Raw genomic sequence first — 111,302 nt, forward strand, 5'->3', positions numbered from 1 at the left:
CCTACAGTCAGATAAAATAGATTTTTAACGTTGAATCTTGTTATTCATCTGTTTCTTTCAGCCTTGTAAATAGCCCTAGCCGCCTAGCCCCATAGACAAATTATATTCCATGCACTTAAACATCCCGCACAATAGATTGTAAAAAATGAAATGAAAGACACCAGCAAAAGATAACGTGTTTGAAAAGTCATAGCCTATTGGTATGAGGTAATGAATAGCATTATAACTCACTCTCCAAAACCTTTTAAAACTGTGGGCACCGCCCGATGTCATCATGAATCTATCAGGCATGGACAGCTGCATCAACTGGTTGTGCTATAGAAGGCCAAAATTGCCAATGATGAGAAGATTGCATCAACCTTAGATGAGAAGGCAATTGATAATAACACTGCCCAGCCCCAAGAAAGCCCTGCTGATAGCATAAACAAGATGGTGTTCAGAATTGTGGGGGTCGCCCTGGAGAAAAAGAAGAGGAAGAAGAGGAGGAAGAAGAAGAAGCCTCGGGAAGAAGCTCACTCTCGACACCCTCCTGAAGATTGAGACTCCTGCCGCACTGGCAAACGGCCTGCGGGTGAAGAAACCAGAGATCTATGAGCAGATAAGATACACTAGTGATGCGCGCCTTGAATCATAACCCGCAGTCGGCACAGGCGTGTTTAGGATAATGAAATATTCTGTGCATGAGGTGGGTGGCAAAGTGTTGAATAAAGAGAAAACAATACTTTTCAAAATCCATAGGCCTCAATGTTTATTATTGTGAAATATATATATATATATATATATATACACTGCTCAAAAAAATAAAGGGAACACTTAAACAACACAATGTAACTCCAAGTCAATCACACTTCTGTGAAATCAAACTGTCCACTTAGGAAGTAACACTGATTGACAATAAATGTCACATGCTGTTGTGCAAATGGAATAGACAACAGGTGGAAATTATAGGCAATTAGCAAGACACCCCCAATAAAGGAGTGGTTCTGCAGGTGGTGACCACAGACCACTTCTCAGTTCCTATGCTTCCTGGCTGATGTTTTGGTCACTTTTGAATGCAGGCGGTGCTTTCACTCTAGTGGTAGCATGAGACGGAGTCTACAACCCACACAAGTGGCTCAGGTAGTGCAGCTCATCCAGGATGGGACATCAATGCGAGCTATGGCAAGAAGGTTTGCTGTGTCTGTCAGCGTAGTGTCCAGAGCATGGAGGCACTACCAGGAGACAGGCCAGTACATCAGGAGACGTGGAGGAGGCCATAGGAGGGCAACAACCCAGCAGCAGGACCGCTACCTCCACCTTTGTGCAAGGAGGAGCAGGGGGAGCACTGCCAGAGCCCTGCAAAATGACCTCCAGCAGGCCACAAATGTGCATGTGTCTGCTCAAACGGTCAGAAACAGACTCCATGAGGGTGGTATGAGGGCCCGACGTCCACAGGTGGGGGTTGTGCTTACAGCCCAACACCGTGCAGGATGTTTGGCATTTGCCAGAGAACACCAAGATTGGCAAATTCTCCACTGGCGCCTTGTGTTATTCACAGATGAAAGCAGGTTCACACTGAGCACATGACAGACGTGACAGATTCTGGAGACGCCGTGGAGAACGTTCTGCTGCCTCCAACATCCTCCAGCATGACCGGTTTGGCGGTGGGTCAGTCATGGTGTGGGGTGGCATTTCTTTGGGGGGCCGCACAGCCCTCCATGTGCTCGCCAGAGGTAGCCTGATTGCAATTAGGTACCGAGATGAGATCCTCAGACCCCTTGTCTGACCATATGCTGGTGCGGTTGGCCCTGGGTTCCTCCTAATGCAAGACAATGCTAGACCTCATGTGGCTGGAGTGTGTCAGCAGTTCCTGCAAGAGGAAGGCATTGATGCTATGGACTGGCCCGCCCATTCCCCAGACCTGAATCCAATTGAACACATCTGGGACATCATGTCTCGCTCCATCCACCGACTGTCCAGGAGTTGGCGGATGCTTTAGTCCATGTCTGGGAGGAGATCCCTAAGGAGACCATCCGCCACCTCATCAGGAGCATGCCCAGGCGTTGTAGGGAGGTCATACAGGCACGTGGAGGCCACACACACTACGGAGCCTCATTTTGACTTGTTTTAAGGACATTACATCAAAGTTGGATCAGCCTGTAGTGTGGTTTTCCACTTTAATTTTGAGGTTGACTCCAAATCCAGACCTCCAAGGGTTGATAAATTTGATTTCCATTGATAATTTTTCTGTGATTTTGTTGTCAGCACATTCAACTATGTAAATAAAAAAGTATTTAATAAGAATATTTCATTCATTCAGATCTAGGATGTGTTATTTTAGTGTTCCCTTTATTTTTTTGAGCAGTGTATATATATCTACCCTAGATGCCCTCAATCTAAACTAGATGCCTTCAATCTCACACAGATTATCAAGGAACCTACCAGGTACAACCCTAAATCTGTAACCATGGGCACTCTCTTAGATATCATCCTGACCAACTTGCCCTCTAAATACACCTCTGCTGTCTTCAACCAGGATCTCAGCAATCACTGCCTCATTGCCTGCGTATGTAATGGGTCCACGGTCAAACGACCACCCCTCATCACTGTCAAACACTCCCTAAAACACTTCAGCGAGCAGGCCTTTCTAATCAACCTTGCCCGGGTATTCTGGAAGGATATTGACCTCATCCCGACAGTAGAGGATGCCTGGTTGCTCTTCAAAAGTGCTTTCCTCACCATCTTAAAGAAGCATGCCCCATTCAAAAAATGTAGAACTAAGAGCAGATATAGCTCTTGGTTCACCCCAGACTTGACTGCCCTTGACCAGCACAAAAACATACAGTGACGTTCTGCATTAGCATCAAATAGCCTCTGCGATATGCATCTTTTCAGGGAAGTCAGGAACCAATATACTCAGTCAGTTAGGAAAGCTTGCCCAAGCCTCCCCCCGCTTCTCCTTCACCCAAATTCAGACAGCTGATGTTCTGAAAGAGCTGCAAAATCTGGATCCCTACAAATCAGCTGGGCTAGACAATCTGGACCCTCTCTTTCTAAAATTATCCACCGAAATTGTTGCAACCCCTATTACGAGCCTATTCAACCTCTCTTTCGTGTCGTCTGAGATGCTCAAAGATTGGAAAGGTCATCCCACTCTACACCCAAATTGTTACAGACCTATATCCATCCTGCCCTGCCTATCTAAGATCTTCAAAAGCCAAGTTAACAAACAGATCACCAACCATTTCAAATCCCAACGTACCTTCTCCACTATGCAATCTGGTTTCCAAGCTGGTCATACCACGCACAGCCACGCTCAAGGTCCTAAACAATATCATAACCGCCATCGATAAAAGACAGTACTGTGCAGCCGTCTTCATTGACCTGGCCAAGGCTTTCGACTCTGTCAGTCACCACATTCTTATCTGCAAACTCAATAGCCTTGGCTTCTCAAATGACTCGCCTGGTTCACCAACTACTTCTCAGATAGAGTTCCGTGTGTCAAATCGGAGGGCCTGTTGTCTGGACCTCAGGCAGTCTCTATGGGGGTTCCACAGGGTTCAATTCTCGGGCCGACTCTTTTCTCTGTATATATCAATGATGTCGCTCTTGCTGCTGGTGATTCTCTGATCCACCTCTACTCAGACGACACCATTCTGTATACATCTGGCCCTCCTTTGGACACTGTGCTAACAAACCTCCAAATGAGCTTCAATGCCATACAACACTCCTTCCATGGCCTCCAACTGCTTTTAAATGCTAGTAAAATTAAGTGCATGCTCTTCAACCGATTGCTGCCCGCACCCTCCCGCCTGACTAGCATCACTACTCTGGACGGTTCTGACCTAGAATATGTGGACAATTACAAATACCTAGGTGTCTGGTTAGACTGCAAACTCTCCTTCCAGACTCACATTAAGCATCTCCAATCCAAAATTAAATCTAGAATCGGCTTTCTATTTCGCAACAAAGCCTCCTTCACTCATGCTGCCAAACACCCTCGGTAAACTGACTATCCTACCGATCCTTGACTTCGGCGATGTCATTTACAAAATAGCCCCCAACACTCTACTCAGCAAACTGGATGTAGTCTATCACAGTGCCATTCGTTTTGTCACCAAAGCCCCATATACTACCCACCACCGCGACCTGTATGCTCTCGTTGGCTGGCCCTCACTACATATTCGTCGCCAAACCCACTGGCTCCAGGTCATCTATAAGTTTTTGCTCGGTAAAGCCCCACCTTATCTCAGCTCACTGGTCACCATAGCAACACCCACCCGTAGCACGCGCTCCAGCAGGTTTATTTCACTGGTCACCCCCAAAGCCAACACTTCCTTTGGCCGCCTTTCCTTCCAGTTCTCTGCTGCCAATGACTGGAATGAATTGCAAAAATCACTGAAGCTGGAGTCTTATATATCCCTCTCTAACTTTAAGCATCAGCTGTCAGAGCAGCTTACCTGTACCTGTACACAGCCAATCTGTAAATATCACACCTGACTACCTCATCCCCATATTATTACTTACCTTCTTGCTCTTTTGTACCCAAGTATCTCTACTTGCACATCATCATCTGCACATCTATAAGTCCAGTGTTAATGCTAAATTGTATTTATTTTGCCTCTAGGGCCTATTTATTACCTACCTCCCTACTCTTCTACATTTGCACACACTGTACATAGATTTTTCATTTTTTTTCCTATTGTGTTATTTACCGTACGTTTGTTTATGTGTAACTCTGTGTTGTTGTTTTTGCCGCACTGCTTTGCTTTATCTTGGCCAGGTAGCAGTTGTAAATGAGGACTTGTTCTCAACTGGCCTACCTGGTTAAATAAAGGTACAACAAATATAGAAAGTTGCACATCATCATCGGCACATTCGGCAGGGGCTCTTTTTTTTCGTTTTATTTTGTTCGTTCATTTTTAATTAAAAAAAATCTCACTCCTTTTTTTGTATTCATAATACAGATCAACAACTTACAGTGCTACATCATACAAAACAGAACGCAGGTATTAACAAGAAAATACTAAAACATACAAAACACATCAATGAAATAATAAAAGAACAAACAATTCTAGTGCAATTGTAATCACTCTGAAAAAAATATAATTATAATGATCCAGGAAAATGTTATTCTTGTTGTTATTCACAAGGGTTAATGTTTTAATAAGATAGTTAAATTCAATCAAAAATTAGTGCAATTTTGGTATATAATTTTGGAATTTTTGTTTGTGTATAAAGTATTTGGCAACAAGAATTTAAAAAATCACAATCATTTCAATGGTCTTGTTATCATTGCAATAGTAACATATTATATCCTTCATGTCAAAAACATGGGCAGTGTTCATAATGGTAAATAAGTATTCTGCAAGGTTTTCCCAAAATTCTGACACAAATTATCAAAGAAAAGTGAGACAGATTCTCACCTTTTTTTCACAGAAAACGCAGATATCATCAATAGCCACAAATTTGGACAACATAGAATTACATGAATATATCTTATGTCAAATTTTAAAGTGCACTTCCTTACATTTGTATGGTATACAATATTTGTAAGGCCTTAACCATGCATTTTTCTAGACAATGTCAAGAATAAGCATGTTCGAGAAAATGTTTCCTCCTGGTGTAAGTTGGTTTTGTGAATGGAGAATTTGTCTTATATATTTATTACAACAAGATTTATCAAGCCTTCCAAACGAGGCAGGAGCTCTTCCTCTGACCGCCAGTAACCCTGTTGACATCACAGCTACCTCAAGCACGCGCCACCTTCAGCGATCCAATCGCAGGCAAGCGGACTGCCTTGACAACGTTTCGTGTCCCCATCACTTCCGGGCTGATAACAAGGGCCGTTGATGCCTGCAGATTTTCATTAAAATATCTTAGTTTAATAAATACATTGGCGCCATAGCTGTGATGTTTTGGGAGTGATATGGTCACAAAGCCTACAAATGAGGTTGGTGTATTGACGAAATTCTTCCAAGAGACGCAGGAATAGCGGATGATGAAGAGGTGAGGTTGCATTGTCTGGGCTCTCGATTCTTGCAGATGTGCTGCGATGTTAGCTAACGTTAGCTGGCTAGCAATTCTATTTTGTTGCTTGTTACCAGTAGCTCTCTCGACGGATAATCCAATGTTATTTGGTGTAATTGAAATGAGACTCAATAGGTTACTAGCTAGTGTCGGCTTGCTTTTCTCGAAACTTTATTTTTTATATTTTTTATTAGTTAGCTGTGTGTGTGTCATCCACAGCTGTAATGCCGGGCTGTTGATGCTAACGTTAGATATATTTGATAGGCACTTTCCTGTCTGGTGACGTTAGTAAGCTAGTTCACTACGGTAGTTAACGTTAGCTTACTGTGGTGTTGACAAAAGGGTTTCATCATGGCATTTTGATTGTGTTGATCTCCCCATTTATATCACGTTTTATTACACGTTTTCAGGACCTGGGTAACTGTTAGTTACCTAACTATTTGGTTTGTTTGTTATATTTTTAGTTAGTGAACGTTAACTATGTACCTGTAGCATATTTAGTTAGCATAGCCTATTTTTGCATAGATATGGAAAAATTGTTCATCCAGCAATGGGGTAACGTTATTGTCTTTTGGCCTGCCACATTATCTAGCATTATAGACCCTGCTAAGTAGGACTAACTGTCCTCGCCATACCGGTAACGTTGCTCAAACAACTGCGTCATGGCAACAGACGATCACAAATGTCACATGACACATGTCTGGAGACGAGCCTGTGGTGTTTCCTTTCTGGGAGAAGGAGATGGTGTGTGCTGTGCAGATAACAACGACAACTAGAATATAATGATGGTGAGAAGGCCATAGATAAAGTGAAACCTTTCAGATAGGAGGTGATGACAGATTTGGAGTCTCGTGGGTATGGGCTGACTGAACCAGTTCAGGATGTAAGGTGGTCAGATGCTTTGATTTGATTCACTTATGCCAATACTGCTATGGCACCACATTAGGCATCATTCACATCTTGTTAGTTACAAATACTGTAACTGTTGTGCAAACTGTGTTTGTTATGACACTGGTGGACAGAGTGGTGGATTCCTCCAGATTATTTCACAACACATTCTCTCTCTACCTCTCTGTGTGTGTGTGTGTGTGTCTGTCTGTCTGTTTCAAGGACTCTAGGAATGTTGTCTTGTCTTTACTTTGGGGTCAAGTGGAAGTAGAGTTTACACAGCAGAGGATGTCTTCTGGGTGATTGAGAGTTCTGTTTTCCAGAACCAGACTTGACCTAGACTATCCCTAACAATAACGGAACAACTCATTTGTTTACAATTACAGGAGTAGAACTAGCTATATGTTTACTGTGCTGTTAGGCCTACATTTCAATTTCATAGTTCCCGTTCAGCCATGTGGTCTGCAAGCCGTTATTACTCTGCGCCATGACTCGTTTAAGTGGAGACTCAGAGTGGCCTAAAACTTGACTGGGAGATCTTTTGAGGTGTGTCCTTAAGCATTTATTAGCCTCTCCAGCCTCTCTACCATAGAGCCTGGACCTGTATTTCTGGTCTTGTTTGTCAAAGCCTTTGATGAAGAGCTGTGAGACTTTGCATTAGTGGCTGTACTAGTTTAGACTAGTCTGACTTGGTGACCTCTGTGGGTCATTCCACCTCAAAAGGGGATTTTGACACCCACCATCTCAGATTTCTGAAATAGTTTCTGTAGTTAGTAACAGATACGATTAGCATTCCAGAAACAACATTTTCTTGAAATATAATTTGATCTCTGAGAAATTAAGCTAATTGATTGCACCCAAATTGACCATTTTAATTTATAGGATTCAGATAATATTCATATATTAAATATAGTACCCAACATCTGATTTACACCAAAGTTCTTCCTACCAATGAATATACACACATCTAAAGCGGATCCCCCACACCGCATGCCAATCCCACCCAACAACCAGTTCGCAGTTCTCTATGTTTGACAAGTAGTATGAAACTGTGGCTTGGAGTATTGCTTCTCCATACTATTTAATGTATTCCCTGTGAATCTGGTGATGTTTTTTTTCCCCTTTTCAGAGACATTTTTAATTCAAGTCACTTGCATTATTTGCCATAAAGTAGTGTGAAAGTACAAGGTTTTGACCACTAGTTGCAGCTGTTCCTGCTATACCGCAACACTATTTTATCAATTGTGTTGGTCTCTTGTGTTTATTAAATTGATCACAACATTTCCTTTGCGACTTTGGGTAGAAAACCAATGGATTTGTCTCATTATGAAAATAAATGTTGTGGTCATACTCACAATTCAAGCCAGCAATTCAGTTTGTCCTAATAGCAACCTAATGCGTCAAACCAACTCTCCTTGAGTAGTCCAACAAGTGTCTGTTCTCTAAGGCTATCCCTATGCTATTCTCATACAAAGACTTTTCCTGGAAGCCCAAAACGTTGATGGTGAAATGCGCTAAGGACTTCATTGTTGTGACAACCCTAATAAAATAATTAATTGCATGGCAGTCTTATGTTTGTCAATACAGTTATTAGGAAACAACTCTATGTATCTGTGTCAGTCACCCATTTTATTTATTTATTTTAATTTTACCTTTATTTAACCAGGTAGGCAAGTTGAGAACAAGTTCTCATTTACAATTGCGACCTGGCCAAGATAAAGCAAAGCAGTTCGACAGATACAACGACACAGAGTTACACATGGAGTAAAACAAACATACAGTCAATAATACAGTATAAACAAGTCTATATACAATGTGAGCAAATGAGGTGAGAAGGGAGGTAAAGGCAAAAAGGCCATGGTGGCAAAGTAAATACAATATAGCAAGTAAAACACTGGAATGGTAGTTTTGCAATGGAAGAATGTGCAAAGTAGAAATAAAAATAATGGGGTGCAAAGGAGCAAAATAAATAAATAAAAATTAAATACAGTTGGGAAAGAGGTAGTTGTTTGGGCTAAATTATAGGTGGGCTATGTACAGGTGCAGTAATCTGTGAGCTGCTCTGACAGTTGGTGCTTAAAGCTAGTGAGGGAGATAAGTGTTTCCAGTTTCAGAGATTTTTGTAGTTCGTTCCAGTCATTGGCAGCAGAGAACTGGAAGGAGAGGCGGCCAAAGAAAGAATTGGTTTTGGGGGTGACTAGAGAGATATACCTGCTGGAGCGTGTGCTACAGGTGGGAGATGCTATGGTGACCAGCGAGCTGAGATAAGGGGGACTTTACCTAGCAGGGTCTTGTAGATGACATGGAGCCAGTGGGTTTGGCGACGAGTATGAAGCGAGGGCCAGCCAACGAGAGCGTACAGGTCGCAATGGTGGGTAGTATATGGGGCTTTGGTGATAAAACGGATTGCACTGTGATAGACTGCATCCAATTTGTTGAGTAGGGTATTGGAGGCTATTTTGTAAATGACATCGCCAAAGTCGAGGACTGGTAGGATGGTCAGTTTTACAAGGGTATGTTTGGCAGCATGAGTGAAGGATGCTTTGTTGCGAAATAGGAAGCCAATTCTAGATTTAACTTTGGATTGGAGATGTTTGATATTGGTCTGGAAGGAGAGTTTACAGTCTAACCAGACACCTAAGTATTTGTAGTTGTCCACGTATTCTAAGTCAGAGCCGTCCAGAGTAGTGATGTTGGACAGGCTGGTAGGTGCAGGTAGCGATCGGTTGAAGAGCATGCATTTAGTTTTACTTGTATTTAAGAGCAATTGGAGGCCACGGAAGGAGAGTTGTATGGCATTGAAGCTTGCCTGGAGGGTTGTTAACACAGTGTCCAAAGAAGGGCCGGAAGTATACAGAATGGTGTCGTCTGCGTAGAGGTGGATCAGGGATTCACCAGCAGCAAGAGCGACCTCATTGATATATACAGAGAAGAGAGTCGGCCCGAGAATTGAACCCTGTGGTACCCCCATAGAGACTGCCAGAGGACCGGACAACATGCCCTCCGATTTGACACACTGAACTCTATCAGAGAAGTAGTTGGTGAACCAGGCGAGGCAATTATTTGAGAAACCAAGGCTGTCGAGTCTGCCGATGAGGATGTGGTGATTGACAGAGTCGAAAGCCTTGGCCAGATCAATGAATACGGCTGCACAGTAATGTTTCTTATCGATGGCGGTTAAGATATCGTTTAGGACCTTGAGCGTGGCTGAGGTGCACCCATGACCAGCTCTGAAACCAGATTGCATAGCAGAGAAGGTATGGTGAGATTCGAAATGGTCGGTAATCTGTTTGTTGACTTGGCTTTCGAAGACCTTAGAAAGGCACGGTAGGATAGATATAGGTCTGTAGCAGTTTGGGTCAAGAGTGTCCCCCTTTGAAGAGGAAACAACTCTATGTATCTGTGTCAGTCACCCATGGTATTGGGTTGGGTTTAATTCACACGACTTTCCCGAGTGGCGCAGTGGTCTAAGGCACTGCATCTCAGTGCAAGAGGCGTCACTACAGAACTTGGTTCAATTCCAGACTGTATCACATCCTGCATGCTTTCACACTACTTTATGGTAAAGGATGCAAGCAACTTCAATAACTATTTTCTCTGAGCAGGAGGAAAAAACTTCACTGAGAATACATTACATAGGATGAAGAAACAATTTCCGAGCCGCAGCTCTATCCTACTTGTCAAACATAGAGAACTGATACTATATACTGGTTGTTGGGGTGGGATTGGCATGGGGTGTGGGGGCTCCGTGGATGGTTTTTGACTATTTTGGGGGGATTCCTCATGTCTTACTTACTCATTGTTAAAAAAAGGTTTGGTCCAAATCAGATATTAGGTACTATATTTATTGAATATTATATGAATTCTATAAATTCAAATGGACAATTTGGGTGCAATCAATTAGCTTAATTTCTCAGAGATAAAATGATATTTTAACAAAATAGTGTTGCCGTAATGCTAATCTTATCTGTTTCTCACTAAAAAAACAATTTCAGAACAATCTGAGATGGTGGGTGTCATGGTTTTCTGAAATTACATGGAACAAACCTGTGTCGGTGTCAGAGTCATAGGCTGCAAGTTTTGAAGTCAAGAATGCATGACCATTGATCAGAGTACAGTATTCTCCTTTGAAAGGTCATGGGTTAGTCTAGCTTCCCACGCAACCTAGAAAAATGTTTTCAGGGAAGTGTGTGTGAGACAGGGTGATTCTACTTCCCTATGCTCAATTTAGGCCTATAGTCTCCCTTGAGATCAATTAATTTCTTTGGAGCAAAATCTATTGGGAGGAAATCTAGATCAAGTCTTGCCTGCAGTTACTATCAGCGTAGTAACAAAGCTCAGTCTCAATTTGTTATCTATAACCCAATCCTAGTTGTGAATAGGGCTGTTGCGGGAACATATTACCGCCACACCGGCAGTCATGGGTCATGACCGCAGTAAAATGCCATGTGACTGAGTCACGGTATTCCCCTTTTATGCACTCTGGAAATGCTTTACTAGTACCCAGCTTGCTAACTACCATCAGGTCCTGATGGTCTGGTATTCAGGACTCTATTGTGCCTCCATCAGGTCCTAATGGCCTGGTTTTCACGGCTCTATTGTTCCCCCGTCAGGTGCTAATGGTCTGGTTCTCAGGGCTCTATTGTTCCTCCATCAGGTCCTAATGGCCTGATTCTCGGGGCTCTATTGTCCCTCCATTAGGTCCTAATGGTCTGGTACTCAGGGCTCTGTTGTTCCTATAACCACTCTGACAGTAATGCAAGTGCAATCAAAAATCACATCAAACACTTATCATCATAACAGTATGGTGCTTTTAAAACTCAGCTCACTGTGATTGATTTGAAGAAAGAAGTTCAACAACAGGTTGAAACAGTATAAAACATGGTTATTGTGGATGTTGTTTCAAAGCCTAACACAACGAAATGGACAGCGCTTTCTAAGGTGGTGATTCTTTCAAAACAGCCATACGCATGTTAGAGCTTATACATATGTATAGGCTTATGACCCCAAGCCCGAAAACAAACAATCAACCCTGAATTAAAATGATGATTGTGCCATTATACAATATATAACCTACTGCATATTACACATGGCTGAAAAACATAAAACAAAACTGATTTAAGATGTCTTTGGTGTATATAATAGGTCTAGCCTATACTCTAAAATTTAAACAAATTCTAGTAATTGCCTTTGAGTGTGGACTGTATTAATATGCATACTGGATGGACTGGTTACCTTATGCTAGGAATGGGCCAACATTCTTACTGTGGGAAGCTTGTGGAAGGCTACTCGAAACGTTTGACCCAAGTTAAACAATTTAAAGGCAATGCTACCAAATACTAATTGAGTGAACTTCTGACCTACTGGGAATGTGATGAAAGAAATAAAAGCTGAATTAAATAATTCTTTCTACTATTATTCTGACATTTCACATTCTTAAAATAAAGTGGTGATCCTAACTGACCTAAGACAGGGAATTTCTACTAGGATTAAATGTCAGGAATTGTGAAAAACTGAGTTTAAATGTATTTGGCTAAGGTGTATGTAAAGTTCCGACTTCAAGTGTACGCAGCACAAATTGCTTGATAGCTAAGCTAACTACCTTGCTGCTTAGCTAGCCAGCTAACATTATCTAAGTGAGAATGTGATGAGGACAGGGCAAGCTACTCACCTTCAGACCACCATGCCATCGCTCTCTCTCATATAGTTACCGAGGGCTGAATGATGTTCAATGAGCAGCACGTAGAGCGCCCTCTTCTGGCAAACGTTGAACATTTCTAGAAATGACAGCAAATGAGCAGATGTATCTGTTTATTCTATGTATGTAATGTCAGTGCTTTATCTGTGTAATAAAGACCGATACAGATATTTCTGGGAAAGGCTGATGTCGGCCGATAAATAAAGATACTTTTGGGGGGGGTTAAATAAAAAATGTGACTAAATTTAAAAATAATGTTTTTACTGACTACAGTTTTGTTCATGAATTACTAAGTGATTAAAATGCATCACTGTTGCCAAATCGGTGACTGAAAAATCCGTAACAGAATGACTTCAATGGAATTGGCTACAATGGGAAATCATAGTAGTCCCAACCCACAGTTGCAGTGTAGCACAGTACAGTAGAGTACATTACAGTAGAACACAGAATAGTAGAGTAAAGAAAAGTAGAGTACAGTAGAGCACATGTGTAGGGTACAGTATAATGTAATATGCTCTACTGTACTGAACCATACTCTGCTTTTCTTTACTGTACTGTGTGGACTGTACTATATTGCAGGGATCGCTACTGTACTGTGTGGACTGTACTATATTGCAGGGATCGCTACTGTACTGTGTGGACTGTACTATATTGCAGGGATCGCGTTAACGCAGAATTTAGCTTTTTTTCAAGCAGAACCCCCCCCCCACCCCGAGAAAAACATGTTGCATTCTGAGAACACAGGTGTATTGACCAAGACAGGTTAAATTTCAAGTTCCAACTATTTAAATAGACACGTTCCAAAACGTCTCTTCCATCCTCCAGACCACTCGCTCTCTGCCTGTCTGCGGGGGATGGTGTGGGAGATGAGGAAGTAGGAGATTAAGAGCACATTTTACGTTGAACATTTTATGTGGCTGTTTTCACACTGGTTTGTTTGCTAATGTTCGAAGCAGAGTTCGATTATTTGTTACATTGTGGTTACATCGAAGAATGGGAAAAAAATACGTATTTATAATGATTTATTCAGATGAGTGTCGCAAACCATTTTTCCTACGCACTTATAGCATTTGTATTTCAACAAAGTTGAGTACTTGCATATTGAGGCTATATTATCGTTCAGATGAATGATTATTGTATGTGAGTATAATAACACTGTTTTCACATAGCACCCTCTTGAACTGACCCGGATGTTCCTGCATTCTAGAACACTGAGTGGACCCATGTATTTATTGTACATTTGTTTAATTAGAGGGCAGGGGAATCTATTAAAACACAGATTTTTGGCGGGTCTGTGTTTTGAAAATGCAGACTTTTGAATGCTAACACAACCCCTGGTGTTTTTTTAAATGATTATATATTGTTTTACATAGTGGTGCAGCCCAACCACAAGGGGGCGCAGCGGCCCTCTTACGTTCTTTTTAGAGAACCCTGGTCTGATGGAGATTACACTGCTTGCCTAATTTGACTATTATTCCAAGGAGATTAGAGCCATGTAGCCTAAATTCATTGCTGGGTGGTCTAACAAATGGTACATTACTAACGTGTTTCATTTTTTAAAATGCATTTGCGCTTTCTATCCCTCCCTCCCTCTCCGCTATGCCTGTCTTCATCTCTAACGTGTTTTCTGTTCTCTCACTACAGGTGAGCTGACTAAAACCTAGCTGTCTGTCAGTCCATCCATCAAGCGGATCCTATCAGAGGAACCACCAGTGCATGAGAAGGAACACAATCAGTTTTCGAAAGAAGTGTTGGGGTGTATCCCTCACACTTCCTGCCCCACCCACCTCAACTCAAGACTCCACCCCTTGACCCCTGACATCCAAGATGAAACTAAAAGAGGACATGAACCCACTGCTGCTGCAGGTCTTCCGCTCGGTTGTCTGGGTCTACTCTGTCATCACCTTCCTGCCCTGGTACCTGCTCTCGGGCGCAGGAGCCAACCTAGACCGGGCGCGGCGGGTCAAGGCACGGTCAGTGAGCGGTCGCCCGGCGGGCCCTTACCGGGCGACCAACCATGAGGATGGTAGCCAGCAGAAGCTGGTGTCTTCCTTGCACCCAGGAGTGGACACCCTGGACAAGGTGATGGAGCATGGAGCGGCCAGGTTCCCAGAGAGGAACTGCCTGGGCACGAGAGAGGTGCTGAGCGAGGAGGACGAGCTCCAACCCAACGGGAAGGTCTTCAAGAAGGTGAGGAAGAGGGAGAAAAGTGGATTTAATTATCTTTCTTGATACAGTGCCTTTGGAAAGTATTCAAGACCCCTTGACTTTTTCCACATTTTGTTACGTTACAGCCTTATTTTAAAATTGATTAAATAAATAAAAATCCTCAGCAATCTACACACTAACCCATTTCTTAAAAATAGAAAACAGAAATACCTTATTTATATACGCATTTAGACCCTTTGCTATGAGATTTGAAATTGAGCTCAGGTGCATCCTGTTTCCATTGTTCATCGTTGAGATGTTTCTACAACTTTATTGGAGTCCACCTGCAGTAAATTCAATTGACTTGACATGATTTGGAAAGTCACACACCTGTCTCTATGTAAGGTCCCACAGTTAACAGTGCGTGTCAGAGCAAAAACCAAGCCATTAGGTCGAAGCAATTGTCCGTAGAGCTCAGAGACAGCATTGTGTCGAAGCACAGATCTGGGGAAGGTTACTAAAAAATGTTTGCAGCATTGAAGGTCCCAAGAACACAGTTGCCTCCATCATTCTTAAATGAAAGAAGTTTGGAACCACTAGGACTCTTCCTAGAGCTGGCTGCTCAGCCAAACTGAGCAATTGGGGGAGAAGGGCCTTGGTCAGGGAGGTGACCATGAACCCGATGGTCATTCTGACAGAGCTCTAAAGTTCCTCTCTGGAGATGGGAGAACCTTCAAGAAGGACAACCATCCATCTCTGCAGCACTCCACCAATCAGGGCTTTATGGTAGAGTGGCCAGACAGAAGCCACTCCTCAGTAAAAGCCACATGACAGCCCGCTTGGAGTTTGCCAAAAGGCACCTAAAGTCTCACAGACCACGAGAAACAAGATTCTCTGGTCTGATGAAACCAAGATTGAACTATTTTGGCCTGAATGCCAAATGTCACATCTGGAGGAAACCTGGCACCATCCCTACGGTGAAGCATGGAAGTGGCAGCATCAGGCTGTGGGGATGTTTTTCAGCTGCAGGGACTGAGAGACTAGTCAAAACAATTTAATCAATTTTAGAATACGGCTGTAATGTAACAAAATGTGGAAAAAGTCAAGTGGTCTGAATACTTTCCAAAGGCACTGTATAATTTGTATGGGAAAGGCCTCTTTTCTATGGTTGCAGTAGAAGAACATTAGATGGCACTGTCTAACCCTGTTTGAAGGCAGCTGGTTTTTATAGGTAATTCTGGGGTAATACTGTCGTATAAGGAGACCTACCAGACATCGGTGTGTGACAGTTTAGTGGTGCGTACTTCTAGTATTAACAATGGTATTTTTATTTTTGGGGGGCCTTTTTTGCCCCTACCATCCCCTACCCTGGTTGGAGGACCTGGTGGAAAAACATTACAATTTAAAATATACTGTGCCTTCAGAAAATATTCACACCCCTTTTTCCACATTTTGTTGTGTTATACGGCCTTTTTTTTTTAATTGACACTTTTTTGTCACTGGTCTACACAAATAGGGCTGACCTCAGTTAGTCGATTATTCAGTCAATAGGCTGTTGGCCGCCCGAGATTTCTTTAGTTAAGTTTTTTTATTGTGCACAAGACACCCGCCTGTTTCTCACCTGCCTCAGTGGACTAGTGCTTTGCGGAGGCCACGGGGATGACACAATCCATCACTCGAAGATGCTACTGAAATTGTGTATGGTTATATTATGTATGGATAATGATGCATCACTAATAAATATAATATTATTTGATATCAAATGCACCTCTCCCACATTGAATAGTGGTTGCTGTCGGCGGTTCTGAAACATAATCTTCAGTGCCCCGTTGAATTGGCGCCTTTCCCTATATGTTGCTTTGTGCATAATAGCAAAATTATCCAGCATATTGGTGTTGAGAACAATGTGACGGAGGCAGCAGCGGTGTGAGGAGACGAGAAAACAACCCTAGCCTTAATTATCTAAATTAAGGAGAGAGGAAACCCCAACCCAATTAGGTATATAATCAATAGCCTAACTGTTTAATGTGCCTGGCTTTATAAATCATCCATATATACATCATATACATACTAAAGTATGTGGACAGCCCTTCAAATTAGTGGATTCGGCTATTTCAGCCACACTCATTGCTGACAGGTGTATAAAATCGAGCACACCGCCATGCAATCTCCATAGGTAAACATTGGCAGTAGAATGGCCTTACTGAAGAGCTCAGTGACTTTCAATGTGACATCGTCATAGGATGCCACCCTTTCCAACAATTCAGTTCGTTAAATTTCTGCCCTGCTTGAGCTTCTCCGGTTAACTGTAAGTGCTGTTATTGTGAAGTGGAAATGTCTAGGATCAACAACGGCTCAGCCGTGAAGTGGTAGGCCATACAAGCACACAGCGGGATTGGCGAGTGCTGAAGCGCGTTGCGAATAAAAATTATTTGTTCTCGGTTGCAACACTCACTACCAAGTTCCAAACTTCCTCTGGAAGCAACATCAGGACCATAACGGTTTGTCAGGAGCCAAATCTGGGTTTGGCGGATGCCAGGAGAACGCTACCTGCCCCAATGCACAGTGCCAACTGTACAGTTTGGTGGAGGAGGAATAAAGGTCCAGGGCAGTTTTGAATTGTTCAGGCTAGGCCCCTTAGTTCAAGGGAAGGGAAATCTTAATGCTACAGCGTACAATGACGTTCTAGACGATTTCAGCATGACAATGCCCCTGTGCACAAAGCGAGGTCCATATAGAAATGGTTTGTCAAGATTGGTGTGGAAGAACTTGACTGGCTTCACCGATCCCCGACCTCAACCCCATTGAACACCTTTGGGATGAATTTGAACGCCGACTGCGAGCCAGGCGTAATCGCCCAACATCACTAATGCTCTTGTGGCTGAATGGAAGCAAGTCCCCACAGCAATGTTCCCACGTCTAGTGGAAAGGTTTCCCAGAAGAGTGGAGGCTGTTATAGCAGCAAAGGAGGGACCAACTCCATATTAAAGAACATGATTTTGGAATGAGATGTTTGACGAGCAGGTCCACATACAGTATAAGTATTACATATTTATTACATTTTTTTTACTTAACCTTTATTTAACTAGACAAGTCAGTTAAGAACACATTTTTATTTACAATGACGACCTAGCCCGGCCAAACCTGGGTGACGCTAGGCCAATTGTGCGCCGCCCTATGGGACTCCCAATCACGACCGGATGTGATACAGCCTGGATTCGAACCAGGGACTGTCGTGACGCCTCAGGTACTGAGATACAGTGCCTTAGACTGCTACGCCACTCGGGTGCTCAATGTAGTGTATCTACAGAAATAAGAAAGTTCCTGCTTCTGTTGCCTGTTTGGGTGTTTTGTTTAGTAGCCTACTGATTCTGTTAGCGCCAATCATTGCTATGCTGCAATCTTATTTTATTGCTATGCTGTAATAAAGGCTTTTAAATTATTTTATTTTTTAACAAACTCTCTGTTATTGCTTACCATTTAATTAGTGTTTATACTGTTCCAAATAATCAGAAAATAGTAGTAGTAATAATTGTGTAATCTATCAGCACCTGTTTGGCACACATAGGCCACATAGCCACCACACAGTGCTGGCTACAATATACCCCTCCTTTTCTGGATCTCCAGTAGTTTTCACAGCTAAATCACATGTCTTCCACACATCTAACTTCCCCTTTCCCTCCTGAGCAACCAGCAAACATTCCCCCATTTCAAGTTTCATTTTCAGGTCTTCCGCATCCATTTTGCTGTGTTCAGAGTTTATAACCAATTTTATAATGTGAAACATTATAACCATGTTTCACGTAAAAACAGCAAGAGTTTAGGGAATGTGTTTTCCAAAACAAATGAGGGATTTGGGTAACAACTTTTCAGTCAGAGAATCAAGTAAGAACCTAAATGGCTGTAATGATGGTGCAGCTTCAGCACGGACAGCTCGATAAACGCTTGCTGTGCTGTGGTGCTTGTTCACTGCAGCAAGGAGGGGGGAGAGAGAGCGACAACCTTACTCAGTCACACAGGCACTCGCTGTCATTTAATTTTTTTAACACCGCGTGGCCATCGGTTTCCCTCTTTGAGTCATTAGTGTGTCTTAATTATTTAATCAAACGCTGTGACTAACGCATCAGACAAGCTTATTCAAACACATAGGTGGTGTCTATGGAAAAATGCATGCATTTCAAATGTAGACCGATAGACCGACGCTCGACGAAGGTTTGTTCTTAGCCGGGGACATAAATGGATGTCGTACGAGGAGGCCTACCAAGCAGCAGTATATTAGTGTTAACAGTGTATGTGGTCGTGTTATCTCTAGGTGATCCTGGGGGAGTATCAGTGGATGTCGTATGAGGAGACCTACCAGGCAGCAGTGTGTTTTGGCAGTGGGCTGGCCGCGCTGGGCCAGAGGCCTCAGTGTAACATCGCCATCTTCTGTGAGACCAGGGCCGAGTGGATGATAGCAGCACAGGCCTGCTTCATATACAACTTCCCATGTGAGTGTTTATGTTAGACAGTAGCACACTATAGCGACACACACACACACACACAATGAATCTCTAACTCCAGTCTGTGTCATTCTGACAGTGGTGACGTTGTACTCTACTCTGGGCGGAGCGGCCATTGCCCACGGTTTGAACGAGACTGAGATCACCCACATCATCACCAGCAAAGACCTGCTACACAGCCGTCTCAAGGTCAGCTCTGCTCGCCTTGTCCTGATCACTTTCTGCAATGCCATATGAGACAGTACACACTCCAGCCAGATAATACCATTTTCCCACATTTGAAATAGTCATGCCTATATATATTACGCGTTGGAACAGTTGCCCACTTACAGTACTTGAGCAGACAGTCTAAGTGTTGACAGTCAGTGTGTTTGAGGGGATCCGTTTGTACAAGGCAATGCGTAGAATTGCTAGTCTTAATGGCATAATGAGCAGTTATTTGGAATGCGAGATGATTTGTAGATCATAGACTACATGGATTCTATGCAGTCCGACTGCAATCTCCAGTCAATAGCTACTTTCTCTCCCCCTCTCTCCTCCCTCTCCTCCTGCCATCTCCTCCCAGGACATTCTGTTGGAGGTGCCTCGGCTGCAGCACATCATCGTGGTGGACAGTAAGCCAACCAGTTGGCCTGGCTTCCCCCGCGGCATCATGGTCCACAACATGGACGCCGTGCAAGAGCTGGGCTCCAGACCCGACAACAGTAAGGAGGGAGAGCGTGGGTGTGTGAGGGGCGTGTGTGTGTTTGGGTCTATGCGTTGCCTGACTTGTTACAGTACTTCTGCCCTGTGGTCTTAGCAACTCAAATGTAATCTGACTTCCAGAATCATAGTTTTTTTGTACCTGAATAGCCCTCTCTGTCATATCCTATCAGATTGTATTAGCCCTGTGCTATGTGCATGCCCTCTCTGTCATATCCTATCAGATTGTATTAGCCCTGTGCTATGTGCATGCCCTCTCTTGAAAGAAAGATTGATAGCCGTTCTCTGATGCCCCCGCATTGTGCAATGTTCTGACCCAAAAGTCTCTTTGTGTGGCCTCTTTAACGTCCCTGCTGCCTCCCCCTCTCTCTCTCCCTCTATCTCTCTCTGCGTGCGTCTGTAGTGGCGGTGGCGCGCCGGCGGCCCGTGCCCTCTGACATCGCTGTCATCATGTACACCAGCGGCTCCACGGGCATCCCCAAGGGCGTCATGATCTCCCATAGCAACATCATCGCGGGCGTCACAGGCATGGCAGAGCGCATCCCAGACCTGGAGTACGTACAGAGAACTACAGAGTGTCTTCTAGATTGACTGCTTATTGTTTTTGACTTTTCGCTCTCTCACTGCCACTCTCTTTACCCCCCTGTGTGCCCTGATCACTGTTTTTCTCCTTTTCTCTTTTCCTCATTCATCTGTTTTCAATGTCTCTCTCTCGCTCTTTCTATCTGCCATCATTTGCACTACAGAATGTAAACGTATCTCTTTCTATCTGCCATCATTTGCCCTACAGAATGTAAACGTATCTCTTTCTATCTGCCACCATTTGTACTATAGAATGTAAACGTATCTCTTTCTATCTGCCACCATTTGCCCTACAGAATGTAAACGTATCTCTTTCTATCTGCCACCATTTGTACTATAGAATGTAAACGTATCTCTTTCTATCTGCCACCATTTGCCCTACAGAATGTAAACGTATCTCTTTCTATCTGCCACCATTTGCCCTACAGAATGTAAACGTATCTCTTTCTATCTGCCACCATTTGTACTATAGAATGTAAACGTATCTCTTTCTATCTGCCACCATTTGCCCTACAGAATGTAAACGTATCTCTTTCTATCTGCCGCCATTTGCACTACAGAATGTAAACGTATCTCTTTCTATCTGCCATCATTTGCACTACAGAATGTAAACATTCTTTCTATCTGCCATCATTTGCACTACAGAATGTAAACGTATCTCTTTCTATCTGCCATCATTTGCACTACAGAATGTAAACGTATCTCTTTCTATCTGCCATCATTTGCACTACAGAATGTAAACGTATCTCTTTCTATCTGCCATCATTTGCACTACAGAATGTAAACGTATCTCTTTCTATCTGCCATCATTTGCACTACAGAATGTAAACGTATCTCTTTCTATCTGCCACCATTTGCCCTACAGAATGTAAACGTATCTCTTTCTATCTGCCACCATTTGCCCTACAGAATGTAAACGTATCTCTTTCTATCTGCCACCATTTGCCCTACAAAATGTAAACGTATCTCTTTCTATCTGCCATCATTTGCCCTACAGAATGTAAACGTATCTCTTTCTATCTGCCACCATTTGCCCTACAGAATGTAAACGTATCTCTTTCTATCTGCCACCATTTGTACTATAGAATGTAAACGTATCTCTTTCTATCTGCCACCATTTGCCCTACAGAATGTAAACGTATCTCTTTCTATCTGCCACCATTTGTACTATAGAATGTAAACGTATCTCTTTCTATCTGCCACCATTTGTACTATAGAATGTAAACGTATCTCTTTCTATCTGCCACCATTTGCCCTACAGAATGTAAACGTATCTCTTTCTATCTGCCACCATTTGTACTATAGAATGTAAACGTATCTCTTTCTATCTGCCACCATTTGCACTACAGAATGTAAACGTATCTCTTTCTATCTGCCACCATTTGCCCTACAGAATGTAAACGTATCTCTTTCTATCTGCCACCATTTGTACTATAGAATGTAAACGTATCTCTTTCTATCTGCCACCATTTGCCCTACAGAATGTAAACGTATCTCTTTCTATCTGCCACCATTTGTACTATAGAATGTAAACGTATCTCTTTCTATCTGCCACCATTTGCCCTACAGAATGTAAACGTATCTCTTTCTATCTGCCACCATTTGTACTATAGAATGTAAACGTATCTCTTTCTATCTGCCACCATTTGCCCTACAGAATGTAAACGTATCTCTTTATTTCTCTCTCATCTCATGAATATCTCTGAGTGTCCTGCTCTTCATCTTCTCTTCTCTATATTAGTACCAGTCAAAAGTTTGGACACCTCCTCATTCAAGGGTTATTTTCTGCGTTGTAAAATAATAGTTAAGGCGTAAAAACTATGAAATAACACATGGAATCATGTAGTAAGAAAAAAGTTTTAAACAAATCAAAATATATTTTATATTTGAGATCCTTCAAAGTAGCCTTGATGACAGCTTTGCACTCTCTTGGGCTTTCTCTCAACCCGCTTCTTGAGGAATGTTTTTCCAACAGTCTTGAAGGAGTTCCCACATAAGCTGGGCACTTGTTGACTGCTTTTCCTTCAGTGTGCCTTGAATTTGAAATAAATCACCACAGCGTCACCAGCAAGCACCATCACACCACCTCCTCCATGCTTCACGGTGGGAACCACACATGCAGAGATCATCCGTTCACCTACTCTGCGTCTCACAGACATAGCGGTTGGAACCAAAAATCTCAAATTTGGGCTCATCAGACTAATGTCCATTGCTCATGTTTCTTGGCCCAAGCAAGTCTCTTCTTATTATTGATTTCCTTTAATAGTGGTTTATTTGCAGCAATTTGACCATGAAGGCCTGATTCATGCAGTCCTATCTGAACAGTTGGTGTTGAGATGTGTCTGTTACTTGAACTCTGTGAAGCACTTATTTGGGCTGCAATTTCAGAGGCTGGTAACTATAATGAATGTATCCTCTGCAGCAGAGGTAACTCTGGGTCTTCCATTCCTGTGGTGGTCCTCATGAGAGCCAGTTTCATAATAGCGCTTGATGGTTTTTGCAACTGCACTTGAAGAAACTTTCAAAGTTCTTGAAATGTTCCTCATTGACTGACCTTCATGTCTTAAAGCAATGATGGACTGTCATTTCTCTTTGCTTATTTGAGCTGTTCTTGTCAAATAAATGGACTTGGTCTGTTACCAAATAGGGCTATCTTCTGTATACCACCCCTACCTTGCCACAACACAACTGACTGGCTCAACACATTAAGAAGGAAAGAAAGACACACCTGCTAATTGAAATGCATTCTAGGGGACTAAAGCTGGTTGAGAGAATGCCAAGTGTCAAGGCAAAGGCTGGCTACTTTGAGGAATCTCAAATATGAAATATATTTTGATTTGTTTAATTAACACATGTATTTGGTTACTACATGATTCCATATATATATATATAGTTTCTGTATGTTTGGCAGTTGAATAAAACATTATTTTTTTTGTTTCCATTCATGCAGTGAGACAGACACCTACATTGGGTACCTGCCACTGGCCCATGTTCTGGAGCTGAGTGCAGAGATGGTGTGTATCTCTCACGGCTGTTGCATTGGATACTCCTCCCCACAGACGCTAGCAGACCAGGTGAACACACACACACACACAGAGCGAGACAGTAAACCAAGGCTCAACAACACATGCGGTATGTAGGAACCCTCTATTGGAGCTCCTCCTCTATTAGAGAACAGGCCTAGCTATGCTCTACTCCTAGTCTGATCCATCTCTCTCTCTCCTCTCTTCCTCCCCAGTCGACTAAGATTAAGAAGGGCAGTAAAGGAGACACCAGTGTTCTAAAACCTACACTCATGGCTGCTGTACCGGTAAGCACTAAAGCTACCGTAGAATGAATATATATATATATGCAGTTAATATTCTGTAAGATACGCACAGATTTTATTTGATTTTATTTGAAGTGGTGTTTTGTCCTCTTTCCTTCTCTGTCCCTCGTTCTCCCTCCTGTAGGAGATCATGGATCGGATCTATAAGAATGTGATGACCAAGGTGGAGGAGATGAGCAGTGTGCAGAGAACCCTCTTTGTGTTGGCCTACAACTACAAGATGGAACAGATCACCAAGGGCTACAAGACCCCGCTCTGTGACAGGTAATACACACACCTGTAACACACACACACACACACACAGTCAATGGGTAATGATTGATAGAGAGTCTCCAGGAGGTTGAACTAGGACTGTGGCGGCCATGACATTGTGTCAGCCAGTTATTGACCGTTAATTAACATAAACACGTTTAGCTTCTCCAGGCCTTCACACATACACGCTGCTGATGTGCCTTTGGAATCTACATTTTTAACAAGTCTATAAATCAATTGAATATACACCATCACCATAAATCCATGATTTATTTTAGGTAGGTCTAAAGAAACATGATATGAAGAAAATGTATTTCAGAAGAACAGAATATGAGTTGGTCTACTGTATGTTATCCTGTTGGCTGTAGGCTTGTTGGTTTAGCTGACACGTTATGCCTTTAAGTCCCGTGCCGTTATTTTATATTATATGGTTTTATAGTAAGAAGAATATAATTGAACTTGGCTGAATAAAATAGAAAGGATATTTTTCCCTTTCTGGAGCGAGTGTGCAGATGAAGTGGCTCTGTTGAGCGTAAAAGTGATCATTTGAAACAGGTCCTATACGCTAGATTGAGTTATTTGGCAACTTGTGAGAGATACAAACCTTAGAATGTCTTATAAATCAAAACATGTAATGGGGCCTCATGGACCGGCTAAAGGCTATTGATGATTTAAGAACATCACAAAGAAAAGCTTGCGCTCTGTTCCTTGCCTCAGGCTGCACAGACCTTTCTCTCATCAAGTGATCATATTATCACCCATCAGACTATTCTCAGTGTAATATTGTCTTTCTAAATATTAACTAATGTAATATATTAGTAATGGCCCATTATCAAATGGGCAGGAAGAAAAAGACTATGCACACGAATAGCGAATGGAGGCCGCTTCCCCGCCGGTTGGTTGGGGTAGGCTACTGCAGTTATTTCACTCCAGGCATCAACCACTGTTTGAGGAGCATACAGCCTCTCACTGCATGACAGGTGATATTGCGCCCAAACCCTATGCCATGGGCTCTCCAACCCTGTTCCTGCAGCTACCCAGGGCTTAATTTAGGAAACCTAGTAAAATCTGTTCGAGAACATCGAAAATAACATGTTTTCACAATGAAATATAAAGTATTTAATTAAACTGTCGACAGAAAAAGGAATGAAGGAGAGAGGGGCGGAGATGGAAACGCACAGTGGTGAGATATTCTATAGCTGAAGGTAATGGATCACCCCAAAAAATCTCTATTACTAGGCTATTCAAAATCAAATACCAATTCACTATTGTAGGTGAACTGTAATCCGCCCTGCACAATCAATGCACCAACAGCATTGCCTAGGCCTCTGTTCTTTCCCAGACTCATGGATAGAAATGTTGGAGCATAGCATAAGGTAACCAGTCCATCCAGTATGCATATTAATACAGTCTACAATCAAAGGCAATTACTAGAATTTGTTTAAGAAGTCTTTTTTTTCTGCGGTGCGTAATATGCGGTAAGCTATGTATTGTATACTGAATGTCATAATCATTATTTTAATTCTGGGTTTTTTTCAGGCTTGGGCTCATATATAGGCATATGCAATAATGCAACGCAACAGCCTTAATGGAGACTCGCACACCGACATTCTCGATATTGCTGTGGCCGGTGCCTGCGTTAAACAGAAACCTAAGGTTCACACAGAGGTTATTATGAATGACTTGTTGTTTACCTTGGTGTTTTTCTCATCCTCTGACTCACTGTTATCCTCTTTCCTTCTCTCCCTCTCTCTCCAGTCTGGTGTTTAGGAAAGTGCGCTCGTTGTTGGGGGGTCACATGAGGGTGCTGTTGTCAGGCGGAGCGCCCCTCTCCGCTGCCACCCAGCGCTTCATGAACATCTGCCTCTGCTGTCCCGTGGGCCAGGGCTACGGCCTCACCGAGACCTGCGGAGCTGGCACCATCAGCGAGAGTAAGAGAGCGGGAAGGGAGGGAATGAGTAAGGGGGATGGAACGGAGTGAAGGGGGCGGGAAGGAGGAAGTCAGCCGGGGCTACGGCCTCACCGAGACCTGCGGAGCTGGCACCATCAGCGAGAGAGAGAGGGTGAGGGAGGGAGGGTGGATGGAGGCGGTAGGTCCAAGAAGAAGGGAGGGAGGGTAAAAGAGAAGGAAATGTGTAGACTTCTGCTGCCTGATGGAAGAGAGGAATGGGGGGCACAATAGAGAAAGCCAGGTGATTGTACACAGTAATGTGATATGCTATGTCGTTCTCACGTGTATTATTTTCCTCTCTCTATTTGTCAGTGTGGGACTACAGCACAGGCCGGGTCGGCGCTCCTCTGATCTGCTCCGAGATCACCCTCAAGGACTGGGAGGAGGGTGAGTCCCTCCATAGCACTGTGACTGCAGAATCGGTGATATTAGGGGGGCTGGGAGGGTGGAGGTGAGTGGGGTTGGGGGCTAGGGTGGATGAAAGTTATATTGGAAGGGATGGACGTGGGGCTGAAGATGCTTTGGGCATAGACCGCGTCCTCTTCTCCTGATCTTCTCCAGGCGGTTACTACAGCACAGACAAGCCACACCCGAGAGGGGAGATTGTAATCGGCGGGCCCAACGTGACTATGGGTTACTACAAGAACGAGGTGAAGAACCGCGAGGACTTCTTCGTGGACAGCAACGGCCAGCGCTGGTTCTGTACAGGAGACATTGGGGAGTTTCTCCCAGACGGGTGCCTCAAGATTATTGGTGAGCAGCCCAGAAAAAAGAGCCATTTTTAGAGAGAGCCCTATGATATGTTGTCTGTCTATCTGTGGATTTAAATACATACGAGTCAGGATGAAAGCGCCAGATCCTCCAAATTTCCCCAGGTGAACTAACAATGCATACCAGTACAGTTAACTGAGGGTGACCTTGTGGTTAAGGTCACCGCCCTCGGGCACATAGAGGATGATTCCCTTGTCTGCGTGGACGCAAATCTACCAGCCATACTCCTCCCCTTCTCTCTGTATCCACTTGACTTCATACCCGTCTCTGTCAAAAACAATCACATATGAAAGGATTCACGTATATAAACGACAGATAAATTCCTCCCAAAGGCAGATGTATATAAATCTACCTTAGCAATCATTTGTGTTCCTTCTGTGTAGATCGTAAGAAGGATCTGGTGAAGCTCCAGGCTGGGGAGTATGTGTCTCTGGGGAAGGTGGAAGCCATGCTGAAGAACTGCCCTTTTGTAGACAACATCTGCGCCTACGCAAACAGGTAACAATGTACATATTATATACCCCTCGGGTGACTGGAGTCTCTCTCTATAACCCTTGAGTGTACAAAACATTAAGAACACCTTGCTATTATTAAGAACGAAAGCGTCACTCAGAGATGCCGGCCCATGTTGACTCCAGTGCTTCCTGCAGTTGTGTCAAGTTGGTTGGTGGTCCTTTTTGGGTGGTGGACCATTCTTGATACACACGGGAAGCTGTTGAGTGTGAAAAACCCAGCAGCGTTGCAGTTCTCAAATCAAGTTGTATTAGTCACATGCGCTGAATACAACAGTGAAATGCTTACTTACAAGCCCCTAACCAACAATGAAGTTTAAAAAATACAAATAAGAAATAAAAGTAACAGTCAAGGTAATTGAGGTAATATGTACATGTAGGTAGAGTTATTAAAGTGACTATGCATAGATAATAACAGAGAGTAGCAGCAGTATAAAAGAGGGAGGGGGGGGGCAAATGCAAATATTCTGGGTAGCCATTTGATTAGATGTTCTGGAGTCTTATGGTTTGGGGGTAGAAGCTGTTAAGAAGCCTCTTGGACCTAGACTTGGCGCTCCGGTACTGCTTGCTGTGTGGTAGCAGAGAGAACAGTCTATGACTAGGATGGCTGGAGTCTTTGAAAATGTTTAGGTCCTTCCTCTGACACCGCCTGGTATAGAGGTCCTGTATGGCAGGAAGCTTGGCCCCAGTGATGTACTGGGCTGTTCGCACTACCCTCTGTAGTGTCTTGCGGTCGGAGGCTGAGCAGTTACCATACCAGGCAGTGATGCAACCAGTCAGGGTGCTCTCAATGGTGCAGCTGTGGAGCCTTTTAAGGATCTGAGGACCCATGCCAAATCTTTTCAGTCTCCTGAGAGAACTGTTTTGTCGTGCCCTTTTCACGACACAAAACGGTGCCTCTGGCACCTACTACCATACCCCGTTCAAAGGCACTTAAATATTCACCCTCTGAATGGCACACAGACACAATCCATGTCTCAAGGCTTAAAAATCCTTCTTAACCTGTCTCCTCCCCTTCATCTACACGATGAAGTGTATTTAACAGGTGACATCAATAAGGGATCATAGGTTTCACCTGGTCAGTCTGTCAAGGAAAGAGCAGGTGTTCTTAATGTTTTGTACACTCAGTACAAAACGTTGATTGTCTATTTCTCCTTGTCAACTTGTTCTGTCTCTAGTCACAATGTCTCCATCTGCTGTCTGTCACCCACTTTCTACCTCTCTCCTGTCTCTTTGTCTTTCCTACTCATTGCTCTCTCTATCTTTCAACCTATTCTGGCCCGTCTTTCTCTCTCCATCTTTGCCTTTCATTATAATAATAACTAGAATGATGATGATGATAATATAAAAAGGAATTATACAAATCAACTGTGTTTTCTAAATAAAACAATAACACTATTATCTCTCCATTTCCTTAACTCTCTCCGTCCCAGTGACCAGTCGTACGTGATTGGCTTCGTGGTGCCCAATCAGAAGCAGTTAATGGCGCTGGCGGAGCAGCGAGGGTTACGGGGCAGCTGGGAGGAGATCTGTAACAACCCTGACATGGAGAGAGACGTTCTCCACATCATCACAGAGGCCGCTCTGTCAGGTAGGATGGAGGGATGGAGAAGACAATGAGAGACGGGTGGAAGGAGGAATAGAGGTTTCTGGTTGTAACATATGAGTACTGTTTCTCCATCTTTTTGTCCCTAGCGTTGAATTGTATTTCTCAACCCCAGCCCATGCATTCGTCTCTAAAGTCCGGTGTTGTTTCCCCCCCACAGCCAAACTGGAGCGCTTTGAGATTCCGAGGAAGATCCGTCTGAGTGCAGAGCCTTGGACACCGGAGACTGGCCTGGTGACTGACGCATTCAAACTCAAACGCAAGGAGCTCAAATCACACTATCAGGAAGACATCGAGAGAATGTACGGTGGCAAGTAACATACACACACACACAGGCATACGCAAGGAATCTAACAAGCGCTACCTAGATGACATGAAAACAGGAGAGAATGTACGGTGGCAAGTTACACACACACACAGGCATACGCAAGGAATCTAACAAGCGCTACCTAGATGACATGAAAACAGGAGAGAATGTACGCCGGCAAGTTACACACAAACAGACACAGCCCCCCCCCCTTCCCAAGACAAAAGACAGAGGGGCCAAGCCAGTTCGAGCAGCATCAGTTGCTTGTCTTCGTCAAAAGTTTTTCGGGGTCTGTGTGTTGCTATGACGATGCTGGCATCATGGCGTGACTCGACCGTGACACAGAAAATTACACGTTAATCTTGTCCCACTCCTCCGCTCCTCTCCTATGTTTCTCCTTCCCTTCTCTCTCCTATCCTCCATCTAGCATGGTCTTCAGCCTCTGTGTGTAGTCCAGACACCTGATCGTAGAAAGGATGGTTTTTTTGTGTGAATGTGGCCTGGATCGTGTTCATTAGGCATCAAACGGAAGAAAACTGACTGAAACAGGGAGGGACTACCTGAACTTGTCCAACAAGAAACCTTTTGCTATGTTGTGCACTAATGAATACGACTCTGAAAAATGAGGCCCTTCGGTTTAAACGTTCCACATCCAGGTTTGAATCTATGCAGGGATCCCTTTTATTGTATAAATGTTTCGGGATGTGGTGATGTTTTGTTCATGTTTCGTTGTCTTTCTTTTTTTAACGTAATCGGTTTGTCTTGGTTCATTTCCGAAACCTATTCGATGAACATCTTGTGTCTGAGAGAAATTAGTGTTTTGCGAAACCATAAGATTTTTGTAACGCAACTCGCATTTTTTATTTGCTTTCCTTATTTCTTGTTTTTCTCTGAATGGTTTGTTTCTCATTTATCTGTTACCAAACTGACATTTCCCTCGTCTGCCTCTAGGTCCTGAAGGTTGCTTCTATTCTATGGAAGAGTATGTGTTTACTGACTTGACTAGATTAAGTCCTATGTCACTTTGTTACAGTGTGCCAGTGATGGAATCTCCTCCCTGCTCTGTGCCCCTGTGTGTGGCTACGGGCTGATGTGATGTGCCTGGGTTGGCTGGTGGAACCTGTTTCTCGTAATGTAGCCTGATCCTGGATCGGTTTTTACTTTAGCCACCTCCTCTTGACTATTTGTGAGATGTCATGAGTTGACCCAGGCAAGAAATGATCTGGGACCAGGTAAGTAATGATGGTGTCCAGGGGGGCTACGGGGAAGTAGGATGCAGTTGCCCCGTAAAGCTGATCGAAGTTTAGTTTCTCTTCCCTGTGGTTGAGGCTAAGATGGGGAGAGGACAAGCTGATCCTTGATCTGTGTCTAAAGGGCAACTTCTCAGCACGTGACACCAATCCTACTGAGAGCCTTATTCATTTCTACTCTGTCACTTAACCAGTAGGAGGCCGTCTCTGCCACTGGTTCATCTTTGAAACATAATCTGTATAGTAATGTCCAAATTTACAGGGGTGTGTATGTGTGATTTGTGCTGATGTTTGTGTGTGTGTGTGTGTGCGTGCGTTCTCTGACCCTGAGCTTGTTCCCTATGTCTCTGTGAAGCCCGCTGCATGCCCACCCCACCTGACCTGTAGAAGTCTGTTACCTTTCAATGTTTCCTCCAGCAAAACCATGTTACATACACAGTGTCCTGCTAAACCAGGTCTGTGGCTCCATAAACCATGTTATCACCAGGACGATCTGGTTCCGTAAAACCACGTAGATTGTCTTTATCGACATGGGCCTAAACCTGCCGTTTTTACTCCATAAAATGATGACCTGTGTACCGCATGGACGTCTCCTAAGAGAGCCAATGGCTCCCAGTCCAGATCTGTAGCCGTTTGCCTTTTTTAGTTGCTCTTCGGCAGACTGTGTGTTTGTGTCATCCAACGGTAGTTCCCATCTACCCTGATATCCCTGTTCGTATTACAGGAATGCATTGTCCTATTTCTTTGTCATATCTCTAGTTACTGTTGCTATTATTGATGAAATATGAAATGCAGATTGAATGTGCAATATTTATACGAAATACAAATTCTAAAACCTAAAGTATGTAAAGGAAAAATGCACAGAGAGAGCAAGCCCCTTCACAGTGTATGAATGTGTGGGTGCGGGCCTGTCTCTTTCCAATTAAATGTACAAAGAAAACCTAGAGGACAGGCGGACGGACAGAAAACATCGTTGTAGAAGTAGTAACATATAGCCTCATTATGGTGTGATATTAGTGGCAACAGAAATGTAATCTGAATTCAATCATCTTGAATTCATTCAGATTTGTTGGCAGTAATATGACTCTATACTTATTTTTCTGTATTGTGAAAGTACTGTACCAATTATAGTAATGAAGACTAATATTTTGGCCTTGTAAAATAAAAATACAATGGTGAAGAATAAGGCACTACAGGTGAACAGATTTATGTCTCCAGGAAGTTATTTGGGTTGCATGATTCCTTGTGAATGCACTATATACATTTGTGACGTATAATGTATTCAGAAATAAAATCCAAGATGAAAAGTCATTTGGGCAATTCCATACGAGATTTGCCCAAAGATATGTAATCCTTGGAAATGTACTTTGGGTTAAGGAGGTTTGGCATACCTTTTTAAAGTTGAAGTCATTGATTTAAAAGTTGGAAAGTTCATGCCATTTTTGCTTTGCCCAGGCCTTTTGAAGATATGACCCATTTTCTACATTAGTTGACGTTAGAGGACATAACCAACTGCAAATCACCAGCAGAGGGAGTTCTGAATCCGTTCCCACATGAACTGTGTTGTAGATGCTCCAAAAATAGATGATCATTTCAAAAGTAGCAGAGCGACCACTCTGGAAATGTTATGTACTTGTAGAGTATATTGTTTTTAAACCATTTCCAATACTGAACGAAATTCAAAAGTGTACTTTTTGAGACATTTACAATAAGGCCCGGGTAAGGCCAACATTTCACACATTTCCCAACTTTTAAACAAGTTATTTCTCAATAATTATTTTGGGTAGAGATGTCAATGGTATTCCAGACTAAATGAAGTTTTTATTGATTTCATTTCAGGAAGATTAAAAGCCTCATAAATATCTCTGGGCCAATCTCGTTTGGAATTCCACGAACATTATAGGCTGCCATATATGTATTGTCTGCAAATGAATTAGTGTGTATGAGCAATGTACAGTATATACCGTAGAAGAAGAACAGCTTGGATATTTAGCACAAGGGATATTTCAGCATTTGAAAAGGACCCTCGGTTTTGGGAGGTAGTCCAAAACACTGTTAATGTTACGAATGAGGAACCCAGGTGCAGGCTGGTTCCCGTTCTTCTTACAGTTCCTGATATTTCATTGGTTCTTTTGTATTCAATTCCCAACCAGTCTGTCCAGTCTGCTGCTTTGCTATCCCATACCAGGCCACAATTGGTTAAGAAGATTTGTTCATAGGAATATACAAAGTGCTGTATCTTGAGTGTTTCTCTGAGGTTATACACACATACATATACACATACATACATACATACATACATACACTACCATTCAAAGGTTTGGGGTCACTGAGAAATTTCCTTGTTTTTGAAAGAAAAGCAAAAGATTTTGTTCATTAAAATAACATCAAATTGATCAGAAATACAGTGTAGACATAGTTAATGTTGTAAATGTCTATGGTAGCTGGAAACGGCTGATTGTTTTTATGGAATATCTACATAGCCGTACAGAGGCCCATTATCAGCAACCATCACTCCTGTGTTACAATGACATGTTGTGTTAGCTAATCCAAGTTTATCGTTTTAAAAGGCTAATTGATCATTAGAAAACCCTAGAAGGCCAGCATCCCAGAGTCGCCTTTTCACTGTTGATGTTGAGATTGGTGTTTTGCAGGTACTATTTAATGAAGCTGCCAGTTGAGGACTTGTCAGGCATCTGTTTCTCAAACTAGACACTAATGTACTTGTCCTCCTGCTCAGTTGAGCACCGGGGCCTCCCATTCCTCCTTCTATTATTCTGGTTAGAGCCAGTTTGCGCTGTTCTGTGAAGGGAGTAGTACACAGCGTTGTACGAGATCTTCAGTTTGTTGGCAATTTCTCGCATGGAATAACCTTCATTTCTCAGAACAAGAATGGACTGACGAGTTTCAGAAGAAAGGTCTTTGTTTCTTGCCTTTTTGAGCCTGTAATCAAACACACAAATGCTGATGCTCCAGATACTCAACTAGTCTAAAAAGGTCCGTTTTATTGCTTCTTTAACAGTTTTCATCTGTGCTAAAATAATTGCAAAAGGGTTTTCTAATGATCAATTAGCCTTTTAAAATGATCAACTTTGATTAGCTAACACAACGTGCCATTGGAACAAAGAAGTGATGGTTGCTGATAATGGGCCTCTGTACACCTATGTAGATATTTCATAAAAAATCTGCGGTTTCCAGCTACAATAGTCATTTACAACATCAACAATGTCTACACTCTATTTCTGGTCAATTTGATGTTTTTTTAATGGACAAAAAAATGTGCTTTTCTTTTAAAAACAAGGACATTTCTAAGTGACCCCAAACTTTTGAATGGTAGTGTACGTACATACATACATACATTACATGTCTTAGTAGTGAAGTCATCCACTTTAACTACTGATGTACCTAAAGACAAGGAACAAAGTTTGGTGTACAGATTAATTTGACCTCTCGCATTGTTTCTCTCAGTAAATACGTTGGAAGGGGAGGGGTTAATATGATCAAATTTCCTAAAGATATACCAGTTGTGCAGGTGTAAAACCTATTTGGTCTTTGTTGTTCACCAGTTTTTTTGGGTGGGTCTTTTTCCTTCTGGTTTAGTGTGGGTTACTGGCCTTGTGACATCATGGGCTATTTGCAAATGTTTCCTTATTTATTTGTAATTTGGCCTTGGAAAATTGTCATGAAAATAAAAGTTGGGATTGGTCTAAAAATGCCCATATGTTCATTCTGTTTCATTCATGGATTATATTGATTCTTGTTAACGTGGATATGCCTTTTTTGAATGAGAATGATTTTGATGTGTCTGTGCGTGTATGTATAACATTCCAGACAGTGTGGCTAACACAACGGCTTAATTCGAATCGTGTCCCGAAGCCGAGGTGTGTGTGGGATACCAGCTGGCTTGAGAGGGACTGGCTGAGGGAAAGGAGTCTGTAACAGGAACATTCTCTGAGCATTAAGGAGCTGAGACAGAGGCCCTCTTCCTCTGAGAATAAAAAAGGACACTCAAGAGTTCCCTCTCTACCAATTCAAAGGGCTTTATTGGCATGGGAAACATGTATATTGCCAAAGCAAATTAAATAGATAAAAGGGAAATAAACAAATGAACAGTAAACATTACTCAAGTTTCAAAAGAATAGAGCCATTTCAAATGTTATGACGATGTACAGTGTTGTAACAATGTGCAAATAGTTGAAGTATGAAAGGGGAAAATAAATAGATAAATATAATTTGTATTTACAGTGGAGTTTGTGCTTCACTTTTCTTGTGGCAACAGGTCACAAATCTTGCTACTGTGATGGCAAGATGTGACCTATGAGGTGCGTGCCACTGTTATTATTAGGGGGGTACTTATATTTGTCCTGTTAGACAAGTGTGTAATAAGTGTTTCTTGCATATCCCAACTCCTCTTGAGACACCTGCAGTGACTTCTCTTACACTCCATTCATTCCAACAGCATGAAACAGTCACAGGAAAGAATTGTGCGCAACAATAAGTGGCCAAGGTGCAATACCGTCAACCAACCACAGGATGTCAGTCATGTACCCATGAGTGGAAGAATGTCTCCTGTGAGTGTGGTCAGATGTTTACATACACTTAGGTTGGAGTCATTAAAACTCGTTTTTCAACCACTCCACAGATTTCTTGCTAACAAACTATAGTTTTGGAAAGTCGGTTAGGACATCTACTTTGTGCATGACAAGTAATTTTTCTTACAATTGTTTACAGATTATTTCACTTATAATTCACTGTATTACAATTTCAGAGGGTCAGAAGTTTACATACACTAAGTTGACTGTGCCTTTAAACAGCTTGGAAAATTCCAGAAAATGATGTCATGGCTTTAGAAGCTTCTGATGGGCTAATTGACATAATTTGAGTCCATTGGAGGTGTACCTGTGGATGTATTTCAAGTCCTACCTTCAAACTCAGTGCCTCTTTGCTTGACATCATGGGAAAATCAAAAGAAAATCAGACAAGACATCAGAAAAAATATTGTAGACCTCCACAAGTCTGGTTCATCCTTGGGAGCAATTTCCAAATGCCTGAAGGTACCACATTCATCTGTACAAACAATAGTACGCAAGTATAAACACCATGGGACAACGCAACCGTCATACCGCTCAGGAAGGAGACACATTCTGTCTCCTAGAGATGAAAGTACTTTGGTGCGAAAAGTACAAAGCAATCCCAGAACAGCAAAGGACCATGTGAAGGGGTTGGAGGAAACAGGTACAAAAGTATCTATATCCACAGTAAAACGAGTCCTATATCGACATAACTTGAAAGGCCGCTCAGCAAGGAAGAAGCCACTGCTCCAAAAAGCCAGACTACGGTTTGCAACTGCAGATGGCGACAAAGATCGGACTTTGTTGAAGCAGCTTTGGCAGCAATTATAGCCTAGAGTCTTGAGTATGACACAAGCTTGGTACACCTGTATTTGGGGAGTTTCTCAAATTCTTCTCTGCAGATCCTCTCAAACTCTGTCAGGTTGGATGAGGAGCGTCGCTGCACAGCTATCGGTTTCCGGGCCACTCAAAGACTTGTCCTAAAGCCACTCCTGCGTTGCCTTGGCTGTGTGCTTAGGGTCCTTGTCCTGTTGGAAGGTGAACATTCACCACAGTCTGAGGTCCTGAACAGATTTTCATCAAGGATCTCTCTACTTTGCTCCATTCATCTTTCCCTCAATCCTGACTAGTCTCCCAGTCCCTGCCACTGAAAAAAAGCCAAACTGAAATCTTATCAGAAGCATTTTGGGTAGTTCTCACAGCTGTCTTTTGCCTTACACCCAGTCAAAAGGATGTTATTTAGACATTTTGCACAGAAAATATTTCCAGTTTTTGTTATTGCGCCGTGAAATAACTTTACCGGTCAACTATTTTGAAGCATTAATTCTATTGATTTATGAGAATGCATGTATACAATGCTGCTGCATGTATACAATTATAGACAAGTTGACAAAACAAATAGCCTACCAAAATGTTGGAAAACATAAGCAGAAACATCTAAACCAGACTAAAAGAAATATACTACATCCTATAAAAAAAAAACTTTAAAACACTACGCTGTCTTTGACTGAAGCCTACAAAGCATTCTCTATATTATCGGGTTAGGGTTGGGCCTCAGTTTTTCATATAGCCGGGCAGTTATGGATGGGTTATAAGCAACAAAGACACATCCAGCCCAAAGTGGGAGGTTTAAAAAAATATATATACTTAGGCCACCAAAGTTCCAGAGCACGTCTTTAATTGATACCCAGAAATGATTTGATATGGAGATAACTGCTGCATTACTAGGGGAAATATGCCATTTAACAGACCCTTTTACACAAAGCCACTTAGTCAAGCGTGCATACATTTTTACGTATGGGTGGCCCCAGGAAGTCATGTTCTACCAACAGCTAGAGGACCAGATAAGCATCAAGGGTTAACTTCACCCTACTCTTTCCCACTCTGACCACAACATGGAACAATGGGACAAGACAACAACAAAAAAGATACATGCTGGTCCAAACACATAATGCCCTGGGTTTTTATTTTTTGTGAGAAGATAATTTTTCATTTTGTGGATAAAAAAAAAAAAAAAAAAGTTTTATCAATTATGCCATTGGAATTGGCATTCATATTGGTGGTACAACAACAACTAACTAGTAGCCATGTTTAGTACCATACTCTTCACAGAAGAGAGCTGGTATTTCCAAAGGAAGGCACCCGATACTTGTGGTTCATCTTGGCCTCACAGCGTTCTGGAGATTATCCTAAAAGGAAAGAAATCTGCCTTTTTATACATGTTTCCCCCTGTTATGTATAAACCGGAATGATACATGTAATCAAGACGTTACTACATTCCTCTACCCGATCGCATTTCATCAACAAGTAACAAAATAATGAAGTCTTTCAACGAGGAACATACAATCATCATCAGAAACGGAAGGGGGATACAAAAATAATTACATTTTTCACAAAATAATTGAGGAAGGGGTCTTAAAAAAAAAGGTACTGATGTGAAAACAAACCAGAGCCCTAAATCATATAAAAGCAGCATTCATTGAAACAAAAATAGTGCTTAGTTAAGCAGCAGTGACTTCTAGGAACAGACTTCATTCCCATTGTGGTACTTTGTCTCATGAACAATTTAAAATGGAAGATCTTAAGTGATTACCCTGACTGACAAACCGATGCCTTAAATCCACACCCACCAACTCTGTATGAATGAATGCATGTCACCATTTGTTTCCACATGATACAATGAACAAATACAGAGAAGTTCATAGCTACCTAAACCCAGACTACAGCACAGGAACCAATGAGGGTACAGTGGGGACAAAAAAACAAAAAACAAACTGTAAACACGGCACAATAAATAGATAAAACAGCAGGTTCCACACCATGCACTGACGTGATGACACTGTTGTACAACTCACACCCACCTCACACTCGAACCAGCTGCAGTTTGTCTTTTTACATTTAAAAAAAAAAATCCCAAGTGCAAAACATCAAATGAACAATTTCCGTATTCAAGTAACATTATATACAAGGGGGGGGGTATTACAAATATCTGGTACTGTACAAATAATTGCCATATTCATAATTACAGATGTTGATATTTCTTATCAACAGTAACAAATAGGAAATGAAAAAAGTACGAGACGACCATTGCAATTAAGTCCCGACCGTCACCATGGAGACAGCGTTGTATGCTGTGTGCGCATTCCACTACCCATTCCTTGCATTCACAACTCTACGATGCATAGCACCTAAATGAGTTCCCGGGTGAGCCCACAGTCCAGTCCGTGTTCCGAGGTCACGTGACCTCCATAGCCACTGTGTTGTCCAAAATGCTGTTTAGTGCTGGCTTTTCTTGATCCTGATTTTCCCTGGAGGCAAGTGGAGAGAATATGTACAAATCAATCAGACACTGTTCAGTAATACCTACATTAATATTGACTCAGACGGACTCAGGTAATGTGCCTGAATCAGCAGTTTAAGCTACGGTTGTCTGAACACTGTGTAATGGTCCATTTCTATACACTTAATCCGTGTCCCAAATGGACCCTATTCCCTATATAGTACTACTTCAGACAACAGCCCCATCAGAGCCCTGGTGAATAATTCACTATAAAAAGGGAGTAGGGTGCCATTTGGAAAAACAGACACTCATCCTGTTCCTCCCCCTCTCTCACCTTGGCACCAGGTCCATTGACGGGGTGTTTGTGGAGACCTTAGGCATTTGACAGTTAGCGGTGGCAGCCAACTTTAAGGCAGATGACGACACGGCAACGGGAGCGTGGCTTAGCGTCCGGGGTATGTGGCGCTTGGTGAGGAGTCCCCCGGGGGAGGACATGCTCAGACGGAGGTTGTTGTTGTTCCCCATCAGGACCTGAGTGGTGGTGCCGTTGTTGCTGTTGGTGCTGGGCAACAGGAAGGGGAAGGAGGGGGTAGTGGTGGTCAGAGGGGTGGAGGTGGGGGCTGCTGTGCTAGTGAGGTGAAAGCCCTTGTAGACACCTGTAGGAAGCGAAGACAGAAAACAAAATCACTTCATGTGCATGGTCCTAGCAGAAGCTATACAAGCAGTTTCTCCTTTGATAAGTTCCAACCTTTTTGCTTCTGTGAAAGCCCTGCATTCAATTCAAAACGCACTTGCACATCAGAGGTTACTTGTTGCAGGTGCGTGGGAATAATTTGATGATATCTGGAGAGGAAACCTTGCACACTGCGCTTACCAGATTCACTTGTGTTTATTTAGCTTATATACCGCGCCTCATGGCCTTTGTCAGAGCGTTCAAAGTTCTATGTGCAATTTTCTCTTCTCTTTGATGCTCTGCTTTAAAAAAAAGTGTATTTATTTAACCTGCTAAGGCATTACCCTTTTACAATAACCACCTGACCACAACAAATGCTTGGGTGCAGTGTTAACCTGAGGGTGGAAGGACCCCGTTGACCCCACTGCCCGGTCCACCCTCATCCTTGGTCTTCAAGGCCAGAAGCTGGTCTGTGGTCACCAGGGCAGAGGCAGCAAACTGGGCACAGGCACAATCTAACGTCTTGGACACCAAAACCTGGTAGAGGAGGAGAACAACGTATTAACACCATGCTGAAAAGACAAACAGATGGAGAGAGCGAGAGAGGTCATGGGGCTGTATCAAACATCTCAGAGGAGTGCTGATCTAGGACCAGGTCTCTCCTATCCATTGAATCTCTCTCGGAGGACCTGAGCCCTAGGACCATGCCCCAGGACTACCTGACATGATGACTCCTTGCTGTCCCCAGTCCACCTGACCGTGCTGCTGCTCCAGTTTCAACTGTTCTGCCTTATTATTATACGACCATGCTGGTCATTTATGAACATTTGAACATCTTGGCCATGTTCTGTTATAATCTCCACCCGGCACAGCCAGAAGAGGACTGGCCACCCCACATAGCCTGGTTCCTCTCTAGGTTTCTTCCTAGGTTTTGGCCTTTCTAGAGAGTTTTTCCTAGCCACCGTGCTTCTACACCTGCATTGCTTGCTGTTTGGGGTTTTAGGCTGGGTTTCTGTACAGCACTTTGAGATATCAGCTGATGTACGAAGTGCTATATAAATAAATTTGATTTGATTTGATTTATTCATTTTGATCTAAAAAAGGCAAAACGAATCCTGGATCAGCGCTCGTATTCTGAGCCACTGAGAATACCAGCCCAGGTCAGAGCAGGCTAACTAACCTGCGTGCTGTTGGTAGTGGTGGTGGTGGTGCTGTTGGCTTGCAGTTGCTGTTGGATCTGCTCCAGCTGCTGTTTCTGCATCAAGGCCAGCTGCTCCTGATGCTGCTGGTATTGTTGGGCGGTAAAAGCTGCAGGGGAGACAGAGAGGAGAACAGGTCACACACGGACCGGTCACATCAATTTGGGATGCATCCCAAAATGCCACCCTATTAGGAAAGTATTCAAACCCCTTGGGTTTTTCCCTATTTTGTTATAGCACAGCCTTATTCAAAATTCATTACATTTGCCCCCCCCTCAATATCCCATAATGACAAAGCAAAAACAGTATATTTTATTTTAGCAAATGTATTTTAAAAAATGAAATATCAGATTTACATAACTATTCAGACCCTTCACGCAGTAATTTGTTTAAGCACCTTTGTCAGTGATAACAGCCTCAAGTCTTCTTGGGTATGATGCTACAAGCTTGGCACATCTGTATTTGGGGAGTTTCTCCCATTCTACTCTGCAGATCCTCTCAAGCTCTGTCAGGTTGGGTGGGGATCCACGCTGCACAGCTATTTTCAGGTCTCTCCAGAGATGTTCAAATCAGGTTCAAGTCCGGGCTCTGGCTGGGCCACTCATGGACATTGAGACTTTTATCCCAAAGCCACTCCTGCGTTGTCTTGGCTGTGTGCTTAGAGTCGTTGTCTTGCTGGACGGTGAACCTTCGCCCCAGTCTGAGGTCCTGAATGCTCTGGGGCAGGTTTATATCAAGGATCTGGGGGGGCTTTACTTAGCTCATCGCGCTCTAAAGACTCCTTGTGACGGGCCGGGCACCTGCAGGCTAACCTCGGGCATCAGGTAAATGGTGTTTCCTCTGACACATTGGTGTGGCTGGCTTCTGGGTTAAGTGGGCGGGTATTAAGAAGCGCGGTTTGGCGGGTCATGTTTCAGAGCTCGCATGACTCGACCTTCGCCTCCCGAGCCCGTTGGGTTGCAGCAATGAGACAAGATTTAAATTGGGGAGAAGGGGGTAAAACATAAAACAAATGGGAGGCCACTGTGTTCTTGGGGACCTTGAATGCTGCTGAAATGTTTTGGTAACCTTCCCCAGATCTGTTCCTCGAAACATTCCTTTAACCTCATGGCTTGATTTTTGCTCTGACATGCACTGTCAACTGTGGGACCTAAAAACCTGTTTTCGCTTTGTCATTATGGGGTATTGATGAGGACATTTTATTTAATACATTTTAGAATAAGGCTGTAATGTAACAAAATGTGGAGAAAGTCAAGGGGTCTGAATACTTTCCCAAGGCATTTAGAGCACTATTCTTTTTTACCAAGGCCTATCTATGCACTACAGGGCTCAACATTTTACGCTCGTCCTCTTGCCGGACAAAAACAATGTTAGATTTAAGTTGTCCATTCGAATGGACAAGTAAATTATTTAATATATATATGTATATATATTCTAATAAATGTTTCATAATTTAAAAAGCCTACGTGCATATTGGCTACAGCCGCATGTCTAAACTGATGCTGACAGGAGGGAGCCGCAAGAAAATGTAGCCAAACTTTAATGGGACTTTTAATTACATAAACATAGGCTAACGCCAGTCATGTTTGACAGATATAATGAAAGATAATTAACATTGACGTCGAAAGCCGGGGTGGGCAATTCCAGTCTTCGAGGGCCTGATTGGGGTCACAGTTTTGCCTCAGCTAACACACCTGACTCCAATAACCACCTGATCATGATCTTCAGTTTAGAATGCAATTTGATTTAAATCAGCCGTGTTTGCTAAGGATGGAGAAAAAGTGTGACAACCAAATCAGGCCCTCGAAGACTGGAGTTGCCCACCCCTGGTCTGAAAGGCTTGATTCTGTTGACATATGAGGCACGGTGAGTTCAGACCAAAATGGTCACAAGACCGTAGAGTGAAGGACAATGCCTATTGCGCAACGCACATTAACCACCTTGGTTAATGAGCGCAGGCAAGCATTCTGAAACAATTTAACCATAAACTTAATTGTTTAAAACAGCAATGTTTTATATAATTTTATGAAGCATGTCTTTGCTTGTTTCAAAGTAGCCTATCCTAAATAAGACTACAGAAATGTTGAGGGAATTTTATAAATACTTAATGCCAATTAAACCAAAATGCCTCATGCTCCTAGTTATGTTAGTAACCCATGCTGGTTGATGCAACTTTAGATCTCTCAATTTCTAAACAGGTGACTTCATTGGTCACGTGTACTGTGCGCTTTCGAGAATGGCGTTTTCCCGCTATTGCATTTTGGACAATTCACACGTATCCTATAGCCATGTGTGTATTGATGAGCTTATAATATGAAGAAATAAAACAACATTTTAAGCTAAACTCTCTGATCTGTTGCGTCAGCCTCAATGCTTTTGCAAAAAACAGAAATGTATGTGCAGTGGTTGTATTAATTTAGGATCAGTCATCCCAGTCTGTTTAACCATAGAAATATTTAAAATCAGCCCAGGGACAACGGGACGCCCTTAAATTCGAGCCCTGGAAGGGGCATAAAAAGTATTTGGTAGTAATTGTAATGTTGCAATATTCCTAGGAGAAGTCTTGGAGAAGCTTTAAAAAAGGGGAGTGATTTATTTTGAGACTGGCTTGAATAAGCAAAGAGGAGTGTTCTCTACATTACTAAACAAAATGCATTATCTTTTTTACAAGAAAAGTGGCATCCTTGTATCATACAATGAGCTTTTGAACAAGTAAAAAAATATATATTTTAAAATCTGTCCTACTTGTCCCAAGTGGCTAAAGGTTAATGCCCTGCATTATAAGGAATAGGGTGGCGTTTGGGATGCAGCCTGTGGGGGACGTAATAGCCAGGAGTGTTAAGGGACTAGGGGGAAGGGTAGAAGACAGAGCCTGGCTGAAGGTCCATCTTGTGGCTTTTAACGCTCACTGAGGCCCCGAGCTGAGATAGACTTGCTGCTGACCAGAGCTGTGTTCTGCCCTCTCAGCACTGACCCTATCCGCAGAGGGGTTAAGATCAGGAGGCCAACCAAGCCCCACATTTCCCTATAGAGAATAAAGTATTTGATTATTCAACCACACAGTACCATAAAAATCAGTCCATCTTTAAAACCAAAGCCATCCAATATCAACAAATCTCTTCCCAATCACTCAACTGACATGTAATGAAAATTCTGGAAGAAATCAATAGGCTGACATTTCAGAGGGTTTTTTAGATTAAAATGGGGCTTAGGCTGACAAAATATTTTAGAGGCCCTCCTGTTGGCCACAGGAGCAAATTTCCTGCAATTCCACACCTTTTGCCACCTGGCGAAAATACCATTTTATAATTTTAAAGCTAATGTCCTGCAATTCTACACATTTTGCCATGGCTTATGCCATTCAGAGTGACTCAAACATAACAAAACCCATGACAAAAATAAGCCTGAATGTATTATTTGGGGAACTTTAGATTCTCCTTGACTGTTTAGCTTTTATTTTGGTGATTGTTAATTCTCAAAGATGATCTGATTATTTTTTTAAAATGTATTAATAAAATAAAACATTTTCGTCATTAAACGTTGCACTTTTTGGGGAGTTTGGACATAGGTGGCCCGAAAAAAACCTCCTCGGACTGAGATCACTGTGAGCGGTGACATCAAGCCAACAAAGGGTTACATTTGTATGCTTGTGAAATGGTATTACTCTGAAAACAGTTTGACAATTGGGGAACTCATTCACACTGATGCCCCAAGACAATAGTAGAAAGGACAATTTCTGCGTCCCAAGCGAAACCCTAATCACTTTATAGTAACCAAGGCCTATATCGGGAATCGGGTGCCACTTGGTACGCAGACGATACTTTATATTCAGAGCAGCGTCCCCTCCATGTCTGTCCACCAACAGAATATATTTATCACATACATTTTTAATTGACTGTTGCTGGCCAGGGGAAAGGCAACGCCACATGAATTCTAAACATTACAGCCATTCAAAATGTCACACTCATGAAGAAAGGAATTGATCACATTGTCCCCACCTCAAAAGGAACAAGAAAATGTTTTATTTCCCTTGTGGTCAACTAAGTTAAGGTCCCAAATGTCCCCCTTTTCCCTATATTGTGCCCTATGTTTGACTAGACCTTATGGGTCCTAGTGCATTATATAGGGAATAGGGTGCCATTTGGGAAGTGCCCTTAAATTCAACCCACACACAGACAGCAGCACAAAAGCAGGGGTGGCTGGGAGAGAGAATTGATCTAACACAATGTCTTCAATAATTTCATGATTTTCCAATTACCTTTCTCAAACACCTACCAAAGTAAAGGTTTGCTCTTTTTTTATATAGCTCCTGCTAGCTAGACAAACCATGATTCAGTGCCTTTCATCTGGGATGTAGAATGTATGTGTGTGTTAGAGGTCGACCGATTATTGAAGGACAAAAAAAAGCCGATATACATACACACACACATTTTTGTAATAATGACAATTGCAACAATACTGAATGAACAATGAACACTTATTTTAACATAATATAATACATAAATAAAATCAATTTAGTCTCAAATAACATGAATGATGAATGTTGGGAAAAAAATAATTTCTATATGCAGGAAATCCTATTTAATAATGGGCATGGTAAGAATTGACTACCAGAGTCATAATACCCATGACACCTAGAAAAATCTGAAAAGCGGTTCCTTCATTCATTTATTCTATAGGATATTTTTAGATTCACTTAAAATAAGGTCTGTGTTTCGTGTAGGCTTACACCCCCTTGACAATTTTATAACTGTGTAGATATCCATAGGACAAGGTAACTCTGATCCATATTGGCTAAATATAAGCAAAGATTATTTTTTGTAGAGTGGATTTGTGAAAATATGTTGACAAACGTTACTTTATCCTAGTGAGATTTACACGGGTGTCAAAACGCTGAGGCGGTTTAAGCACGAAACACAGACCTTATTTGAAGTAGGTCAAGACATTCTCTGTGGAAGACATGAACGGTAAAATAACAAGGAACCCCTTTCAAGTTCAGCCACAAGTTATTACAGGAATTATAACGTGTCGACTATCTCTCTCTAAACCATATATACCTTTGACAATTACGAGCCTGCTGCTGCCTACCACCCCTCAGTCAGACTGCTCTATCAAATCATAGACTTAACTATAATAAAACACACAGAAATACGAGCCTTAGTTTCTGAAAACAAAACGTTTATTCCATTACGTATTTTATGTAACGGGTGGCATCCATGAGTCTAAATATTCCTGTTACATTGCACAACCTTCAATGTTATGTCATAATTATGTAAAATTCTGGCAAATTAGTTCACTAAGAGCCAGGCAGCCCAAACTGTTGCATATACCCTGACACTGCGAGCAATGAACACAGGTGACAATTTCAGCTGGTTAATTATTGCCTGCTAACCTGGATTTCTTTTAGCTAAATATGCAGGTTTAAAAATATATACTTGTGTATTGATTTTAAGAAAGGCATTGATGTTTATGGTTAAGTATATCATTGGAGCAACGACAGTCGTTGATTGATTGTTTTTTTTATAAGATAAGTTTAATGCTAGCTAGCAACTTACCTTGGCTTACTGCATTCGCGTAACAGGCAGGCGAGCGGACAAGGTAAAACTCTGTCGTTCTGCCCCTAAACGAGGCAGAACATTCCAGGCAGTCATTGAATGTGTTCTTAACTGACTTGCCTAGTTAAATAAAGGTGTAAAAAATAAAATAAAAACTTTAAAAAATAAATAGGCAAAATCCGCACTCAAAAATACCGATTTCCGATTGTTATGAAAACTCGGCCATTCCGATTAATCGGTCGACCTCTAGTGTGTTTGTCTATGGTACGGTGTGTGTGAGTGAGAATAACCCCGGGCTCTACTCACCAGCTGTGGGGGCCGGGGGGCCAGCTCCTCTCAGGGGGCCAGTGGTGCCAGCCAGGGTAGAGGTGATGCGACTCAGGCCCCTGCCCAGCCTCCTGAACAAGGGGTCTGTGACCACGTTGTCCTCGTCGTGTAGTGATAGTGTCCGGGGCCTAAAGTGCCTCCATCGGCTCGACTTAATGTTCAACAGTATCTGACTGAGGTCTGCAGAAGAGGATGAATAAGAAGAGGTTCTGTCCGAGGTATTTGTTTGTGAGGTACTAGCAAACTTGTCTGTGACTGGAGAGTGGGGCGGCAGGTCAAGCATTTCCGAGTCCAGCCCATGAAATACATTGTCAAAGTCTGTGTGCGCCCTGTCCAGCAAAACCCTGAGGGAAAGAGGGGGAACAGTGTTTAGTCCTTCTGTTAGCCACGCAATTCATTCATGCTATTGGTCCCAGAAAACTAGAATTTTATTCTCATGGGTGGTCAGTACTAGCATCTATAGCTCGGTCTATGAATTGGAGGCTAGTTGCATTGCTCCTGCCCCATTACTCAGCTTTTTACTAAAATATTGGCGGGGGTGGACTGCTTGGATGTTTGAATCCCAGATTGCCCCTTTAACTCTGAAGTAACCTACCTTCCCCCTCGTCCCAGGCGTCGTCGCGCCATGCCCAGGCAGCGTGGTGGCACGTTGAGGGTGGTGAGGCAGTAGCGGTAACGAGTGTCTCCCAGGCCGCCCTCTGACGGACTGACCCACGGCCAGCTGCCCCCGTGGTCCAACTGAGACTGGGGACAGACAAGAGGAGCCATTAGACATGACAGGAGTTATGAAACATGGCCAGACAGTATGCCACTGGGACTATATGGGAATGTGTGTGCTCACTTCGGCTGTGTTTCTGTTTTGAAGTACGTTGTATTGTAATTGATTGATTGTGCATTTTGTAAAAATGTTCAATAAAGTTACTGTATGGAGTCGTCTATACTCACGGCATAATATTGACAGCCTGCTTTCCTCCGGAAGGCAAAAGAACCGTCTGGGTCGTTCTCCTCCTCAGCTTCTGAGGAACCTGAGTGCATCTAGAGAGGAGTAAAGGGAGAGAGACCAGTCAGTCACAGGTCACCAACAGGGCCATTTTTATGATTAACAGATTTCCACCACAGATGTCCAAGGCCCAATCCTAAAGCGACCCCAAAGCCCTTGTGGAGATCTGAGAAGGTTTGTAAGGTGAAAATAATCATAGCCATAGCGCCACCATCCTCTTTGATGGGCTAAGACAGGGTTTCCCGAACTCTGTCCTCGGGACCCCACGGGGTAGAAGTTCTGTTCAAATAATCATTCAGCTTTGATAATTTGAATCAGCTGTGTAGTGTTGCTTATACCAATCAAATCCTCTCAGATATCTAATTGCCTCGGGGTCCATTTGGGAGACAGCCTGAGTCAAAGCGCTCTGCCTACCTGGGAGTGCAGCTCGTCGTCTGAGCTGGGGAAGTCATACTGGTGGACGTCCTTAGCATTGAACACAGAGGGACCAGAGTGGTGGAGGGCAGCAGCTGACAGGGGTAAGACTTTAGGCTTCTTCTCATACTTCCTCTTCTGCCTGACGACCTCGGTCTTCTCCGGCTAGAAAGGAGATAAGGACCCAGACACATTTTGTCACTCACTTGCAGTCTAATATTTCAGGAGAATACCTTCAAGACATTAGCCCGTATTCACCAAGTATATCCGAGTAGAGCTGCTGATCTAGGATCATTCATTGGGCTCTGAAAGGCCAAACTGATCCTAGCTCTAGCAGTCTGCAGTAGAAGGCGGAAGTTTACATACACCTTAGCCATTCAAACTCAGTTTTTTTAATTATTTTTAATTCCTGACATTTAATCCTAGTAGAAATTCCTTGTCTTAGGTCAGTTAGGATCACCACTTTATTTTAAGAAAGTGAAATGTCAGAATAATAGTAGAGAATGATTTATTTCAGATTTTATTTCTTTCATCACATTCCCAGTGTGTCCGAAGTTTCATACACTCAATTAGTATTTGGTAGCATTGCCTTTAAATTGTTTAACTCAAATCAAATGTATTTATATGGCCCTTTGTACATCAGCTGATATCTCAAAGTGCTGTACAGAAACCCAGCCTAAAACCCCAAACAGCAAGCAATGCAGGTGTAGAAGCACGGTGGCTAGTAAAAACTCCCTAGAAAAGGCCAAAACCTAGAGAGGAACCAGGCTATGAGGGGTGGCCAGTCCTCTTCTGGCTGTGCCGGGTGGAGATTATAACAGAACATGGCCAAGATGTTCAAATGTTCATAAATGACCAGCATGGTCAAATAATAATAATCACAGTAGTGCAGCAAGTCAGCACCTCAGGAGTAAATGTCAGTTGGCTTTTTATAGCCGATCATTAAGAGTATCTCTACCACTACTGCTGTCTTTAAACTTGGGTCAACTTGGGTTTAACTTTGGTCAAACGTTTTGGGTAGCCTTCCACAAGCGTACCACAATAAGTTGGGTGAATTTTGGCCCATTCCTCCTGACAGAGCTGGTGTAACTGGGTCAGGGTTTGTAGGCCTCCTTGCTCGCACATGCTTTTTCAGTTCTGCCCACAAATGTTCTATAGGATTGAGGTCAGGGCTTTGTGATGGCCACTCCAATACCTTGACTTTGTTTTTAAGCCATCTTGCCACAACTCTGAAGTTTTGGCTGATTTCTTTTGATTTTCCCATGATGTCAAGCAGAGGCATGGAGTTTGCTAACCATGTGTATGTGACAAATAAAATTTGATTTGGAAGTATGCTTGGGGTAATTGTCCATTTGGAAGACTCATTTGCGACTAAGCTTTAACTTCCTGACTGATGTCTTGAGATGTTGCTTCAATATATCCACATACTTTCCCTACCCCATGATGCCATCTATTTTGTGAAGTGCACCAGTCACCCCTGCAGCAAAGCACCCCCACAACATAATGCTGCCACCCCCGTGCTTCACAGTTGGGATGGTGTTCTTCGGCTTATAAGCCTCCCCCTTTTCCCTCCAAACATAACGATGGTCATTATGGCCATACAATTGTACAATTCAATAGTATGATCTTTGTCCCCATGTGCAGTTGCAAACTGTAGTGTGGCTTTTGTATTGAGGTTTTGGAGCCGTGGCTTCTTCCTTGCTGAGCGGCCTATCAGGTTATGTCGATATTGGACTCGTTTTACTGTGGATATAGATACTTTTGTACCCGTTTCCGCCAGCATCTTCACCTGGTCCTTTGTTGTTCTGGGATTGATTTGCACTTTTCGCAACGTACGTTCATCTCTAGGAGACAGAACGCGTCTCCTTCCTGAGCGGTATGACAGCTGTGTGGTCCCATGGTGTTTATACTTGCGTACTATTATTTGTACAGATGAGGCGTTTGGAAATTGATCCCAAAGATGAACCAGAGTTGTGGAGGTCTACAATATTTTTTCTGAAGTCTTGGCTGATTTCTTTAGATTTTCCCATGATGTCAAGCACAGAGGCACAGAGTTTGGAGGTAGGCCTTGAAATACATCCACAGGTACACCAATTGACTCAGATCATGTCATTTAGGCTTCTAAAGCCATGACATCATTTTCTGGAATTTTCAAAGCTGTTTAAAAGGCACAGTCAACTTAGTGTATGTACACTTCTGACCCACTGGAATTGTGATACAGTGAATTATAAATTAAATAATCTGTCTAAACAATTGTTGGAAAAATGACTTGTGTCACGCACAAAGTAGATGTCCTAACCGGCTTGTCAAAACTATAGTTTGTTAACAAGACATTTGTAGAGTGGTAAAAAACAAGTTTTAATGACTCCAACCTAAGTATGTAAACTTCCGACTTCAACTGTATATGAATATGGGCCATTGAGGTCACCCTCTTGCTCTGTTACTATCTCCCTCTCTCACCTTGGACTTGTAGTCCTTGAGGTCCATGTGGTCCTGATGTCTGTACTGGTTGCTGTTGGTCAGCGGCACCAGAGGGATAATATGGGCAGGCTTGTCCAGTGCACGCTGGGCCAGCACTTCAGCCATGATCTCACCACCAAAGTCGGACATGCCATTCCTGGTGGGGCAATGGTCAAAGTCAAGATATAATCAAGCATTTGAAAAACAACTGGATCTCAATCAAACCGTCAGCCACTATCAAAACCCGATTTAAAACATTGTTTAGGAACTAAATGATCGAAGGTTAACACTCTTAAATGGATCAGAACCCTTCCTATACAGTAGTACCAGAGATCCTATAGGTCGAATTGATGGTTGGCTAGCTAGCTAACAAAACACTGAGCAGACATCTACAAACGCATTGTTTTATACAATACTCTACCATAATTTGATCAGTTTCTAGAATTGAAAGCTTTCCTGACCAAGATGGCTGGCATCCTAGCAACAACCTGTGTCTCTCTGAGTAGTACCCACCTCTTCTCTACGATCTCCAGGGTGAGGTGCAGCAGCTCTCTCTTGCTCTTCTCCCTCCTCTTGATCATCTCCAGGATGGTGACAGCTCGGCTCAGGTCCCTCCGCAGCTTCAGCATTTTCTCATAACCAGCCTCCTCGTTCTTACGGTTCTGAGGTGGGCAATTTCACCATTAAATTGACAGTCACCTGCTGTCAACAACCTAGCGTAGGCCTCTATTTAGTTTAAATGGAAATGTGTAGGGGTATTGGTACATACCACACACTTGGGGCCAGTTTCCTGGACACAGATAAAGTCCAGCCTAGTCCTGAACTAAAAAGCATGCTCCATGGGAATTTCCATTGAGCGAGACTAGGCTTTATCCGTGTCCAGGAAACAGGCCCCTATTGTTTACCTGAGTTGGGTCAACTAGCCCCTATATGCTCTGCTCTTGAGGTGGGATCCTACCTTTCTGGTCTGCATCTTCTCCGTCCTCCTGCGGAAGGCCACGTAGGGGTCTGAGGTGCTGGATCCGTCCCTCTTCTCCTGCTTCACAGTGGGGTGCAGCGTGCCGTGCTTGTTGTTTTTCCTCTTCCTGGTCCAGTAGTCAAACACCTCCTTGATCAGCTCGTCATCCTCCTTCAGCAGCAGCTTGGCCTCCTGCAGGCTCACCGCCTGACAGGGGGAAGAGGGGAGGGAGGGTCACATTTTGGAAGAGGCAGGGTCACTGTCATGACTTAACCCAAAGATTCCCAGGACTCTAGACGCTATTAACTTAAAATGACAACGACTAGTATCCAGTTTAACAACGTTTACTTCACCGTATTTCCACAGTACATGGTTGCCATTGCAATCAGGCCAGGTCCATCAACACCGAGACTACCGCGCAGGCATACTAATAACATAGCACCGTAATAACAGAAATAGAGAGACACTTAAAACATGAACTTAAGACGCCACCATGAGTAAACTAAAAAGAGTATCTCATGTACACCGCCTGGACAGGATGCTAGGCTGATGCTACGAGTACCTATTGTGGGCTACTCTCTCTTCTCCCATCTAAGCCAAGTGCATGTGATTGGGGATATGAGGGTTGGGGGATGCCCAGATTAGCACTATATAAGAAATAGGGTGCCATTTGGGATACAGAATCCAAGGCTTACCTGCTGCCCACTGCCTTTCTCCAGTCGGTCGATCATCTCCTCAAACTGTAAAAAGGTGATCTCCATCTTCTTCTTCAGTTTGTGAACAAAGGCCTCATCCTCTGTGTCCAGATCATAGTCCGGCTGCTCCGTGTCCAGGCTGAAAGCTACAGAGAGAGACCGAGAGAGAGAGAGAGAGAGTTTAGACATGAGGATGTCAGTGTCCAGGCTGAAAGCTACAGAGAGAGACCGAGAGAGAGAGAGAGTTTAGACATGAGGATGTCAGTGTCCAGGCTTAAAGCTACAGAGAGCGGAGAAAGGGAAAGGTTCTTTTTTAGACTGCTAAAAGCTGGATGAGAGATCTTTAGACATGAGGATGGGAATGAAGCGGACTATCAGAGATCCTGGGAGCCATTTTAAATCCCCATCGTGATGTCAAACCCGCAAGAGATTCATGCTGCTCAGCGTAAATGTATGTTCTGGTTAGGTTTTCAAGAATTAAAAACCACTTGATAAAGTGGCTCGTGCTGGCAAAAGCTACGCATCCATGACGCACGTCCCAAGTGTAACTCCCCTGTTACCACTGACCACACATGCTAATGTAAAATTCCATTTCAAGAGTTCAGATGAAGATTTTCAAAATTGCATGCGTCTCGGAGCTTAAATTAGGATCATGTATACTGTGTTGGCTTTCGCTGACTGGTCGAGCACCGGTACACACTACCAAGTGCGCTATTTTTAGATGTTGCACTACCAGAGTTTGAGTCTTTGCGTGTCAAAAAAGATACAGTAGCACTGTCAAAGCTGTACAAAAAAGTCTGCAAACAAGCAAACACGGGCCACACACGATGTGTTAACAATACCACATTGGTAATAAAGCATTATTTGTTTGACCGCAACTTCCGGGGTAGCTAGCTAGCTTGGTACCGAGCTAGCACAAATACAACCAGTCTGAACACAATGACCAGTAGAAACTGCAGTCATTTTCACTATTCTTAGCAATGATTTAGGAATCCTTGTGAGTAAGTATTAGCTAGGTTGCCACTTGCTCGCCTATTGAAATGGAACCTATTGAAATGGAACTGCTCGCCTACCGCTCAGTTCATGAAAATAAATAGCTAGCCAGCTACTTAACCATGTTGCCCAAAGCTAACGATATAATCATCATCTGGCTAGTGACGCTCGACCGGACTATGTGTTGTGAAGCTAGCCACAATAAGGATTATACACAAGTGGAATTTGCGGTTGGCAATCAAAATAAAAAATGTACCTCTTTGAAAGTGATGCAAATTAATACAAATAGTAGAATTATGCCATACTTTTATTTTGAAGGCTAACCACAAAATCCACTATTGTGTCTAATCTTTATTGTGGCTAGCTTCACAGATGGTCCTACCACCATTAACCTCTTGGTGTTAGGGGGCAGTATTTTCATTTTGGGGAAAAAACGTTCCCGTTTTAAAAGGGATATTTTGTCAGGAAAAGATGCTAGAATATGCATATAATTGACAGCTTTGGATAGAAAACACTAACGTTTCCAAAACTGTAAAGATATTGTCTGTGAGTATAACAGAACTGATGTTGCAGGCGAAAGCCTGAGAAAAATCCAATCCGGAAGTGCCCCAGGTTTTGAAAGCGCTTGCGTTCCAATGACTCCCTATTCAGCTGTGAATGTACCATCAACAATCTTACGCTTTCTACGTATTCCCCAAGGTGTCTACAGCATTGTGACGTAGTTTTACGCATTTCTGTTGAAGAATAGCCGTAGGCAGCCACATTGCGTAAGTGGTCACATGGTGGCTCGGAGAGAGATTCTCGCATAAAATACAGGAGGTAGCCATTACTCCAATCGGTCAGAGTGAAAAACGAATTGTCCCGACTGATATATTATCGAATAGATATTAAAAACACACCTTGAGGATGGATTCTAAACAACGTTTGCCATGTTTCTGTCGATATTATGGAGCTAATTTTGAATATTTTTTGGCGTTGTGGTGACCGCAATTTCCGGGCGATTTCTCAGCCAAACATGAAGAACAAACGGAGCTATTTCGCCTACAAAAATAATCTTTTGGGAAATTAACTTTGGCTGTCTACCTGAGAGTCTCGTGAGTGAAAACATCCGAAGTTCATCAAAGGTAAACGATTTCATTTGATTGCTTTTCTGTTTTCCGTGACAAGTTTGCCTGCTGCTAGCAAGGCATAATGCTATGCTAGGCTATGATAAACTTACACAAATGCTTGTCTAGCGTTGGCTGTAAAGCATATTTTGAAAATCTGAGATGACAGGGTGAATAACAAAAGGCTAAGCTGTGTTCCAATATATTTCACTTGTGATTTTCATGAATAGGAATATTTTCTAGGAAGATTTATGTCCGTTGCGTTATGCTAATTAGTGTCAGATGATGATAACGGTCCCGTTCACGGGCTGGGTGTCACTACAGGTTAATCAAATAAGGACGGTCTTATAAATTAGGGTTATTTTAGATGACACCTAGCCTGCTAGCTAGAGCTACTGAAACAGATGTCGTGTTGCTATGTTTTTGGGGAAGAACGTTGTTTGCATCAATGAGCTAGCTAGCTTTTCTTATGACCAGCACTGTATGTGCGTGAGACAACTTAACCAGCATCACAGCATACGTATCAATGAATCGTTGCAACATACGAGTGAGTGTAATCAATGTGAAATAACTACGGCAAAAATGTATGAACGCGTTAAATTATGTGACGTACAGTCATGTTCAGGTCCTGATTGGTCAGCAAGTTTATTTGACAGGTCAAATAGTGTTATTTGACGTGCATCTTTTTTGACACGCAAAGACCCAAAAGGCAAAGAACAAAAAGTATTTCCAGCGAAATCCTGGTTGAGAATGAACAACGAAACAGCACAGCAAGTAAGTGAAAGAAGTAGGTTTGATTATGTTTTACAGGTAATGGGGACATACAGTTGAAGTCAGAAGTTCACATACACTTAGGTTGGAGTCATTAAAACTCGTTTTTCAACCACTCCACAAACTTCTTGTTAACAAACTATAGTTTTGACAAGATGGTTTGGACATCTACTTTGTGCATGACACAAGTAATTTTTCCAACAATTGTTTACAGACAGATTTCACTTATAATTCACTGTAATATTAATTCCAGTGGGTCAGCAGTTTACACACACTAAGTTGACTGTGCCTTTACACGGCTTGGGAAATTCAAGAGAATTATGTCATGGCTTTAGAAGCTTTTGCTAGACTAATTGACATAATTTGAGTCAATTGGAGGTGTACCTTTGGATGTATTTCAAGGCCTACCTTCAAACTCAGTGCCTCTTTGCTTGACATCATGGGAAAAATCAAAAGAAAACAGCCAAGACCTCCGAAGAACATTGTAGACCTCCACAAGTCTGGTTCATCCTTGGGAGCAATTTCCAAATGCCTGAAGGTACCACGTTCATCTGTACAGACAATAGTACGCAAGTATAAACACCATGGGACCACGCAGTCGTCATACCGCTCAGGAAGGAGACGCAATCCCAGCACAAAGCAAAGGACCTTGTGAAGATGGAGGAAACAGGTACAAAAGTATCTATATCCACAGTAAAACGAGTCCTATATCCACATAACCTGAAAGGCCGCTCAGCAAGGAAGAAGCCACTGCTCCAAAACCGCCATTAAAAAAAATCCAGACTACGGTTTGCAACTGCACATGGGGACAAAGATTGTACTTTTTGGAGAAATGTCCTCTGGTCTGATGAAACAAAAATAGAACTGTTTGGCCATAATGACCATCGTTATGTTTGGAGGAAAAAGGGGGAGGCTTGCAAGCCGAAGAACACCACCATTTAACTGTAAATGCCATCAAAATAACTTTTTGGTCAAAGTGGTGTGTGTATGTAAACTTTATTTAACTAGGGAAGTCAGTTAAGAACAAATTCTTATTTACAATGACGGCCTACCCACAAGGAATTTATGGTAAGCGCATGGAGGCCACCATCTTTATCCTCCTTCACTATTCTGACCAAAGCTACAGCTGTATTGATTGGGGGTAAAGTGATTACTTTACATTTGGTCAGTTAAGCAAATCTGAGCAGAATCAAGCTAGAGGAACATACAAATTCATGGCAGTCATTCTAGGCAACTGCATTTAAATTTTGTTAATGACACTTTCAAAAGTCCAAGACGGACAAGAATCCTGAATCCTAAACACACACTTTCATTTAAATAAATTACAATGTCATTAGAAGTTTGATTTGAGCTCTGTCGGCTTCTACTGCTAGACTTGCAGCAAAAACGTCAAACAAGGTGACATGAATGAACTCCATGCTTATCATAGAAAATATGTCTCACATCGGACAAACGGCAGCAGGGACTTCTACTTTAAAACAATGACAAAAAGACATGACCAGGAAATTACATTTAGCCTAGCTCTTATCTGAATCAATCACAACAAATAATGTGATTCATGGACGATACGATAAGGTCGAGATCCCCCTCCCCCTACTATCTCAAATGCCACAAAATGGCAATAGATAGAGATAGACATCTTGCCATTGCCTAAGAAGCTACACCCGCAAATGTAGATGGTTGATCAACACCTCCAAAATGGATACCTTGACCTAATGCCCTGTGCACTTAGGCAGATCTAAGAGGATCTGACTGCTGCAATCAATATGGAAACAGCTTCACTGTGTCTTCTGATAGGCTGGGTGGAAGTTTCATCATTGCTTATACCAATCAGATCCTGTCAGATGTCCACAAGTGACACAGGGTGTTAGGGTCGATTTGGTTGAGAGCCGTGAGAAAACGAGTTTTGATCAGTGATGGAAATATAAAGTGCTGAAAACACGTTGGCTCACTATTTATAAAGAAGATGGAGGACAAGCTATAGCACCCGTACTTAATAGGCGGACCATGGGCTGGCTCCAGGCCCAGAAACATGTTTTTATTAGATCAGGATTCGACTCCTGGTATCATACGAACACACAAACTACATGAAAAATGTGTAGAATTACAGGAAACGAGCTTTAAAACGGCTATTTTCCCTCCCTGCCAACAAGAGGGGTGAGAACAGTTTGAACAGTTCGGGATCGCATGGGCTGCGAGGTGGGGGTTGTTCCTACGCAGACGAACGGCAATATCCATCCGGATCTTTACCACCTAGGAAATGTGTGCGACTGGACCTTCTTCAATAGTATTTGAGTACCCCTGAGCTCTAGGACGAGACAGCATTAGCTAGCACTAGTCATGTTTTTTTAGTTATACAAATCCATACTTAGGAGTCAAATTATCGATATAATATCATCTAAACTAATACTGCACCCCCCCCATATCAATAGCAGCCAGGGCCACTTTACTCACGCTGTATGTGAATAAGCTGCTTTGGCATCTTGAAGTCCCCTGGGTAGAGGGACTCGTAGTAGGCGATGTTGCCGTCTGCCTCCGGGACGGGGATGACCATGTTGTGTTTCTCTCCATACACCGACTGGGCCGACATGGCTCTCTGGAGATGGTGTTCCTAGAGAGACCGAGAAAGAGTTTAGTAATATAATATATGCCATTTAGCACTCTTATCCAAAGTGATTTCTAAATCATGCTTACATTTTGGGGTGTGGCCCCAGCAGGAAACCACCCTCCGTTGCAATCGCCATGTTCTACCAACTGAGCCACACAGGACCACAGGGAGAAGTTCAGAGATGAGGGCAAATTATTGAACAATATACCTCTGCCCAACAGGCCCTACATATTAAACAAAGTCCAAGCACTTGAATAGCTAAATTGACAGGGTCAGCTGGGAGTCTGAGGTAACGGATGCCTAGAGAGAGGAGTATTTAAGTCAGAGTGAACGTCAATCACGGTCACACCAACTGCTGCCATCTGATCCATGAGGCCAGGAACAAATCAAGTGTCAAATCAGTACTGACAGAAACGGCAGCCTTTTCAAAGAGATTTCAGGTGACAAAACTAGTCATTGTTTGAAAGTACTAGAAAAACAACAACAAAGGACTGGAAAATCAAAAGTACACAGCAAGACTTGGCAAGGCAGGAGTAAAAGTCCTGGAATGGTTAGCAGTCACACACTGATTTATTAGGTTTTTCCTCCAGGTGCAGAACCCACGTACACTCCTCCACTTATAGCAAAGGCAATTTGTAGGCTCACTCGCATTCCTGCTCCTGTTCCAAAGTCTGGGGACTAGTTTGGACGAGGCACCTTGCAGATGCACTTTACAACAACCAAATAATGACAGTCCTTTGAAATAACTACAAAACACCAGTGGATAAAACAGTGTATTAAATTTGAACAGTGTCCTCTGGCTCTGAACAGGGCCTGGGGCAGTGCTCGTCTGAGCGTGCTGGCCAACAGTACTAAAATGAAAGAGCCTCTGGCTCTCAGACAAACGTGGGCACCTTGCCCTTGGCAGCCTGTCAACACAGCACAAGCACAGCGTAGGCCCAGACTTGTACATCATCTAGGCGGAGTGTGTGTTTATGGTTTCACTGCTCTGGGGGCCCTAGGCAAACTAGAGTTGTTTCCTCAGCCTTCTCACCAGCTGTGTCAAATGGAACCCCATTCCCTATTTAGTGCACTACTTTTGCCCAGGTCAAGAGAAGACTTTGGCCTGATTAAAAGTGCACTATGTAGTGAATAGGGTGGCATTTGGGATGCACATTCCACTCCCATCTGGAGTCCTGAAGTGTACCCTTGTCAGCAGCTACGGCTGTGACGATAGCAGTATTGCAATGTTTTCTCCATGCAAAAAAATGAAAACAATGTAGACCAAACTCTTTGGCCCTTTAAAAACCAGCTGCATATAAAATAGTGTGTGCTCATCTTAGAAACTAAATATAATGGGACTCTGGAAGTGTTTCTAACAGTTGACTCATTTTCCTAAAGAATCCGCTTCATGTTGCGTTCCCTTGCCACGATACTATCGAGTATCGCAATACTGGTAATGTCCCGGCTCTATCAGAAGCAGTCAAGTCTCTCTTCATAGGCACAATGATTCATTTATGGAACAATTAGTTACCGGTTTTGAAAGAAAAAAACTATACAAAACACAAAATGCAATAAAATATTTCCCAATGACCATGGGAAATAACCAATATATAAATAAATTTGATTCAATAGGAGGCCGACCGATATCGTTTTCCCGATATTGCCCGATATTAGCCTTTTAACGACCAGGACCATGACGATACCAGTATTGCAATATCTTTTCAGGTTCAAACATGAAAACCTGAAGCAGACCAAACTCTCTGCTTTTTACAGAGGCCCAGAACTGCAGCCTTAGAAAAACACACGGGCTGCCAAACGTAATCAAACACCATTTTTATAGGCTACTTCCCTAGCGATGGCAAAGGGCTGGCAGATAATAGACTAGTTGAACTGCAGCTAATACCACAACAAAAATAGCCAACCTGGCCTGAACCATCCACCATCGGTCTCTTCCTCCTCCAGACTGCGACAGTCTAGAAATAGGCTTTAAATGAGCGTATCGATCACTGTCAAGGTCTGTCTGCTCTGGCGGCCCACCACTGCTGTTCCTGTCCCGAATGCCGACCAGGCATCTACTGTCCCCAATGCCTACCAGGCATCTACTGTCCCCAATGCCTACCAGGCATCTACTGTCCCCAATGCCTACCAGGCATCTACTGTCCCCAATGCCTACCAGGCATCTACTGTCCCCAATGCCTACCAGGCATCTACTGTCCCCAATGCCTACCAGGCATCTACTGTCCCCAATGCCTACCAGGCATCTACTGTCCCCAATGCCTACCAGGCATCTACTGTCCCCAATGCCTACCAGGCATCTACTGTCCCCAATGCCTACCAGGCATCTACTGTCCCCAATGCCTACCAGGAATCTACTGTCCCCAATGCCTACCAGGCATCTACTGTCCCCAATGCCTACCAGGCATCTACAATGCCTACCAGGCATCTACTGTCCCCAATGCCTACCAGGCATCTACTGTCCCCAATGCCTACCAGGCATCTACTGTCCCCAATGCCTACCAGGCATCTACTGTCCCCAATGCCTACCAGGCATCTACTGTCCCCAATGCCTACCAGGCATCTACTGTCCCCAATGCCTACCAGGCATCTACTGTCCCCAATGCCTACCAGGCATCTACTGTCCCCAATGCCTACCAGGCATCTACTGTCCCCAATGCCTACCAGGCATCTACTGTCCCCAATGCCTACCAGGCATCTACTGTCCCCAATGCCTACCAGGCATCTACTGTCCCGAATGATTGAGAAACGTGCATATAAAAATCGTGACTGGCACGCAGAATGGTAGGATAAATAGTAAGCCTCCCAAACTTGAAACTTACTCACCACCTATGACATGTTAATAAAATAATTGCCTCCACATTTCCATGGTGGGATTTTGCCTATAGGCTACTTTGAAGCAAGGTAAGACAAGTTAGAATTGTTTTGATGGTCATAACAAGGATCATTTAGCTATTTGATTTTAAGACCCCTTAAGGTATCAAAAAAACATATTTAAAAAATATTGGATGAGACATTGAATTTGGCATTACTGCTATTAGCCAATAGATATGAATTGAATAACCGATTCACTACATGGAACAGATAGTCACCCCAAAAAAATCTAAAGGAAGTTTGTTCTGAAGTGACTGTCCTATATCTGTGAGAAGACAGATCAGGAAACTAATAACTACACATTTATCCCCTTATTTTAGGTACGGAACTATTTTTTTTTTTTAACTGGTACCGAGGACCAGTCTTGAGGCTTGTGGGCATCCTAGAGCGAAACAGAGAACTTTGTAGGCCAAACCGTTCGGACGCTACAGATGTTTGTGAGAAGACCGATTTTCGGGATGGCTAATGGTCTGACAAACGCCCCTCTAGCTCCGACACCTTTCAATGCAGAAGGGCGATATCGGCAGATGCAGTGGATTGAGACGCAGCCAAAGCAACAACAAAAAACATTGTGCTTAGACAGATTTTGATGGGGCTTTTTTTAATTATTATGTTCATTAGAATTCCGCAGGGCCACAGAATTGTAGGCTAAGGGTTAATGGATAACAGTTCATAAGCAGTTATGCATGCGTGGCGGTGAAACCATTTTACACCGGTTATCGGTAGCACTACCACAGAGATTGTGGACATGTAGTCTATTGCACAACACATTCCAGGTGAAGGAGGTCAAAGCAGTAAGAAACTGGTGGTCTGCCAACATCTGTGTCTTCCAAGGAAAACTGGCACGCAGACAAATCAACAGATCCCACCAATTCCCTCTGCACCCCGTCTCAGACAATGACCCAGTGATGGTGAGTTCACGTAACAAACACTGGCTGTCTGGGCTGACACACAGTTCGCACCTGTAGAAGGAAGAAATAGGGAGTCCCAAGCCCTCCAGCTGTTCTACCCCCACTAATCATAACTCAAGAGAATTCCACTGTGGTAAACCAAAGACAACACAAAATAAAAAGGTAACCATGTATGGTAGATGTCTGTCCAACTGCTGTGCATAAAAGTGTTACCAAAAGTAGAGAAGCTAGGTTGAAAAAGTCAAATGTGCAATCACCTAGAAGGCATAGACATAGTATTAAAAGGTAGAACAGCCATTCCCTACCCCAACCAAAACATCCATCAAAATAACTGTGTGACATAAGGTGGATACCACACTCATCTCCCATGCCAGTTACTGAGAAGCTGTCACTTGCCTGACAGCTCCTCTGACAATGTGCGCAGTATTCTACATAAACAAATCACTCCTATCCTTGCGTGCCTCTTACGCAATACTAGTGCTGCACAGCGCAACAAAACTTCAGCACTTGTTAGATACTAGAATGTGAAAAACTTTCCGGGAAAAGAACAGTTACTTTCGGGACTTCTGTCAAATGGGTCTCACTGATCAAGCATATATATATCAGTGCAGCCAACCCCTTATAACAGCATACACCATGACTGCTCCACTTACTCATTGCTAGCCTGCACTGGGAGTCTTGGCTGCATCATGTTAGCTCCCAACTCATGCTGCAGATAAATTAATGCACTTGAATAAAGCGACAAAGCATGTGGAAATGTTTAAACTTAATTACTGTTGGCAAAACAATGTCCATTGATTGGAGTCCACTTGTGGTAAATTCAATTGATTGGACATGATTTGGAAAAGCACACACGTCTGTAAGGTCCCACAGTTGACAGTGCATGTCAGAGCAAAAACCAAGCCATGAAGTCAAAGGAATTGTCCGTAGAGCTCCGAGAAAGGATTGTGTCGAGGCACAGATCTGGGAAAGGATACCAAAACATTTCTGCAGTATTGAAGGTCCCCAAGAACAGTGACCCCCATCATTCTTAAATCGGAAGAAGTTTGGAACCACCAAGACTCTTCCTAGAGTTAACTGCCTGGCCAAACTGAGCAATCAGGGGAGAAGGGCCTTGGTCAGGGAGGGGACCAAGAACCGTGACAGTGCTACAGAGTTACTCTGTGGAGATGGGAGAACGTTCCAGAAGGACAACTATCTCCGCAGCACTCCGCCAAATCAGGTAGAGCGGCCAGACGGAAGCCACTCCTTAGAAAAAAGGAACATGACAGCCCACTTGGATTTTGCCTAAAATGCACATAAAGGACTGACCATGAGAAACAAGAATTTCTGCTCTGGTGAAACCAAGACTTAACTCTTTGGCCTGAATGCCAAGCATCACATCTGGAGGAAACCTGGCATCATCCCTACGATGAAGCATGGTGGTGGCAGCATCCTGCTGTGGGGATGTTTTTCAGCGGCAGGGACTGGGAGACTAGTCAGGATTGAGGGAAAGATGAGCGGAGCCAAGCACAGAGAGATCCTTGATGAAGTCCTGAGAGCTCTGGAGCAGGTTCTCAGACTGGGGTGAAGGTTCACCTTCCAGCAGGACAATGACCCAGAGCCCGGACTTGAACCCGATCAAACATCTCTGGAGAGACCTGAAAATAGCTGTGCAGCGACGCGCCCCATCCAACCTGACAGAGCTTGAGAGGGTCTGCAGAAAGGAAAGGGAGAAACTCCACAAATACAGGTGTGCCAAACTTGTAGCATCATATCAAATAAGTCTTTAGGGTTTAAATCGCTGACAAAGGTGCTTCAAAAAAAAGTACTGAGTAAAGGGTCTGAATACTTATGCAATGTGTCAGTTTTTTTTGAAAGAAATTTGCAAAAATGTCTAATGAGGGAGTCAAAAAAAGTGTAGATGAGTGTGTCAAACTTTGTAATCAATTTCAGAATAAGGCAGTAACGTAAAATAATGCAAAATAAGCTGATTACCACCAAAATCTTTATTCATTCAATTATTTGGTCTCTCTCACGTCTCCCAAAGATGCTCTATGGAGATAAATAGTAAAGGCAACTTTTTATAGGCACCAACTCCGCCATGATTCGTTGGACAAAGACTAGGCGGAAAATGTATGGCATTCTTGGATAACCGCCGAAAATAAGATCTGTGATAAACATGGGCTTAGGAGATGTAGGTTTTTTTCTATGAGAATGTTCATCAGCCAACGTCACTTTGTGAATTGAAGAATTTGTGATACACATATATATATATATATACACACACACACACTGCTCAAAAAAATAAAGGGAACACTTAAACAACACAATGTAACTCCAAGTCAATCACACTTCTGTGAAATCAAACTGTCCACTTAGGAAGCAACACTGATTGACAATACATTTCACATGCTGTTGTGCAAATGGAATAGAGGTGGAAATTATAGGCAATTAGCAAGACACCCCCAATAAAATGAGTGGTTCTGCAGGTGATAACCACAGACCACTTCTCAGTTCCTATGCTTCCTGGCTGATGTTTTGGTCACTTTTGAATGCTGGCGGTGCTTTCACTCTAGTGGTAGCGTGAGACGGAGTCTACAACCCACACAAGTGGCTCAGGTAGTGCAGCTCATCCAGGATGGCACATCAATGCGAGCTGTGGCAAGAAGGTTTGCTGTGTCTGTCAGCGTAGTGTCCAGAGCATGGAGGCGCTACCAGGAGACAGGCCAGTACATCAGGAGACGTGGAGGAGGCCGTAGGAGGGCAACAACCCAGGAGCAGGACCGCTACCTCCACCTTTGTGCAAGGATGATCAGGAGCACTGCCAGAGCCCTGCAAAATGACCTCCAGCAGGCCACAAATGTGCATGTGTCTGCTCAAACGGTCAGAAACAGACTCCATGAGGGCCCGACGTCCACAGGTGGGGGTTGGGCTTACAGCCCAACACTGTGCAGGACGTTTGGCATTTGCCAGAGAACACCAAGATTGGCAAATTCTCCACTGGCGCCCTGTGCTCTTCACAGATGAAAGCAGGTTCACACTGAGCACATGTGACAGACGTGACAGTCTGGAGACGCCGTGGAGAACGTTCTGCTGCCTGCAACATCCTCCAGCATGACCGGTTTGGCGGTGGGTCAGTCATGGTGTGGGGTGGCATTTCTTTTGGCCGCACAGGCCTCCATGTGCTCGCCAGAGGTAGCCTGACTGCCATTAGGTACCGAGATGAGATCCTCAGACCCCTTGTGCGACCATATGCTGGTGCGGTTGGCCCTGGGTTCCTCCTAATGCAAGACAATGCTAGACCTCATGTGGCTGGAGTGTGTCAGCAGTTCCTGCAAGAGGAAGGCATTGATGCTATGGACTGGCCCGCCCGTTCCCCAGACCTGAATCCAATTGAGCACATCTGGGACATCATGTCTCGCTCTATCCACCAACGCCACGTTGCACCACAGACTGTCCAGGAGTTGGCAGATGCTTTAGTCCAGGTCTGGGAGGACATCCCTGAGGAGACCATCCGTCACCTCATCAGGAGCATGCCCAGGCGTTGTAGGGAGGTCATATAGCCACGTGGAGGCCACACACACTACTGAGCCTCATTTTGACTTGTTTTAAGGACATTACAAAGTTGGATCAGCCTGTAGTGTGGTTTTCACTTTAATTTTGATTGTGACTCCAAATCCAGACCTCCATGGGTTAATAAATGTGATTTCCATTGATCATTTGTGTGATTTGTGTTGTCAGCACATTCAACTATGTAAAGAAAAAAGTATTTAAGAATATTTAATTCGTTCAGATCTAGGATGTGTTATTTTAGTGTTCCCTTTATTTTTTTGAGCAGTGTGTATATATATATATATATATATATATGACACATTTTAAATAAAACAAAAAGGTATCATAATTCATAAAAAGATCATGTTAATAACCTCTGCGGGATTGGTGTCCCGTCCACAGGACGGTTGAGCTAACGTAGGCTAATGTGATGAGCATGAGTTTGTAAGCAACAACAAAAAAATCCCAGGACATAGACTTATCTGATATGGACAGAAAGCTTAGATTAAAAATTATTTAACTGCACAGTCTAATTTACAGTAGCTATTAAAGTGAAATAATACCTTGCTATTGTTTGAGGAGAGAGCACAGTTATGAACTTGAAAATGTATTAATAAACCAATTAGGCATATTTGGGCAGTCTTGATACAAAATGTTGAACATATATGCAATGGTTCATTGGATCAGTCTAAAACTTTGCACATACACTGCTGCCATCTAGTGGCCAAAATGTAAATTGTGCTTGGGCTGGAATAATGCATTGTCTTTCTCTTGCATTTCGAGGATGGTATTATCTTTTACCAGATCAAATATGTTATATTCTCAAACATAAATTTCACATTTCCACAAACTTCAGTGTTACCTTTCAAATGGTACCAAGAATATGCATATCCTTACTTCAGGTACTGAGCTACAGGCAGTTAGATATGGGTGTCATTTTTAGGCGAAAATTGAAAAAAAAAAAAAGGGTTGGATCCTTAGACTGACAAACAAAGTCAAATTGATTGTATGTGATTCATTAATGCATACATGGCTGTCAGAAGCAATATCATTACAATTTATTACACTCAAAAAATGCCCAACTCTTGAACAGAGCAGTAGCATAGTTTATGTCTGCATCAAATGCCATTCTGTGAATGGCTAACATGCCTTTTTTTTTTTTACTGTGGTATGTTGATGGCATCAAGAATCGTGATACTAAACCTGGTATCGAAATCCAAAGTCTGTTATGGTGGCAACACAGTCCATTTCAGTTGACTGGAGTGGAGACTTAAAAAAGAGTACCACAGTATGAGTCATAATACCTGTAAAACCTAGCAGCCATTGGAACCATTTTACTGTTGGACCACTAGGTTGTATGGGTATTATGACACCTCCACTGTGGGGCTCTAATTGTTAAGGGGCCCCCTTGCTGGGACTCCTACTGTGCTCTGCATGCCACTAGTTTACTACAGCTGTGGTGGCTGCCTAACACACAAAACCTCTGGCTGACACCAAGCCTCAGAGAGCAATAAGATACATTGTGTCACAGAGAAATGTCAAGAAGAAATGTCCTGACCTCCCACAAATAAATTAACACATTCAAGTCAAAATGTGCAATTAATGAACAGATCTGCAGGGAGCAGAAAAATTATAGCTTCACACACACAGAAGGCTAGCTGAGGAACACTCAACTCCGTTCTCTTATATTGAGGCTGAGTTGAGTTTTGACAACTGGTCGCGGGATTCGCTAGCAACATTGAGTTACCATCAGCCGATTCTTATTAAAATGTCAATTCTGAAAACACTTACCTGAACCTCCTGTACAACTGTGATCCTTCTGCGGGGTGGTGGAATTCAAACTTTTAATAAAAAAATATTTAAAAAAAACTTTTAGCGAGATTCAATTGGGTATATGCTATCCGGGATCCTTGGGACGTCACCCCCTCTCCCTTAAAACGTTTACATTTTAAATGGTAAGGGTAGGGGTTAAGATGTGGATGTCCCAGAGATCCCGGACTGCACTAGCCGATTTAATTGAATTGAGCAACACAAATTAAGAAAAAAGTCAGTGGTTGTATTCGATAAAAGTTTTTATTTAAGTTGTGAATTTTAAGCACACGCAGAATGACTGCAGTTGTACAGAACACACACAGAATACATTTTTACAAGAATCGACTGATGTTGGTGACTCAATGTAGTTGCAAGAAAATTGACCAGTTATCAAAACTCAACTCAAGCCTCGATATAAAGGACGGAGCTGCTTGTTCTTCAGCTAACAGACGGCAAAACCCTTGAAATATATTGACAGAAAATTCCAACGGTCATTAAACAAGGGCCATGTTTCAACTGAAGCACGGCATGTATATAAATACAATATAACATGTTTTTAAAAAGCAGGCTATACAAGTTTCACTGAAATGTAAACACAGACATGGCCCAAGAGGCAGGATTTCTTGTTTTTGATAATTATTTGTGTACTTATTTGACATCTTTGCTGCACTGTTGGGAGCTAGTAACAAACTTTTCTCTGCACCCGCTATAATATCTGTTAAACTGTGTACACGACCACTAAACTTGGATTTGATTACCAAAACACAGACTGACATGCAATTTTGACAGGTACAAACGTCCACACCATAACAAGGCCACGTGCGTAGACAACACTCAAGACACATGGAAACTTGGGGCGAGAGCCAAATATTAACCAAGGCGGTAAGAAAAATACACATTGTAATCACCCAATCATACGTTAATTGAAAGTAAAGCAAAACAGTGCACCAATGAGTGATTGCTCATTCGTTGGTTAATACTTCACCATGACCAGAACATGCGAGTCAATAAACAATGCGTAGTTTGAGTGCACATTTAGCTAGCTTTGTTTTATCTAAAAACACGGACCTTTTCTACTCAAGGCATGCAATGTTTACATTTTTCCGCCAGTATCGTCTTCACACAGGCACATAAAGAATGTCTGATCATTAGCTCCCCCTTGCACCGGTCCTTTGCCATTACGCCAACAGACAAGGCACATCCCAGAGATACACAACAAAATGTCGGATTCATGGGAGTCACGTGATTCCTTTGTACTTAGAAAATCTCCTCCAGCGAAAATAACCAACTAAAACCAGAATATTGAATAATATATATAAATAATTCATCCTTAGTGATCTGGAAAATGTATCCACTTATTGTTAAGACTATCTACACAACATTTTCGTCGTGTTTTTTAAAATAAAATTGGCGGCCATTTTGTGCAAACATGCGCAGAAAAAAAAGAGGAGCGCCTCAAAATATAAAAATAAGGATAAATGTTTATTTGCATATTTTCGAACTATAAAAACATACCGATTCCTCTTCTTTCTCCATCCCCGTCGGCATTTGCGGCACTGCCCGGTTAATAGATGCATATTCATGCAGGTCGGGTAAATCCTCACATCGGAAGACGGGTAGTGGCTTGGAAGCGTCCAGCGCCCGTGCCCGAAACGACAATTTACTCATTTTTTAAAATTCGAGATGCAACATAAATCTATCCAATCTCCTTAAATTCACATCGGTTTCGAATTGAGCTTTCATGGATGATTCTGTGCGGTTATTCTGACATATACGGTACGGCTGATTAAAGCTAAAGTTAGGGCGTCGCGAACGGAGCCGGGAAGGCCCGGATCTTGATCGCTCTATTTCGGTCTTTTTTTCAGAGGCTTCCCTGTCTATCGGTGGTTCAGTACGCCATGGCCAACATGGCGGACATTAAAAACTCTTTAACGCTCGGTTCGCTCAAAGCAGCCCAACCCACCGATCACCGAACAGCCATTCCCACGCGGTCCCGAGCGCGTGCGCGTTCGCGACGGTGGGGGACGTGCCCCCCAAAACTAAGCAAGTCAAATAAAACATTTACATCATTTGGGTAAGTAGCTAACCATTATATGTTTCAGGTTAAATTTGGAATCCAATTACAAAAGGGGCATGCTGAATGTCCCTAATTGGTTACAATCTAAAGCCTACATTGCCTTATATCATTAGGTCTCTCTTTATGTAGTGGTGTCTCTCTTGTTGTGATGTGTTTTGTCCTATATTTATATTTTATTTTTTATCCCAGGCCCCTTATCTGACTTGCCTAGTTAGATTTTTTTTTTTTATCCGTGACTAATCATTCTGAATTATTGTCTCTAACATTAGACATTGTATTATCATGCACCTTTTATTCCTCAGTTGTTTTACATGTGATTTGAACATTGAGGGGGGCTGTTTTTAAATTTGATTAAATATTGGGATTTTGTAAATGTGATTGAATATATTGGGATTTAGTAACTTCTATTAAATATTGGGATGGGAAGACATGGATGATAACTAACAAATCATAAATGATGATGCATTTGCATTAAAATGCTCTGGCATGATACCAAATATTTGAAGTTGTTTTGCTGCATCTTGCTGATGCAGTACCAAGCCTAGCTCGAAACAAAACAAAAATATACAAAACAAAAATATAAAACCCTTGAATCATAAACTACAAGTGTTATTTGAAAATAACCAAAGTAAAATATGACTTGACTTACTAAATTACTAGTCACTACCAGTACAGGGAACTGAACAGCTTCTGAAAATATTTTCAAAGTTTGAAAATGTTGCCCTCTTGTGGTGTGATTAACCCTAGAACTGTGGCCCGCTGCAACCGAACTGTGTGGTCCTCCGTTGACCAGTGTGTAAATCCTATCGTAATTCAACAGTGGTGGCTAGAAAACATGTTTGATACCGTTCTGCTCCAGCCATTACCACAAGCCTGTCCTCGCCAATTAAAGTGCCACCAACATCGTGTGTAATTCAAATATTTGGAAATAATAAGAACCTCAAAACAAAGGGTTCTGGTGCCATAAGTTGGCAAGCCTTGCCCGAGCCAGAATGGTCAATAAGGCTAGTCCGCTTGACACCAAACTCAGTCTTTCCACCGTCAGAGTCTAAAGGCTCCTTGATATTGTAGTCACAATGTGTCTATAATGATGGTGGCTGTGCTTTACTGATTGGTTATCCTGTGCCAAACACCCACACAGCACCCAAGTCCTACCCCCTTCTAATACAACTTTTGAATTTTCAAATAAAGAGGTCTCAACCCCCCAGAAAAAATAAACATTTGAGAGAACCAATCAAAGCTCAAGCCAATTTTGGTTGTGAATATTGCACCATCAACAGGCTCCTGTCCAGACAAGTGTCACAGCTCTCCTTAGCTGTGTACCATGAGTCACATCAGCCATGCTACCATAGGGCATGAATCCATCTCCTGTTTCTGTAGTGTGAGGCAGCTTAATGTATAAGTACACCCCCTGGACAGGATGCTAGTCTCTCTGTGCCTTACCCCAATACCTCATGAATGCCAGGCGGAGATGCATCTGGTGCTTTACTAAAGCCCATATAAGGACATTCTCATGGCTTACCTATAGTAATGGCAGACATCGGGTCTAGCCAGGCTCCAAGAGTTGTAGGTTCCACTCGGCGTCGACCATTACAAAAGACAGCATCATTGGGATCTGAGTGGGAATTTTAAAAAACAGCTCATCATTCCTTTGAGTGTTTAATTAAAAGGGTCATCATGTTGATGGGACTGGGACAGCGGTTCCAATTGCAAAGAGTAACTAAAATCTCAGAGTAGGTTGTGCTTGTGTGTATTCATTGCTCAGATTAGAGAGGCAAAACATTGTTTACGCTAGGAACCAAAAAGGGCAAACATAATGAGACAAACAGGGAGGGACCTACAGTGCATTTGTTAAGTTCAGACCCCCCGCCCCCAAAAAATGTACATTACAGCCTTATTCTAAAAATGGAATAAGTTAAAATTCCTCAATCTACACACAATACCCCATAATAACAAACCAAAACCAGGTAGACATTTTTGTAAATGTATTAAATAAAACATACCTTATTTACAGAAGTATTCAGACCCTTTGCTAAGAGACTCGAAATTGAGCTCAAGTGCATCCTGTTTCCATTTTCCACCTGCGGTAAATTCAATTGATTGGACATGATTTGGAAAGACACCTGTCTATATAAGGTCCCACAGTTGACAGTGCATGTCAGAGCAAAAATAAAGCCATGAGGTTAAAGGAATGTTTCAAGGCACAGATCTGGGGAAGGTTACCAAAACATTTCAGCAGCATTCAAGGTCCCCAAGAACACAGTGGCCTCCATCATTCTTAAATTAAAGAAGTTTGGAAACACCAAGACTATTCCTAGAGGTGGAATAGCTCCCTGGTCAGAGAGGTGACCAAGAACCCAATGGTCACTCTGACAGAGCACTAGAGTTCCTCTGTGGAGATGGGAGAACCTTCCAGAAGGACAACCATCTCTGCAGCACTCCACCAATCAGAGGCCTTTACGGTAGAGTGGCCAGACGGAAGCCACTCCTCAGTAAAAGGTACATGACAGACCGCTTTGATTTTGCCAAAAGGCACCTAAAGGACGCTGACAATGAGAAACAATATTCTCTGTTCTGATGAAACCAAGATTGGACTCTTTGGCCTGAATGTCTGGAGGAAACCAGGCACCGGTCATCACCTGGCCAATACCATCCCTACAGCGAAGCATGGTTGTGGCAGCATCATGCTGTGGGGATGTTTTTCAGCATCAGGGACTGGGAGACTAGTCAGGATCGAGGGAAAGAGCAAGTACAGAGAGATCCTTGATGAAGTCCTGAGCACTCTGGAGCAGGTTCTCAGACTAGGGTGAAGGTTGACCTTCAAACAGGACAATGACCCGAAGCACACAGTCAAGACCACGCAGGAGTGGCCCAGCCAGAGCCCGGACTTGAACCAGATCAAACAGCACTGGAGACCTGAAAATAGCTGTGTTGCGACGGTCCTCATCCAACCTGACAGAGCTTGAGGATCTGCAGAGCAGAATGGGACAAACTCCAAAAATACAGGTGTGCCAAGCTTGTAGCATCATACCCAAGAAGACTTGATGCTATAATCACTGCCAAACGTGCTTCAACAAAGTTGTGAATAAAGGATCTGAATACTTATGTACATTTGTTTAACAAATAAAATTAGCAACATTTTCTAAACCCGTTTTTGCCTCGTCATTATGGGGTATTGTATGTAGATTGAAGGAAAACATTTAATCAATTTTAGAATTAGCCTGTAACCTAACAAAATGTGAAAAAAGTCAAGGGGTCTGAATACTTTCCAAATGCACTATACCTGCATTTGTCCAATACAAACTCGTTTTAAACTAAATGCAGGTAGGTCCCTAAGCGTTTGTCAACAAAAACGACTTTCTATTGGACAAATGCAGGTAGGTCCCACTCCCACTGGTTATTAAAGTAAACCGTTTCCATTGCAAAACCTTTTGCAACAGCCCAAACGTTTTGTAACAGAATCCAACTAATGAATACACCCCTGCTCTCTCCCCTGTCCATGTAATCTAACTCAACAAGACCTAAAAGGCTAAACTGATCCTAAAATCAGCATTCTCCGAGACGCTTCGTGATTATGAGCCCAGGACAAGTCTACCCCATTCAGAGGCTAACTGCTTTAGTGCCGATTGACGATAGTATCTTCTGGTCGGGGAGTTACGTTCTGAACGTATCGCTTGCGGTACGGGTACCTTTATTGGGTTAGTGTTTCCACATGGTCATATCTCCATGTTACATTGCTTGTTTACGGAAGACATAGGCGGCCACCTGTGCTAATTAGCTCTGTGTGTAAACGTAAATTGGTAGGAAGTGTAATTCATCAACTGGAGGCACACACAGCTTATGGATGTGTAAAACTGCAACTGTATAAGAGACATATCAGCATTTTTTTTTTTTAACTAGTGAAAGCAATACTTGATGTTTCTAAACGTCAACACAGCATTGGGAATGTAGTTCGCAAAGCGAGGACAAGCCTAGTGTTGTGTCTCTGACATCGAGCCCAGGGCTAGTAACGTTAAGTCTGATCCAGCCACTCTACTGATTTATTCTGTTATTAATTACCTACATGCCAAACAACTTGGCGTTAGTCAACACTTCAAATATGAATGTGCAGTTCCTTTGTAGACCACTGGTAGTTGGTTGGCAGTGTAAGCTATCAAATATTGCCTTCCTTGCCTAGTTAGAACATGACAATTAGTTATTGGTTATAAACTTATAAGCAGATTTACAATAATAATTGTACAGTTTACACCAGATTTATGTATGACACGTTGCGGTCTTGAATTTGGTCCGTAACTTAGCATTAGCTGGCTTTCTTCCTGACTCTTTGGACTATAATACATTTAGCATTTCGAAGGTCAGAACATTTGAAAGCAAACGACAATTTATAACACTTAAACCAAACTAAAAACGTTAGCTAACTTACTAGCTAAAAGTGGAGCTGGCTCGCGATTGTAACGTTAACGTAGTTAGTTACTAGTAGCCGAGCATGCTGATTTGACTTGACATCGGTGGTTTGCCAACTTAAGCCATTCAATTTAATTGTGATAGCTTGCTATCCAACAAACAAGACGATTTTCACACGACAGTTGTTTCGATCAGCAATACAAAGATATCTGAAAAACTTACCGTAAAATTGACTCCATGATGGGTGAAAACATTTCTTGTGATCATGGGTGATTCCCCAAAAGCCAAGGACAGACGCTGGCGTAACGTTATCGTTTTGCAAACGCCATGCAGTAAAATTCTCCTGATAAGACGTCATTCAGTTTTTTGTTAAGCATCGGATTTCTCTTGATCGTATCGGAAAGCCTCTCTCTCCGTCGAAGTAATACGTTATTGAGATAAGATATTTATACTTGTTATTTCCAAGAAGATTAGCTAGCAAAACTAGGAGAGAAGTGTTCTTGTTGGGGGTTAACAACTTTGCAATAGAAGACGCATCCTGATTGGTCGGTGGCTGGCACCAATCTGTAGAGAGCAATGAGATAGAGAACACTGGGTTGATGAGCTCACGCTCAAAAACGAGAAAGTTCCATCTGTTGTACACGGTATTCTAAACCCTCTGTATTACCTTGGGAATGGACCACCTAACATACAAGATGGAAACAGACGCAGAAACGCAGTCTTTCAATTGCAGTACGGAAATGATTATATTATTTGAATGCTGCCTGCTGGTGCCTGACTGCAGGTTGGGAGAGATGTCAATCTGTACACTACTTACAGCTTGATTTAAATCAGTGGAACAAATTATACAATGTATTATTTACGGGATTACAATTTTATTCTGTGATGGAACCATTCATAAAAACAAAACATTTACCAGAAAGACCCACTAATGTCAAACTGTCTCCCTTGCAGAAAAGGTCTAACACAACAGTAAACTAATTTCAACCATTGGGCATTCTCTCAACCTGTATTGGAGCCGAGCTTCCAACTCCTGATTACCAATGTTTGCACCAACTGTGTCCTGTGGATTGGCCTTGTTCCCCTCCTCCGCGCCAGTGGCAGTGCTGATGGCATATGACTCAAGTATCTACAAATGCTCATTAGGCAGTGCAGCATCTGAAAACAGTGACAGCTGTATTTTTGTTGTTCAGATCAGGACACTATCCTGAGATTTATCCAGAGTTGGAAAATGCATGAATTGGCAAAAAGAGGTGTAATGCATCTGTTAAACTGTAGAAAACATGTGAGTAGCATAAGATGAACAGTGAGTTGAAAGCTGGATCAGAGGCCTAGGCCACAGTGAGCCAAACATTCCTTGGCATCTTTCTAACAAAAAGAAAGCAAGGACAAATGACACACACACGCAGCATGGAACAATTTTGGGGTAATTTGTTTTGGAACTTTAATAAATAATTTCAGAAATAAAGTAATGCAAAATGTGAATGTGATGAAATAAAAAGGCACTTTAAAAACTGTGTTCTTACAACTAAGTGGGATGTTTGAAATTCTACAAAGATCTGAATGACGTCACTCCCTTAACACTGATCTTTATAACTGAAATGTAGTCACCATTATTCAATGGAAGAGTTTGATTAAACCATCTAATTAGAAGATAATTATTCAACAGTAAAGAAAAACACGTTGAAGATACAGGTCAAGTAATAAACCATTCAGAACTCAATTTCTATAACTGAAGCAAGACACTTAAAAATAAGGCATATTGTTTGCAAACAAGGCAGTGAGTTCTGTAATATTTGGCATCGCTATTAATTAAGAGTTTAATAGGGACCTGAGTTCTTTAAAACTAAACAATTTAAACCTGGAGCCCATAATACTACTAATGTACATTAATGTCATTTTACTTATAAAGATTTACAAATATTATGACTATCTTTAAAAAATAAACTTTTAAATTGATTGTTCAGGTTGAATAATAAATTGATTAACATACCTTTGCTTCCAGCCCTTTTCTGTGACTAAAATATGGCTTTACACAGAATTTCCTACAAACTGTACACATTACAATTTACTGCTGTCCTAATGGCCAGCTATCGCTACGTATCTTGTCCCATATCGACATCCAATTTCACCCTCAAAAACAGAAATAATGGCTCCACGGTTCTATGAAAGGCACAACCACACCTTCAATGACCTTGCCAGTCCTGTGGCAAAAATAAAAATCAGTTTAAACATTCCGCCAAGTTCCACAAAAAAGTAAAAACCAAAGTTTATACATACTGTACAATTTTTCAATTCAAATGATGCATAGAAAAAAACAGTTAGTAAAACATTGAAATAGTGGCAAAATGCACTGCTATTATTTGGTGACTACAAAAACAAACCATGAACATAAACCCCCCACAATATTATTTTGCATACAGTGTTGTAATGAGAGAGGATTCTCCATCATTTTCCCTCGTATTTTGGATTGACAACAGTTGTTACAGCACTCTTGTAGATGGGATTCTCACCCTGCAAAAGACAAGCAAAAAGAGTGAGAGAGTAATCATGGATACATTGTCTTTGTCCCAAATGGCAGCCTATTCCCTATTTTTTTGTTAACCTTTTATTTAACTACATACATACATACATACATACATACATACATACATACATACATAGATACAGTAGGGAGAACAAGTATTTGATAACCTGCAAAATCGGCAGTGTTTCCTACTTAAAGCATGTAGAGGGCTGTAATTTTTATCATAGGTACACTTCAACTCAGAGACGGAATCGAAAACAAAATCCAGAAAATCACATTGTATGACTTAAGTAATTCATTTGCATTTTATTGCATGACATAAGTATTTGATCACCTACCAACCAGTAAGAATTCCAGCTCTCACAGACCTGTTAGTTTTTCTTTGAGAAGCCCTCCTATTTTCCACTCATTACCTGTATTAACTGCACCTGTTTGAACTTTTTTGAAAGACACCTGTCCACACACTCAAACCTCTCCACAATGGCCAAGACCAGAGAGCTGTGTAAGGACATCAGGGTTAAAATTGTAGACCTGCACAAGGCTGGGATGGGCTACAGGACAATAGGCAAGCAGCTTGGTGAGAAGGCAACTGTTGGCGCAATTATTAGAAAATGGAAGAAGTTCAAGATGACGGTCAATCACCCTCGGTCTGGGGCTCCATGCAAGATCTCACCTCGTGGGGCATCAATGATCATGAGGAAGGTGAGGGATCAGCCCAGAACTACAGGACCAGGTCAATGACCTGAAGAGAGCTGGGACCACAGTCTCAAAGAAAACCATTAGTAACACACTACGCATGGATTAAAATCCTGCAGCGCACGCAAGGTCCCCCTGCTCAAGCCAGCGCATGTCCAGGCCCGTCTGAAGTTTGCCAATGACCATCTGGATGATCCAGAGGAGGAATGGGAGAAGGTCATGTGGTCTGATGAGACAAAAATAGAGCTTTTTGGTCTAAACTCCACTCGCCGTGTTTAGAGGAAGAAGAAGGATGAGTACAACCCCAAGAACACCATCCCAAACGTGAAGCATGGAGGTGGAAACATCATTCTTTGGGGATGCTTTTCTGCAAAAGGGACAGGACGACTGCACCGTATTGAGGGGGGGATGGATGGGGCCATGTATCGCGAGATCTTGGCCAACAGCCTCTCACCCTTAGTAAGAGCATTGAAGATGGGTCGTGGCTGGGTCTTCCAGCATGACAACGACCCGAAACACACAGCCAGGGCAACTAAGGAGTGGCTCCGTAAGAAGCATCTCAAGGTCCTGGAGTGGCCTAGCCAGTCTCCAGACCTGATCCCAATAGAACATATTTGGAGGGAGCTGAAAGTCTGTATTGCCCAGCGACAGCCCCGAAACCTGTATGGGGGAGTGGGCCAAAATCCCTGCTGCAGTGTGTGCAAACCTGGCCAAGAACTACAGGAAACATATGATCACGGTAATTGCAAACAAAGGTTTCTGTACCAAATATTAAGTTCTGCTTTTCTGATGTATCAAATACTTATGTCATGCAAATTAATTACAAAAAAAAAAAAAAATCATACAATGTGATTTTCTGGATTTTTGTTTTAGATTCCATCTCTCACAGTTGAAGTGTACCTATGATAAAAATTACAGATCTCTACATGCTTTGTAAGTAGGAAAACCTGCAAAATCGGCAGTGTATGAAATACTTGTTCTCCCCACTGTACATACTTAACTATTTTTGACCAGGGCCCATAGTTGCCATTTGGAATGTAGTCCAAAAAGAGAATCATTCGGTTAGAACCACTTCACATATCACATTGTTTGGTTAAAATGAATTCCAGAGCAGCACGTCTCCATTTGGACAATACGATTTTCAACATTTCAATAGGGACTTGCGAACAAAGCAGTCACCTGTCCTATAATCTAGCATGTTAATGGCACACCCAACAACATGCAGTTAAATACATGTTAAACCTTAACCCATTTAAAATAAGGCTGAGCGAATTGGATAGATGTTGGTGAGCTATAGACCACCGTAGTTTAAAAAAAAATATTCCGTTTAAATTAAGTGATTCATTTTTAGACAAATGTGTTCTTCAGGTTGCCTCCGACAGTACCAGAAACTTTAAACTCGCTACTGAAATGAGAACTTATATTACAGCTTTTGCTTTTAAGAAGTTGAATATCTGTTTTTTTCTTAAGAATGAAAATATCAGTGAAAAAGGGTGAAGAAAAGATGCAAAACTGAATCACAAAACACCACAAGGGGAAAGTAAAGTGCATGCAGGAAAAGGGAAAAGAGAGATAGGCAATACAAACGTAAACTTATAGGACCACGCCTTTACGCCCATAGCTTGGATTCTGGAACTTATTTATAGGGCTCTTGTATATAGGATTCTCTTGCTATGGTCAACAATGAGACAGACAGGGGTCAGAGAAAAGAAGAACAAGAAAGAGCATGAAAAGAAAGTAAGCAGTAAAAGATGACAGGATGGAGGGAGTAATGGTTGAGGGAAAAAGAAAGTAGAAAAGGTTTACCAACTAGGGGTCTATCCATCATTCAGAATACAAACATATCCAACCCCAATGGTTTAGCAATAGCCATGCTCTTTGAGAATGAGGTTACGTCCCAAATAGCACCCTATTACATTTATAGTGCACTACCACTACTTTTGACCAGTACCACTATTTTTGACCAGGGACCACGGGGGATCTCGTCAAAAGGTAGTGCACTATTTAGGTAATATGGAGCCATTTGGGACTCGACCAGAGGCTATATTCTCTCTCAGCTGTGCACTTTCTCAGCACACAAGTGCTCTGTCATTCTACTATAAACATGAAATGCTGTTGCTATGACTGTCAGAGCACACTGAGCAGCTGGATTGAGCTTTATTCTGTTGGTGACCAAGCACACCCTCTCCCTCAGCTTCATTGCCTATTATGGGCATGAAGTACTGATGAGTGGACAGATAGTGGCAGCACTCCTAGCCAGCAAAATGCCCATGGAGGAAAGGCCACTCCCTCAACAGCGTGACAGAGCCAGGTTTCTGTGCTGCCATTGTTGGCACAAAACAGGAGATGTAGCTAAAGAGATAACCAAGGCACAAATATAACGGTTGGTTTTCGCACAGATAACCAAGGCAATTAAGTGAATCTCTTGAGATTGGCGTAAAAGGAATGCTGGATGAATGAGCTCTGAAATCACAAGCAGTAAGCTATATATATATAGTGTGTGTGTTAGTTAATTTAGGACAGAAATTCATCTCACATTTCAAGAGTAGACCAGGGGCCGTATGCATCTAGTGTCTCTGAATAGGAGTGCTGATCTAGAGTCAGGCCCCCCTATCCATTCAATCTTATTCATTGTGATCTAAATGCAAAACAGATCCTAGATCAGCACACCTACTCTGAGACACTTTATGAATGCAACCCCAGATATCTGAACAGTGAAAAGAAAGCAAATCACCGCTAATATAAAAGTTGATATTCTTATTTGAAAGCCAGCTGTGCTGGTGTGATCCAACAGGATGCCTTACCGTGTCCCATTTGGCGTTCATCTTCTCCTTCTCGAACTTGGCGAACTCTCTGCGGTCGTGGATGATCATGAGCAGCTTCCAGATGAGCAGTAGGGCCAGGCCAATGAGCACAATGCCCGCCACCACGCCAGCCACGATGGGGATGATGTCAGGGCCCGCTGGGCACTCTGGAGCACAGCAGGGAACACACATGGCAACATTATGCATTTACAGTTAATCATATACAATGGACTATGTACTTGTGTTTTGAAAGGCGTCCGCCAAATAAAATGTATAATTATAGGCCTGCACTTTGGCTCTGTCCCAAATGGCACCCTATTCCCTTCGTAGTGCACCATGTCATTTTGTAGTACACTACTTTTGACCAGAGATTATAGGGATTAAAGGTGTCAGGGATGCAGGTTGTAAAATGCCATACAGACATGAAGTCATTAGGGCAGGCTATTTCTAAATGGATGATCAAAGATATTTGCTTCTCAATGGTGCAGCACCAGCCATCCACTCACCCAGAGTCTCGACCACGTAGACCTCCCTCATTGTGTCGTTCCTGACGGCGTAGGTGTAGTAGAACCAGCAGTCGTTGGCGTCCCTCTCCTTACAGTGGGATAGGGGGTAGGATTGGTCGGCTGGTTGGGGCAGCTTGTCCCGATCCTTCACTCTGATCAGGTTGAAATAGCTGCAGTCCCTCTGACACGTGTCCTTCTTCTCTCCGGTTTCAAAGGCCCGGCACTGAACACACTCCCTTTTAGAGAGAGGACGATAACATGGTCAGGCTATAGCCATACAGATAGGTAATTAAGATGAATAAAAACTGATTTATCATTGTCTGTTTTTTTTACAATACAAATTTTTTCCCCAGGTTATACAGTGCCTTCGGAAAGTATTCAGACTCCTTGACTTTTTCCACATTCTGTTAGGTTACAGCCTTACTCTAAAATGTATGGCCCTCAATCCACACACACACACACACAATACCCCATAATGATAAAGACATTTCTGCTGATTCATTAAAAAAAATGGTATCATATTACGTAAGTATTCAGACCCTTTACTCAGTACTTTGCTAAATCACCTTTGGCAGCGATTATAGCTTAGTCTTCTTGGGTATGACACTACAAGCTTGGCACACCTGTATTTGAGGACTTCCTCTCAAGCTCTGTCAGGTTGTAAGGGGAGCGTCGCTGCACCGATATTGTCTCTCTGTTCGATCGGGTTGAAATCCGGGTTCTGGCTGGGCCACTCAAGGACATGTAGAGACTTGTCCCAAAGCCACTCCTGCGTGGTCTTGGCTGTGTGCTTAGGCTCGTTGACCTGTTTGAAGGTGAACCTTCGCCCCAGTCTGAAGTCTTGAGCGCTCTGGAACAGGTTTGAGCTGTGTACATCTTTGCCTCCATACTGACAGAGACTAGTCTCCCAGTCCCTGCTGCTGAAAAACATCCCCACACCATGATGCTGCCACCACCATGCTTCACCGTAGGGATGGTGCCAGGTTTCCTCCAGACGTGATGCTTGGCATTCAGGCCAAAGAATCCAATCTTGGTTTCATTAGACCTTTTGGCAAACTCGAAGCGGACTGTCATGTGCCTTTTACTGAGGAGTGACTTCCGTCTGGCCACTCTACCATAAAGGCCTGATTGGTGGAGTGCTGCAGAGATGGTTGTCCTTCTGGAACATTCTCCAATCTCCACAGAGGAACTCGGGTTCTTGGTCACCTCCCTGACCAAGGCCCTTCTCTCCCCGAGAGCCTTGGTGGTTCCAAACGTCTTCCATTTAAGAATGGAGGCCACTGTGTTCTTGGGGACATTCAATGCTGCAGAAATGTTTTGGTACCCTTCCCCAGATCTGTGCATTGACACAATCCTGTCTCTACGGACAATTCCTTCGACTTCAAGGCTTGGTTTTTGCTCTGACATGCACTGTCAACGGTGGGACCTTATATTGGCAGGTGTTCGCCTTTCCGAACCATGTCCAATCAATTTAATTTACCACAGGCAGACTCCAATGAAGTTGTAGAAACAAATTTTCAAGTCTCCTAGCAAAGCGATTGAATACTTATGTAATAAGCTAAAAAAACAGTTTTTGCTTTGTCATTATGGGGTATTGTGTGTAGATTGAGGAATTATTTTTATTTAATCAATTTTAGAATAAGGCTGTAATGTTACAAAATGTGGAAAAAGTCAATGGGTCTGAATTCTTCCAAAGGCAATGTACAAATCCACAACTCCCTGTCAGCATTGTGGGTGGGTAATAACAGAGATAAAGAGAAGATGTTGTCTATGGTTAACACCCTGAACAGGGACTCACTTGTGCTCAGCGCAGACTCCGGGGCAGGTGGGGCAGATCTCACAGGTGGGACCCTGGAACTTGGGGTTGGTGCATTTGCAGACGCCACACTCGCAGGTGCCCCGGCCATTACATATCTGCTTGTTGGCTGCCAGGCAGGTGGAGGTGTCCAGTGAACAGTCGCAGGCGCTGCCTGTGTAGTTGGCATCGCAGATACACACCCTGCACTCACAACGCCCATGTCCTAGTAGAGGGGAGGAGAAAATAAGAGATTGAATCTATGCTAGGCCTACACAGCACAGCCATCCATTTTGAAGAATCATCCAATCAAACATTTTCTTTCAGTAGGTTAGGCCATGGCTGAGGAAAGAGGTGGAGAAAATGGACAATTCATGATATGCTGTACATTTTAAAAACACGTTCTTTCAGTATTTTATTCTCTAGATGTTACAGTATGCAGCAGTTTTGAATGAATACAATAGGTCTACGAAAACTTGCATACAGTCAAACAAAGAGGGCCAGCCACAGGTCCTACCTCCACAGAGTTTGTTGTTGGAGCGGTCACAGTTGAAGTTGTCACAGTCGCAGAATTTCCCACTGTACCGTTCTTCGGGGTTCTCCCTCTTCTTACACTCACAAGTTCCACACACACAGTCTCCGTTGTTGCTGCAGATGTCTGTACCGTTGTCCTTCCGACAGTTACCGTCCAGGTCGTCTGTCCTCACCTCATCTGTGCTGCACTCACACAGTCTGCCGATACGTCCTTCGTTGCACCTGAGCCAAAGCAAGATCGTATTCATTAGTGCACATGGAAGCAAAAAATGTCACTGCGGAAAACAAAAACAAGCATTTCTTATTGGATAAGTTAATGTAGTCCCTTTTGGTCCTTTTTCTACCGTTTGGATCCTAGTGAATATGACCCGTATAGTTTCAGAAGAACATTATGGTAATTCACACCTGAAAATCAGAACCCAAACCAGTGTTTTATGTTGTGCCTACCTGCAGGCTCCACACTCAAAGGTCCCGTTGCCATTGTGGCAGATCTTGCTGAGAGGTTCTCCGCCTTTGGAACATTCACATTCGCAGATGAAGTTGAGGACAATCTCCACATCCTCATTGAAACCCAGCGGCTTGATCCTAATGGTCTCTGACTTGCCTTGAGATGGACACTTCTGGGACTCGATGGTAATGTCAAAGGACACCTAGGAGATAGGATGATAGAAGGCATTAGTAAGCTCCTGGAGACTGGTCTTGAGAAAGACCTCTGAGCTGAAACGTTGAGTAACGGTCAAATATATTCCCTCTTGTTTTTCCAATAGTAACCTCCTAAAAATGTCTTGGATGGTTTACACATTTTTCTAGATGTATTACATTGACAAATGTAAATTCTCCACCCCTATTTCAATAGAGACTAGACCACCAAGGACAGGAAGCGCTCGCTCTCACTTACCTCATCTCCAATGGAGATGTTAGAGCATTTTCTTCCGTTCTCTCCCGTACCAACCACGCCATTCTTGCAGATGGACTTGTATTTTATGGACACACCTTCAGGCACCTTGTTGTTCTCCAGAATGACTTCAGATGAAAGAGACTACCAAACACAAAGAATGTTAACCAAATGTGTCAATAGAAAAAACCTGGTAAAAAGTAGTACACTATTTGGGAATAGGGTGCATTTGGGACAGATCCCAGGTATTGATTTTCTGCACAGTAATTATTAGCTTCACATCAAAACAGCCTTTCCCATTCAAAGCTGGTGTCAAAGCGAGGGGGTTAAACTCACATTGTAAGAATCGATAATGAGCTTGATGACGTTGCTGGAGTTGGAGGACAGGGTTCCTACTGCTGACTTGGGGATGAGATTCTTCAGTTCCTTGTAAACCGGCTGGAATTCCTCAGTAACTGCAAAAATTGTCTGAATGTTGTTGTCGCTCAGTTTCTGGACCAAATGGGCAATGGAGGGATAGTCCTATTAATTGAAAAGAAATGCAAGATGAAAATGTCAAAACAAACATCCAACGATCTATACCACAGAGACATCAGCCAGTCATACAGCATGTTATACCATATATGACACATGGAAACCTTATTGTCCGTTCACATGGAAATTCATTTTGTGAGGTAGCACACAAAATAAGCACACTATAATAAAACAAATGCAATACAAAATGTCTGGAAGGTATAGAGTATACAGAGAAACACATACGTAGTAATGGCTCATGGTGTACATGTTGTTTTCCAGATGACACTTTCCATCGTTGGGCAGAACGATGCCGCCCAGTTTGCCGTCTCCAGCAAAGTGGAACCCAGCGTCAGTGGAGAACACCAGCAGACGAGTGACGTTCCTCCAGCCAATGGCATCCTGATGGACAGAAACAAATACAACCAATTAGAGCTCTCGAAAAATAAATTCTCCAAACTATATCAAAATTCCTTGTTGCAATGCTTTGCACTAGGGCTAAACCAATTTAGTTGACTAGTCGATTGTTTGGTTGATAAGCTGTTCTTTAAGTCAGGCTGTAGCAACATTTTTATAAACAAATCATGGTGTGGAAGACACCTGTCTGATGGACTGATCCATTGGTATTTGTTATTTTATTACGATCCCCAATAGCTGTTGCAAAAGCAGCAGCTACTCTTCCTGGAGTCCACACAAAATATGAAACATAATACAGAACATCATTAGACAAGAACAGCTCAAGGACAGAACTACATACATTTTTTAAAAAGGCACACGTAGCCTACATATCAATGCATACACAAACTATCTAGGTCAAATAAGGGAGAGGCGTTGTGCGGTGTTGCTTTATCTGTTTTTTTAAACCAGGTTTGCTGTTTATTTTAGCAATATGAGATAGAAGTTCCACGCAATAAGGGCTCTATATAATACTGTACGTTTTCTTGAATTTGTTCTGGATTTGGAGACTATGAAAAGACACCTGGTGGCTTGTCTGGTGGGATAAGTGTTCAAGTTGACTATGCAAACAATTTGGGATTTTCAACACATTGCATCACTTCTTATTTTTATAAGAAACGTTAGTCTCCTCAACTCTAAGCCAAGAGAGACTGGCATGCATAGTATTTATAAGCCCTCTGATTACAAATAAGAGCAAAACGTGCAGCTCTGTTCTGGGCCAGCTGCAGCTTAACTAGGTCTTTCCTTGCAGCACTGGACCACACGACTGGACAATAATCAAGATTAGACAAAACTAGAGCCTGCAGAACTTGCTTTTTGGAGGGTGGTGGCCGTGGGGATGGCACAGTCCATCGGTGTAAGACATTTGCTACTGAAATTGTATATGGTTATATTATGTAAAAACAATGGTGCAAAAATAATATTATTTTATAACAAATGCGCTTTGTCCCGCGTTGGATAGTGGTCGCTGTCCGCGGTTCTGAAACACAGTGCACTGTTAAATTGACGCCTTTTCCTAGACCATGTTGCAATGTGCATAATAGCAAAGTTAACCAGCATATTGGTGTGGAGAACAATGCGGGGGAGACAGCAGCGGAGTTAGGAGACAAAAACAGCCCTTGCCTTAATTGTCTAAGAAAATTAAGGAGAGGGAACCAATTAGGTCTATAAATCAATAGCCTAACTGTTTATAAATCATCATATCTACAGAAATAAGACTGATCCTGATGCCTGTGTGATTAATAGCCTACTGATTCTGTGCGCACCAAGCCTCAGGAACCATAACATGTCAGATAAAGTACACAAATTCAGCTGTTTTTAATATTTGTTATGCTGTAATAAAGGCTTTACACTTGTTTTCTATTAGACCAGCCTCTCTTGTATTATTTATAATTGATTTAGTGTGGTTTACACTGTTCTAAATGATTTGTATTTCTAGTAGTGACCTTCATTTTCCTTGATCTTCTTTCTATTATTATTATAATAGTCATCATTATTACAATAATAATAATAAATAATGTTGTTTTCATTGGTAGGCTTAGTATAGTATCCTTGAATAACCACCATTGAACTGTAGGCCTAAGAGCACATCCTGTTTAGTCTTACTTAGGCCTATATTTCAATACTTACGTAGGCTACTGTATCAATCAATAATGTATTAGTTCATGTTATCTAAGCATAGGAGTCATTCATGATTTGAATAATTAGAGTAAACAATAAATGGGCCTAAACCGTTCCATTTCGGGAAAAGCATTCACGAATGAATGCGACTTTAGTCTTTGCTGTAAAGGCTATAAAAAAGAGACTCGGGTACGCTTATTTATTTAATGTTTACAGTCAGAAAATGTATATTGTAATCTAACAGCACCCGTTTGACACACATAAAATGCACGCAGTGCTTGCGCCTCATGTTTTTCTTCATCTCCAGTATTTTCCACTAGTCAAATTTGTTTCACACATCTGACTACCCCTTTACCTCCTGAGCAACCAGTAAACATTCCCCAGTTTCAAGTTTATTTGTCACGTCCTCTGCATCCATTTTGCTGTCACGGGTTACAGTGTTCAGAGTTAGTAATAACCAATTTATTGATGATATGCTATAGGTCAGGCCCTATTGGTCACATGCATGTGATGCATACGTGTCATGTGGAGAGCAAGAGTTGAGGGAATAGGGAATGTTTTAACTAAACAAATTGAGGGATTTCAGTAACAACATTTAAGTCAGAAATGGCTACAATTATGTTGCAGCTTCAGCAACACGGGCAGTGTGAACACACTGTTGGTGTTCTGTGGTGATCGCTACAGCAGGGAGGAGAGAGAAACAACGGGTGCTAGTCACAATCACTCACAGTTTTTTTTTAACACAGTCTGAGCCAGGCCCAGCACAATCAAATCAATTGCGGTCGGACTCCTGCTAGTCATTTGTGTGTCTTAATTATTTAATCAAACAGTTCGCTTAAAGCATCAGACAAGCTCAGTGCCTATAGTTGATTTGATTAAAATGCATAAGATGTGTCTATATATGGAGAAATATATTTTCACATTTTCAACCAACCGATTGGTCGAATGAACAGACAACTTTTTAGTTTTTTGGGTACAGCCCTACTTTCCACTGGCTGGTATTATTTCAATCATTCACCATTCTAGCCGATTTGGAACATTTCTATACTTCTGGGCTTGTATAAAGAGTCTTATATTAGAAGTGCTGATCTAGGATCAGGTCCCCCCTGTCCATGTAATCTTATTTATCTTGATCAGTAGTACTACTGATTGATCCTAGATCAGTCGTACTACTCTGCGCTTTATGAATGCAGGCCCTTAACGGAGACTAGCACACTTAGCCCAGGCCAGGTCACTCACCCCACAGACCGCCACCTGCATGATGGCATCGAAGCCTCCCTCAGGGGAGTCCAGGTTTCCAGAGATCTGCTGCTTGCTGACCAGGCTGTTGAACTGCTGCCCATTCTCGGTCAACTTGAGCACATTCTTATAGCTGAAAGGGCTGGTGCAGTTCTCATTGCTCGTGCAGGGGTTCAACAGCCTGGCTGGGGTGGTGCTGATGTAGGGCATCACAGTCTTCTCCACAAATGAGCCGAAACCTGGTTAGGAAAACAGTCAAGGTTTAGAAAGAGCTGGCAGAGGAGGCAGAAATGGGTAGCATCTGGCTGTAGCTAAGGAGGATGGACAGGAGTTGGGAAACCAACCAAGATCTAACATCCAAAGACAGGCTAGTGGCAGGGGGAGGCAGGAGAGAAACTTGAGGAGTGGTGCCCCCAGTCTTATAACCAACCCTGTAGTTGGCCTACAGACAGGGAGAGATGGCCAACAACTAACTACCTATCTGTATAAAGAAGACCTTTTATAGTCGGTCGAAGAGTTGTTTTACTTTGAACGTTTTAAAGTTGAATGTGTCTTACCAATCTTGAAGTCTGACGTGATCTCCTGCATCTCACGCATCAGGTCAGTCCCCAGGTTCTTGACGTTCTCCAAATCGTCTTTCATGGAGAAAGAGAGGTCCATCAAGTAGTAGAGGTCGATGGGGTAGTCCTCTGCCCGCTTGAACTTCAACTTAAACGTCTGGGCCTCACCTGCATGGTGGAAATAGAATAGAATGGAACAGATTCAGAGAACATGATGACTTCATCATTCCGGATGATACAAACAGCAACAGGATTCTGACTGACAATTTAGATATAGCCATCAATGACTGCATGTTAATGGAAAGTTCAAGAAATATTTAATATCCTAGCAGGAGGCAGGGCCGGTATTCACAAAACCTCTTATTAGAGTAGGATTGCTGATCTAGGATCAGTTCCTCAATGTCCATCTAATCTTACTCATTATGACCTACAAGATAACTCCTGACCTGATATAGGATCAGATTTAAGTCTTTACCAGATCGGAGGTTGAGGCTGAGTTTCTGGGGCTGGATCTGAGTGATCTGGTCAGGCTTCAGCTTCTCGGCCACGTCCTTCTTGCGGTTGGTGACGGGCTTGTCCTTGTCGATGGAGATACTGCCCCGGGGGTTCTCGATCTTGGCCTTACTGCAGCCCTTCGTGATCAGGGACTTCAGCTCATCACAGCGAGCTGACTTAGACTCTCCCTGCTTCAGGAAGTCCTGCACAGAGAAACAAAAACAAAACACGCTGTCATTAGCGATGACAAATAACCCAAACTTTATTTATCGACTTTTCACAATAGTTATCATTGATACAAAAATACACGGTATGCCTGTCAAGACTGGCCCTTGACTAGAAGTGCCCTGGAGTTTGGATTTTAATGAGTTCTGTCCTCTAGCTATTTAACGTTACCCTGCATGTGCAAGCTATCTGAACACTTTCTCTGCGTCCCTAATGGCACCCTATATAGTACACAACTTTTGACCATGGCCCATAGGACTCTGGTCTAAAGTAGTGCACTATGTAGGGAATAGAGCGAATTTGGGACACAGAAATAGGCCATTCTCCGTCGGGAACAGGCAAAGTTTAGATTGGATGCACATGATTTTACACAAGGTACTGCAGTGGTTTGCCAAAGACAATGTGCCAAGTCTGAATGAATATAGTACTATGTCTGGCCTCATTCTTAAAAAGGGGATTTTTCTGAATCAAACCATCACACAATTTTATAATGGGTATTATTGCTGAAGATGTCAGTTTTTGCTTCTGTTTCATCAGTGTTGAACGAGGTACCTGACATTTGGTGTTGCTCATTGAGATTGGTAAACAGGTCGACTGCACTAAGTTCTTCAGCAGCCTGCATTGTTGACCTTTGATAAAGAACAGGCATGCATCCCACATGGCACCCTATTCCCTATATAGTGCACTACACTTGACAAGGCCCCATAAGGCTCGGTTCAAAAGTAGTGCACTATGTAGGGAATAGGGTGCCGTTTGGGATACAACCCCAGGCAAGCTCTGACAGGAAGCGTCAGGGTGAGTTATGTTCTGCAACGTGACTCACGACGGCTCTGCATTACAATACTCTGAGTTGCCTGCACCCCCCTGAGTTGCCTGCACCCCCCATTTCACAGCAAGCTCTCTACCTGGTATTGTAATGATATCCCTGCCATTGTTAACCTCTAAATACAAACACTGTTGAGGTAACTGCTTCTAGTTCGATAAGTCGAAACATTCTGCCCCTGTGAGCGTGTGCACTCAAACAACTATCGAAAGACACACTTACAGCGTCTGTACACCATCCACATTTCTCTGCCACCTGGATGCATTCCCCACATGATTGTGCATTCGCCTTGATGCAATCACTGCCCTCTGAAAGGAAGAAGCAATACTTTGTAAGAAACAGCCACAACTATTTGCCAAGAGGCAGCATTCAGAAAGTTTGAGTCATAAACGGCACCCGATTCCCCATCTAGTGCACTACTGTGGTCTACTATGGTCAAAAAGTAGTGCACTACATTGTATATAGGGTTCATTTGGAATGCAGAAATTTAAAGCTGCCCCTCTAGCTGGTTCAACATGCTATTTCACTTCTTCCAATATATTCCATTGAAAGCCAAGCAGCTGTAGACAATTTTTTGAATACACAACATCCTCCCTTTAGGACAACCGGTCTCCTCAAACCATAATGCAATCCTAAAATTAACTGCCACACTATCATGATCTGAAGAATATGCAGCAAAGAGCAACAAAGATAAGTCAAAAGAGCAGACAAAACAGCAAGATGTAAGAACATTGTGTGTGTCTCAAATGACCTTACCTTGCTGTGCACTGCAGAAACATAGGATTCCTAATAATGTTGCTATAGAAAGTAGCTTCAGATCCATCTGAAAGGAGACAAAACAGACAGTGGATTAATTCAATCTACTGGACATGGATTGAGTGAAGCACATATCATATTCTAAAAGCAAGAAGCCACAAAGGGCTGTAACGGAAAAGATATTGTGATATAGGTATAAAAAGTCTCCCTGGTCTTAAAAACCTGCTGTATGTAAAACATTGTGTGCTACAGCTTGGAAAATAAATATATGTGTCTCTGGATGACAACATACTGTTTGTTTTCCTAAAGAAGTTAAATATGCTTTGTGTTTTGTTTCCTTGCCAAGATACTAAACAAGAATCGCGATACTGGCATCTTCCAAGCCGTACAAAAGGACTTCTTTATAAGTCGCAGTGTAGAATATGCATGTCAGTGGGTATGAAGCTGTGGTAAAGCATTTGGTGGAGGGTTTTAAGTGTGAGAACATCTAGATACGTTTCCTGTATGTGACCAAATCTAACTTTTTGTTAGGCCTCTATCATGAGGGTGTTTTGAGAAGTGTGCAAAACATTTAGCACAACACGAACAAAGCAAGTTAATTTCATGTAGGGATAGACGGCTGCTGTTTAAGCACGCCGAAGGTAGTCAGGGATGGGAATATCTAGTCCTTCAGATAAGGACCTACACACCCCCAGAGATACACAGAGGACAGGAGTCAAAGTCCTTGCTTTAAATGTGGTCGTCAGCACTTGAAGGAAGACATTGTTTGAGCTGCTGCAGCTTAATCATCTTTAACATAAATAGGAAACTAATGCAGCACTCAGAACACTACCACCATTGTCACTGAACAGAAAACCAATCAAAAAACTATTTAGGAGAAGAAGAAAAAGTAATCAGCTGAATTCTGATGTCATTTTCGTTACAAGACCTTGGAAACATGGTGGCCAACATTCATATTGGGCTAACCCCGATACAGAGAAGATCTGTAAGCATTGCACTGCCTACATTTCACAGTAAATATCTGCGTGTGCCATTCCTGAAAAGACTGTACACAAACAAAGAGATTTCTAAAATTGGTGCACGCCATACATACACGTTTCCCGTTGAAAATCAGACCCGTCCTGAAACTGTGCGAGTGTCAACGAGCATTATAAAAAACTATTGTATGGCGACAGTAACGCTCTTATTTGCTGTATAATTTGGAAGTATTCGAATTAGGTAGAGGAAATAGCAATAACGAACTTGATCAAATGTCTTTGGAGGTGATGGCAGAAAGTTAAACATTTGCTATAAGCCTATACAAAAAGTTTATGAAAGAACAACAATTGCAAATAGCTGTGGACCTGTAAACAGACCGTTTGAATTTAATAGGGCCTAATGTTTAGCATTTACGTTTTCTCCAACCTATGCTGCGCTGCCTGCGAATTCTGAAACAATGTCTACTCACAGTGGTAGCCATGCACACTTCAATACTAAATATCAACTGTCTGTTCACCTGTATGCTATATTAACCACACTTCTTGTCTGATGCATAGAGGTAAATACTTACAATAGTGTATCTAATAGGGCCAAATAAATGAGATGCGCATGGTGATTTGTTGTAGACTATGACTACTTTGGGAATATGAACCCATCGTGGTTAGAAAAGGCGAAGAAGTTATTCTGCAATGGTTATGAAAATATGTGTAAAAATGCAACAGTCTACTCGATAAATTTAAAATGACAATATTCATAATTAAGCTACAGAAGTAACCTACAACGGTCTGTTCCACGTCAATAAACTGCACCCCGGATCGGATGGCATACAGCAAAATACATGAACTGGCTTATCTATTTAGTACTGTAAAGCGGACCCAATTATACAAGCGATGGGAAGAACGGTATCCTTGTTGTAGGCATATGCTACCTCGTGACTATGAAACCATCACAGAAAAAAAGTGAGGAATTGATTACGCAGTGATCATGGAAATTAAATAAATAGCCTAGGAAATAGAGGCCTATTCCTAATTATTTTAAAATGCAATTAAATAGATTCTCTATTCTCACTAATGGCAAATGATTGCATCTTGTTATGAACCTGTTCATAGTTATGAATAAGCATGTCCATCATATCTACTTGCAATGCAATTAGAGATGCACCAACATGACATTTTGGCCAATACCCAATATTTTCCTTGCCAAAAAACCTGATACCGATATGTAAAAATCTTGCGGCCTCTTAACTATTTAACTGTACTAGAATGCTTAACACACACAGCGGTCTAAGGCGCTGCATCTCAGTACAAGAGGCATCACTACAATCCCAGGTTCGAATCCAGGCTGTATCACATCCGGCCGTGATTGGGAGTCCCATAGGGCGGCACACAATTTGCCCAGCGTCGTCCGGGCCGTCATTGTAAATAAGAATTTTAACTGACTTACCTAGTTAAATAAAGTTCACACACAAAAAAAATATTTTGTTGGCATTTACGCATGTCCCCATTACCAGTAAAACATAATCAAAACCCATTTCTTTCACTTACTTGCTGTGCTGTTTCGTTGTTGAGTCATTTCATTCTCAACAAGGATTTCTATGGAACGCCCTTTGGGTCGTTGCGTGTCAAATAACACAACATCTGTTTCAGTAGCTATAGTTAGCTAGCTAACTATATAGCTAGGTGTCATCTAAAATGACCCTAATTTATAAGACAGTTCTTATTCGATTAATGGTGATCGGACCCATCTATGTGAAGCTAGCCACAATAGGGATTAGCCACAATAGTGGACTTTGCGGGTTAGCCTTCAAAATAAAAGTATTGCATAATTCTACTATTTGTATTCATTTGCATCACTGTCAATTACATACATTTACTTAGAAGGCAAACCGCAAATTCCACTATTGTGCCTAATCTTTATTGTGGCTAGCTTTGCAACACATAACTCGGTCCGGTCAGGCCTCACTAGCCAGATTAAGCTCTCTATTATGTTAGCTTTGGGCAACATGGTTAAGTAGCTGGCTAGCTATTTATTTTCATGAACTGAAGTTCAATTTCAATAGGCAAACAACAAGTGGCAACCTAGCTAATACTTACTCACAAGGATTCCCAAATCATTGCTAAGAATAATGAAAATGACTGCAGATTCTACTGGCCATTGTTTTTCAGGTTGGTTGTATTGGTGCTAGCTAGGTACCAAGCTAAAGCTAGCTACCCCAGAAGTTTCAGCCGAACAAATTATGCTTTATTACCAACGCGGTATTGTAAAAACATAGTTCGTGGCCGGTGTTTGCTTGTTTGCAGACTCTTTGTACAGCTTTGACAGTGCTACTGTATATTTTTTGACACGCAAAGACCCAAACGGCGTTCCATAGTATGCATGTCGTGAAGCTAATAGCAGTGACGCTATTACTGTGTTAATTCGGTAGGGCAACATCTGAAAAATAGCGCACTTGGTAGTGTGTACCGGTGCTCGACCAGTCAGCAAAAGTTAAGATCACCCACGACAGAGAACGGTTGATCGTTAAGGGCAATGAATTCCATCATCTTGCCTTTAATGGATTTAGCCTTTGAGTTGTCTCGCTGAAATTGTCTTACTCTTTCAAATGACTGCTCGACTGCTCGATCCACACAGAAGACATTGTGTGGGCTAGGTTAGGAATGCTGTGTTGCACATCTAGAGAAACATTGTACGTGGCGCTATTACGTAATGTACCTACGTTATATAGGAATGCACGGTAGCTTTGACATCGGTTTTTAATGTCTGCGTTAAACTAGACATCGGCATATTTAGCTAATATCGTCCGATTCCGATATATCGTGCATCCCTAAATGCAATACTTCAACCACTAGAAACTGTGCGTACGCATGGTCTCAAGTTTGTAGAAAGGTGAGCACATTTTCACATCAAGTTCAGTTTTTATAAATGCCAACTTTGCATGAAATACATGCGTGTACACGGTTTATAAACGAGACCCCAGGATCCCAAATGGCACCCTATTCCCTATATAGTGCCCTACTTTTGACCAGGCCCCATAGGACTATAGTCAAAAGTATTGCACTCTATAGCGAATAGGGTGGCATTTGGAACACATTGCTTGACAAGACCACTGCTTCCTAACACAGAGCAGAGAATGGAGAGGTGCGAGTCCTCTACTCCCATATATGGTCCGGCAGCTACATGCCTCCCCAAAGTCCTCCTCCTTCTCGCTCTCTCTCCCAGTGACACATTTCCTCTGACGGCCTGGAATCTGCCCAGTTCTTCTCACTTATGAAGTCAGCACCTCAAGTTCTCTCCCTCTCTCAGCCCGGTAAAAGACACAAAGAATGACGGAGAGAGTCCGCCTTGCCAACAATACTTGGTTAAAGAGAGTCAGAGAGCAGAAATAGCCTTATTGGGTATCTTATACTGTAGCATTACCCACTTCACAAATATCACTGAGATATCTCAAAAGTACACCCAGTACTGCATTTCTTTTCTTGACAAAATGATCAGCTTGGGCAGTATTTGAGGGAGTTTTGTCTCTGGAACAGACTCCACATGTAGTTGTACACAAGCACGCACAAACTACCTCAGGCATTTGCGTACGTGAACACAGCCTAGCCTACAGTGCCTTCAGAAAATATTCAGACCCCGACTTTTTCCACATGATTAAATTACAGCCTTATTCTAAAATTGATTAAATCGTTTCCCCATCTCAATCTACACAAAATACCCCACAATGACAAAGCAAAAACTATTTTAGAAAATGTTGCTAATTTACATTTAAAAATATATCATATTTACATACACTACTGTTCAAAAGTTTGGGGTCACTTAGAAATGTCCTCGATTTGAAAGAAAGGCTATTTTCTTGTCCATTAAAACAACATCAAATTGATCAGAAATACAGTGTAGACATTGTTAATGATGTAAATTACTATTGGAGCTGGAAAAGGCAGATTTTTTTTAATGGAATCTCTACATAGGCGTAGAGGCCCATTGTCAGCAACTATCACTCCTGTGTTGTGTTAGCTCATCCAAGTTTATCATTTTAAAAAGGCTAATTGATCATTAGAAAACCCTTTTGCAATTATGTTAGCACAACTGAAAACTGTTTTTCTGCTTAAAGCAGTACAACTGGACTTCTTTAGACTAGATGAGTATCTGTAAGCATCAGCATTTGTGGGTTCGAGTACAGACTCAAAATGATCAGAAACAAAGTATTTTCTTCTGAAACTCGCCAGCCTATTCTTGTTCTGAGAAATTAAGGCTATTCCATGCGAGAAATCTCCAAGAATCTGAAGATCTCGTACAACGCTGTGCACTACTCCCTTCAAAGGACAGTGCAAACGGTCTCTAACCAGAATAGAAAGATGAGTGGGAGGCCCCAGTGCACAACTGAGCAAGAGGACAAGTACATTAGTGTCTCTAGTTTGAGAAACTGACGCCTCAAGTCCTAAACTGCCAGCTTCATTAAATAGTGCCCGCTAAAAGCACCAGTCTCAACGTCAACAGTGAAGAGGCTATTCCGGGACACTGGCCTTCTAGGAAGAGTTGCAAAGGAAACGCCATATCTCACAGGCCAATAAAAAGAAAAGATTAAGATGGGCAAAAGAACACAGAAACTGGACAGAGGAACTCTGCCTAGAAGGCCAGAATCCAGTAGTCGCTTCTTCACTGTTGACATTGAGACTGGCGTTTTTAGTGGGTACTATTTAATGAAGTTGCCAGTTGAGGACTTGTGAGGCGTCCCCACAGCATGATGCTGCCACCACCACCCTTCACCGTAGGGACGGTGCCAGGTTTCCTCCAGACGTGACACTTGGCATTCAGGCCATGGAGTTCAATCTTGATTTCATCAGACCAAATAATCTTGTTTCTCATGGTCTGGCTTAAGGTTCCTTCTGGCAAACTCCAAGCGGTCCGTCATGTGCCTTTTACTGAGGAGTGGCTTCCGCCTGGCCACTCTACCGTAAAGGCCTGATTGGTGGAGTGCTGCAGAGATGGTTGACCTTCTGGAAGGTTCTCCCACCTCCACAGAGGATCTCTGGAGCTCTGTCAGAGTGACCATCAGGTTCTTGGTCACCTCCTTGATCAAGGCCCCTCTCCTCAGATTGCTCAGTTTGGCCTGGAGGCCAGCTCTAAAAAGAGTCTTGGTGGTTCCAAACATATTCCATTTAAGAATGATGGAGGCCATTGTTCTTGGGAACCTTCAATGCTGCAGACATTTTTTCGTACCCTTCCCCAGAACTGTGCCTCGACACAATCCGGTCTGAGGTCTACGGACAATTCTTTCGACCTTATATAGACAGGTGTGCCTTTCCAAATCATATCCAATCAATTGTATTTACCATGGGTGGACTCCAATCAAGTTGTAGAAACATCAAGGATGATCAATGGAAACAGGGTGCATCTGAGCTCAACTTCGAGTCTCATAGCAAAGTGACTGAATACTTATGTAAATAAGGTACGTTGTTTATTTTTAATCAATTTTAAAACATGTCTAACAACCTGCTTTTGCTTTGTCATGATGGGGTATTGTGTGTAAATTGCTGAGGATTTGTATTTATTTAATACATTTTAGAGGAAGGATACAATGTAAGAAAATGGGGGGGGGGGTCAAGGTATATAAATGTAACACGTCCTGTGGGGGTACTGGCCAGGCCATCTCCACCAAAGAGCTTCAGTGATAACCATATTTGTGAGTGAGAGGGTAAGAGAAAAAAAGCTGCCTGGAAATCTTCTAACTGTCACAACTGATTTTAGCAGTCACATCCAAGATGTGAAAGGGTATAAAAAGGTACAAGAGGAGCCCATCTAGACGTAGCCTACATCTAAAGAGAGACACCAGGGTCATATTCACCAGTAGACACTAAACGGAAGAAAATGGACTGAAACATGGAAGGACATCCTGAACTTGTCCATTAAGAAACTCACATTTTCGTTTGTTGTGCATTAGTAACGAATATGATCCAGTTGAACATGATACAACACAAATAGCAGCAATCTAACCATCCAGACTCCCCCCAACATTCCTGGACAGGATCTTGGTTTCCAGCTCAGGGTATCATCCTCTACAAAGCACCAAATTGCAGGGGGTTGACTGATCTAGGAGACATCCCAAATGGCACCCTATTCCCTATATAGGGCACTACTTTTGGCCAGGGCCAATGTTTCAAAACGATAACTTTTTCTCTCAGCTCCTTGGAGAAATTTGTAGAATTGCAGGAAATTGGCTTAAAAAAATGTAAAAAAATCATTACCTACACCACCAAGATGGGGCCACTAAAATCCAGCCGTGCACATGGGCTGACCGCGCCCTTCGCAATGCCCCCTGCCACACTGAGCACCTAAGCCCCCTTTTTACCCAGAAAGAACATTGGTAGCCTAGGCTAAAGGCATCAGCAGTCAGTTTGGCTGGCACATAGCCAAACTCTGATAGGGCGAACTGAACGAGCGTGCTTGCATACTCCCTTAAAAAGATCTTCACTTGAAAAAACAAGAAGCGGCAATAGTACTGTTTTCCATTGTGAGACGCCGTAGCCACTATAAACTTCCTCAAAATAGTCAGAATTAATACAAGAAATCTGTCATTAATTTTGACGTTTTTGCAGAAGAGATCTTAGTCATGCAATTTTAGATCTAACTAAGATGTTTGGTGAAGTATTCTTCAATGAAAAAATGTGCTTGAAAATGAGTCATCTCTGGTTGAATGACAAAGATCGTTGAAGAATTCCTACTGTTGACCAATTACCGACAAAGGAGCGTAGACTTCGGCTACCGACTTCAGCTTGCCTCCATGTGTGCCCGGACAGCCGGGATTAAAACCCACCAATGTGCAAAAAGAACACAAGTCACAAAATGTCATAATATATGCACAAACTCTTCTGAACTCTTTCGGCTTGGAAGCATGTGGACGCCATATGGAAGAACGGGTACTGTGAAACCTGACAAACACAGCTAAGAGAGACAATTCTGCCAACTGAGCAACATTTTCCGACATTTTGTGTGTGTGTCTAAACTAGAGGTCGACCGATTAAATAGGGCCAATTTCAAGTTTTCATAAAAATCGGAAATCAGTATTTTTGGGCGCCGATTTTTTATATTTTTAATACCTTTATTTAACTAGGCATGTCAGTTAAGAACATATTCTTATTTTCAATGACGGCCTAGGAGCGGTGGGTTAACTGCCTTGTTCAGGGGCAGAACGGCAGATTTTCACCTTGTCAGCTCGGGGGATCCAATCTTGCAATCTTACAGTTAACTAGACCAACGCAATAATGACCTGCCATTATTGCACGGTCGTTGCACTCCACAAGGAGACTGCCTGTTACGTGAATGCAGTAAGCCAAGGTAAGTTGCTAGCTAGCATTAAACGTATCTTGTAAAAAACAATCAATCATAATCACTAGTTAACTATACATGGTAGATGATATTACTAGATATTATCTAGCGTGTCCTGCATTGCATATAATCTGACTGAGCATACAAGTATCTGACTGAGCGGTGGTAGGCAGAAGCAGGTGTGTAAACATTCTTTCAAACAGCACATTTGTGCGTTTTGACAGCAGCTCTTCGTTGTGCATCAAGCATTGCGCTGTTTATGACTTCAAGCTTATCAACTCCCGAGATGAGGCTCGTGTAACCGAAGTGAAATGGCTAGCTAGTTAGCGCAAGCTAATTGTCGTTGTGTTGCTGGTTCGAGCGAGGAGAGGGACGGAAGCTATACTGTTACACTGGCAATACTAAAGTGCCTATAAGAACATCCAATAGTCAAAGATTAATGAAATACAAATGGTATAGAGGGAAAAAGTCCTCTAATTCCTACAACCTAAAACTTCTTACCTGGGAATATTGAAGATTCATGTTAAAAGGAACCACCAGCTTTCAAATGTTCTCATGTTCTGAGCAAGGAACTGAAACGTTAGCTTTCTTACATAGCACATATTGCACTTACTTTCTTCTCCAACACTTTGTTTTTGCATTATTTAAACCAAATTGAACATGTTTCATTATTTACTTGAGGCTAAATTGATTTTAATGATGTATTATATTAAGTTAAAATAAGTGTTCATTCAGTATTGTTGTAATTGTCATTATTACAAAATATATATATATATATATATATTTTTTTTTAATCGGCATCGGCTTTTTTGGTCCTCCAATAATCGGTATCGGCGTTGAAAAATCAGTATCATCGACCTCTAGTCCAAACCACCTGGATGTCAGTTAAATTTGAGAGGGAATTTAATCTAGGCCCAAGAGTCACCAGATGACTTTGGCTACATCAAAATACACACAGTCGAACAGTATCCAATCTGATTTGTAAAACTGCATCCAGAGGTAACTTTCTAAGGGTGTACAGCTGGTCTGCTGTGGTGGTAAGCCTTTCCCAGGGTGCATCCCAAATGTCACCCTATTCCATATATAGTGCACAACTTTTGAACAGGGCCTATAGGGCTCCGGTTCGAAAGTAGTGCACGCAGCACCAGTCAGGAAAATCCATTCTCTTAGCATGGGAAACCATGACTCATCTTGGCTGAGGACTAGATCATGGGAAAGGGAATATCCATTTTCTAAAAGCAGTATATCAGTCATGGGATACAATCAGTGATTTGTGTAGGGATGAAATAACCCAGGTCTACTTTAAGAGATGACAACAGGGGGAAATGTGATGAGAAGCGTCAATTTCATGCCCTTTGCAGCTACAATTTGCTAGAATCTTTGCTCAAACTACTACTATAATGAAAAACCCTGTACAAACCTCAAGGAATTTCAGGGATTTTAAAGTGACGTTTCTGAATCTGTTGCGTTGCAACTGTGAACAGACGCCGTCTGTCATAATATTTATATTGGTGTGAATAAACTCTGTCGAATCATGGCTTTGTATGGTTAGAGAGAGAGAGAGAGATCTAACTGTTGCAGTCGGCAGACCTATCCTTCAGCCCCAACCCCACACATTTAGTTTTTTTTGTCCTGGTATTACACAACTGATTCAAATAACCAACTATTCAAGCTTTGATTATTTGAATCAGCTGTGTAGTACTAGGGCAAATACCAAAACGTGCACACAGAGGAGGGGCCCAGGACTTAGTTTGGTAAACTCTGCTTTAGGCTACAGACTGTCAGTGAAAAATATAAGGTCTACTGAAGACCTAAGGTCATTTAGCAGACACACTTATCCAGAGCGACTTAGACTCAACTGAGGTAGGGAAGCCAACCACATCTCAGTCACTGCAATGCAAACCGAACTCAAGAAATAACTACATTATATTACCACAGTATACCACTGACCAAACAAATTGTTTTCTATAGGTCTTAAAGGGTACCTAGGGAGAACACTAGAGGTAATCCAATCCCCTGCCGGTCATTGGATGCAGACAGGTCATATTGAAGACAGGATGGTTTAATCTACAGCCTGGCTGAAAGAAGCATGCCTCGGGGGCAGAAATATTATCTCGCTCTGTGATGTAAATTCAACAAATGTTTCATTGCAGACACATCTAGTTGCCCTGTGAGGAGAATCTGTCCCTTATGCATGTAAGCCTAAAGGCTCCACCCACTCACCAGCCTTGGCATTCTTGACATTCCTATGCAAAACAGACAGTAGAAAATGAGTGAGAATATCTCCGTAAAACTCTTTCCTACTGCTTACTTGACTTGGTCACTGTCAGAGTCTGCTGAGTTGTGTGTAAGAATGGCCTGGTTTTGAATCTAAAAACAGTCTGTAGGTTTCCAGCATAATGGACGCATCATGGAAGCTTCAGGCACACACATAGGTCACCACGTGTGTACTTGACTCAATGCAGAATGTGTCAACAGCTCTGCTAGTCTGCTGTACAAAAGTCGACAAACTGCCTGCACTCCACAATTGTATACTGATAAGTAATTGTTTAGAAAAAGTTACTTGCATTATGGATGCTAAAATAGAGAAAATGCATAGGTTAAGATGTATGTCAATACCTCACCAATATATGCAAGATTTTGAGCAAACATCAAACCTAGGCCTAATGTTTGCTCAAGGGGCAGCTAAAAAAGGGAGCATATTGCAGTCATTTGTAATGATTAACACAATCCTGTTTAGAGAGGGGGAGACAGTACAAGACCTAACACCTATCCACTGAGTCAGTTGGTTGTGTTTATGGAAGGTTTCATCTTGTTGCTAAGTGGTCGCTAAACTAGCTATGAACTGAGCTGCATCCGTTGATATAGAAAGAGACCGACCACACCAGTATGTATGGTGCACGCATCTCACGGCCTCACTCACCTCGCTGGTTAACCACATGAAACCACGATTGTCGACAGACCACTTTTGGCTGCACACAAATAGGGATGTGTACAAAATAAGCACATTTATATGGTACTCCGTATGTCAATTAACGAGTAAAATACATTTGCATTTGAATCAAAATATTATCAACACATTCAATGAGTGAATGGTGGGGTATGAATGATAACCCCACAAAATATGTTTGCATTGTTTGTTCTAGGTTAGCGGTCTGGTTGTCCCTCAATAAGGTGAACGGACACTCAACCCCCACTCTCCTTGTCAACTCCCACCTGCTCGCGTAAGTCACAGTGCACTCTCACCCCCCGCCCCTTCTCTCTTTCTCTCCCTCTGTGCATTAGCTCTCATAGCAGAAAATTAATACATTTCTTTAAAGCTGCAGTATGTAACTTTTTGGGTGACCTGACCAAATGCACATAGAAATCTGAGTTATAGATCTGTCAATGTCATCAAAAGTAAGTATAAGAAGCGGCAGATGTGTTCTATGTGTGCTATTTCTATGCGTTCCGTTCTTCAGTTCCGATTTTAATACACCAGCTTCAAACAGCTGAAAATACAACATTTTTTGGTCATTGAAAATATATTTCACAGCTGTTTAGATGGTATAATGATTCTCTACACTTTGCATTGCTTGTTTTGTCACAAACTGAATTTAAGCAAACTATTAGAATTTTAGCAACCAGGAAAAGGCTGAGTTATTTCTGCATATTGCACCTTTAATTCAACTGCTGTGTATGATGCTCTCCCTTAACAGCACTGTGTGGATGGATCAGCAAGAGCATTGGGTCGTACAAGGGAATACTGAGGAAACAACTTAAACTGAGGAATTCCTGCTTAATCCAATTCATTTTTTGATGTTGTGTTTTCACGTGGGCGTCTACAAGCCAGTAGGCTACTCAATGGTGTGAACAAGAGCTGCCTTCTTAACATGATCTTAGCCATAATGTATCTAGCGTCTCAGAGTAGGAGTGCTGACCAGGGACCAGCCCCCCATCCATGAAAGCTATTATTTGTGATCTAAAAGACTAGACTGATCCTAGATCATCACTCTTACTCTGAGACACTTAATAGTGTACATACAGCCCATTACAATTATAATATTTTTTATTTTATTTAACCTTTGTTTAACTAGGCAAGTCAGTTAAGAACAAATTCTTATTTACAATGACAGCGGGTTACTGCCTTGTTCAGGGGCAGAACGACAGATTTATACCTTGTCCCCTCGGGGATTCAATTTAGCAATCTTTCGGTTAGTGGCCCAACGCTCTAACCGCTAGGCTACCTGCCGCCTAAATATATTACCTACAACAAACATGTGTAACTCCTCTCAGAAAAGGAGGTGGGGGTAGGTCTTGATCGTGATCTCAGATCGTACCCAGAGAACACATTCCAACTTAGTCATGTTCCAGATCCAGAACACATAAGAGTTAAAACACATAAAATGACTAATGAAACTTCCACAATGAGGGGTCTAGGGCTAGGGCTATTAATTTTAGTCGACACTGCCAGTCCTGAGGGGTCTACTCATTTGAGCCTGCAATGTGACTCATATCTGACTAGCAAGCCTGAACAACATGCCATTGAATCAGTACTGGCCAGTCATCTGTTGAATCAGTCGGACAACTCCGGGGGTCGTATGTATCAAGCATCTCACAATAGGTGTGCTGACTTAGGATCAGTCTAGAATTTTTAAATCACAATGAATAACAATGGACAGGGGGAGCTGATCCTAGCACTCCTACTCTAAGACGTTTGACCCCATGACAGATCAGTCATATAGCCTACTACATACAGTATGATATTATTCGGACACTCCTAGTCTAGCGTCCCAAATGGTACCCTACACCCTTATAGTGCGCTACTTTTGACCAGAGACCATTTTGCACTACTTTTTAAGTAGTGTACTATTGAGGGAATAGGGTGCCAGTTGGGACACAAACCTAGGCTAGCCCGGTGCTATTGTTGCTGTTGAAGGGATTGTTTGGGAAATCCTTTCCCAGAATCAGATTAACACTTGGATACCATTTTTATGACTGATTTCAGTTTGAATTAAGTTGCCAACTAGTATTAGCACAATGACTGGAAGTCTATGTGAACAGCTAGAATGCCAGCTGTTCCTGTAGACTTCCAGTCAATGCGCTAATGCTAGTTAGCATTGGTTTACAAAACTACGTCCAGTATGAACAAAGTTAGTCATAAAAATGGTAGCGTAGCACCCCGTATTATGGGTATACTCAACAGCGTTTAAGAAATATATTACCTTCAACAGTGTTATCTTGTGATCAAGTCATCAATGTTTTGTGATTGGTGTCGTAAAAAAGTTAGCTAACGAGTTAGCAAATAGCATGTTTGACATTTCAGTGTATATACTACCACTGTTAACTCTTTGATTAGCAGTTTAGCAAAAAAAAAATATGTCCCATATTATCGGCATACAGTCCCTTACTATTTTGTTAAATTACAAGATTATCCGTTTTGTTCAAAAAGAGACCAACCTCATCTCGAAAGTGTTTACTAGATAGTTGACTAGCCTTCCGGTAAAATAAATTGTTGGCCTGTCAACTTTTCATTGCGTAGCCCGGTGCGCCCTCCTGTAGCCCCTTAAAAATGGTTCTTCGCCAACATCTTATTCAGTGTTGTAAACCGAATAAGTGTCTCATTATTTGTTTTATATATATATATATGACTTTTTTTTGAAAACTCTCAAAGCCTAACTTAACTTACATAAACTGTGATCAGCTAGCTTGAAGGGTGGCTTTAGTCACAAAAAGTACCATTACTTCCCAGGCCATTTGTATGTTGAGCTCGAGGTGATTTAATCCTCCAACCTCTAGAGTGTCCGATGTTGGGGGGAAATTAGCTAACCATGAGTTCATCTGACTTAAGCAGATAAAGGGCGTTAATGCAAAAATCCTGAACTACCCCTTTAAGTCCTAACAACGTAACTAACAGAAGGCAATGCATGAACATATGACTAAGTCACTTTGGATAAAGCTTCTGCTAAATGGCATATATTGTATTATATAGGGAAGGGAAGTGACTCATTGGGCCAGCCCAACACCACTTCTACCCCGTGGTCTGTGTGCTATTATGAAGCATCTGAAGTGACTCTGAGCCTATGTAATTACCACTGTGTGTGTGTGCATGTAGGCGCAAGATAAAACGCAAGAGGGGGGGTTCACTCCTTGACTCCTGCCCTTGAGACAATAATGCTATGTCATCAAATGTTCTAGGTCTATGATATCAGACAGGATCTCTTAATCAAAGACTTATTTCACCCCAATTAATCTGACTAAGGCCATTAAACGAGCACACTTTCATCCTTAAAATAAGAAATTAACAAGAATGGCTCAGTCAGACAGCAAATAGCAATTTGGATTGGTGTCAGTGCTTAAGGCGTCTGCATGCTTCCTATCCGAAACAATTAGTGCAAATATTCTGATGACATTTTGTAGCTTTTTGTTCGTTTTGGTCTTCGGCACAGAGTTTTCGGCTGTTTGTGAACACACATTTTTTGTGGGTCTGTTCCCTAAGTCTACGCCCCTTTGTTGGTGATTGGTCAACAGCAGGGATTCTTCAATCAAGTGTTTGTCATTCAAGAGATTAATCATTTTCATGCAAATGTTTTCACTTGAGAAATAGTTATATATAAAATTGCGTGACTAAGATCGTAGACTAAAAACGTCAACTCAAGAAATATGTCATTAAATATCTTAGATTAATTCTGACTATTTTGAAGAAGTGTGTACTTGCTACAGTGTCTCAAGATGGACAAACGGTTCTCATTTGTCAAGCTAAGGTCTTTTAAGGGAGTATGCGAGCACACTCGTTTGGTTCACTTAAGGCGCCAGCCGAACCGAAGCATGCGGAAGGCTTTACACAGCTTAACAAATCATTCTGCGCTTTCGCCTTCTTTGCTGAAGAACGCAGCCTCTGGCTACACTGTTCTTACAGGAAGTGATTATAAAGGCAGGATCTATCTTGTCAGTCTCAATGCACACAGTCAACTCAACTACATTATGAGTGTAGTACACATAACCTAAATGGCAACCTATTCCTTATGTAGTCCTCTACTACCCCATAGGCCTTGGCCAAAAGTAATACACTGAATAGGATGACATTTGAAACATGACAAAATACTAGCTAACCACTCACAACAACACATACCTCTTTGGATTGACTCAATGCTAAAATGGTGAACCACAGTTTACACACACACACACACACAGGTATTTTTTGTTTTAACTGAATGAGTTACCATTTGAAGACATACATCATAATCTCTATATCAAAGGCTGCTGTGAGACAACCAAATACAATTATAGTTATTTGATACAAACTTACCGTTTAAGCATCTGTGAAATGACATTAGAAATATACGTGTTCATAGGCTACCACATATTGATTGACATGGTCCATTTTAGACTACCCCAGGGAGAGACACTCGATGGCCAAGAGCCCAGGCCTTCCAACCAATCCCCTTTGGACAATGGAGGCAACAATGTTACAATGTGGTCTGCAACAACTCTTGACACGATATATATCCACTTCAAAAAACGTTAAGTTAAATCATGGCATAGGGGTTATATTTTATAGTTGACTCACGTAAAATGTCAGCTACAAATTTCAACTATGGTAGGAAGGAAGGCCTGCTCTGATATCTTGTCTTCTACATTCCCTCCAGACAGTGGACGACAATGGGGGACAAACAAACACAATGTCTACCAACCAAAATGCGTCAAAATGTAATGATACGGGCCTAAAACTGAACAATGTAGTAATTTACCTTGGCAGGCTACATAAACACAAAAAAATGTCGATTTTTAGACAATTTGATACGAGTGAATTCACATAGCCATTCGGTTTTTCGTCGCCCCATCCGGCCGCCGCTATCCCCACCCAAAGTTCCCCAACTCATTCCTCATCATACCCTTTGTCGAATCCCTTGAACATTTCAGTAGCCTATACAATCTTGGCATAGCCTAACCAATATATGCTGGACAATCATTTGAGAAAATAAAGTATAGAATCTTACCTTGACTCGTGTTTTTGTCTTTGTTTATAATTTCAGAGCAGCATTTACTGAGAAGAAAAAGTATCCCGTGCGCTTTTTCTAGAGAAAAAAACTGTTATTCACGGAAGGAAATACTGCAAAGTGTCAGTGATGTGCCTTATCCGTTTAAAATTATGCTTGCCCCGTTCTAAATACAAAAAAAGTCGAGGAAAGCGGGATGTAAATTATTTTACTAGGGGCAGCTCGCCCGAACACGTTACAATAGATCCTCAGTCTAGGGCGAAATATTTTTTCCTTCAACAAAGTGGACGACGAATTACAGTCACTTATTCTTATCTAGGACCGCCCACACAGGAAATACCGACTCTACTTGGAGGGCAATGGAGCAGACCTGTGAACCCTTCTATTCCTAAATAACATTACTGACCCTGAGCACTCCAAACACACACGCAGTCTGGTTTTACTAACCTTGTGGGGACACAAAATTGATTGCCATTCAAATTCCTACTTACCCTAACACAACCCTAAACCTAACCATTAACCTAGCCCTAACCCTAAAAACCCAAAACCTATCCTTAACCCTAAAAGTAAACACCCTAGAAATAGCCTTTTTCCTGCAAAATGTCACCAGTTGGTAAAAAATCAATAATTGACTAGTCTTGTGGGGAATTAAGGTCCTCACAAGTAAAGTTAAACATGTCCACACACGCACGCACGCACGCACACAAACACACACACACACACACACGCACACTAATTTGTTTAGATACAAAGTTGTATTTACTCAGATAAGGATGGTTTAATATATGACACACATTATAACTTGTCTGGAAGGCTTCCGGTCCTACCTACTGATAACTGCTGTTACTAAGTGATGATTCAACGCTCTTACCTCAGAAAGAGAGCAGACATTCTGGAGATCAAACGTGAGACTATACTCTCAAACACCATTTTTTGAATGTTGCTCAGTGAAAAACAATAGTAAACTCCTCCTGTGAGACACTGTAGTTTAGTGAAACCACTATTGGGTTGTTCATGTTGTGTATGTGATCAGTGACCAAACAGGAAGCTTTAATGACCCTCTTGTTTACTTGGCAGAGCATTGTTTGTTTGTAAGAAAACATAATTTATGCTGCCTTACTTTGAGTCTGCTAAAGAAGTTTGCTCCCTTTTTTAGTAAAAAATTTATGCCAGCATGACTGTAAGTCACTCGCTTTGGAGTGACTTACAGTGACTTATGGAGTGACTTATATTATAAAAGAGTTACAATGTATTTTCTAGGTGGTGTAAACTGAAAAACAAGACATATCACTGACACTGAGTAGGGCTCTGCATAATATAGGTTTAAATGTATTTATTCCTCTGTGAAACATTATTATAAAAGATATGTGTTCTCGGAAAGAATGTGTGTATAGTCAAATGAGAACAGTGACGATTAAGCCTAGTGGCATATCCTCAAAAAGGACTTCCGCTATTGAGATACCCCTACCCAACGTATAACAAAGCACAACCATGTTTCCATATCTCTAAGTTATCCCATATATGAAATGGACGGGTGTATAAAAATATTTTACTGCAAAAGTGGTTAAATTAATAAATATTGTATCCCAAAATTGCAAGTAGTCAGTCGTCAGCTCGACATACACAAACAGACAACATTTGGATATTTTAATATATAGACCTGTAAACACACAGATACAATAATCAGAAATATAAACTCTGAATGTTTATGATGAATGTAAACTTCACTTTTTGGTTGCTGTTAAATAGACAAACTGCTTTAATTCACTGCTGTATCAATCTAATCAATCAATCAAATGTATTTATGAAGCCCTTTTTTACGTCAACCGATGTCACAAAGTGCTTCTACAAAATCCCAGCCTAAAACCCCAAACAGCAACCAATGTATATGTAGAAGCACGGTGGCTAGGAAAAACTCCCTGTATGGTCCTGCCTGACAAAAATGCATACAGTTGTTTGATCTTGTGACTATTGTAATCAGCTCTTAGGCAAGTGGGCTCAGACACTGTCATTTTTTCCAGTCTAAGGTGGATTTTATACAGTATGTTTAGCTCCTACTCTTGCAATTATGTTAGCCCCCCCCCTCTCCTAGATTTGACGCCAAATACAATACGGCGTCCAAAATCCAATATAGCTGAAACCTTAACATAGAATGTTGGGTTAATCGCCTGTATATGTATACGCTAAATGAGATACATTTTTCTGATGTGTGCACTGTACTTATGACCTGTACTCAATACTATTTTCGTGTACTTCAACTATGTTAGGAATCCAATATGCCCACCATATACTGTACACTCAATCACCTTTGTCTGGATATATGAAACGGCAGCAGACTGCTTGGCATGGAAACGCCAAGTATTCCAAGTCACGAGCCTCTTTAAAGATCAAATGAAAGGAACGGGAATCCCACCCTGGACTCTGACACCCTCTCCCTAGCTTAACAACTTGCCTCTCCAGGATTGGGATCTTAAGTCACCTCCTTATTATTTAGAAGTTCGTTTTGATTCTTTGCTAGTCCAATCCATCTGCCTTAATCCAACAATACCATCTCCTGGCTCACTGCATTTCTGATGCACATTGGGATGTTCCAGTGCACTTTTATCCTGGTTGGGCTCAGCTGGTGCATTGCTTCTTCCAGACCATCCTGGCTGTCTGCCCTGGAGTTGCCGTATATGTTGACTTGGTGACAGTTATGGTGCATGCGGAGGATGCAACCACACATGACAACTGCATAAGGCGTTGGTGTTCACTATAATGAACCAACACAACCTGACACGCACTGACAAGAAATGGGCCGTCACATTTCATAGGAATTGCACTTCTTCAATGTCAATGCCACCCTGAATATTCCAGAACTGTCCTTGATAGGCCCACTCCCACCGTCAGTCCTCCCCTCGGGCAGTTACTAGAGACAGAGACGCTATGGAACTGGACTGCCATTCAACAGCCAAAATGCCGTCTGGAAATTGCTGGCATGCATTACCTCATTTGTAACCTATTTCGCTACCAACCATGGCTGGCTAGCCCATGTGACACCTGAACTGGTCTCGCATGTGAAGTATGAGCTTTCATGTTGAGGTGACTCATGCATTGGTCTTGGAAACTGCAGTAATCCCAACAAGGACATATGCCCTATTTATGGCAAACAAGAGGCGCCTTAGAATGGTAAAACGTGCTGTATGTAATCATTTATGGTGGATGGAGATTGACTGTGAGATAGTGGTCTTTGTGCATCATGCTTGATCTGCTCCACCTCCTCTGCAACCCTTTTACTGTCCATCAAAGCCCAGGGATACTCATCAAATGTATATGTGTGTGGAGCTGTACTATGTCCCTCATAACCAATGCTTCTTAGTCATAGTCTATGACCTAGCTACACTCTAACTAACTTCTCAGTAACCCTCACAGGTTATGTCACTCTCCAGTCCGTAATCAATGCCAACCACCCACAGTTAATATCAGCCAAATTATCATCCTGCCGGACTTCCGAAGGAATATGACCCGAAGAACTTTTGGCCACATTCAACATAATAAACTCCACCCACAGGCCAATTAGGCGTTGGAAAGATCTAAAGGCAAGTCTGTCTGTGACAGCCCTTTCACAGACTTTCCTTCACAACCAGACAACCAACTATCCCCCCATTTACTATCCCTCCATTATTCAGGCTGGGATAACATTCCAGTTAGTCAATGGGTCTCATTTGGTAAGCAAGCTGCATCTGTTGACTGCCTATACTGAATTGTAGAAATGAAAACAGATCACACCACAGCTCATTATTCTGCACTTGCTAGAGTTAAGTGGGTGTGTCACAACACCAACACACTTACTTATCGTAAGAGTAGGGGTGTTAACCCCGGTGTCCTGGCTAAATACCCAATCTGACCCTCAAACCATCACGGTCACCTAATAATCCCCAGTTTACAATTGGCTCATTCATCCCCCTCCTCTCCCCTGTAACTATTCCCCAGGTCGTTGCTGCAAATGAGAACGTGTTCTCAGTCAACTTACCTGGTAAAATAATGGATAAATTAAAAATTAAATTAAAATAAACGTAACCACGTTTGCAGTCAAATATTTTGCCACAACCATTCATTTAATTTATGGGAGACCTTAGAGATATGGTAAAACATGGTTGTGATTTGTTATACCTCGGTTAGGGGTATCTAAAAATGTCGGGGGTCTTGCCACCAGCCTAGATCTGCACACATTTAGACATTGTGTCATCAACCTATGACTGCACAGCTGCTGTTGTGCATACTTGAGCCCCCCTGTGGCTAAATAACACTCACATGAAGCAACAGGGATCTCTCCCCCAAATCATCAGCCACTCATCTAGTACCTCCTAATTACCATCCTATAATTGATACATGTTTAACTTAATCAGGGCTAATGTATGAGTCATACATTATAATTCAATTAAATGAGTAAATTATCAATGAATAAGTAATGATAAATGAATCTAGGTTCCAATTAAGCTGTAAGTGAAAGAGATTACATTAACACAGAATGATAGTCCTTTGTATTCTAATCAATGTATTTGATGATGTTAGGATAATGTTATTGTGCAGCCAAATAATTAGTCACAACCAAAACAACATTTCAAACGTTGCTTGTCATATTTGTTTGTCTTTTGTCATTTAAAAATGCCCAATCAGGATATCTGTACTTTGTGTTTAGGTCTTCAGTTCCAGTGCACAAGTTATGTTAAAAACATATGTTGTCTAAACCAGGGAGGAATGTCAGGTCACACAGAGTGCAGCAAACCCACTAAGAGAGAGAAGCACAAATAGGACATATTTTGGTAGGCCTGCCCTATCAAGTGTTGTCAGTGGGAAGTGTGGTTCTAAAGGACATTCTCAGGAAAATGCCTTTTCCCTGTTTTGGGCTTTGAGGACAGCCTTACATTGCTGTACATTCAGCATTCAGTGCTGTCTTTGGTGTGTAATGGTGGAAGAATAAAGCCTTTATTAAGTACAGCTCTATGGTGATATTAAGTAGAGCTCTATGGTGATATTAAGTATAGCTCTATGGTGATATTAAGTAGAGCTCTATGGTGATATTAAGTAGAGCTCTATGGTGATATTAAGTAGAGCTCTATGGTGATATTAAGTATAGCTCTATGGTGATATTAAGTATAGCTCTATGGTGATATTAAGTATAGCTCTATGGTGATATTAAGTATAGCTCTATGGTGATATTAAGTATAGCTCTATGGTGATATTAAGTATAGCTCTATGGTGATATTAAGTATAGCTCTATGGTGATATTAAGTATAGCTCTATGGTGATATTAAGCATAGCTCAATGGTGATATTAAGTATAGCTCTATGGTGATATTAAGTATAGCTCAATGGTGATATTAAGTATAGCTCTATGGTGATATTAAGTATAGCTCTATGGTGATATTAAGTATAGCTCTATGCCTGATAGCTCTATGGGGGTGATGGCACTTAATCATGGTGGCTTTCTCAGGAAACCTCATCCGAACCATGCAAGTCTTCGCACATGGTATCTCTCTCTACCTGCAACAACTGAACTTTACAGGAACTGAGTAGCGCTGGTAATTACTTTATTTGATCATGTATGCCCTAATCTACTGAATGAGAAACTGAGTGACGATGCTCTTGATTTGTTGCCATTGATTTGGGGGAGGTAACGCTACAGCCTTTGCAATACAAAGCGTTTTATACAACACTGTCCTCCAGTGTTCAATGTAGAAATTCCACAGGCCACACGAGAAAGAGACAAGTCCGGGTAGATGGGGAAAATCCTGACTTCCATTAAAGTCTAATTTATATTGGATTCAATCCATATAGCAGAAGTATTGCCGAAGATCCGCGTTATAGCGCG

The 111,302-nt window shown here is 42.2% G+C and overlaps 3 protein-coding genes across 8 annotated transcripts; 1 reads left to right on the forward strand and 2 right to left on the reverse strand.

Moving 5' to 3' along the window:
• Positions 1-5,781: 5,781 nt before the first annotated feature.
• On the forward strand, positions 5,782-31,711 carry LOC112260413 (long-chain-fatty-acid--CoA ligase 3-like). The gene is made up of 15 exons (XM_024435486.2): positions 5,782-5,988; positions 14,240-14,785; positions 19,056-19,233; positions 19,325-19,434; positions 19,811-19,949; positions 20,351-20,501; positions 23,480-23,603; positions 23,768-23,839; positions 23,982-24,121; positions 25,868-26,040; positions 26,373-26,447; positions 26,622-26,813; positions 27,215-27,329; positions 28,777-28,934; positions 29,110-31,711. Exons 2-15 carry the CDS (start codon positions 14,423-14,425, stop codon positions 29,265-29,267), a joined length of 2,148 nt encoding a protein of 715 aa, XP_024291254.2. The 5' UTR covers positions 5,782-5,988; positions 14,240-14,422; the 3' UTR covers positions 29,268-31,711.
• A 5,295-nt stretch (positions 31,712-37,006) lies between these two features.
• On the reverse strand, positions 37,007-73,253 carry LOC112260415 (enhancer of polycomb homolog 1). Of its 5 annotated transcripts, XM_024435491.2 has the most exons (15): positions 72,948-73,253; positions 69,844-69,936; positions 56,963-57,119; positions 51,639-51,784; positions 50,944-51,150; positions 50,499-50,647; positions 49,986-50,142; positions 47,526-47,690; positions 47,057-47,146; positions 46,707-46,855; positions 46,091-46,455; positions 40,211-40,338; positions 39,426-39,567; positions 38,692-39,013; positions 37,007-38,385 (listed from the first exon to the last, which is right to left on the reverse strand). In XM_024435491.2, the coding sequence occupies exons 3-15, from the start codon at positions 57,096-57,098 to the stop codon at positions 38,313-38,315; spliced, it is 2,229 nt and encodes a 742-aa protein (XP_024291259.1). In that variant the 5' UTR covers positions 57,099-57,119; positions 69,844-69,936; positions 72,948-73,253; the 3' UTR covers positions 37,007-38,312. The 5 variants fall into 5 exon arrangements, with proteins under 5 accessions (XP_024291259.1, XP_024291258.1, XP_024291257.1 ...); XM_024435490.2 differs by lacking the exon at positions 69,844-69,936; XM_024435489.2 differs by lacking the exons at positions 69,844-69,936; positions 72,948-73,253 and adding an exon at positions 67,760-68,276.
• Positions 73,254-74,144: 891 nt separating this feature from the next.
• Positions 74,145-105,727, reverse strand: LOC112260414 (integrin beta-1). Of its 2 annotated transcripts, XM_024435487.2 has the most exons (16): positions 105,450-105,727; positions 89,170-89,236; positions 88,636-88,721; positions 87,346-87,568; positions 86,868-87,038; positions 86,311-86,549; positions 83,242-83,397; positions 82,819-83,004; positions 82,486-82,626; positions 82,035-82,237; positions 81,571-81,809; positions 81,057-81,279; positions 79,259-79,494; positions 78,753-78,919; positions 77,536-77,619; positions 74,145-75,239 (listed from the first exon to the last, which is right to left on the reverse strand). In XM_024435487.2, the coding sequence occupies exons 2-15, from the start codon at positions 89,234-89,236 to the stop codon at positions 77,542-77,544; spliced, it is 2,415 nt and encodes an 804-aa protein (XP_024291255.1). In that variant the 5' UTR covers positions 105,450-105,727; the 3' UTR covers positions 74,145-75,239; positions 77,536-77,541. The 2 variants fall into 2 exon arrangements, with proteins under 2 accessions (XP_024291255.1, XP_024291256.1); XM_024435488.2 differs by lacking the exon at positions 77,536-77,619 and having other exon boundaries at positions 105,450-105,726.
• Between the last annotated feature and the right edge of the window lie 5,575 nt (positions 105,728-111,302).

Source organism: Oncorhynchus tshawytscha, linkage group LG10, assembly GCF_018296145.1.
Source record: "Oncorhynchus tshawytscha isolate Ot180627B linkage group LG10, Otsh_v2.0, whole genome shotgun sequence".
NCBI lineage: Eukaryota > Metazoa > Chordata > Actinopteri > Salmoniformes > Salmonidae > Oncorhynchus > Oncorhynchus tshawytscha.

What these genes read in the sequence shown, in the direction of transcription:
- LOC112260413 (XM_024435486.2), top strand. Translation starts at nt 14,423, where the DNA reads ATGAAACTAAAAGAGGACATGAACCCACTGCTGCTGCAGGTCTTCCGC. An exon ending in GAGCGCATCCCAGACCTGGA is followed by an intron (nt 20,502 to 23,479) that starts GTACGTACAGAG and finishes CCATTCATGCAG; the next exon opens with TGAGACAGACACCTACATTG. An exon ending in CACAGAGGCCGCTCTGTCAG is followed by an intron (nt 28,935 to 29,109) that starts GTAGGATGGAGG and finishes TCCCCCCCACAG; the next exon opens with CCAAACTGGAGCGCTTTGAG.
- LOC112260415 (XM_024435489.2), bottom strand. Translation starts at nt 67,912, where the DNA reads ATGAGTAAATTGTCGTTTCGGGCACGGGCGCTGGACGCTTCCAAGCCA. An exon ending in AGAAGATGCAGACCAGAAAG is followed by an intron (nt 50,648 to 50,943) that starts GTAGGATCCCAC and finishes TGCCCACCTCAG; the next exon opens with AACCGTAAGAACGAGGAGGC. An exon ending in CCACTACCAACAGCACGCAG is followed by an intron (nt 39,568 to 40,210) that starts GTTAGTTAGCCT and finishes CTCCTCTACCAG; the next exon opens with GTTTTGGTGTCCAAGACGTT.
- LOC112260414 (XM_024435487.2), bottom strand. Translation starts at nt 89,236, where the DNA reads ATGGATCTGAAGCTACTTTCTATAGCAACATTATTAGGAATCCTATGT. An exon ending in CACGTCAGACTTCAAGATTG is followed by an intron (nt 86,550 to 86,867) that starts GTAAGACACATT and finishes TTTCCTAACCAG; the next exon opens with GTTTCGGCTCATTTGTGGAG. An exon ending in ACATCTCCATTGGAGATGAG is followed by an intron (nt 82,238 to 82,485) that starts GTAAGTGAGAGC and finishes CCTATCTCCTAG; the next exon opens with GTGTCCTTTGACATTACCAT.